Source organism: Ricinus communis, chromosome 3 (genome assembly GCF_019578655.1).
Source record: "Ricinus communis isolate WT05 ecotype wild-type chromosome 3, ASM1957865v1, whole genome shotgun sequence".
NCBI classification, from domain to species: Eukaryota; Viridiplantae; Streptophyta; class Magnoliopsida; order Malpighiales; family Euphorbiaceae; genus Ricinus; species Ricinus communis.
In genome coordinates this window covers 28,885,365-28,988,452 of record NC_063258.1, presented here as the reverse complement: position 1 = coordinate 28,988,452, position 103,088 = coordinate 28,885,365, and the positions used below count along the sequence as shown (strand labels likewise).

Genomic DNA, 103,088 nt, shown 5'->3' with positions numbered 1-103,088 from the left:
TCAAAACACACTCGATTACTATTTTCTTTATCTTCTAATGTTTCTACCAAACCTTTTGAACTAATCCACTCTGATATTTAGGGACCTGCCCTTGTTGAGTCTTATAATCATTATAGATATTTTACATTTATTGATGACTATTCCAGCACTACTTGGGTTTTCTTGCTCAAAGGGAAAAATGAGGTCTTCACTTACTTTCAAATTTTTTTTTCACTTTGTTAAAAATCAGTACGCTGCAAACATTAAAATTTTCCGATCAGACAATGGCACTGAATATATCAACAAACACTTTTCTGACTTTTTTAAACAAAATGGCATTTTGCATCAAACTACGTGCATTAGTACTCCTGAACAAAACGAGATTTCTGAAAGAAAAAATCGACATCTTCTTGAGGTCACTAGAACTTTGCTTTTTCAAAATCATGTCCTTAACATGTATTGGTCCGATGCCATTCTCACTGCCAGATATTTTATCAACCGATTGCCAAGTGTCACCTTACAGAATTTGAGTCCCTTAGAAATTCTGAAAGGACGAAAAATAGAATTAGGACACATTAAGAGTTTTTAGTTGCATTTGTTACGTTCACATCAAACGATACCACAAGTTTGATAAAAGTTCGGTTAAAACCCTATTTTTAGGATACTCTTTACAAAAAAAGGGGTATAAATGTTATGATCCTACTACTCACAAAACATATATCTCACGAGATTTTTTTTTATCGAAACTGACTCTTATTATCCCCGTCAATCTCAGACCCCTCAATTACACACTCATGGGCCACACACTCCACTATTTCCGCATAATTTTATCTTTTTTGATAGCAGTCATCAAGAATAGGATGCTCACTCAGAGGGGGAGCTAAATATCAACTCAAGCACAATTCCTTCAAGGGGAGGAAGTGAAAGAACCGAATTAGAAGATGAATCTAAATCCACTCAAGAAGAAGAAATTGCCTTGAGACGATCCACTCGACAGACACGCCCCCCTGCAAAACTTTGAGGCTATGTGTCTCATAAGGTATCGTACCCAATTCAACATTTCATTGCATACAATAAAATCTTGAGTCAATACCAGACAGACCTAAGTAATATCACAGGCCACACTGAACCTATATCCTTTTATGACGCCAACACCAACCCAAAATGGTGTAAAGCCATGGAAGAAGAACTACAAAACCTAGAAAAAAACAATACATGGGATATTATGCCTCTACCACCAATAAAAAAATATGTAGGGTGCAAATGGGTATACAAAATAAAGTACAACTGTGATGGGACAATTGAAAGATACAAAGCTAGCTAGTAGCCAAGAGATTTACCCAAACCTATGGGGTCGATTACCAAGAAATCTTTGCCCCTGTTGCAAAAATGAACACCGTTCGGATTCTATTATCTGTTGCTACTAACCTAGGATGGAACCTATTTCAAATAGACGTGAAAAAACACATTTCTTCAAGGTAACCTAGAAGAAGAAGTTTACATGACTCTTCCCCCAGGGCACAAATCCACATCAGACTCCTCGCTAGTGTGTAAACTAAAAAAGGTAATCTACGGATTGAAACAATCTCCAAGAGCGTGGTACGCCAAACTAAGCCTTTTTCTCTTAAATATTAATTTCAGTAAAAGCACTTTAGATTCCTCTATGTTTGTCAAACATACACACACACATACTGTTGTTGTCCTTGTATATATTGATGACATCATAATAACAAGAAATGATGACCATGAAATTAAAAAGGTTAAACAAAGTCTAAAAAGAGAATTTAACATCAAAGACTTAGGACAACTATCATACTTTCTTGGAATAGAAATAGCCAAATTTGACAAAATGTTGTTCCTATTTCAAAGAAAGTATGTCCTCGATCTACTAAAAGAGACTGGAAAACTGGGAGCAAAACCAGCAAACACTCCAATGGAAACTAACATTAAACTTAATTTGGAAGATGGTGAGCTTGTCTCTGACATCGATCAATATGAGCGCCTAGTAGGTAAATTAATCTATTTAACCATTATAAGGCCTGATATTGCGTATGCAGTAAGTATGGTAAGCTAATTTATGCATTCTCCCTGCACCAGTCACTCGGAAGCTATTGACAGGATACTTAGGTATCTCTATAGCACTCCAGGTCAAGGAATCTGGATGAAGAAAAATAACACTAATACTATAGTTGGTTTCTCTGATGCATATTGGGTAGAAAATTGTGACAGAAAATCAACTACAGGTTTCTGCACCTTCATAGGAGGAAACTTGGTGACATGGAAAAGTAAGAAACAAAGTGTTGTTGCAAGATCAAGTGCATAAGCTGAGTACCGGGCCATGGCATCTACAGCCAGTGAACTCACTTGGATCAAGCAAGTCCTCCAAGATTTAAAAATTGAATATAATGAACCTATGAAGATGTACTGTGACAATCAGGCAGCACATCATATTGCATCCAACCTATTGTTTCATGAACGTACCAAACACATTGAAGTGGATTGCCACTTCATCAGAGAAAAAGTACAATCAGGGAAAATTGAAACACCATTTGTCAGAAGTCATGATCAACTGGCCGACATACTTACGAAAGCTCTCAACAAAAATAGTCATCAAACCATTCTAAGCAAGATGGGTTCCGTCAACCTCTACGAACCCAACTTGAGGGGGAATTTTGAAAACAGTAAGAAGAAAAGAATACGAAAAAAGAAAGCCTAAGACACTGCACAGGTAGAAAAGCCTGTGCAGGGTTACTCATCACAGACATCTAGAAAAAGGAGTAACCATCCCTGTGACAGGAAAAGGTCACTTCAACCTTCCCTAAAACAGAAAGGGACGTTGGACATAGATTATAAGGCAACCATTGTATAGATTAGACTACTGTTGTATACTTGTATATAAATACCAGAACAATCAAATTGTAATCTCAAAATTCAATAAACAAAATTTCTTCACAGATTACTCAAATTCAGCAAGAGTTTTTTTCATTTACGAGATTATTGCTGAAGGTACAATTTTCTCATGAATATCTTATTAGCAAACTTAAAGAGCGAGTTTTATAAATTATCTCTAGTTAAACATTGTCAGTTATTAATTTAACTTACTTAAATATTTACGAGTTTAATCGGTCAAATTCAAGTCCGGTTTGCAGTTCAAAACGTGCTTTTTATTAGCTCTAGCTACCAAGTAAGACTAGTGGTTGTTTATGTAAACAAATTGACCCGAGCCGAGCTTGATAAATTTAAGCCTCGAATAGTTCATAAAGTATTTTGTTGTATTATGAGAGTTTTGTCTTTTGTATTTTTATTTCACCCCTTCAAGATTAAAATATCATTTTTTATTGATTTGCCTCTTGAGTTGATAGACAAAACAGATCTATTTGGTTGATGGGCTTAAAATTTTGGATAATACTAAATGACTAGCTATCTAGAATTCTAGGAGTATGCATTTAAAGCTTGATTAAATAAATAAATAAATAAAATCACAATAGTCTTCTATTAAATTTAGTTAAAATATTTGATCTAAAATTTAAATTTAACTACATATTTCATTCTCTCACTTCATTTAATCTAAGTTATATTTTCAAGAGAACTCATTTAATTAACAATTCAACATATTGAAAAAAAATCTGTAAGAATTTATTTATAAACATAATATGAGATTATTTCACATCTTTTTGCTGTTTCTTTGTCTACTAGTTGGCTTGTGTATGTTTGTCCCAATTCTCACTTATTTTTGGTCATGTGTGAATTACTGAATATGCATAATGTAGCATGTGACAGAAAGCAAAAAGATTTATGCAACTGGACCTTAAGTGTTAACGTCAACAAGATCTCATTCTGAAATGACAATGGTTTTTTTTTTTTTCTATAATGTGCCTTTATTTATCGTGAATAATTGGAGGAGGGGGATTATTATTAGTAAGATTCTTTCCTTAGACCCAGTAGTAAATAGCTTCACTTGGTGCTCTTATTACTGACTGACATAGTAATATTGCCCTAGCTTCTGTGCAGATAAGGTTGATCGCGCAGTCAGCACAGCTATCTACTTCTTGCTGCCTTCTGGGAGTGTGTTACACCTTCATCGAATCCCTTGTGCAGAAACATGGCATTTTTATTTGGGAGAACCTTTGACGGTACGATTGATCCTATTTTGCCCTGATATATAATTCTGACACTGATTATGTGGCCAGCTAGTCTTTTGAGTGTCATAGAAATTGTGTGGTGATTGACCAATTTAAGGTCTGGAAGTTCGTAGAAACATCACTGGCAAATTGATTCAGCTTCATCCTGAGGTTTTTAATCTCCATATTTTTCAATATTTCCATGTGTAATTACTATTCTACAATACCGTATAATTATAAATTCTAGAAATGCAAGCTTTCTTTCGTTGTTTTAGCTTAGCTAAATGTCTACCAGCTTCTCTTTCATAATGTCCCCCAATTAGTACAAGCTGTATCTGTTGTTCATTTCATTTCTAATTCTCTCAGGTATTGGAACCAAATGAAAGAGACGGGTAGGTCAAATTAACCTGCCTTGGATCTGATCTAATTGGAGCCAACCAGCAGCCACAATACACTGTGCCTCCAAACGTGTGGTTTGGTGCATTTCCAACAAATGACTACATCATCACCCCAGATGAGGCAGTTGCCAAAGCTGCTCCAAGGGATACTGAGAGCCATTACTCCCTTGTGGGCTGCACTTGTGCGCCTGCCTTTCAATTCGAGGATTTTGAGCTGGCAAAACGCTCCGAGCTGATTTCACGGTTTCCAAATCATGAGCATCTCATCTCTTTGATGACATTTCCTGATAATGTAGTATACCCATCTGGTAAGAAGTGTAAGCCTGAAGACAGTTAAATGGAAGATTTTATTTTGGCTTGTAATGGCGATGTGGATAATTTTCCTATGCTGCAGATCTTGGCACAACACTTTTGTGTATTCAAAAATTCCATTTAGTATTAATGCTGTTATAAGATTAAACGCAACACTTCATTGAATTATATGAGATAAACTACAGATAACCCATTCAGTAATGTCGGGAAAAAAAAAATGAATGAGAAGTTACTAAGACTACTTGAACTCCTATACGGTTGAATGCGAATTTCATTTGCATGCTATAATGTACTACTTACAGTCGAACAGGAAGATGTATATTCCCCTACAAGAGGTTCAACAAAAATGAAAGTGATACTTGCTGTCGAATATGATGATTTCTTGTGTTCCCTTGAAGAGATTCAACAGACATAGGAGATCACCATTAGCTGTCATCCAAATGCTAGGCTCTTAATTACAGTCAAAACATATAGAATGCCACTTAATGAACAAATGCCGCATTCCAGAACTCAAAATAGAAGGCAATTCAACGTACGCCCCTAGTTCTCCAAGAAGTTGCCCACAAGATTCCTAGGGGCAGCAACTAATGATAATTCACATACAAGCAAAATCTTCCTTGCAGAAATTTGAGTCTCTGACTGGGAAATAACTATTGATCTGTTTATCAGACAGGCAAAAGGCTTCTTAACCGTCCAAAGATAATAACAAGAATAGCCAAAAAAAAAAAAAACTTCTGCACAAAAATAAAATGTAGAACGAGCACCAAAAAAGCCAGATTACAAATGAATTGGTGGCAGTGTGCCATTACAAATGGGGCACCAAAGACTAACTATAATATTCTCACAGTTTGTGTTTGGAGAATGAACGCCAGGGAGGAAGGTAGGGAGGGGGTAAACAGGTACAGACAAAACGTAGTTTTTGGTAAAATGATGGAGAAATCCAAAAACTTGAACTAAATCTAAAAAGCTTAGCTGTGTGCACTGCATATAAACAAACTTAAGATGCGTGCTACACAGAGATAGGGAAATCTTTGTCATTGCATCAGACAGACCCAAAACTGAATTCCCTCTCCCCAAAGTTAGCAAATGATCTGCAACAGTTCCTCTTTCTCTAGCTTCCTCCTCCAGCAACACACAGAATGAGGGAATCTGGTAGACTTAATTCAAACTCTCCCATATCTAGATCAACGCCGCTCTAATATTTGCGGGCATGGCATGAACTAAAAACAGAGTGGTAGCATCTGTTAATCAAAATCAAGAAACTCCATTCTTTTTCTCATGGAGCCCTTTAGATCTGTAGCTTCCCTCTCTGCCTTCTGAGCCTGACATAACAAAGACATTGAGCTAATCAAAGGGCATTGAGAAACAAAAGGACCAAGCAATTTTGCTAATATAACAGAAGTACTGAAAAAGCTCAAGTATTTTATCAGATTTCACTACAGGGACAACCTTTTCCCAGAACAGGAAAATAGAAATCGAACATCCAACAAATGTCATAAAATTGCTTATTTCCCTTTAAACTTCTTTAGTGACTGTTTCTTGAATAAGCAAAATATTTTAACCTACTACCATTGAACCTAATACTGTCACAGCTCTTACATCTACTTTGTTATAGCAAATTCAACATTAAACTTCAACTAAACATGTTTCCAAAATAACCATTTAAATACTTTGTCATGCATGATTGTATTACTTTCCTATTCAACAATTGCCAGGATATTAACTGCCTCGATATGCTTCAATTCCTGTTCCATCCCAGTACACTCTATCAGTTGTGTCCTAATTAACATGGCAATTCCCTGATACTTTCCGACAAGCCAGAAATTTAAGACTTAGCTTGGGAAAGGATTTGGACTCTTAACTAACCAACAAGATCTCCACAACTGCCCAAATAATTGTGAAATTTCCAATTGTTTTCCTCTCCGGTTGTTAGGAATTTGGTAAGATCAAAGTTCAAAGAAATAGAACCGAGCTTTAAATTCTAAATTAAACTAATTCTAAATTACACTGCTGGATCAAAATGTTTCATAGATAGCAACAGGCTATAAAGTTATACTTGGATTTGTTTAATTTTCTACAACGGCCCAAATTATAAAAAAGTCTCAAACCATGCAGATTCTAACAACCATATAAATCTAAGATATTAGAGCATCAAACCAGAATGTTCCCTCACCACTCCTGACAGGATTATTCTAGTACAACTGCACGCCAACTGACATTGGTATAATCCATTCACTTCCGCAAAATAAAAGTGCCAGAGGAAAAGTATCGGCCAATTGAAATGTTGAATTGCAGCATTAACTGACTACTCACAGCACTTACCCTTTTAATCTCTGCTTCCGAGACACAGGTCATATGTGAGGGAAGCTCCTCCTTCTCCAAGTCCTATGACATTGAAAAAAAAAAAGATAAAATATTTATGAAATGATAGACAGTAATTAAAATATATCATATGGGACTGGATTGAAAATAATACCAGTTCTCCAATTAAAACAACATTCTCTCCACGAATTACATATAGACCTAAGAGGATGTCACAATAAAGATCTCCTACAATAACTCGTTCACATGCACCTTCAAGAACAACATTGGCTGTACAGGAAGAGAATTGCTATTAGCAATTAAGGTTCAAAACAAGGTATGAAAATCAAGAGTAATCGGAAAAAAACAAAATATATAGGAATAATCACAAAAATACCAAATTGGTCAAAAGATCGTAGTATCCCCAAGAGCTTACGGCCATCTCGCAGCAAGACAAGAAGTTTTTCTGTAAAAGAAATATAACTTTGAGAAGTTAAAATGTCTGGCAATAGAGAGAACTGCCATCCCTCATTAAGCATGAATTCTCACTGGATGAGAAAAATTTAAAATCATTGATATGGTAGAAAGGCCCCTGGACTCTTTAGTCTTTTTAAATCCAAATTCCAAAAACAAGTTGCATCTCCATAAAGATGGAAAACACCACAGGCGAAACAAGGAGCTTTAAAATCTAAACAGGTCTTGGAAAATTAGATGCCCCTATGCATTCTTCTGTCCAGTTTATCATATAGGACATCTGGACATTGCTAGTTCCCAGGAAAGGTTTTCTCTTTGACAATTTCATGGCCTCCAGTATATCTCAAAGTATAGCTTCCAAAAAGATCACTGTGGTCATACCAAAATATAGCATCCGCATTGAAAATCATCACAATTAGTAGATGCTGTCATATTGGCACTCCAATGTAAAGCTACCATTTAAAAAGGAAAAAAATTCAAGATAACCTCAGGAAAAGTGAACAGTGAAAGGCAGCATTTTGATTATATTCCACAACTGGTTGTAAAGACTATAGAAGACCCAAAATATAATGATACATGAAAAAAAACTCTAATATCTAAATCAAACAGTAACCAATAAAAACACAGAATTATGAAGAAACCCATTATCTCAAAATCCACAAGAAATAAAAAACATGAAAAAGATTCGAACTTTACGAAGTTTCATACAGGAACACATAACAATCTAATTGTTATAAACACATAGACAAGTAACATGGATACACCTAAGAATATCTTGAAGTAGGGATAGAGAGATAGAAAGAATTACTATCAAGATAAGTAGCAAGTGAAGTGGAGAGGAAAATATCATCTGGGCCAGCCCACGACATCGTTTCCAACCTCAAGAATCAACCAAAATACTGGCATTGGCTTCTTAACAAACCCTTTGAGCAAAACCCACCCTCCACCTTCTCTCGGTAATCAAATCACCACCGCCACCAACCCTAATTTCAACTTCAAAACCCTGAAATATTTGTTGCTTTTTCTTTATTTTATTTGGCGAAAGAAACAAAAAAGAAAAAAAAAAAAAAGAAGAAGAAAATATCAAAACAGAAGCAAACCAAACATGGGACCTTGTTGAGAGAGTTAGGTTTGCAACTTTTTGACAAATAGACTCTGTGGAAAGATAAAATCTTTCACTTCTCTTATTCACAGTTGCACAACCAATGTTCCCTTTGACCTTTTTGATTGGGGTTAACTGGAAATTAAGATTTTATTTATTTAGAATTGTATTTATGTCCATTTATAAATTATAAACCGTTGGATTACTCTGCAATCATTAAATTGTGGGCTCTGTTCGTTTTAGGGAATGGTTGATTATTAGTATTCGGATAAATCTGTTGCGTTAAAATTTGAGCCGTTAATATATAATAATTATATTTAAAATAATGCTTTTTCATTTTAAAAGTAGTATGGCATTGATATTCTTAAACTAATTTTTTGTTAATATAATTAATATACGAATTAATAATTATAAAATTAGTTATTTTTATAATAAAAATTGATAATAACAACTCGTATAAAATAACTAATTATATATATATATTAATTATAAAAATATTAAAGTCTTGAAATATTTTTAATATAGTTATTGATATATAGTAATTTTATTAAGTATCTTAATATTAACTTTTATGCATATAAATAAATAATTTTTATTTTCATAATAATTATGGAATTAATATTCTAAAACCCCATTATTTTTATAGTAATCAATTTGCCCCCCTATTGGATGATAAAAGTCTCCCTTTAATCCTTCACTTTTATGTAGTCAAAAACCAATTAATTTGCTTTGAATTGAACTATAATTTATTATTTCAATAGTAGAAAGATTAGAAACAAAATCTTCATTTAAACTCGTTTTATTTTTCTTTTATATTTGAATTGAAGTTATTGTCTTTTAAATATCTATTCTAACCTATTAATTTTGACAGATAATTTTTTTCTCAAAATTATTAATTTTTAAATATAAGAGAGGGTAAAATAAATAAAAAAAAAAACAGTCTAATAAAGGAAAACCTAGGGTCAAATTAGGAAGCTTATCAACTGCTTGATTCATCTCCCAAAAGACACGAGACATTGGAACGGTCCAACTCTTTTCCGAGTAAAAATATAGTTAAACATAAGTTGTAGACTTTCATTATATACAAAGAAGTCAAGTTTAATTTGGCACTCAAACTTTATAGTTAGGTCTAATTTGATCCTCTTTTTTTTTCTTTCCATAAATAGGTTGCATGCATTATATTAACAGTTAAAAAAATAATTGAATTAAACCTAAATTATAACTTAAGGACCAAATTGAACTTGAATGATAAGCCGAGAAGTCCATTAAATTTTATTCTATTTAACTAAAATAAAAATAATAAATGTTAATTAACATCAACTAACTAAGTTCATCAAAAAGTAATTGAATTAAACATAAAATATAAGAAAAGTTTTAATTACATTATTTTTAAACATAATCATATTAAGTTCGCACAGAAAAGTTTGATTGCTAATTAATGTAAAAAGAGATTAAAATCGAAGCTGAAAAATATTATGCGGAATTCAACTTTATAGCATTCGGTACATTTGTGGAATCCAGCGGTGCACATGGATCTGGTAATGTACTTTTGTTTAAGCCAAGAGATTACAAGAAGACATATGGAGTTGGTCTTTGTCAGGAGGGAGAAGAAGACAAATGTTTGCTATTTATGATCAATCATTTTATCACAGACGCAAGCATTTTATGTTATGGGTCTACTCCTTTGTTACAACTACTTGTGCTGTGTGAATCTATCGAGATTGCATTTGCATTTTACCATTATTATGAGGTGAAAAGTGATGCTCTGATAGATTTAATCAATGGGTTTATGGAACAAAACATACCCTTTTAGAGGCTAAATCAATCTTGGTGCTGTTTATACAACATTAGTTTTAATTACTTAAATTTTCCCTTTTCAAAGTATTACACTTATTTCGTAATTGAATAAAATATTTTAAATGTCCAATCAGAAATAATACTGTCGCGAAAGCTATAAGGCGACGCAATCAGAAATATAGTACTGTCGCAGAATGTTATAAACCACGCAATCAAACATGCGGCATAACCCCACTTAAACTATGCAGGGTCCTAATTGCCCACGTTTATATTTTATTATTACTTAAAATACATTAAGATTTTCGTGCTATTTTTTCTATTACATTTTTATGTTGCTGAATTATTTCTTCAATCTAGTAAAGACGTCTTGCTCTAGTTTAGTATTGTTTTTGTTTTATTTATTTATTTATTTATTTTATTTTTCAGTATTTTTTTTAATGTAAATAAAAATAATAATTTAAAATTGGTACACACAATATTAGAATGCATAACTTTTAGCAAATTTAGGACTTATTTAATAGAGTGGCTACTATTTAGTCTTTTATTTTCTTAAATTTTAAAATTTAGTGGATGATTAGCTTTTCTTTTCGTTTTGCTTAATAGTTAGATTAAATTCATTTAATAAAATTTTAGTGGCTAATAATATATTTAATTTCAATCAATTACTGATTTTATCAGTTCTATTACTTTACATTCTATTTAGTTTATAAAATTACTTAACTAAGTTATAGTATTAATAAATAATATTATATTTAGTACATACAATAGAGATTAATTTAATAATTTTAAGAAATTAGCTAATCCATGAGTTGAGCCTTATTTAATACTAAACCCTAATATTTTTAGTAAGCGATTTTCCAATGGGATTACTAATCACATAAATAATGAAATTCTAATTCTTGAAATAGTATTTTTATTTTTTACTTTTTTATTTAAAATAATTTTTAAATTTCACTTTTTTCACTTTTTAGTTAAAAAATTAAATTAAATTAAAGTAAAGACGTATTGCTAATATAGCTGTAGTAATTATTTGCTTAAGATCAATTCATCAATTAATAATTGATTTAATTATTTTATTTATTTAATTAAAAAATAATTAATAACAACTTATTTTAGACTTAATTTCATATAATTAATTTTTATAATTTATAATAAATAATTATTTTAAATTATAATTAATAGTTAAATAATCTATCTCCATATATAAAAGCAAAAGTTTTATGTTAGTAAAGTTTAAATTTACTTTTAACATAATTTTGATGAATATTTTAAATAATAAGTACAATTAAGCTAAATAAATTAACTATATATTTTTTTATTATAATAAGTTATTTTTATTAATTTATATAATTAAAATTAATATAAAATAAATTATATATTGTCATTTAATATATATACTATTAATAATAAATAATAATTAACGAAATAGTTTAATTTGTCAACTAAGCTATCTGCCACTTCCAGCAATCAAGCAACCACAATGTACACATTTGATATAATTCATAGAAAGTATACATAACATTAGAAAGAAGAAAAAGAAAGAAAAAGAGTATAAAATTTGAAAACTCAACCTACAAGGACACTCATACTACCCTAATGGAAGAAGAAATAGAAAGAAGTAACCGGGAAGAGAGGAGCAGCGCTAGAAAAACCAACCAGTGGTAAAAATCATTTAATGGGTACCAAAGGCATCAGACAATAGCACAAGATTTATGTATGGGTAGAACATTGCATATACACTTCAATAACCGGTCATTCCTGGAATTATTCAAGAAGAAATTCAGACATCTTTGTTCTCAATGATTAGGTTCAACTGTTTAACAGATCGCAACCAATTAGGCACGAAACTTCCACAATGAATCATATGTATCTGCACAAAGTTCTTCGCCCTTAAAAGTCATAAGTGGTATATAACTGTTGTTTATTCTTTTTCTAACTGAGCACCAAGAATGTCTGTATTACCATATGTCATCTTTGCAGCTAATCGGAATGATTTAATTATCATATCTCCAAAACTATATCTGCGAATCAAAAAATGATGTCATAATACACATCAGGTTACTGTATATGTACATTGTGCATATACAAACGCATTAAATAAGTACCATACACTTACATTCAGAATCTGTCTTGACCCATTTACTTTTATTATCGTCATTCTCGTTCATTTCGTCCTCACTGTCAGATACAGCCTCCAGTTTATTCTCTAAATATTTCTTTCTAGATGAAGTTGAACTGGGATTTTGAGGATATATCTTCTTGTGAAGTATTGCTCTCAATATCTGCAAGTTAACAAGTCCAACCGTATAACTACTTTTTGTGGATAATCTTAGTTTCAGCTGAAGGGTTATAGATTTAGGATGGATAGGTTAGCTCGACAATAAGTGCATCTCTCAATTTAATCAAATATCAAGATTTGAAATAGCTCTCGTTCGCCTTTTATATATATGTCAAACAAAAAAAAGGAAAAAAGAAAAGAGAAGTGTGCGTTCACCCGACATACCTTTTCCATTCTGCACTCTGGAACCTGATCTCTTAGACTTGGGGTAGGTGTAAATCCACCTCTGCAAACAAACATCTTCTTCAAAAGAAATGATAAAGACCTTTTGTTAATTGCATTGATTGTATGATCCACACATATTTCTTTCCCTCTTCCAAGAACTACACGGTCACTGCGGCAATCTTGGTCATCTTCCAGGCTTGGATTGCCATTGACAAGCTCATTATTATTTTTATTATTATTATCTGATCCTGTATCACACGTTGATCCATCCTGTTTATGCAATATTAAGTTGAGCTCATTTTGAAGGCTCTGTACTTCTTCGGGTGTGAGTTGTTCAAGATTATCATGGGGTTGATTTTCTTGAACAAAGTTAGACTTGGAATCTTCTTCTTTTGCAGCATTATTTCCAAATGTCCCTATTGCCAGCAATCCATGAGGCCAGTCACTGAATTCTTCTTTCCGGGTATAATCTGAAATGAAGATAAACTGAAAGTAACTTCTCATATTCATAACAGATTCGTAAGAATTATTGGATTCCTATACATTTAGTTACGAAGGGCTAGTTGATGATCACACTCGAGAGAACCGCAAGAAACTAGTTTATGAACAAAGAAAGAAGGATGAAACTGTTAATTAATGAAAAAAGAAGCTTACGATTAACTGAAATTGGATTACGCTTCTTACTGCCACTGAGTTTCTTTTGCATCCAACCGAATATCTGCATTAGTTAACATACAAATACCCTCAAATAAAATCGTAACCTCAATAAAGAGATTGCAAAACGGTAAACCGAAAATTCATTTATACCTTCATTTGGTGAACTAGAATGAAGAATTAAGAGCCTTTCAACAATGTATTACTGGACAGAAGGTGGTAATATATAGCAGCTAGATACTGAGGATGGGCTTAAAGAATTCGTGTTGTTTTTTTGTACGTATACAGATCCCTTAAGCCAGTGAGAAATTAGGTGCAACCGAGTTATATAGAGTTGAGGCATTGATAAATTCCACGAACAAGCTGGTAAGTGCCAATGCCATTGGTTCAAGTTCCCAAAAGCACTTGACTTTTGCCGCCTCTTCTTTCTCTTTCCCTCGTCTAACTATTCTATTGTCTTTTTCCTTCTGATCTATTTTTGTTGCATTTTCTTATTATTTGCAATAATTAACCCACTTCACTTGTTTCTCTCATAGCAATTTACCAAAAAACTTTAGCATTATTTTTGTTTTTAAATAGTTGGAGCTGAAAATCTTATTATTCTTTCCTCTCGTTTAAACTCTAGCAACAAGGAGTATTATTTATGCGAACATGGATAAATTATTAAGCATTGTGTTTTTATTAATTGGTTTATTTATTGCTATTCAATGATATCATTATGCAATTAATTTAATTTATGAATGAAGAAGTAGACCGAATAGACCTAATAATATACAATGACGAATATATTGAGTTCATTCAGAATTTAAAAACATTAAATGAAACCTACTTATCTAAAAATTATTACAAAAACTAATGATATTAATTATAATAATTAATAAATCCTTGCAAATAGGTTATTAATTAAAGAATAATTATCTTTGCTAATTTTTGATATATAACGTACAATAATGAAAGAAATCTAAATAATTGAATTGATACCAACACCCTTTAGTCATATATTTTGCGATATGCATTTTCTAATAAGTAGGAATATACGATACTGAATATTAGAATAGTTTGCACATTGTATCATTATCTAAATAGTAACTCGACATTGTAATGAAAAATTAGACTAGTGGTCGCATATTTAAACTTAGGAATTTAAATTCTAATAGCTTCAATTTACTTTATTTTTTTAATTTTTATATATAGTTAAAAAGAGGGGAAAAGAGAAAAATAGAAAAAGAAGATTATTAACTTGGCCACTGGATAAGTATTGGTAAAAAGAACCTTTATCCAATTGGTACTTGGGAATTAGGAGAGACTAACCCGACATCCAAAAACACACTAGTTAGCGATGAAGAAAGAGCTGTAATAAACAGTAAAGAGCCAGGCAGGCTGCAGAGTAGAGCATGTTCCCGTGGGATTGTCTCTTACTAACCGGACCACCGGCCACCTTGTTCATCTCTCACCACCACTAATATCTACTTCCATCTTTCCACAATCTTCCCCTACACGATTTGATTGATCTCTTTTGGCCTCTCCTCCACCTTTTTTTAGCAGTCCGGCCACAGAAATCAGTGCTCACAAAAAGAAAAATCCATCTAGCTATCGTTATGCATATTCACCATTTAATGATATAGAGCCGTGCTTCTTCTTTTTTTTTTTTTTTTTTTTAAAAAAAATTTGGTTTTGGTTTTGTTTTTGTTTTTGATAGATAGAGCCGTGCATCTTGATATTGCCAAAAAGAAAATATTTAAATGCTAACATCCTAAAAAATAATAATTGTGTTAAGATTTAGATATACTCACTTTATAAATTAAAAAAAATAATTTCTCTTTGAAAATAATATTAATTTGATTTAAATCTCAATTAAATCATTCAATAACAAACTGCTACTGTACTGATGGCTTTAAAAAAGAAGTGATTACTTTGAGCCAATCCAGCAGCAATCAATTAGGAACTCAAAATTCTTGTAAAAATAAAAATGCCTGCAAGCAAGATCCACACTCTTTCGTAAGCAATTCTGAGCTTTGGAATTGGAACTAATTGCCGGGGTAAAAAGTTCTCCTGAAAATAAAATGAAATGAAATGAATTAAAAAAATCAGCCTTGTAAACATACGAGGGTGACAAAGCCCTAAATACAGGTCTACAAGCATAAGATCTAGTATTTTACAATCTTGTACTGAAAATGTTGGCTGTGTTCATCAATAGGGGTAAAAAAACACAAATTCAACCTCGGAAATGAACAGGATCTTATTGACATATTTAGCTTGCAAATCCCTTAATTGAGGATCATTTTGAGATTAAATAACAAATCCCTGCTGTCAACTTGATCAAAGCTTTGATCCAGTAGAATTTATAAACGCTTCAGCATTTCAATACTAATATTCAACCAGTTAATCACTTGCTAGTTTCCGAGGATCAACAAAAGAATTGATACTATTTCTACTAAGCATTGAAATGATGACATCCACAATTCAATACTTTTATTTTGTTGAGATGTACAGAACAAGTAATCAGATTAAGAAGGGCATAATATATGGTTATAGTATGATCATATAATTTATAGATTGCAAAGCAATTAACTAATGAGGTAGCTATAACATGTGATGGAAAGCAAAGTTTATGGTGGATGAATGGGATGGTATAATATATATATAAGTATTCCAATTCCATACATGGAGTACCGCCATTGGCACGTGAAGTTGTCCATTCACGTGGGGTTCCATACCCACAACACAAGTGGGTTATTGCAAATTATTTGACAACTTTGTACTTACTCATGAAGAATGGAATATCGGGTTGGACAAGACCAACACGTGTCTCTAAGGACTTGGTCTGACCCTGACCAATTTCTCATGTAATGTAACCCTGTTGTTAGCTTCATTTTCTTTTTTCTTTTAATTCATTGTTGGGAATTACATTTACAGCCAATATTTCTTGGGTTGGGTGTATAATTTAAATATTTTTGGAGGGGGACATCCAACATTTTTGATGTACATATAGAAGTTGATGACAATTTTCAGTTTCATTAAAAATCCAAATTTGGCTATCTTTTTGTCTAGTCTAAGCAATCTCTCCTCTCATTCTCCCAATTTGTAATCATCTTATGCTAATCCTTTTCTATAGATTAATTATACGCATACTTTTCTAAGCAGTTGAAACCATTTAGATCCCTTGGATCAGAGAAAAATGGCATCATACGACATTTGTCATCCTTCCTATCTGTAGCCTATGAAATGCTTTGCCACTGTTGGGGACTATACTATATTATGCTCTCGTGTGTGGTCCTTGAACATTCTTGTGTACGGAGGAATCAGTCCGTACCATGCATCTACTGTTCTCTTTACGTGACAAATAATGTTTACTATTTGGAGAGATAACCTTCATTAATCAAACGTAACTTAGCCTGTATATATAATTCAAGTTCCACTGTACATAAATGTGAATCATGTCATATCCATGACCACGTTGTGTTTGCTTAGGAAAATGAGATCGATGGTGGCTTTGGGGTTGGTCTTAGCTAAAGTTCATCGAGATGCAAGACAATATAGATAGAGCGCTTAATGAGTATATGCCTACGTGAGAATATTAATAATAATAAAACCTATGAAATTTCATCACAGGTACAGCCATGTGACCACATTTCCAGAAGCCAACCGTTTATTGGTCTTGATTTTAGATTTTCAAGGTTTTGGTTCATTCTATTTTTGGAGACTTGCATATATTCATCCTGTCCATAAAGGAAAGTAACCCATGTTACCTCTCAACTATACCTTACGCCTTTGCTCGTTAAAAAGGTCGCACTACTCGAAGATAGGTCATTTTTAGTATAAAACGTCTGATGGAGTATGCATTCGGATTGGGCCTGCGACCAAATTTGTTTTTAAACTGAATTGGTGCTGGTTCACCACCAAAGGAGTTTCTGTTTTGATCATCATTAACCAGCACCGGCAGCGGGCTACAGAATCGTATGAGCTTCTGTTTCAGACCAGCTCCGCGCCCGTGCTAATAATTGGCTTGAATGACACTTGGTCCAATGCTTAAATTGTATTATTTTATGTTTTAATTAGGTTTTATTAATTATTAATTACAAGTTGCAGTAAAGGCTAGTACACTGTAAATATATTATTGTAATTAATTTGTATCGATGTTTATTCAAATCTTGTGCTTAATTCTTTTTTAGGGTATCCTTGAAACTCTTGATTTGAACTAAATTATTAAGTTTTCTACGTGTGATATTTTTGTCATCGCGCTACAGGATGCATCATCAGCAAATCCACATAAAAAGCAAGGAATAGAGATGGAGCGCGTTTATGATTTTGCTCCTGCATATCCTCATGCTCGAGTACATACAGAAATCAATCTGGCTATAGAATTAGCTGGATCAGTACATCACTTGTTTATATATTGGAAGTTGGAATTATAAAGAAAAAAAAAGTAAAAAGAAAGTTTTGAAAATCGGGAGATGACTATATTCGGATGCTGAAAACTCGGATAGCATCTCCTTCAAAAAAATAACCTTAATTAGATGAACTTTTAGTTAGTGTTCGTACCATAATGTCATGATAAAAGGGCAGACCGTAAGAGTATAATCCTTAGCTGATGATTATATGCTTGAGAAGGTAGTGTAGGTGAGGTCAGAGGTGGAATGAATACGCTTGAGAAGCTAGTGTTATAGGAAGGGAAGTGCCACTTGAGCAGATTGATTTGTCGAAGATGCTAGTACCATTACTGGCGGTTGCGCTTACACAGGAAATTTCTAAATTTTCTTAATTAATATTCTTTTTATTACAATTAATTATATTTTTTAATATTTAATTAGTACCTTTTTTTTTATTGGATAATATTTTTAATCCTAAAAGATAATAACAAAATAATCTAATCGCATACATTATTAATTATTTTTTATTGAATTGTTATTATATATAATATTTAATTTAATATTTTATTAAATTTTTTATATATTAATATTTTCTAAATAAAAATATCAAATTTAAATTTTATGCATTAAATTTTCATAATTAATATAACAACATAGTCTCACGATATATGTATGGACAATGATTAGTTAATAAATTTGATTAGCAGATAATAGATTAATAAGATGAATTTTCTTTTATGTATGTTACATATTTATTTTTGATACATAAATAGTATGTTGATATATAAATTTAAAATTATTATATAATTAATTGACTAATTAATAAATTACTAATCTAATTAAATATTAATATATTTTTATTATATTCCTTTATTAATTATTAATAGAACTAGTTTGTAATTATACTATAATATCCCCAAAATTAGTACACTAAATATTTTCCTATATACATTTAATAGATATTTTTGACATACTTGTAACTTAAAAATATTAAATTTTGTTAAAAGACTTTTAAAATTATTATAAATTGCTACAAGTTTTTTAAAATATGATAAATTATTTAGAATATTCGAATTATTTTTTGTAATTTGTATTTTATTATTTATGACTAAAATAATGATCATAAACAATATACCAATATTTTTGCATTGTTATATTAGTGGTCCTAATAGAATATATCTCTTTTGAAAACAAATTACCTAGCCAAAAGGGTATAAATTTCTGGTAAAAGTGTAATTAAAAAATCCCAAAATAACACTATTTATTTTATTTTACAGTGTAAAGTCGCAAGATCCAATTAATTTTAAAATTTAAAAAGAATTATTTATTTTTTAATTTAATTATTTTGTTTGTATCTGTGAGGAAATATTAGCTATGTCTTTTAAAGAGTAAAGAACATAAATAATAATTTTTATTTTACTTTGACAAAAAAAAACCATTATCATTATTTAAAAAGAAAGTAAAATTGAAGGATATAATTATTCTATTTTTCTAACTTTAAGAGTCTAATTGAGCTATATTGAAATTGAAGAATTTAATTGTATTTTGGCTAAAATTTCAGGGACTTATATATTATCGTTTGCCAATTACCGATAATGTTGCCTATGCAAGAACCACGTGGCATGAGCATAACTGCTACAGTCTAAGGCGAAGCAAACGTGTCAACTTCAAACACCACTATAACTGACATTTTTCTATTGCTTTCAGTTTGTTTTCGACTGACTACAAATGATCTGGGTTTCTAATCAAAAGACTGAATATTCACATTGAAACTGCACATTTCTTGCCATTATCATAATATAGGGAGTGGATTTATATGTTTTGTTTTTCTTTTGTTCTTTCTAATTCTTGTCTCAGGTTGAAGAAGTAAAGTGCCCAGTATTAAAATTTAAAGATTGGCGCCAGCTAATGGCACCAACTGGTATCTCAGTCTATAAAGATGCCTATACAGATTTGCACCAACCAGCTGTTATAATTGGAGGATGCTTTGCACTTGTAGCTGTAGTGCTCTCAATTTTCCTCATTTTCCAACATCTCAGATCATATACCAACCCTGCGGTTTGTTCTTTGCGTATCTGGAAATAAGAATTTTATTGAACATTTGAACTCAAATGATTGGTTTGATCCAGAATCAGGTTCATAGAAGATATTAAATATGTATTCTAACTGCCAATTCTTATTTAAAACTTGAACTCACTTCTTTCCAGGAACAAAAATGGATCGTAGCAGTTCTTTTCATGGTTCCTGTCTATGCTACCGAGTCCGTAAGGTTCTATCTCTCGTCTACTATGGTCTATTTGAGTTTCAGTATGTTACTACATTAAAACAATGAAGACCTTTTCGCATCTCAGAGCTCCTCGATGTGTATCCAGAAAACTTAGCAGTAGTGTTCCTTATGGGAAAAATTGAAAGAAAAAAAAAAATGGTCATTTTCTTTGACTTGATGATAGTCATTGGTGGAAACTCATAGGCTTCTGTTGGCTTCTGCAGATTATTTCATTGTGGAATCACAAGTTTTCTCTTGTGTGTGACATTTTAAGAAATTGCTATGAAGCATTTGCCTTGTATGCATTCGGAAGCTATTTGGTTGCTTGTTTGGGTAAGTCTTAGTTTTTGCGTTGTTTCAGGAATATTGTTCATTCTGTCAGCTAATAAAATAGTGCCACTATCTGTCTTAACGTCCTTGCAGAAGTTCAATCAATGCAAATACTTGCATACATAAAAGTTACAGATTCGAGAAAATTATGGAGTTTAATCTAGATGTAATACTTCAGTTGAACCTCTAGCTTGATAAGGCTCTAACCCTCTGTCAGAATTTATTGATTGTTTTCGTGCTATATGTATTTGGACAATATGCCAGGTGGAGAAAAGAGAGTCATTGAACTTCTTGAAAATGAAGCTCAAAAACGGCTTAGTCAGACATTGCTAGAAGAATTGGACGAGAATCAAGGTGTACACCAGAGGTCATTTATGAACTTTTTCTGCCGGCCATATATTATTGGAAGGGATGCATTTACAATTGAAAAATTCGGTCTTGTACAATATGTAAGCACAACTTTCCATCTACTGGATATTTTTTGTTACTTAGGATGGATTCTAATAGCTTCAAGTTCGTTCAGATGATTCTCAAGACTTTATGTGCATTTCTGGCATTCTTGTTGGAACTCTTCGGGGTTTATGGTGATGGCGAATTCAAGTGGTACTATGGGTATGCAGATATAAAGGTTTTCTTGGAAAATGCAAGTAGTTTTTCTGCACAAGTTTCTTGACTCCAACTGATGATTCACTCTGTTGCAGATATCCATATATAGCAGTAGTGCTGAACTTCAGTCAGATGTGGGCATTATATTGTCTTCTTCACTTCTATAATATAATGCATGAAAGACTTAGACCAATAAAGCCACTCTCGAAGTTCATAAGCTTCAAGGCTATTGTGTTTGCTACATGGTGGCAAGGTGTGGACATTGCTCTATTGTGTGCTTCTGATATTCTGCCCAATGAGGGAAAATTCCGGACAGGATTGCAGGATTTCCTGATTTGTATAGAAGTAAGTCATTATGGTTTTGGAAAAGGAATATTTGTACAATTCATACCAGACATCTCAAGTATCTTTTTAATATAGATCTGAAGTTTTTTTGTGCTCATAGACTGAATTATATATATTTCTGTGGCTTGAAGATGGCCATTGCAGCTGTTGCCCATGTATTTGTGTTTTCAGTGGAGCCATATCACTATGTTCCTGCTTCTGCTTATGGAAGAGTCGCCAATGAAACAGCCAAAGTGGATTTGAAGGTGGAGGAAGGTGATGAGGAGAAACCAGCTGTGCTGGAAAAGACAGAACCTCAGGTTGAGGCTCCTGGAACAAGTGTCACTGAGAGTGTCCAGGATATTGTTCTTCAAGGTGGTCAATCTGTAAGTCTCGCCAACAGCAAGCTTATATTTGTAACTGACTGTCTCTTGCAAATCTCGGCTTCCATAAATTTAGGTTCACGTATGTATCCTTGGAAGCAGGTTGTCAAAGATGTTGTATTGACTATAAATCAAGCAATAGGACCTGTAGAGAAAGGTGTGACAAAGATTCAGGAAACTTTTCATTGGAGATCAGGTGGTTCAGAAGACAAGGAAGACTCAGAGTTAAAAGTGGAAGAGCAACTGGAAAAGACGGGCATGCCAAACTTTGAAGAAAGAAGATAAGGAAATGAAAGGAAAAGAGAAAAGAATTGTAAATGGGAAAGCTAGTATTCGAAGTGATCATCAAGTATGGTGCTGCCACTCTCCACCTAGATCTTCTGTGAAGCTTTTGCGTGGCTGACAGGAGAAGGTGGACTTGCGAAGAAACTGATGGAGCTTTCTTTTCTACTGAATTGTATGCGGTTGGGTGCTAATATGTTTAGCTCAAAGTTTTGAGGATTTAGTTGCAAATAAAAAAAGTCTTTAATACATATACTTTTCCACTTAGCAATTTATATCAATTTGGAACTAAATCTTTAATTTGTTTCATTTTGGTATATTTCTTATTATTTCAATTACTTCTGCCAGTACACTGATGAAGATAGTGTACTAAGATTTTGACTGTTAATTGATGACGTGGCTATTAAATTTATAAAAAATCACGGACCATTTGTTTTGCTAATTCTTTTATTTAAAACTAGTCAGCAAATAAATCCATTACTATTCAAACTATACTGCCTTTTCCTTTCCTTTGGCAAGGCTGTGAAAAATTCAGCTCTGTCTGCACACAAAACACCTTCACCACTGCATCCATTGATGCTACCATTTTCACTACACTCTCCCACTTTGCAACCCCAATAATCCCAATATTATTATTATATTATTGTTACTATGTCTAATATCATGACCGGGCACATGGATTTTTCCATTTTGCTTTTTGTGTCATTCAGTCTCCTTTCTGATGATTTGGGTTCTAATATCTGTGTGTTTTCCTATTTTTCTTGGCCTTCCACGCCGAAGGAGAGGCGGGCTACTGTTTGTTTGTGGTATTTCTGTTGCGGTAGAGGTTGTGGGGAGAGATACGATCTCATTTTGAAAATCCATGATATCTATTGCTGGGATTTCCTTGGATTTTCTTTTGTGTTCTCTTGGTTTATTGTCCATTTCTGTTTTTATTTTTTTTTCTTTTGCTGCTGTTGCTGTTTTTATCGTTGTAGCTGTTGTGTTGGTGAAATAAAATGCTCTCTCTGTGATTTCAAATTTTAGGGTTTTAGTTTTTGTTGATGCTAAAGCTATTCTTGATTCTGATATATTGTAATGGAAGAATTGGAGATGGAGGTTGAAGGAGGTCACAATTTTTTGAGCCTTGAGAATTTGGATATTGGACTGGGACTCTAACGAGCTTAGTTTTGAAACAATGGCACTATAATTTATTGGGTCAATTTGGATTTTATTTATTTACTGACTACTATTAAATAAAAGAGTTAGCAAAATATGTGTTAAGTGGTCTGTGATATTTTATAAATCTAGTAGCCACATCATTAAATAATTGCTTGAATCTTCATTGGTACCTACAGAAGTAACAGAAATAACATGAGGGGTATCAAAATGAAACAAATTGAATGCTATCTGAAAGCGGAGAAGGAAGACACACAGCGCATCGAATCCCTCAGAGCGGCAGCGTGATCGGACAAAATCTTTTTTATCTGGCATTAACTTTGAACCACGTGCATCTAAAGCACCTTTTACTAAGATCAATGTTACCAAATGGATATAAGTGGCTAAGATTTGGTACCAGCGCGTCATTTTACTCATATGATAAATATGTTTCTTGCCTCAAATTTTATTTTCATTATTCTCCAATTTTTGCACAACCCACTAAAATGCAACTGAATTGTTCCGGTCTCTCATATTCCTCAGCATCCTGTAGCCCCTTGCGATTATGATTATGATAAAAACATTTCTTGTTCTGACTCCCAATATGGCTTTGCTGTAATTGGAAAACTGAATTGTCAAAGAACAAGAGAGTACAACCCCAGGTAATTTGGGTTTAATGAATTGATGGAAGATATAAAAGAGGCAAAATGGTTTGAACGAACACTCTGTTTTATGCTGTATAACAAATGTAGAGTATATGCTGTATAACAAATGTACATTGTTAATATGAAGTACTTAATATCACAACCTTCTAATGTCCATCACCACCAGAACAGCACAGAGAACAGCATTCTACACAGCCAAAACATGCAAGAGCAGCAAAGAGCTGCGTCAATGCTATTGCACATTGATCATTCATCCTGGAGCAGCACTGGATGCAGCACATACAGCAGCACTGACCACATACCCTGCCACAGCAATTTGAAGCTGCCTTCATGATGAGTTCAGCTGCCTCAGGCAACTTTAATTCTTCAACTCCAGGAGGAATGTTATCAGCTGTTGCAGCCAAATTGCCAAAGCCAACTCCAAAGTTTTGTAGCAATATCCTCCTCCGGCCTTTATAGTCCACCTTTAGAGAATCCGTTTTGTTTGAGAACTGTTTACATGAAATTTGATAGATGGCGCGGTAAGATTGTAGATGCATTTATTAAATTATCAGAGAGAGAGAGAAAAGAGGAAGAAGAAGTAAAGAAAAAAAGAAAAGAGGACCAAAGCACTGCATAACAATTTAATGATTTACATGTTTAAATAAATGGTTTGGTTAAATGAATAGCTAATGGCATAAAATATTTCATAGGGAAAGTAAATAATATAAAGAAAAGGATGAACCGCCTGTGATTTTTAAGACAAATGCAGCAGCATAAATGCAATATTCTAGGTAAATACTTACCTTGTGAGCTCTAGGTGATTCTATGGCTTGATTTCCTCTCTCCATCTCAAGTAATGTTAGACGAGTATATTCAGACGCTACACCAGTTTGTATGCTCATTTTAGCAACCTGGCAGAAAGAGTAAACAGCATCAGCAATTCCATTATCTAGGAAGTGGAAACTGTTAATCAGGACAAACAGATGTGGTCAGCAACTCCTAGAATCTGCTCGGAACACTTTTAGGAATATGCATTAATGAAGCTGTAGAGATGACCAAGAAGAAACCCTCAACAGACCTTCTCCTCAAGCTGTTTATTTTCTGAATACCATGCCTGGGCTGTGAGCAGATCAATCTGTTGCTTTGCGAAAATCTGTCGCAGAAGGGAGAGGTTATACAAAATTGTAAAGCTATTATGCATGAAATGTAACGATTAATACAGAACTTTAAGTTGGACTAATAAAGAAGATCCTTATTGAAACATAGGGTGAAATGATTCATTCAACAGAATTTCTAAATTATCCATGTAAGAAAGCACAAATGTAAATGACAGAAAATATAAATGATAGAAAATATAAGAACACAAAACAAACCCTTTACATAATCAACTACCAAATTAGAATTACAACAAATGCTATATAATAGGTTATGGAATCATAGGCCATAAGTAAAAGGAGGATTACATATGGATAATCACCCCTCAGCCAAATATCAAAAGCAGGGGAAAATATAAAAATATGCAAAACACTGACACTGGCAGACATAGGGTGGACTGCGGACCACAGAGACCGCAGGAGCTATGAACCATGAGCACATAATTCAAACAATATATTAACGAGAGACATACAATAGTCTAGACAAGGAAAGACTAGATAAAGGTCAAGCAGAATTCAAAGCAAGCTTGTGAGTTGGTGCCTTACCTTGTCAAAAGGGACGTCTTTTGTCTTTTGTATCTTCAAATCCACAACAAAATTACTCAAATTTCCTAAAACACCTTCGGCTTTAACAATTCCAGGGAAGTTTCCATGATATCTCCCAGAGATAATCAACAGACTTTCAGATGAAAGGTCGGGAATATTGGAAGGGTACACCTGCAGATTCAAACTAAACATTAAATTTACGAGTGTGAGATGAAAAACTGTCTTCATATTAAAGCAGCTGTCAAGTACCAACAAGTGAGTAGCTGTAATTATAGCAGACTTTACTAAATAATGAAATAATTCTATTTCTCTCTCTCTCTCTCTCTCTCTCTCTCTCTCTGTCTATCTATCTTCATCTTCCTCTCTTCTTTCTCTCTCAATTCTTCTCAAGTTATCCATTAAGCAGGATAATAATAGCAGACAAATTATTTCAAAAGCCAGGATCAATATGATAATTGATGAAGAAGCCATGAACATGATAAAAGGAAACAGAGAAAACATATGGTATGGAATCCATGGAGCTCTCAATGCAGAACATTGTACACATGTTCAGATTTCCTATCAGGAAAGTTATTAAAGAGAAAAATTGAGAATTCTGAGAATAAGAAGCCTATCTCAGTTTGATTTCTTGCATACAACATCTATTGTCATTCCATGATAAGATATTCACCAACGCACAAAAAGAAGCAGCAAGTGAAAAGCAGTTGGAATTGCATTCAACCAAGATTGTGAATAGTGGGAGTTAAATAAACTGACTTGTTGTAATTGAACCAAAGCCCATATAAAGTCATCCAAAGCATACCTCCACATCATCAAGATCATCCAATGTGTCAATCATTACATTCGCAAGAACAGCAGAAAGACCTCTGCTGAAAAAATTTTCCATTCGAGCCTGGACTGAATCTGGACATGAACAAACAAAAGTTACAAATAAAAAGAAGCATAATTTTGCATCTCCTATTATAGAGAATACTTCTCTACTTAAACTAAATAAAATTCTGCATACGAAATTTTGAAGTTTAAAAACACAAAAGCAGTCTAGGAATGGGCAAAGCCACTATCTAGGGCGCAGAATCCAAGTCATGTTAATTCCAAGACTAATCGGAAAACCAGAGGGCTGTCCACAAAGGGGCATAAGTTGTCCCTGTGCTCCCAAACTCGATAGTCTCAATCATTGAGCACACACACACACACAAACAGCATTTCTAAAGAGGTGAAATGGGAGCCAACCAGGGCAAATTCTTACCTCAAAGTTTGTTATCCCTTTGAACTCACTCAGAAAATACCCAGATATAGCAAATATCTTATTAACCATTCAGTTCAACTAAGACAATTAGGAGCATCCAGTAAACAATAGTTCATTTCACTCAGCATACTTTACACCTTCCCCCACAAAGAAATACCAAAGGGAACTTTATCAAAGTCCAGAACTAACCTACATCATATGCAGCATCATATTGCCCTCTGCAAACCGTTGCAAGCATGCGCAGGAAATAGTGATTACAGTATGTACCTGAATGTTGAATATGCCAAAAGTTAAGGAAAAAGAATTGCATACAATGATATCATAAAATTCCCAAAAATTTCCCACCAATCACATACAACACCCTTTGCAATGTGGTCATATGTACCATTTCAACCATTTGAAGGACCAAAAAAAAGAATCCATTACCTATGCCAAAAGTGTATATACGTGGACATATTGCTCCTTTGCCTCTTACATATTTTTTCATTGAATCACAAATGTGTCTTTCATCTTCAACTGCCCCATCAGTGACAAGAAAAATGACAGGAAGTGAACCTTGAGTATTTGATACCATCTCCATTGCCTAAAAGAAAGAAAAGATTGATGAATACTCTTTACTTCTGTGTTTTAGAAGGATATATAAGGTGATTTGTTAGATAAGTCCAAAGGGGCATAGCCGAGGTGGAAGCACACTAACAATCCTCATTTCACTTAAGTCGGTATTCAAAGATTATACTGGATTTGAAGGAGCTAAATATGAGAAATTTAAGGTACAAAATGCATGGAAATGCATTAAATTCTAAATAAAAGACACCAAAAACTCCCAGTTTGAAGGCTTTATTCACTAGATATCGAACAGCCTCAATAAGTTCTGTGAAAATGGTGAATATTTGAAGAAAGATCTGAAAACCATAATGGAGAATTGACCTGATTTAGGGGAACCGATATATTTGTACCGCCCCCAGCAATAAAGTTTAAATTCATCCATTCAACTGCCCTTTCAACTGTTTTCTCAGTAGCCAACTCCATCAATGAAGAAAACAAATAGGTCTCTCCATTAAAAGCTATGATATTGAACGAATCTTTTGGATTGAGCTTGGCGAGAGCTCCAGACATTGCATTCTTCATACCTTCAAGCGGCTTTCCTTCCATGCTTCCACTTATGTCAACAATAAATACTATCTCTTTTCTGAACACCTATAAGATTAATAAAGATGAGGACAGATACTAGACTTGTGTCATTATATGTTAAACTAAAAAATCACATATCAAATAGAGCACATACTAGACTAACCTTCATATTTGGCTGATCCCCTGGAAAAAGATATAAATAGAACATGTCTCTTTGATCAACATCATGGGCAGAAGGGGATTGCAACATCACACCACCAAATATATGACTTGAAGAAACCTAAATTATCACATAATATGGTAGAGTTATGAAGGTTCCCATGCAAAATTAAATAAAAACAATCCACTTCTAAAGATGCTCATGGAACTCCTATTCAACCACTTAATATCCAAGGAGCCATCACTGGAAACGCAATAGCATGTGGTAAAAAACATAAAATGGCACAAATCTTACAGAATATGAGACAGCAAAGTCAATATCTGTCCAGGTGAGAACTTCTGATTCATATGAGAAGCCCAACTTCCCTGCTTCACGTTTCAGTTGCTGGAAAGTAACATAAATAGATCATATCAGATTTTAGCGTATCATGCACAAAATTCATTACCAATTACCAAGGAACCTTTGTCAAAGGTGCACCTTCAGAGGATGACTAGTTGTCTTGCAAACAACTTCAGTTCCAGTACCAGAGTTCACATTCAATAGTATCTTTTCCTTTTTCGGTAGTTTCTTTACAGCAGGAGTGACAAACTCCGGAAAACTAAATGGCACAGTCAATGACAATTCTCCATCATGATATAATAATTTCTGTATCCAGCTAACTTTAATTGAAATGCTGGAGCCCCCATCAACCTTGAAATCAAAAGAAAATGCTTTAGAAGAAAATACTTCAACCAAAAGAATTTATTAAAATGAAACGCTTTAAAATCTGCCCTCTACTCACTTTTGGTATTGTGAGGGTAAATATTTGGGGAGTCAAAAAACCTCCATTTTCCGGTCGACATTCCTTCTCCGTATCTTTTTTGTCATCCATTGCAATCAATTCAGTATAATAAGACTTTCTAGCAACCTCCACCTCAACACCTAGAATTGAACCCTGTTAGCCAAATAATGTATTGCTTGAGAACAAAAGAAAAAAAAAAAAAAAGCAAAACAAAGTTCAAACACACAACAAAAGTAAATAAAGCAACAAAGCTAATCAGTCTATACACCCTTTTACTTCTTTTCTTAATCAGAATTCATCATTTTAGTAACCATAAAATAAGGATTATATTTGACCCCAAAAAACTTTTAACTTTTCGATGCAAAACCAAAAACCCAAATCAACAAACTAATCAGTTCCAAACTTTTTTGGAAAAATCAACTTTTAAACAAACCTGCTCTCCCATAGGAATAGCAATTCTACAATCACAGCTCTTGCTGCCCATAACGCAATGGACCCTCCATGACCCATTAACCCGAACAATAGCAGAATCCAAAAAAGAATCAGCCTCGAGCTCTATTCTATTCATTTGAAGGGGAATTAATGCAGGTGGATCGCACCTGCCATGCACGTGCGGCTGGTAGCTTGGCATATCTGGGTTATCCACAATACTCGGATCTGAAATCACTGCATAAATCATAGGTGCCGTAGGTAGATATGCTTCTGCCGATTTCTCCATGTGCACCACCGGTCTTGGTGGTGCCACCGCCCTGTCTTTGCCATAGTATAAACGCTTTGATAGCTTCAGTCCATCTTCTACAGAGTTTCCAAATTCTTCTGCCATCAATCAGCTGTGTCGATTTGTTTAGTTTGACTTTCTGTTCTGAGAAAGAAAGGATAAAAAAGGCAACGTCTAGATCGTATGGAAGCAGTAAAGAATCACTCTTGAGCTGGGTTTTCGTTTTCTTTTTCTTTCTTCTCGTCGCAAAAATGGTACCTTTGATTCTAGTTTTTGTTTTTGTTTTTGTTTTGAATTCATAGAGACGTTAAAATGATTCCGCTAATTTTTTTCTTCGCCCGTTTCCTTAGGGTCGCGCTGAGTCAGCTGAGACATATTCATATGGGAGCCAAAGAGAGACTGACACGTAGGATGCCCGTTCTGACAGGTAGTTGATGGAAGTTAAGAAAACTATAACGTTAAAATGACAGAGTGTTGCATAGAATATAGATGGGATGAAATGGAACGTTATCAAAGAGAGGCATAAAGACAGAATCTGCTGTTTTCTACTAAGCAAACGTGGCGTGTTGGAAGCAGTTGTCATTAAGATTGTTTCCCAACCTCCCCATAGAGACAATAAAATAGGAGACCCCTTTTAAAAAGAATTTAGGTTCCGTATGTTTGAACAGCTTATCCACTAGCTAGCTAGCTATGTGATTTTGACTTGTTTGCTTGTTCTTAAGCGGTAATTTTATCTAATGGACATGAGACTCGTGGAGGACGGACTTAGTAATATGTTTTCAATCGAATATGTTAATCATAAACTTCAGAGATCCATTCGCCTTTGACTTTCTTACAGAGAAGGCGGAGCTGCAGAGGTAAATGAGAGAGACAGAAATCCTTCCCCAAAAAAAGAAAAAAGGAGTCGAAATCCCCAGCGCATAGTGAAGTACTTCACACAACTCTAAAAGCTTTGATTACTGGTGGGAAAAGGAGACTTGTTAATGAAGCCATTATCTGGCATGTCCACATAAAACGAACTTTCCTGATGATTTCAGATTTGGGTAGTCAATCTCAAACCGAGTGGGTCGGGTGCAACTGCAATTCTACAACCCTTTGCCTTTGCCAGCTGATAGAATATCCATTTCAGCTGTGAAAGCTCCAACTACAGCCGTCCCTCTCCCTTGCTTTACCGCGTGAGGACTGCACAACCACAGCTGCAATGACACAATCGAGGATAACTGCTTAACTCTTATTACAGAAGAGTACTTGTCTTGATGCCTTCTTCTCAGCAGACAAGATTTTATTACTTTACATAGCCGGCTGCACAGCCCAAGAAAATAACCATGCCCATACCATCGGACTTCTTATTTTTTAACACGCTTAAAAAGATTGACTTGCACCAGGATCATATACAAAGCAAGGAACGATTATTAATTTATATATTAGTGCATGCTACTGTCTATATTACCGTACGAGTGCTGCAAAAAAAAGTATACACACGCTGGTGTTATATGGGAAATTGCTTGTATTTCTACAATTATCCGCTGTTGAAAAGGAATTCCCAATATTCTTCTACTCTTCCTCCTACATTTTCTTCCCTACTTTTATAAAAATGCCAAAATTCGTTAACAAGTTTGGGAGCTCCAGTACGCTTTGTGTCTCAAAGAACATTCAACGTAATAAAATATAAAGAAATTCCTGTCAGATGAATTATAAACCCAAGGCTAAATCTTCAACTATGCAACAAGAAAGACCTGCCGCTTGAATGAACAAATGGAATCCCTTTGCCAAGGATCGAAAGTTTAGAATCATAAGTTCCAGTGTCAAACTTGTTCGGCGGCATCACCGTGATGGTGCACGACTGAAGCCACAAAAGAATATGATCATCTTCAATGTTATATCTGTCAGTAATTATTCATTCTGCACCTTTGACATATCACTAATTAGTGCAAAAAGGATTTCATTCCATGTATCAGGAACACCAGGTAGACACCAATGTAAGCAATCCTGCACTCCTGATGAGGCAGTAATGCTAAATCGTGATATGTGACCTTCATCCCTCAGCTGCGACAATGCTGTAATGTCCAAGAGCTTTACCCCCGTCCCCTTAACAGCACGCCCAGCACTATAATCACTAGATTCATCTTGCAGTACTTCCTTTCCAACAGACATAGGGGTTGTATTGTCGCAGCTTCCCCCGGTGTTCCAATCACCATTAACAAAATGTCTTGGTGAGATGCTCCGGTAGAAGGCCTTTAAATGTGGATACTTAGGGAGCTGCTTATTCACCCAATCAACAATGCTGTGAATGGTAAAATTTTTCGCATCTCCAATCATTGCCAGCTTCTTGTTGGTGTTAGGCATTCCACCAACATGCATGACCCAGCGGTTTGCCTTAAGCTTCCCTCGGTTCCAATGATGCCCTGTATTCAGAACAAGGACGTCTATTTTGTGAAGAAAATGACGCAAAAAGGAAGGTGGCCGATCAAGATGCATGGCATAATCAGTGGCTGGGTTTTTTATATCAATGGGTTCTAAGTCACAGAGGCAAGCTGACCAGTAATAAAGGACACTAGTGTTGGTACTTGGAAACCGATAGGCCCAGCCATTAGGGCGGACGCTACCCCGAGGTTGGACAAGCCCATACTCCCTGCCCACATCAAGTACATCAGGAGTCTCCTTTCCACCTGTGATCATGCACATTAGAGACTGGAATTGCTGTCTGCCTAGTGAATCTCCAACAAAAGCTAGTGTCTTCCCTTCCATCCTGGAATGTGCCAATTCAATTCATATGATCAAACAAAAGTTATATATGATTTTAGATGAAGAATAAGAATTATTCGCACAAGACATGCATCGGTAGGCATGGATACACATGCAACCACAAGATAATGGAGTTTTTTCTGGCCCGCAACTAATTGGTTGGCAAATTATGTAATGATAATGATTAACTCAATTGATGCTTTTGGTCAATGTTCAAATAGTTTGTCATTCAAGTTAAGGGAAGTGAAACTAGGTAGAGCACATTTCAGCCCATAGTTAGAGGTCCCTGCTAATTTGGCTGTTCGGGATATTGGGTTCTACCATAATCATCCGTAAGGCATCACCATGTTGAACAACCATGGAAATGTCATGCATATTATACAAAAATGTTCATGGGATACCTTTTTAAGAACTCAGACCCTTTAAATGCTTCCATTTGACAATTGTTTGGTTGCCACCGTAGCATTTCATAGGAAAAATCTGTGCGTTGCATCAACCGACAAGCCCACATTTGTGCAAGCCATTGTTTACAACCAAACCCAGAATATAAAGGCTGATTATCATCTACGACCCATTTTCCTTTGGTGTAATTACAGGCTGCAGTGAGAATCAGATAAAACCAAAATCACAAATTAGTAATAATATACATGGTGGATATTTGAACTGTGCTGATGCTCATGTTTATCAATTATTTCACCAGGGAACTAGCTTAAACAAGAAAGTGAACTACACTCCACAGAATATTTGTTGCAAATTAGTTGTTGAATATCAGAAAAGAACTTGCATCTTCAAAATTTCGTGATACTAATTTACCAGCTATAAGGAGCAGGTATAGTCCAGCTAATATCCTCTAACAGGGCAACATTATCAGCCAGTACAGGCAAAGAACAATATTCCTGTTATTGGGCTTCTCCAGATAGATCAGCCTCCAAACAGACAAGCAAACACTTCAAAAGTAATTATTGAATATTTCGAATAGTGCCCTAAAATACCAATCAAGTAAATAGCTCAACATATGACCTCAAACAAGGAATATGCTGAAGCAAATAGTTAACGAAGCATGTATGCGATTCGTTAAAACTAACACACATATAACACAGTAGTCTTGGCAGGTTGCTCTTTCAAGTTTCCACAAGCACAAGGAAACAAGAAATCCATGAACATACAAACACAATTTACCTTGATTATTCATAAACATTGTAAAGTTCTTCTCATCTTGTTCCCCCAGTAAAGAGCTTGAATTTGCTGAACCTATTGGTGCTGCTAAATCCAGGAGTTGATCTTTTAGTTTCAGATCTTTTTCTCCTATGTTCTGGTTATTCATTTCTTCTGTCAAGGTAGAACTCTCAGCATCCCCATTTTCTTTAGTTTCTGTACTAGTTATAGAAGAGCTTGTATTTGCAGAATCCTCTATTGCTGTTGAATCTAGAGTCTGTTCATTTCCATTGAGAATACTTTCTCCCACAGTCTGGTTCTGCTTTCCTTTTGTTTCAGTTGCAGTAGAACTGTCTCCACTGCCATTTTTTCCAACTTCAACAAGCTGTTTATCATTTGCTTCTGTATCCTCTGCAGCTGGGGAAGTATCTGCAGTCACATACATCTCATGACTTATGGAGACTTTGCAAATTCTAATGGTGTTCCACAGAGAATCCAGAGAGGAATAGAAAAGAAATATAAATTTGAGATGAAAAATATAAAATTCGCTTTGCAAAGAAATAATGTTTCTAAAAGAAGGATGTGCCAATTAAAATGATATTTAGAGCGAGATAAGCAAAACCACAGGGCAGAAACATTTGGATTTCATCACCTCTCTCATCGCAAGAATTCAGAATGAAAGCAACCAAATTACCTTCTTCTTGTGCAGGAGTCATTGGTGAATTGCTGCTTCCAGAATTCTGATCAGTGGCATTTACATCTTTGCTTGTATGTAAATTTGGTCCTGAAGATACTGAGCCAACAATAAGATTACTTATTAGTATGTCTATGCCACAACATGCAAAGACAAAGTACTCAACATTGCACTCTTAAGCAACAAGCAAAATTAGTTTCAAAATTCATTTCAAAAAAGTTAAGTTATGGTCCTCACAGCATGTTTGAATACTAAATGTCCAATAACATGAATTATTTGCTACAAGGTTCCATGTCAGAGAAAATGTATCAGTATCACGTAAATATATAGACAACTAAAAAAGGTCGATCCTGTATAGTCCTACTCCAATAATACACAACAGCACTAGGCTATGATATCAAAAGCAAAGTTTTAAAAATAGCAGATATCATCACAGGTAAAAAAGATGAATTCAAGGGCATCATACCTTGAGACAGGTGCAACTGTTCTTTAGGCGGAAGCAAAGTAGTAAGAAAAGGGGTCCTATCCCATGCCCATATTAGGATTATTGTCCCAATAATAACAATAAGTAGAAGAGGCAATTCTTTACCCCTGAATCTTGAAAAACCTCCTTTCATTTAGTTCCACCTGAATTCCACATTCATAGTCAAAGAGTATGCTGCCAAAGAAACTAACTGGGTTTTGTTTCATTAAATTAGTACTGAAATGTGTAGAAACATGCAAGTATTTGAGTTCGTGAAAATAAAAATTACAAAAAAAAAAAGAAAAAAGCAGAAAAAATCAGTTTAAATTTAGATGTCTACGGTTTTCAAATTCAAACACTATTTATGATTTTTTTTTATAATTCAAGCTTATGATTTTAATAATATGATCTTTCTTTTCCTGAAACAAACTCTAATTTCACGCAACAGAAAAAAAAAAAAACAGCCTCTAGTAAAGTGACTGAAAATAGAAAGTGATGTAATGATTACAGAATGATAATCACCAATGATTTAATAAAATTCCTTTCTAGTAATGATTTAAAACTTAATGCAGCAATTTTAATAAAATCACAGAGCTTTCCCGCAAATCTCAAATCAGGAAAATGAAATTAAAAAAAAAAAAAAAACAAAGCCTATTTTTTTTAAAAAAAGAAAAGGAATTACCAACAGTCACTAATATAAGAGAATAAAAAAAAAAAGTATGTGCATGTAATACAAGAAGCTGATGCGTTATGATACAATTTACCTGATTAGGCGCGAATCTGTGAATGAAACTATACGAATTTCCCAAAAAAATTAAATAGGGGGACGATTTTAAGAGATGGTCTTTAGAGTTCTATTCATACAATAATGGAATTTCTGGAAGAACAGCAGAGAAGGACAGAACTGTAAATTAAATAATAAAATAGTTCAAGAATTTCTTCTTTTGTACGGAAGCGACATCGTATCTTGGGTGGACTAATGTTTGCAGTCTCAGGGAGACGGTGGTCAAAGAGGATGCGAGCGACACCGATACTACTAGCAATTTAATTTTTGCTGTGAGGGCTTTGATTTGAAATGTTGTTAGGTAATAATATTAAAATTAATAAATTAATAAACAGATACTATACTTTTAATTATAAAATTAAATTAATAGAATATAATTTAATAAAAAATTAATATTATAAAATTTTATAAATTAACCATTTCTAGATATTTTTAATTTATTTAGAATTTCTAAATTTGATAATATAAAAATTATTTATTAATTAATTCCAATATTATTTAAATTAATATACTAATTTTTAAATTCAGCAATCTTTATTTTTAATTTTTAATTTCTGGGAGAGTTTGAATTGAGATGAAATGGAGAAGTAGGTAGCTTTTATTTCCAGTTATAAGTCTAACGTTGTTGAAATGAAGCAGGTTAGGTTTGTAATTAGAATCAGTCACGTCAATGCCAACTCTTCAGATTTTCCCCATAACGTTATAACATTTGATTTTGAATCCAAAAAGTAGGATAATCAACATTTGTTCATCCAATTTTATGCTCTTCGACTGCAACAATAATTTGTTATAGAATATATATGCCATCATCTCACTATAAATTAAATTTTAATTAATAAAAACAACTTATTATTATCATATAATAGATATGAAAAGGTTTCAGCCAAAAAGTGAACAAATTACATAAGCATACATGCCATGTTTCAATCAATTAATAAACACATAGATAGTTGTAATTTAATTAATTTATATATATATATATATTAATTTCTGAATTTTAAATTTTTTTTAATATGTGTGTTTAATTTTTATCATATTAAATTTTTATTTTGTTATGTGTATTTATTTTTAATATATCAAATTATATAATTTTATAATTTTTATTAATTAATTAATTAATTACATATTATTGATATTTTAAAATTATATTAATTAATAAATAGTGTCATAATCAGATTACGATATTAATTTTTTCTAAGAAATAGCATATTATATTAACTAATAAATTAATTTTCTAATTGAATAATAACTCTAATTTAGAAAATAATATCTTAACTTATATTTTTAATATTATATTTAATAATAAATTAATTTTTTAATTATATAACAAATTCTTAATTTTAATATCAATTATATTAATAGTATTAATTTGTATAACACTACAATTGATTAATAAATATTTTAAAATAATTTACATATTACTGCACTAATAAAATTTTAAAATTTTTAAAAAATTAAAAAAATTAAAAAATAGTTAATTTATTATTATTTTTAAAATATTATTAATTAATATTAATATTGAAAATTTTATTAAATTATATTATTATTTAATTTTATAATCAAAATAATAATATAAACTAGTTAATTTATAAACAAGAATCAATACAAAAAATGATATCAAAATGTAATTATTTATTCACTATCGATCAATGTCCAGTTCTATATAAAATTAATTCGATAGATATTATCTGATATTAATTACTATTATAATAGAACTAAATACTATTAATATTAACTCATGTTATAATCATTTTAATATTTTTATCTCATTAATATAAATATTTAAATTTTGATCAATCATACACATAAATTATGATCCAAAACATAATTATATATATACTCGAGATACAAATAGATAATCTGATCACTTTCAAACCAATTTGGATCATCTATCCAAATTTGATTTCGGATAGCCTATTATATTTGATAGCATATTTTTTATGTATTATATGTTAAAATATGGTTCTTTTTCTAATATCTAAAACACTTTTCTTTTTTTTTTTTCAAAAAAATAAATGATTTTTCTTCCAATATTCTCTGCTTTATTTTATTTATATATTTAAATTTAATTATAAAAAAATAATTTTATCCATAAACTAATTTTATTTTATCCATTTTTACAAGCCCATATTATTCATGGAAAAAGTACTTCAGCCATACTGATAATTTTCACATAATATATATTGATGTTATCATTATGATATATTATCTAATAAATAGTTTTTTATTCGTACCGTGCATAATCGTTATTATTATTTTAATTATAAAATTAAATTGATAAATATAATTTAATAAAATTTTAATATTTAATATTAATTTATAAAATTTTAAAAATAATAGTAAACTAACTATTTTTAAATATTTTTTTATTTTTTATAACTATTAAAATTCTACTAATGTAATAATATAAAAATTATTTTAACAATTATATATAATTAATTTTAGTATTATATAAATTAATATCTCAAGATAATTGATACTAGTATTTTTAAAATAAAAAATTTATTTATAATTGAATATAATATTAAAAATATAATTTAAGATGTTGTTTCTAGAATTATAATAATTATCCAGTTAGAAAACTAATTTATTAATTAATATAATATTAAAATATAGTTAATATGCTATTTTTAGGATATAATTAATATCATTATATGATTAGAAAATAATTTATTAATTAATATAATATAATTAATAATTTATTTTTTAGAATCGAGTTAGTATTTAATTAAAATGTAACTTATAAATCAATAAATTAATAGAAAAAACTACAAAATTACACAATAGATTGAATCTCATGTATCAAAAATATGTCATAAAAATTTTAGATCTCATAAATTATATATACTAGTCGTTTACTCATGTATTGCATGACTCATATTATTATTTAGATTATAAAAGCAAGTTGATAAATATAATTTATTAAAATATTCAATATTTAATATTTAATATTAATTTATAATAATTAAAAAATAGCAAACCAATTATTTTAAAATATTTTTTTAACCTTCTTAAGATTTTAATGCAATAATATAAATATTATTTTAAAAATATTTATTAATTAATTTTAGTATTATATGAATTATACTATCAATATAATTGAAATTACTATTTTTAGGACAAAAAATTACTATATAATTAAAAATTAATTTATTATTAAATATAATATTAAAAATATAATTTAAGATGTTATTTTTCTAGAATTAGAATTATTATCCAATTAGAAAATTAATTTATTAGTTAATATAATATTAAAATATAATTTAATATATTATTTCTTAAAATATAATTAGTATTGTTATCTGATTAGAAAATTATTTATTAGTTAATATAATATTAAAATATAATTTGTATGCTATTTATTAAGATTAGAGTCAATATTTAATTATAAATATAACTTATTAATAAATAAATCAATAGAAACACATAAATTTAAATTATATGTCAAAAATAAATATAAATATTAAAATAAATAAATATATATATCAAAATTTAAGACATATGCCTAGTTGTAGCCTTTTTTGTTGTGCGAAAAGAAAAAGGACTACAACTTATTCCAATAAATAACATGAAAAATATATACGGTAAATAATAAATACAAATGTTAAATCCTTCTATAAATGAACTTTAAGTTCCAAAAGATTACATATAATTTAAGATAAAAGATAAAAATAGATTTTGGATAACTCTCTATCAGTATTTAAATTTTGTTCGTTAACGTATTTCAATTTGATTTGATATGTAATTTTAAATCTACAATGTCTCATATGTTCTCTTATAAATACTCAGTACCTGTCCTGTTCAACACTATTCTTTGCAGTTTCAACAGGATGGCTTCTTCAAAATCTGTAGTTGCAATTTTCTTTTGTCTTTTCACGTTTGTTTCAGCAACCATTGTTTCCCATGATGGTAGAGCAATAACAATCGATGGAAAACGTAGAGTTTTAATATCTGGCTCCATTCATTATCCAAGAAGCACGGCTGAAGTAATTATCTTTTAGCTTTTTAGTTTCTACTTTCAAGTTTGTCGTTTGCAGTTCTTCAATTATTTTATTGTTGTTCTAGATATTTATGCACTATATGATATTGTTTTTGCTAACTGATTTCTGTGATATTGAAACTGGGACTTGTTGTTAACGATAGATGTGGCCCGACTTGATCAAGAAATCAAAAGAAGGTGGACTAGATGCTATTGAAACATATGTGTTCTGGAATTCTCATGAACCATCTCGTCGCCAGTATGATTTTAGTGGCAATCTTGATCTCGTGAGATTCATCAAGACAATTCAGGCTGAAGGTCTATATGCTGTTCTTCGCATTGGACCTTACGTTTGTGCTGAATGGAACTACGGGTAAAAGTTTATATGAAATATAATTGATATTAAATATTGTGTTGCATATTATACATAATTTTCTTAATTTAGATATTGATATTAATATGTTTTTTTTCTTTTTAGAGGGTTTCCCATGTGGTTACACAATTTGCCAGGCTGTGAATTGCGTACCGCAAACTCTGTGTTTATGAATGAGATGCAAAATTTTACATCTTTAATCGTAGACATGATGAAAGATGAAAATCTTTTTGCTTCTCAAGGAGGTCCTATTATCCTTGCTCAGGTATGTACTATTAGAAGCTTTATATTTACATATTTTCAATTTTTTTTGTTTTTCTATCTGTATGTAATAACTGTGCGATGTTTTAGGTCGAGAATGAGTATGGAAACGTAATGTCAGCATATGGAGCAGCTGGAAAGACATACATAGACTGGTGTTCTAATATGGCCGAATCACTTGATATTGGAGTTCCATGGATCATGTGCCAACAGAGTGATGCTCCTCAACCGATGGTATTATTTTTGCATTCCTTACTGTTTCATGAGCAATTAAACTCTAGCAACTAAATCTTAACATGTTCTTTTTTTTTTTTTTTTTTTTTTTGTAATAATTAAAATTCAGATCAACACCTGCAATGGTTGGTATTGCGATCAATTCACACCCAATAATGCGAATAGTCCTAAAATGTGGACTGAGAATTGGACTGGTTGGTTTAAGAGCTGGGGTGGTAAGGATCCACATAGAACTGCTGAAGATGTTGCGTTTGCTGTCGCTAGATTTTTCCAAACTGGTGGCACTTTCCAAAATTACTACATGGTGTGTATTAATTATATAAAATTTTATTATAGTATTCATTAGACAAAACAACTATTTAACGTATGTTTGTATCTTTAGTATCATGGTGGTACTAATTTTGGAAGAACAGCTGGTGGTCCATATATCACCACATCTTATGATTACGATGCTCCTCTCGATGAATATGGTAATTTATTCTTTAGTATTGTTAATGAATTGTGATGTTTCAATTCTCTTTTAGTATCATTAATGAATTACTATTTACAATCAAACAGGAAATCTAAATCAGCCAAAGTGGGGGCATTTGAAGCAGCTTCATGATATTTTGCATTCGATGGAATACACTCTTACTCATGGCAATATATCCACTATAGACTATGATAATTCTGTTACGGTAATTATACATGACTCTGTAATATAATTGCTGGAGTTAATAGTCTACTTCATTAACAATTTTTTCTTTTCTTGCTTTATCAGGCCACTATTTATGCAACTGATAAAGAATCAGCATGCTTTTTCGGTAATGCTAATGAAACATCAGATGCTACCATTGTATTTAAAGGAACAGAATACAATGTTCCAGCATGGTCTGTTAGTATCCTTCCTGATTGCGAGAATGTTGGATATAATACTGCTAAGGTAATTAAATTTGTAAAATTTCAGCAAAACATTGATTAATTTTGTGGTTGTAATTTCTATCTAACTTCATCACTATATATATAGGTTAAAACTCAAACTGCAATAATGGTAAAGCAAAAGAATGAAGCTGAAGATCAACCCTCTTCGCTTAAATGGTCTTGGATTCCAGAGAACACTCATACAACTTCCCTTTTGGGGAAGGGCCATGCTCATGCACGGCAACTAATTGATCAAAAAGCTGCAGCTAATGATGCTAGTGATTATCTTTGGTACATGACTAGGTAACATTTTTAACACCAAAGTTAATTCATTATGTTGATTGTTCTTTTTTCCTTATTCTTTTCGTAACTTTTCTAATTTACTTTTTGATAAATAGTCTTCATATTAAGAAGGATGATCCAGTCTGGAGTTCTGATATGTCTCTTCGAGTCAATGGTAGTGGTCACGTGTTACATGCCTATGTAAATGGAAAACATCTCGGTAATATATTTGTGATTTGAGGGCACATGTTATCTCTCTCTTTTTGGAACATATATTATAAGCTTAGTACGACGATTATAATCTTAATTCTCATATATCAGGTTCTCAATTTGCCAAGTATGGAGTGTTTAGTTATGTTTTTGAAAAGAGTCTCAAGTTGAGACCAGGAAAGAACGTAATCAGTCTTCTTAGTGCTACAGTTGGATTACAGGTATTCTACTAATTAACCTATATGTTTTTAACACAATTATTGATTAAAATTAAACTGCAAAAGGAATTATTACAATTTATAAACAATAATAATCAGCATTATCATTAGAACTTAAGGCTGATTTTTTTTTTTTTTTCACAGAATTATGGACCCATGTTTGATTTGGTACAAACTGGAATTCCTGGTCCAGTGGAGATAATTGGACATAGGGGTGATGAGAAAGTTGTGAAAGATCTATCATCACACAAATGGTCATACAGTGTTGGGTTGAATGGATTCCACAATGAATTATATAGTTCTAATTCACGTCATGCTTCCAGATGGGTAGAGCAAGATCTTCCCACAAATAAGATGATGATTTGGTACAAGGTATTAACTGAAATTTGTCCCTATGTATTGGTGCCTATTTACATGTTCTATTTTTATATTTATGAATTCTTATAAAATATTATAGACCACATTCAAAGCTCCTCTTGGAAAAGATCCAGTAGTGCTAGATTTGCAAGGAATGGGAAAAGGTTTTGCTTGGGTGAATGGAAACAACATTGGGAGATACTGGCCAAGTTTCCTTGCTGAGGAGGATGGTTGCAGCACTGAAGTATGCGACTACAGGGGTGCATATGATAACAACAAATGTGTCACCAATTGTGGAAAGCCAACCCAGAGATGGTGAGAACCATTTAACTTTGATGAATACCATATTAATTAGGTATATTTAAGTTTCTATTAATATGTATGATAATTGATATAGGTATCATGTTCCTCGCTCATTCTTTAATGACTACGAAAATACATTGGTTCTGTTTGAGGAGTTTGGTGGGAATCCAGCAGGAGTTAATTTCCAAACTGTTACAGTTGGAAAAGTAAGTGGTAGTGCTGGTGAGGGAGAAACAATTGAACTATCATGCAATGGTAAATCCATTTCAGCAATTGAATTCGCCAGTTTCGGTGATCCTCAAGGAACAAGTGGTGCCTATGTAAAAGGAACTTGTGAAGGATCGAATGATGCTTTCTCAATTGTGCAAAAGGTAATTAACAAACCATCTTATGCTGGCTCTCGTTATTCAACATTTTCATTTTATTTAATTAAGTGGATGGATGTGGATACTAATCCCTCTCTGTTTAAACCAACCATTGTTGCAGGCATGCGTGGGCAAGGAGACGTGTAAACTTGAGGCTTCTAAAGATGTTTTTGGACCCACAAGTTGTGGAAGTGATGTCGTCAACACTCTAGCAGTGCAGGCTACATGTTGATGATGATGGATTGTAGTTTTTAGTTTAGATTATTTGGAGAGATTAGTCTTTTTGTTTTTCTTTATTTAGTAAGATTTGTTAGATTTAGTATTTAATAGTTTCCCTAGTGTTGATTGTTAAAGTGACATTTTTGCTAATCATTTAATAAAATATGAACATTTATTTTCATCTTTCTTGCTTGTGGCTATGCTCGAAGAAAGAAACATATTTATTGAAGATGTATGGCATCCATGTATTGGCTGTTTTTACATTTACAGGAATTTTTGTGAAGTTTTCACAAGCCAGAAGCCATAATGAAATTGAATAAGAATCACTTTTTATTCTTGTTTTGTTGGAGCAAATGTATATATTCATTGGGCCAAAGTTGTTCCGTCGGTGTTGTTTCATCCAAGTTTGTTCTTTTTAAGGATGTTCATTTATGATTTAGATTCAATTGTTAAGGAACTCGCAGGCTTTACAGAAACGGCATATCTGAACTGAAAAAAATAGAAAAAATGAAGTTGGTAAAAAATAGGAAGTCAGCCCATATCCAGAAAATGAAGTAACCAGTCCACATAGGCGTAAAGCTATGCGGTAATAATAATAACAAAAAAAATATATATATATAAAGTAGGGGCGGCATGAATCAACGCAAATAAATAACTTTGTAAGCTAATCTTGGCGGCCAAATCCTCCTAAGAGCGGGAGTACTGAAAAAGCGATTGCCTACTTTTACAGTCAAAATGGCAAATAATTCGAATTCAGGCTCTGAACTTGAAGTTGACGACACTCTCCAATCTATCTGCTACAATCGCGGTTCGCTTAAGCTCCTCGACCAGGTCCTGTTTTCTTTTTCATTCTTATGCTATGACAATTTTGGCCTGTCATTTCTATCTGGGTAGCTTATTTTGTTCCTAAATCTAAACTTTTGATTGTTGCATAACAGAGAAAACTTCCTCTCGAGACTGAGTTTCTTGATATCCGAAATTCATCCGATGGATGGTAAAAGGAATTTTTGTTTTTAATTGTTGAAAGGAGAATTCGTCTTGCAAAAGATGATTTGTTTTTGCGTACTAATTTTTCAGGGTTGCAAGCTTTTTTGTCTTTCAGCAATAAGAGAATTCTTTATTTAAATTTCAGGTCTGCTATAAGGGAGATGGTGGTCCGTGGAGCACCTGCTATTGCTATTGCAGCAGCTCTTTCTCTTGCAGTTGAAGTTTTTAATTTTGATGATTTTACTGGGACATCTAATGATGCTGCCTCTTTCCTTTTCAAGAAATTGGAATATCTTGTTTCAAGGTAATTCATGGGTTCTGGATTTGTAATTTTTGCTTATTGGTTATTGCATTAACAAATTATTTTTGGCTAATCTTGTTTGAAGATGTTTCCTAATTGTACTATTTTAACTTAATATAACATTTGTTTAATTGCTGGAGCTGTTGAAATTTAATTGATTGTCTTTTATGTTTCCTTAGCCGACCAACTGCAGTCAATCTCTCTGATGCTGCAAATAAACTTAAAGAAGTTATATACAAGGCTGCTGCTACTGCTTCAGATTCCAATAGTGTTTTTCAGGTAAAATATATGATTTTTATTTCCCACTTTAATTTATTACCAGTTGTGTTCAGTTAGCCTGAACCAGTTAGGCTTTGCTGGTTGACATCTAATGAAATTTAAACTACTCAAATTACATGTTATTTCTAATATTTTATTTCACTAATTTCATTATCAATCTGATAGGCTTACATAGAAGCTGCTGAAATTATGCTCAAAGATGATATTGCTTCAAATAAAGCAATTGGGTCACATGGAGCAAGTTTTATTCAAAACCAACTGAAAAACCCTCAGAGGCTTTCTATCCTAACCCATTGCAATACTGGCAGGTTTTTATTGTTCTCATTATGTGTTTGTGTTTCTTTTAGTACTTTTCCTCATTTTTCAAGGGGAGGAAGTGTTTATGGTTCCAGTTTTGTTTTGGCAGTCTTGCTACAGCTGGATATGGCACTGCCCTGGGTGTCATTCGTGCACTTCATGCTGCAGGAGTGTTAAGGAGAGCCTATTGCACAGAAACTCGTCCTTTCAACCAAGTGAGTGTTTAATTTGTATAGTTGTGTTGTATCCCCATGTTTTCAAATAAACTTAGACAAAATCCTTTATCTTTTTATCCCCAAAAAGAAAAATTATTTATTGGATGATTATATAACATAAGCTGTAAAAAGTAAGCTAGTTGACACTTGGGGGCATACTTGTGCATCCTTCAGGTAAACTGTATAGTCTCCACATGGCTGGGCTGTGCAAACAGTCAATTTAGCAGGCTTCGCCTCCTGATTTGCAGACAATCAACATCATAGCACAGCAATTATACCAGCCTGAAAATTGAGGGTGGGATTGCTGAAAAGTTATAGGGTACATTAGGTATGATAGTATGTTGAATATCTTTAGTTAGGCATTTACAATCCATCATGAATTATTTATCAGAAATTGGCCAATGATAGAGATTGGTGAAGGATAATCTTTGAGTCATATGCTTTCAGCTATTATGCTGCCTTTCTATTTGTTTACAGTTTTCAATTTTAACTGCAGGGATCTAGACTGACAGCTTTTGAATTGGTGCATGAAAAGATTCCTGCTACTCTTGTAGCAGATTCCGCTGCAGCTGCACTAATGAAAGATGACCAAGTGAGTGCTGTGATTGTTGGAGCAGATCGCGTGGCTGCAAATGGTACTATTGAAAAATGATTTATCTGGATTTGTGGCTTAATTCTGTAGTGTTACCCACTAACGTGTACGAAAACTGCAGGAGATACTGCTAACAAGATTGGGACCTACAGCCTTGCCTTGTGTGCTATGCATCACAATATTCCATTTTATGTTGCTGCACCTCTGACCTCTGTTGATCTATCCCTTTCTTCTGGAAAACACATTGTCATAGAGGAAAGATCACCTAAAGAATTATTAAATTCACGTGGAGGACTTGGGGAGCAAGTGGCTGCATCTGGGATTTCTGTATGGAACCCAGCTTTTGATGTTACCCCTGCGAATTTGATCAGTGGTATAATAACAGAAAAGGTCTCTTCTTTCTCTCTTACACAACTTAAAAAGTTGGTTGAAATGAACATAATATTTAATGATTTGTATCTGACAATTTGTGTTTCTCTTATCAGGGTGTCATCACTAAGATTGACAGCAGTGATTTTGACATAAAGAATTTTGTGAAAAGGACAGCTGGGCAGTCTGTAGCATAGGGTAGGCACCTCCTACCTGTTGAGTGAATGGTTACCAAAATGGTAAGCATGTTTATGAGCATGTAATGCAACTGCGCTGCTGAGATTAAGGGCTATTAACCTGTTAAAAGAATGCTGAATAAGCCTTGTGGAATGTGGTCGAGTGTTCATTGTAATAATTTGAACTTGCTTGTAAGGCCAAGCTTATTTGGGATTGTTGACAAAGCTCCTAACTACTGGTTTTTGAGGTTACTGAATCTGATTCCACCTTATCTGCATAAATAGTGGTTTTAAGTTGTGTCTGTGAGCTCTTTATTAGCTCAGGTTCCTTCTCTTATGCAGTAATGGAGTTGGCTAAAACAATAACTTGTACAGAAACGCAGAAGGATGATCCTCCTTTGTCTCATAATTCCTTGCTGGGTCTAAGTTGGACTTCACTAGCTTTGAGAACAATTTGAAGTTTGGTATGGGCACTTCTTGTCAACAACTTTGTAAATTTCAAGTTCTTTTTCTGGCAAAGAGGGTTTTGAGACCCAGCTTCTTCCAATGCTATAAAGTATGCATCAGGGGTGGTTAAATTGGGAGGAGAATAATGTTAGAGAATCATATAGGAAATAATATCATCAAAATTAGGATCATAAACCTAATATACGAATCAATGAGTAGCATTATCAACAATTGTTCGAGTCATGAAGTAATTTAGAGGGAATACAAGAAGCATATATGTATGGGCCGGACTGCAAAATCTCTTTGGAAAAAAAAGTGTTTCTTTTTTAATCTTTAATAATAATGGAATACGGTTGGCAATTCTTTTGGACTAATTTACAGAACTTAACATTTGATTTAGGTTAAATACTATTTGTATCTTATCTTATGAAACTAACTACTGCATTTTCCCGATTGCTTAAATAAAACGACGCTGTTTTAATGAGAGGGAAATTTGAGGAGGGTATTTTAGAGAATGGACAAAAAAAATAAAAAAGCTTTCTTGTTCAGCGAGTCAGTCTGGTGATCAAAACTCAAATCGAGCTTCGATTCGTTTCCCTGTTAAAACACAAACGATTTTATTATTTAAGAAGCTCAAAACTAAAACAACGGAAAAACAGAATGAGTAGAGGAAGCGGAGGTGGCTACGATCGTCACATCACCATTTTCTCTCCTGAAGGTCGTCTCTTCCAAGTCGGTATGTACTTCACAACGTTGAATAGTCATTTCTTTTATTATTATTATTATTTTATTTTAGTAATTTTGATTTTATGTTTTTTATATTCAGAATATGCATTTAAGGCAGTGAAGGCAGCTGCAGTAACGTCAATTGGAGTTCGTGGTAAAGACTCTGTTTGTGTTGTAACTCAAAAGAAAGTTCCGGTAAGTAGGCCATTGTCTGTATTTGATTGATTGATCGATCTAGGGTTTTTTTAATTATTGGATTAGTTAATTAGTGGTTTTGGATAACGGTGAGCAGGACAAGCTTTTGGATCAGACTAGTGTCACTCATCTCTTCCCTATTACCAAGTACCTTGGATTACTTGCTACCGGCATGACTGGTCAGCTTCTTATTATATTCCTCTTTCTTTTGTAATTTCATTCAACTAATAAATTAGTATTGATTTTGATGCTGTTTAACCATAGTTGTTTCCCATATAATGCGACTTTGATTACTTGCTCAGAAGAGTTCAACAATCAAATTTGTGCAATGACTGAATGCGATGATTATTATGTAAACATGTTATTTTTGTACTCAGTTCAAAATATCTGCATGTGTTCTGTATGGATGCTTCACGCTCAAGTTTGTATCTTTTTATCTATCCCATTGTTTTGGATGAATATTGTTTAAGATGTGAAACTTTTTTTTCCTTCTGCAAATTACTGGGGCAGCTTCTGTTTTTAAAATTTTAGACCTTGCTTTTGCTATTAGTTGAGTTTCTCATGTATTTCAAGCTTTTGAAACTTGACTTTCTTTGTCAATTTTCAGCTGATGCTAGGACTTTGGTGCAACAAGCAAGGAATGAAGCAGCTGAGTTCCGGTTCAGATATGGATATGAAATGCCTGTGGACGTATTGGCAAGATGGTATTTGATTTTTATTTTAATTACATTATGAAATTTGCTTTCAAAAAAAAGAAACAAGAAAAATCTTAGGCTAGTTTAGGAAATCAGCTGTTAGTTAGTCTTGCATTTATAAACTAAATCTTCAGTGCTTTCAAATATTCTGATTCTTTGTGGTATACAGACTCTAATTGGGCCCTAATACAAGAAGTGATATTCTGTCTAGTACATCCTTCTTTTGCATTCCTATCTTTGTTTTCAATCCTCAATCATTTGTTCATAATCAAGTGGATGGGTCTATTAAACAATCTGATTAAGAATTATATCCTTGGTGCATGCATAGGATTGCAGACAAATCTCAGGTTTATACTCAGCATGCTTACATGAGACCCCTGGGAGTAAGTACGTATCTACTCTTTGCAAGCTCTACTATCTATTCTTTGCTGTCTCATAAAATTTGTCCCTTTACATTGTCAATTTTTGTTGTAGTTCTTATATTTTTGAATTCATGCCTATACACAAATGGGTGTGGATAAATGTGATTATCTACACATATATTATACATACACATGTAACCATGTGCAGCTACTGCTTAATGCCAGTTGTCTTACTTGTACTTATTTAACATATTTTCTTCTTCTGCTTTTTCATAAATTTATTGCTTTACTGTTAATTTTTGTTGTAGTTCTTACACTTTTGCATTTATGCATGTACACAGAAGGGTACATATAAACATGCATCTAAATATATATTCTACATACACATGTAACCTTGCGCGAATTCTGCTTACTGGTCATGGTCTTACTTGTACTTATTTAACATATTTCTTGTATTTGCTTTAAAGTTGCTATGGTTTTGGGTATTGATGAGGAGAATGGGCCTCAACTCTACAAATGTGATCCAGCGGGCCACTTTTTTGGTCACAAGGTAGGTGGTGAACTGTCTTTTAATCACAATACATTAATTTCTTGATATTGTCCTTGTATATTATTTCCAAATTGTAAAATAGCTCACACGACCATGAATGCTAATGATTATAGAACCAACATTCATTGAATATTTTAAAGAATATTAATTCATAAAACCTGGTTAAGACTATGACCTGGGAAGCAAAATGATCCAGTGGTCAATCCTGTTTTCGAATCCCTTCAAAAAGTAGAAATCATTTTCCTATGGGTTCTCAATTACCCGATTTTGTAGGTATATCCTGTCTGGACTATAGATTAATAGTGGTGAACTAGTTCTGTCTTATGGACTATTGTAAATCAGCCCTAGGATTTTGGATATGATTAGAAGAAAATATGTTCATGGAAGCCATTTTGAAAACACATACTGTGAGGTGGAGAAAATTTTGAACATGTATTGATTTCACTACAAACCAGTAAAAAGTTGTTTGTTTCTGCGTACTAATCTCTTAAAACGGCGTATCTTATAATTTAAGATGCTTCATATATCTGAAACAAGATTGATTTGTGTGCTGATGATATTTATTAACTAACCTTGAGTGAATTCATAGGTATCTTTGTGCCCTAAGAACTTGATTTAATATATATTTCAGGCTACAAGTGCTGGATTAAAAGAACAAGAGGCTATCAATTTCTTAGAGAAGAAAATGAAAAATGACCGAGCTTTCACGTATGAGGAAACTGTGCAGGTATTTATGTCCTTACCCATTCCTTGAAATAAAGTTATATGAGGAAATATTAAATTTGATATTTAAGCAAAGCTTAGATTAGGAGAAAGAGAGATAGGAGAGGTGGTTTCATTAGAGGGGAAGTTATTGCTCTTTTCAAGTCATAAATTAACAGTGATTGTGAATAAGACTTTAGACATTCTTTTATCTAAAACTGTCAATTACAAAAATGTGTGTTCTGTGAATAGGGATTGAATTGAAACCATAGTTGATACTGGAATGGTCTCTCTCTTTCCCTCTCCCCTTCTTTTTTTTTTTTTTTTTTTGAGATTGGAAGTAGCATTGTAATGGAGAGTTCCAAATATGTGAATTCACCTCAAGATCAGATGAAAATAACATTATGGATCATCTTACTCCTTTTGCTCAATGGATTATGCCTGTAAATTGACAATTCTGTTAGAAAAGGATTGTTAATTTTGGTTTGATTTCCTGCCTAGGCTTGGTGTGTACACCACAATTAATAGGAGAATGACACGTATGTATGAGTGTTTTATACTTTGGTATTAGATGATTGACACATACTTCATCATTTAGAACTAATGAATATGTGCCGATTATCTATTAGTTTGGTGTATAGGTGGGGATATACATCTAGTCTAGGCAAGAATTTATCTTAGATCAATTGGTGCGAGGCTGATTACAGACTATATTTTGTAGCTTTTTTTCTTTCTCCAAAATTGATTTTGTAAAACTTGAAGGTCCTAATGGTGCACATTACTATTGTCATGCAGACTGCTATTTCTGCTTTGCAATCTGTCCTTCAGGAGGACTTCAAGGCCACCGAGATTGAGGTACTATTGTTTGCAAAATAAGAAGTATATATTTATAGCGATAGAAGATACTAGCCTCAAATATTTTGACTGATCGCCATCAAAGGTAACTGAAGGCCGAGAAGCTTGCAATAGTGTAATTTTATTTTGTTTACCATCAGCAGCTTCTGATTTAGGCGTCTTGTTTCCAATAGAATTATATTCCTGCTTTATTTTGTAGTGTCAAATAGTTGGGGGCATCAGAATTTGGATTTGGCATTGCTTGAATATTTGGTATTTTGCAGGTGGGAGTTGTCAGAGCAGACGATCGAGTTTTCAGAGTGCTGTCAACTGAGGAGATTGATGAACATTTGACTGCCATTAGTGAACGTGACTGATTTTATGGAGCAACCAGAGCTCCTTGGACCAGAGAGGAGTCTTCTGGTGGTTGAAGTCGCCATGACATGCTTAGCTGATCACGGACTTCTAGAAGGGGATAAGAGAGGATAACTGCTTTTATTTCAGATTATGTTCCCTATGTTGCTTATTTTTGTGAAATTACTAAATTGTACCCTGGTTTAATATGATTCTACATTTTTTCCCTTCTCTTTTTTGCTTTCCATTATGTTAAGAAATGATGGTGCACTCTAAATGGTTTAAGGTTGGGGAAAACCTGGTCAACAAGGCAGCGATTTCAAGTTTAATGTCTTGTTAGTGCAAATTCGATGCCTATGTATGCAGTAAGCTTACGAAACTTACATCCATAATTTTGAAGGATGGCTGGTTCTGGCTCCGTATGTGCCACGACGGAGGATTGCAACTAAATGGTTCTTCTCGACTTTGCAAGCAGATAATTTTGTTTAATGGTGCTTTTATGCAAGTTGACAGTGGTTACATTTTCATAATGGACCCATTGGGTAGATTTTTGCCCGTGTATTGTGGTCTAAGAAAGTTAAAAACTAGACTGTCTTGGAGTTCTACCGTTAACTCCACGTCTCCGGAGTTTATAACAGGATTTGCTTCCCAAATCTCCATATAGGTTAAATAAACTATGGTGCTTTCAGCGGCAATTTTCCAACGAAGTTATTTTTCAGACTTCCCAAGTAAAGATGGCCATCGAACTCCACAGCTGAAGTTACGAAAGACACAACTTTTCCATCAGGGTCATCAAACTTTCTGGTTATCTTGCCATCAGCTGCCACATTTACCACCATTGCATTCTTTTCGACTCCATTGACCAGTTCAATCAGTTTCGGAAAGGAGGCTACCAAATGTTTGGATGCCTTTGAGGTGTGCACAAATTCCAGTCCATCCGCCGCCACCTGCGTGCAAGTTAATGTGGTTTAGTTTCATAAGTACTGCTTTGAGCATGAAATTAACTGGAAAGTGATAATTGCAAGTTTTTTGATTTTACGGAATTAGAATGCAAGTACCTGAAGCAAACAAATCCAGAAAGAGCCGTCCGGTGCCAGATTTATATTATCAGGTGCACCGGGAAGGTTGTCAATAAGAGTTTCTGTTTTACCTTTGTCCTCGCCTTTCAACCAATGTTTTTGGCACCTAAATCTGATTTAGAAGAAAGGAACATATGAGATGCTGGAAAACTTAAACAGAGAACGGAAGAAAGAAAGTAGGCAAGGAAGCTATTAACTTCCAACTTTCGCAGAAGACTAGATAATCTTCTTCCCATGAGAGAGCAACGCCATTAGGGAAGCACAAACCATCAAGCAGAACTGAGGTCTGATTTGATGTGGGATCATACTTGAGCAACTGCCCATGAGGTCTTGCCTCGAGAACATCCAGATACCAGTTGTGCAACCCAAATTTGGTGCTTGGAACACTAAAATAGATGTTACCATCGGAAGATTCGATCGCATCATCTGCAAACCTAATAAAATCATGTCATCAATAACTATGTTTCACGAATGGGCTTTGGCTCAATAAAATAATTTTTCTTATTTATTTTAGGTATATTTTTTTATTAATTTGAAACAAAACTAAAGTCGATGTTAAACTAATTATTGACTGGTGTTCAGCGACCATTGAATTTGTTTTTTAAATAAGATACTTAAAAGTGTTAATATGGTCAAAACTGATCGATGCTCTTAATGTGCAACAATGTTAGTGATCTTCTTACAAGTTAGGAAACGAGACTCGTTGATTTATATTATGAAGGCAACAGAATTAGTTATACGACAGGAGTGCTTACTTTATTTTAGACCCATTAACCTCTGATGCAAGAACTGTTACTCCATCTTCAGTCACCTTAAGCAAACCCTGCAATACCAAAATTTAAAAGAAAAAATTAATTAATTTAGTGCAATCGGTCTGGCTAGGTTGCAGCATAACATAATGGTTTAAGTTTGAGAATGATCGTACAGTGTCAGCATCACAAACAATAAGTCCACCTTCCTTGGAGGGAGCGATGCCAAGCAAGGCATCGCTGTCTATTCTCTTCCAATTCTCCCAGGATCCATTCTTATGCATTCTTTTGATCCATTTATCCCTAACTGCTGTGTACAATACACCATCTTTGTCCATGCAGACATCCTCAGGCCCTTGTATAAATCCTTCTCCGAGTTTAATCACTTCCTATAAGCAGATTATGGCACAGCTCGAATGAACAAAGAGAGAAAGTTGATAACTGAGTAAATTAAGGCACAGCCCAAAATCTAATTACCTGTAACTGCTTGTTTGGAGGAAGAAAAAAAGGTGCAGGCAGTTGAAGCAAGTCGGGTGATATGGGGGAAAAGTAGTATATTTGAAATATAAAAGCAAGTAAACAGACAACCACAACGCTTAAACATGTACGCGCGCAAGCTTTCATTGTTTAGATCACAAAATGAGCAGGTGAATCTGGAGCTTGAACTTGTCCTTTGGATGGTTGTGGATAGCCCTGGTCTCAGTCTTGTGCTGCTAAGGCACTACTGATCTTGTCCCCTTCTCCGTTATCTTGTTTACATTTTTGTTTTTCTTTTGTATTTTATTAATTAAAAGAGAGCGAGGGGCACCCAGCAGACCCTCAGGGCCCAAAAGAATAGGCTCCAGCGTATATATTTATACATTCACGCATATTTATATTTTATAAAACTAAGACTATATATATATATTTATAAACTGGTCTATAATCATACGTCATCTTTGAGTTGGATTTAGAGGTTTCAGTGCAAGCGTAATGTTGGAGGTGATGAGTTTAGTTCTTTAATTTGTAATTGTATTGATTTGTTAGCCATGGATAATTCTTTCTCTATTGAGTTTTCTAGGAACAGAGGTGGCAAATGAATGAGAATTTGCTGAACATAAACATGGTGCCTCTTAAACAATCTATTTATTTATATGTCATTCATTTATATAACCCATTTAAATCTTTATTCACCCATTTACACAATTAGTATTAACTTAATTATTTTAATAAAAAAATTACTTTAAATTTATTATTATTATAGACCTTAGCTTTTTTATTATTATTAGTATCCAAATTTGATAAATTATTTCAATTTATTATTGTTATTATTATAAATAAATTTAATTGATACAATTCTTTTTTTTTTTCTCTCAATTTTGTCTCTACAATTTTACTAACATTATTATTTTTAGTGAAACTCTTTTTATAGCTTCTTGATGTATTTTAAGTTAAATGTTTTATTTTTATGTTATGACATTAAATTTATCAAAGAAAAAGATACATGATCCAGAAGAAATTGTTGGTAAAAAAATTCTATTTTTATATTTCTTAATTATTTTTATAATATAATTATGTGTCAAGATGTATCCATTTATTTTTATGAATGACAAACATGATAAGATCTATCAAAAAAATTTATATTACAAATATCTTTTATTTTCATATTTTTCTATTTATTATTAAACTAAATTTTGATAAATTTAATTAAATTGCTTAGCTATTCATCGCTTCTACAAATTATAGTATATTACTTTCTTTATTTGAAAATAGATGTAGTTTAAAAGATTTTTTATTTTATTTTAAATCAAGTGTTATTTTAAGCAATTAATGGAGTATTAATTACTTTTTTTCTGATTATATTTTTATTTATTGTGAAAGAAAGTATTAATGGAGTAAGAAAAATGAAAATCATGAAGTGAAAAATAATTTTGTAGAAATTTTATGTATTTAATAAATTGATATTTTATTTATATAAAATTATTTTTTATTATAATTGAGACAATTTAATACTGTATATTTCTTAAACCTTGTTTGTGAGCTAAAAAGACTTATTTAGGGACATAAATATTGTCAAACTGAAACTTTTAAATTTTATATTAAAATTTAAACTTTATATATTTTATTTATTAAATATTTTTATAATTTAATTTTTATTGATTGAAGACATTGATGTACGATTCCGATCAGTTTGATTTTTTTGATTTTTTACTTACCTTTAGTTATATGGGATAGGCTTTTCAAAAACTACTATAACTATAAATATTTCTTCAAAAGCTACATAACAAGTAAAAGAATCATTGATTTAAAAGAAAATCAACAGTGAACTGAAATTTTAGTAAGAACAAAAGTAGAAAAATAGAGAAAAAGAAGAAGTAAAAGAATCAATAAATTTTATTTTATTAATAATAAAATTAATTTCTAAGATTTTAAATTTAAGTAATACTTAATAAAAGAAAAGTGCATTTAATTGCTAATAATATATAATCTCTTTTTAAAATAATGGTGTATATAAATTTATAAATTAACATAGTTTTGAAAGCAAAATAAAAAGTTAAGCTTTAGAATTGAAGGATGAAAATCACTTATTAATCAATCAAACCCTCCCTAAATTTATTAATCAATCAAACAAATGATTCTATTAAAAAAAATAATGAAAATTTAAATAATAGATTTTAAGAGTGATGAAAATAAGTAAGCATGATGGTTCAAACATTCGTTGATTCATTCATTCTCTTTTTCTTTTTTCTTTTTTGAAATATGTACTACGATTACTTTACACTATGATATTTTAATTTAAAAAGATATTTATTTATAATTTTAATTTAATAAATAAGTGAGATATAGAAAGTATTCAAGACAAATAGTGGTTAAAGTATATCACCGTGATAATTTTAGAGCTTTAAGATCTTAAGTGATTTTTTAATTAAATAAAAATATAGGCTATTTGAAAAAATATAATTATATTAGTAATATAAGTTACAGTTTTAAAATTTAAAAAATGAGTAAAGAAAAAGAAAGCATAAGAAAAAAATATTAAGAAAATTATGTTCTTTTTTATTTTTCAATAAATGATTATTGTCATTGTGAAAGCCTGACCTAGATAAATGATCCGATAAGGATAGAAAGTGGACGCCGGGGCAAAGATAGAATGCCTGGATAAGGAGCGACTTCTAGCAAACTTCTAGGATGGCAGCACTCTAAGGTACGAGAGTACATGACTGAATTAAATTGTACATCGAAATAGGGCGGGAAATTATTAATAACATATATGTAAAGAGTTAGAACTAATCACATGAGGCGTCTTTTGGTTATTTGGCTGTGGAGTTGTAGGAACTCCAAAGTTAAACATGCTTGGTTCAAAGAAATTCCAAGATGGATGACCTCCTAGGAAGTTCTCGAACTTGCCAAAGGGATAAAACCGTGAGGCTACTCGAAGTCAAAGAGGACAATATCTCACGTGATTTGATTTTGGGTTGTTACAAATGGTATTAGAGAATGATCCCTCTAGCAGATGTATGGTTCCAAGACGAACCAGGCGGAAGGTGGTGGGCATGTGACAACCTCACCTAGAAAAGCAGTCTGATGAGGGCAAAAAGTGGACACCGGAGCAAAGATAGGATGCCTGGATAAAGAGCAGCTTTTGGCAGACTTCTAGGATGGCAGTACTCTAAGGTACGGGGGTACATGAATGAATCGAATTGCACATCGAGATGAGGCATATGTATAAAGAGTTAGAACTAATCACATGAGGCGTCTTTTGGTTTATTTGGCTGTGGAGTTGTGGGAACTCCAAAGTTAAACATGTTTGGTTCAGAGAAATTTCAAGATGGATGACCTCTTGGGAAGTTCTCGAACCTGTTAAAGGGACAAAACCGTGAGGCTACTCGAAGTCAAAGAGGACAATATCTCACGTGATTTCATTTCGGGTTGTTATAAATAGTATTAGAGAAGGATCCCTCTAGTAGATATATGGTTCTAGGACGAATCAGGCGGAAGGTGGTGGGCATGTGACAACCTGGCCTAGAGAAGCAGTCCGATGAGGGCAGAAAGTGGATGCCGGAGCAAAGATAGGATGCCTGGACAAAGAGCGGCTTCTAGCAGACTTTTAGGATGGCAGTACTCTAAGGTACGGGGGTACATGAATGAATCGAATTGCACATCGAGATGAGGCATATATATAAAAAGTTGGAACTAATCACATAAGGCATCTTTTGGTTGTTTGACTATGGAATTGTAGGAACTCCAAAGTTAGACGTGCTTGGTTCAGAGAAATTTCAAGATGGGTGACCTCCTGAAAAGTTCTAGAACCCATTAAATGGACAAAACCGTGAGGCTAGTGGAGGCCAAAGCGGATAATATCTCATGTGATATGGTTTCGGATCATTACAAATTGTATCAGAGCAGGATCCCTCCAGTAGATGTGTGGTTTGAGGACTAACCCAACAAAAGTTGGTGGGTATGTGACAGCCTGACCTAGAGAAGTAGTCCGATGAGGGTGGAAAGTGGACGCCGGGACAAAGATATGATACCTGGACAATGAGCGGCTTCTAGGATGTCAGCACTCTAAGGTACGAGGATACATGAATGAATTGAATTGCACATTAAAATGGGACGATGAATGGTTGAAATATATATGTAAAGAGTTGGAACTAATCACATGAGGTGCTTTTTGGTTGTTTGGCTGTAGAGTTGTAGGAACTCCAAAATTAAAAATGCTTGGTTCAAATAAATTTTAAAAAAATTTCAGGATGAGTGACTTCCTAGGAAGTTCTCGAACCTATCAAAGAATAAAACCTTGAGGCTAGTAGAGTCAAAAACGGACAATATCTTATATGATCTAGTTCTGGATTGTTACAGTCATATATTATGTCATTTCTTAAAAATATACTATTTTCCTTATAAATCTATTGGTGTTTTAAAGAAAAAGAATATTTTTTGTAAATGAAAATTATATTTTGTAAACTCATTTAGTTTGAAGGTAGAAATATTAGTAAAATATTTAAAAAAGGATTTTGTAAATAATCTAAAAAATTGACGAAAGGGTTAGTTAATAAGTATCATATTCAATCTAACTCAATCCATATAAATAAGAATTATCTTTTTATTATCCTTTTACAACTCAATTAATTATTATATATTATTCACACCCATATTATAAAAATAGATTAAAATGGATAAAAGGGTAAGAGGAAAATTTACTCTAGTTAGGAGGCAAGTTAACGATAAGTTAGCAACATGCTGAGTTCATGGTGTGGAATGAGTTCCCAGTCTCATTCAATTCAAGCCTTGCTTTGTACTGAGAGTTGGTTGATTAATATAAAGTCTTTTCCTCTTCAAAGTCATTCTTCTCTGCTTTTCGTGCAGACTAAATAAAATTGGATCAAATAAATTCAATTTTCGACCATTGCAAACGGTGATTATAGTAGAGAACTGCTTGCACATAACACAACACAAGCACAAGCTACGTCTTCTGCAATGCCAGAAATAAGCTCCATAACTAGAACGAAAACTCAAGAACAAGATGTAAGAAAAGGAAACAAAAGCTTGTTTGTCTGAGGCTGGATCGGTGGAGCTAAGAAGGGACGATATTATTTTCATTTCATAGCTTTTGCATGAGATTAAGATAATTGCAAACTCGAGCTGAATCTGAAATGGCTAAACTTCTACCGTTGTTGATGTTGCTGTATCGAGATCGACCAGAGGAGTGAACGCGGTGAGGAATTGAAAGAAGCAGGAGAAGAAGTTTTTTCCGACTTGGTAAGAAGGGTTCATTGCTGATACGATAAGTGTCCGTATTAAGGATATCAGTTAGGTTATTTTTAGGTGCAGTTTGTTTCTCAAAAAAGCTACATAAATGACTATTAAATAACTAAAATTACTAGGAACGAAATAGACTAAGCTCAAAAAATATAGGGACGAAATGATGAAATTTGGCATACAAAATTCTTGACATGGGATTAGGTTCTTGGAATGTTACAATGCGTTAATTCCATTCTCATCCAATTCCAACCCAATCTTGGGACTGTCTGTGTGGTCCAAATAACTAGTTACTTTCAAGATATTAATGCAGCTACCTAAGGTAGCATTTTATTTTGAAATGACAACACAGCACCGAGTTTTTTTTTTTTTTTCTTTCCATCTTGGATAATACTGTACTGAAGGGCATGGCATTGGTGCAGGGTGCTCGTGAGAGAGACTGAATATTGTAGACCACATTCAAAGAGAAAACTTGGACAAATTCACATGCAATAGAGAACAAGAGCTTGATTGCAAGTGTCATGAATTCACCTTATGTAATACCAAGCTTATGATGCATCATCTGTAGTTTTCAATTCATCCCACTCCAAAAAGATTAAATAATAGCCCAATTCTGTATACATTAACACTGATTTGCCGACCACAACCTCCACATACACCAACACATGGCCTACATTTCTAGGTCACATCATGAGAAATAGCAGCACAACTAGCACATGGCTGATATAAGTAAGTGCGAGCTTTTACATTCATAGGTCCTTTTCCGATGTTGCATGGAATCCAATTGCCATGGATCATTATCTGTTCAGAATGTATAATATTCAGAAAAACTACTCCAACCAAGGCTCAAACTATGTTTAGTTAGTGTTTAACGTGAGCCTTCCTGTCAAGGTAAGACATAAAACAATTCTCTGGTTGGTCCTAGAATAAATGTGCTAATACCAATCAATTAACAGGAAAAAGAAAAAAAAAAAAAGAGAGCCTCTTCCAAGACGTAAAGTTTAGGCAACTCTTCTGGTGTATTGTGCATGTGCCTGTTGACAGGTCTGCAAATGTTCTTATATCTCAGTTTCGTTGCATTGAAATTTTTGATCTCTGCCAGGCGGCCAGCACTATGCTACTCATCCCTGGATAACATATACATATCACGTTCTACAGAAAAAGTAGGCCCATACAGTCCCCCTTTTCACATTGTGGTAGCTAAATGTATTTTCCTGTCATTACAGATACATTTTCCTTTTCCAGAATAAAAGTTAGTTTGATAAAATAAAATAAATAACATTTTATAAAATTATATTAAATTAGAAAACCGAAGACTTCACATCTATTTGGGTAACACCCACTAAGAATCCGGCTTATGACTGGCATTTGAAGTGAAATTGAATAATATATGGAATTAAAATATAGTATGAAATGAGATGAAGACACAAGACTATCAAATCTTAGATATTTAGTTAGTATATAAAAAAGTATGAACTATTGAGAAAAATGAAAAATATTATTATTATATTTGAGTTCAATGAGATTTAACTTAATTTTAAGAAAAATATTTAAACCTATATTGCTCCTAAAGGTATCAAACACTTTATTTATATAAACAAATATTTTTAGCCACAGTATAAATTGTTAGAGAGATATTGTAAATTTTAGTATTTTATGATGTGAAAATAGGGTCACCTTTTATATGTGATGATGGCATGGATTAAATTGGAACGGTGGAAAGACAGTAGGATTTTAGAAATGAGGAAAAACTATAAACCAAGAAAATAATGGATGAATGTGGAAAATGGTGGATGTCTATCTTGAATCTTGATTCTTGAATCTTGAAATGTGGATGTCAGGCTGCGACTGCGAGGAAGGGCTCCATTCTCCTTCAACCATTTTATGTCCTCCTTCTTCCCTCCCTTGCCGCCCACTTCCTCTTTCTCTTTAAATTTGTATCACACAGATTTTTTTTATTCCAATAATTTTCTTTTAATGTTTTCACCCTCTTCAAATTACTTCAGTAAATGTATATGTTAACTTTGTTTTACTATTAACTTTGCCATAGAGGATAATGTAGAAGGTGAAATCGATAGACTTAAGCTATTAAGCTTATTGTAAAATTAGCAATTTATTTCTAGCAATTATCAATCGTGTTGTTAAAATAACAGATTGTAATTTTGTAAGAAGAACGCTCTACTTAGTGGCATTAAACTATACATTAACTTATAGATATATTTTAATAAGTCTCACTGTTTAAATATTAAATTTGATTTTTTTTTCTTTACCACTTTTATAGATGGAGAATTCAACACCCTATAATGAAGGATCATAAAACTCTTTACTTCTACAATAAAAGATCATAAAGTTCTTTAAAAAATTACTAGTATTTAATTAAAAGATTAATTAATAATTAAAAAAAAGAACCATCTTGACGGTAGGCCAAAAAGTAAAGTATTGATAAAAATAAAATAAAAATAAAAAGAAAGAAAAGGCCGCTAAAATCTTTTGATAATTGAATATTATTAATAACTAAAGAAAAAATACTTCTTCTTATCGTACGTAAATAGTTAAAATGGGTCGGTGCATATAATTATACATAAAAAAATTAAGAATTTAATGCCCCTAACTTCAGGTTTCTAATAAGAAAAAATATTTTTGTTAAATTAAATAAAATATTATATGAACGCGGATAAAATATATTTTAAAAAAATAAAAGAAGAGAAAAGGTCGAATGAACTTTTAGCAGTGTAGCCTTAACCCAAAATCCTTGTTGAGGCCCACTACTACCTAATTATCAATTACTCCTAAAACCTTCAATTAAGGAATTATTATTTTTCTTTTCTATTTTGAGTTGAAATGAGAAAATAAAGATACAAACTTGAGAGATTTGATTATATTAAGATATTTACCATAAGTTTGTGAAATTAAAATATTTACCATAACTTTGTGAATGCAATTATTGGAGAAATTAATAGCCCATAAATAACAGTACCAAAAAGGACAATAAAATCCTTAAACCTACCACAAATCACACACACACAATTACCCAAAACCCTAATCCCACTAATTGCCATCCGCAATCCAAAACCCAAAAAAGAAAAGAAAACCCAATTATTATTATTATTATTATTATTATTATTACAATAACATAAAAGACAAAAGAGCAGAGACACCCCACATATAAAATCAACCCTTCAGCTCTGCCCCTCACACATGAATACATAACAAAAAGAGGGCTCTACAGAGACATTTCTAGAGACAAGAAATTCATCATTCTTTCAATGTTGTGTTACAAAGGAAATGGCAATTTCAACTTCAGATACACAGTCCACACCAGCAACTAAACCGCTCTCTCAACTAGAAGTAGAATCAGTCAGATGCTACTCTTGTGGATTCACTGAAGAGTGCACTCCTGCTTATATTTCCCGCGTCCGTGAACGCTACCATGGGCGATGGATATGTGGCCTGTGCGTGGAGGCAGTGAAAGATGAAATTATAAGATCAGATATGGATATTTCAACTGAAGAAGCTTTGAATAGGCATATAAGTTTTTGCAACAAGTTCAGGTCATCTTCTTGTTCTCTAAATGAAACTGAACATCCTATCTCTGTTATGGGTAGACTTCTTCTAAGAAGCTTGGATTCTCCGCGAGGCGCTCCTCGATCTAATTCTACTAGTGTTTTGCCTGATGTTGATAAGATTAATAATGGGTCTTCATTAGTTCGATCTGGGAGTTGTTTCTCTGCTTTGTCTCGTTGATTTCTTGATATGATTCTTGTTGAAAAAGGTAAATATATCAAAAACTGGTGGAACTCTGTTTTGGATAATGATTATAATATATGCAAGAGTTTTACTGCTTGATTCTGTATATATTTATCAGTCAATCATGTTATTGTTATGTTATATAGGTTGCTTCAATCTCTTGATTTTCTTGCAAGATGTTGCTTTCCTTTAATTGAAGAAGGTTACGTTGAAATTTTTTCGAACTCGGTAACAACCTGCATTACAGAAAGACAACTGAGCAAAATGCAATTTTCATGAATGATTCAATGCCTATTATGCAGTAAAGAGTTTTCAAGAATTGGTGGAATAAAGAGTATCTTTCTTCTTCTTTTTTTCATTTACAGCTAAGGTTAGTAAATGGAACTGGTAAAATTAGTAAGGACCAGCCAAGTTTGCGGTCTATTTAGTTTCAAATGGGCCAGTAACGGCAGAATAGCTGATTTGGAGTATCCCGAATTAGGAAAAAAGTTGGCAAAAGCAACAAAAAATGAAAGAAGAATGATGACAGAATGAAGTTGCCAAGAAGATTCATAGAAAGAAGACAAGGTAAGCCATACTTGGTGACTATTGTAGCTTCTCTGTTCAGGCACTTGGCAGTTTTTTTCCCGGGCCAAATTTGACTCGATGGTCAATCTTGATTAGAAAACGGTAAGGGTATTAATGGTCGGTGCTTGGACCCTCTTGGCCACATGTCTCTAGTAATATCTTAGGCAGTCTTAGGTTGAGTGTGAACACTGAGAAAATATCAAGGACTGACAGGGAAATATGTGGGACAGGATTGTTCTGGACACCCAATTTTATTTTGGTTTGGTTTAGGTCCAAGGTTTTGTGTTTCATGGTCATCGGGTAAGGATACAGTTAGGCAATTGGAATCAGCAATTGCTTATCTTGAATTCTTGATTCTTCTCTGGCTTGTTCTTTTTACTCTGCTTGAACCCATTTGTTTTCTTGTAATGTTCTTTTGATTTATGCTGCCTTCTTGAGAGAGGACTTGAAGATCTTATAATGGGCATGCCAATTAATTTAATGGATATACAATGTTATAAATGTGACAACTTTGAAAAAGGCAGACATCAAAAGTCTCAAATGACCCAAAATGAAGAAAAAAAAAAGAAAAGGAATTTATATATATGTACATTTTCTTCTGATAGTTTGGTAATTTGCAAAGCAAAATATACTTTCAAGAGTTTGAGCTCTAGACTTTTTGTACACTATGAGTTGAAGGTTATAAGGTTTAGTTGAATGATAAACGGTTGCTTTGACTTGAGAAAGGCTAGAAATTATGTCAATTCATGGGTCAACAAAGTATAAACCTTAACAGGTTGCTCTTATGGAAATACATTAGGTCTCAACTAACGTAATAATATATTTTTACACCCCAGACAGAGCAAGACGGGGCTTTGCCACCAGGCCACTTGCAGCTAACAATAATAATTGCTGTCTCTTCTGTTTTATACGGAATCTGCATGGGTAATTTTCCCACTATCCTATGTAAGCCAATGAGGTAGAGCTTTCCAAATCGTATACTATTATATGCTTTCTTTCAATCATTATTATAATTATAATTATGATAAAAGTGATATTACAAACCAATATTATTCGGAAATCATATTAATTCATCATTTTTTATGTTTCTTTGATGTTCGCTGTATAAAGAGAGAGAAAGAGAAAGCGTTATTCTACGGAATCAAGTAATATGCTAAGATTGCTGCAAACTTCATGAAACTAATGTCATGGCTGGTATAATTTAAATGAAGTGTTTGATATTTTATTATTTGATTTAACAATTAATTTGATATAATATAGCAATAACTCTATTACCATTCGTTTGATGTAACTTATAATATGTAATCATTATTGTATATATAATTTTAATCATACATTGTAATAACGGGATGAGTATTATATGTATTGTGTTCTATTACAATTTTAATTTACACAAAGACTATGGATTCATGTGTGTCTTTAGAAGAAAGGTAAGACATAACTTGTTGATAACGAGGAAGGCACACTGGCACTCCTCCTAACAGATGATAACAAAAATATACCGACTTGATTGCAGTCGTAGATTTGTACCCTGTGCTAAGGGAAGTTCATTTCCACAACTGATCGGGAGAAACGACAATACAATTTTTTAGTGTCATTTTCATTCAATATTCACTGGATTTAAGGGGTAGTGACATTAGGTGTCTGTAAGCCATCTTTAACTTTGTTTCATAAGGCCAAAAGAGGTTGATATTGGAGTCTAGGAAAAAATTGATGTGAGGAACTTGTACCATTTGGAACATAAACATAATACCACAGGACATGTGTAATGTAATAATGCATAACTTAATGTGGGTCTCATACATTACGCAGACATTTGTCCTTGTAATGTTTAGCCAGATAGCCCTTGTACCATGAATTTGATCTATTAGCACATGAATTCGACAATTACCTAACACATAAACATATATCAACTTACATAACATAAGGTATTATATCAAATTCTAACACGCTAGTGAAATATCTTTTTATAATTTGAAGTAGCAAAAAACACATATTTATTATAATTTCTTAATTAATCTGATCTTCTTATTCATTTTTTTCATTTTTTTTTTCTCATCTCGTCTCTGTTTTAGGATTTTTATTTCATCTTTATAATTTTTTTCTTTTTAACTTATCTTTATTTGGAATTTCAGTTTTGATTTCTTCTGCAGTTACAAGCATCTATTCCTAATCTCTTATACAATTGATTTTTGGACAGAATTTTATTGAATCTTCAAAGATTCGAGCTCCTCACCTACTCTAAGATTGATGTTTGGACCGATTTCAATAATTTCTTCTTCAATTGAACTTCTTCATTTTCTTCTTTGCTAAATCGCTTTATTGTTGTCTCAATTTCTTAATATGTAATTCGCTTCCAATTTGCATTCATCCATATAAGCTTTTTCCATAGCCTGCCTTTGTTTCCTCCTAATACAAAAAAAAAAAAAAAAAAAAGTAATCAAAGCAACATAGACAATAACAACAAAACTTCCAAAGGTGGCTCTTGCAATGAACCCTTTAGACCGAAAACATGGACCTGTTGGAAGAATAAACCAACCCTTTAGATCGAAAACATGGACCTGTTGGAAGAACAAATCAACCCTTTAGATCGAAAACACGGCAACCCAGGTATAGTCAACCTTTCACTTAATGAAAAATCTAAATTGCTAAAGCTCCAAGCAAGAATTTAGTGACTGTCAACAAGTCTTCGTGTTGCTATACTGTAAACTCAACATACAACTATTCCTTAAAAATATCAGAAATATCAATAAAAACATTTAACAAAAGCCGGCTAGGCCTTTTCGTACCAATAGATGCCAAAGTAATATTAATCAAAGAATCTGCATAATCAATTCGAACTTGATGATTTTCACTATTGTTTAGCTTCAGTTTCTTGAATGACTTGGTGTCATCATTATTGCTGCTTTTTCTATAATAATGCAAGAATCCTGCATCTGCTGCAATTCTAGGGACTTCATTTCCTAAATTATAAGAAATTTAGAGCAAATTGCGGTGATGAGTTAATTTGGAAGAGGGAGAAAAACTGAGAATAAAAATTACATGTGCTTAGGTGTCTGCCACGTTGCAATTTTATAACCTGAGTCGGTCATTTTACAACTCCTTATAAGTTATTAAGTATTTATATGTTACGAAATTGTTGAGCTCGAGTGTTCAATAGATCAAATTCAAAATATGAAAAACTATCTTTGACTAAATATTATAAATATAAATATCTGCATATACGTATGTATTAAGCCATTTAATGCCCTTAAATTAAAGGCTAAAAATAGTTTTAGATTTTTAATAATATTTATTAAATTTATTTGAAATCAAACATTTTTAAAGTATTCTTACATTTATTAAAAACAAAATAATGGTAGAAATATAAATTGTTTTTTAAATATTTGTCTTTTAAAAATAGAGATATTGAATTCAAGTCCTCATTTTTCTATTACTAGATGGTTGTATAGTTGCTAATATCAAGCTTCTTTAAATAATAAAATAAAATAAATAATGATAAAAAAGGTTGGTGAAAGAAAGTAGAGAAAAGTATAAAAATATATCGTATAATTATGCAGTTTTGCATTTAAAGGATTCTAGTTTTTTTGATAAATAAGTAACTTATAATGTAATTTTTTTATATTTTTACTACTTTATTAATTAATATCTTTAGATATTAATTGATATTTATTTTTAATAATAAAATTATTTTATAGGTGATTTGATTATCAAATCAACGATTAGAATATTTCTAAATATATTATAATTTTATCTTAAGAATTATTTTATTTTATTTCTAATAAAATTAAAATATATATATATATATATATATATATATATATATATTAGTTTTATTGATTATAAGTTTTATGTAGTTAATTATATGTTAGATAATTTAATAAGTAATTTTTATTAAAATAAATATTATACTAATATTAAAATTATATAAATATAAAAATATTAGCTTATAAAATAGTAAAAATGTAAAATAATAATAATAATAATAAAAAAAAAAAAAAAAAAAAAGAGAAAAGCAGTAGACTTCACCGGAGGCGTAATCCAAATTAGCTAGGGAAAAGGGTCCAGTTGATTGTTGATTGTTGAAAGTTCAGGTAGTAAATTGACTCTTTGTCCAGTTAGCTATGGATGAGGCCTAACCCAAATTAGCTAGGGAAAAAGGTCCATTTGACTGTTGAAAGTTCAAGTAGTAAATTGACTCTTTGTCCAATTAGCTAGGGGTTATGGGCTTGAAGCATTTTGAACATAAAATATATCATGTAGGCTTCCTTGAGTAATTTATTTGTAACTTTAATTCTTTTTTAATAAATAAGCTAAAAAAAATTTTAGAATTAGAAAAAAGAGTATATATAGTACACAAATATTTTCTTAAAATTTATTTATTTATGTATTATATAATTATTATTATTATTTTAATTATAAAATTAAATTAATATATACAGTTTAATGATATTTCTAATATCTAATATTAATTTATAAAATTTTAAAATAACAATAAATTAATTATTTTTAAATATTTAAAATTTTAAAATTTTATTAATGTAATAATATAAAAATTATTTTAAAGATTATTTACTAATTAATTTTAATATTATATAACGTATAAGTACAATTAATATTACTGTTTTTAGAATTAAAAATTTATTATATAATTGAAATATTATTTCTAAATTAGAATTATAATCTAATTATAAAATTAATTTATTAGTTAATATAATATTAAAATATAATTAGTATCATTATTTGATTGAAAAACTATTTATTAATTAATATAATATTAAAATATTATTAATATATTATTTTTAGGATTATGATGAGTGTTAATTAGAAATGTAATTTATGGATCAATAAATTAATAAAAAATTATAAAATTATATAAAAATTTAGGTTTTATGTATCAAAAATAAGTATACATGTTAAAATAAAAAATTTATGTGTCAAAAATTAAGTATAAATGTCAAAAAAAATTAAATTTCAGAAATTAATATATATAAATTATGTTAAATAATAATTATTAATTAATAAATATTATTAATTTATTGAACATGAATTTAAAAAATTACATAATCAATTCCATGAATTAATGGTATAATTTTAATAAAAATATTAAATAGAAGAATGATAAAAATATCTTTAACTAAGAATTAAATACTTGGAATGTGGGTGACAAATATTTACGAGTATCTTCCATCAAAAGGAATTACTGGAGTGTCCATAACTAAAAAAAAAAGTTATAATTTTAATATTTTGTATTAATTACTGAATAGAGAAAATTTAATCATTATATTCCCATAAAAATAAATCCAGAGCTGAGAAGTTTAGATAACAAACTCATGGACCAGGCTTTCAGTTACAAACAACTGAATATTTGTGTTTGCAACTGTGGAATTCCCCCTTTGATTACTTCCCATGATGTCGTAATAACATTGTCTCAATAATAGAAAAGTTTTGTTTGGTGTTATCTTGACAATTTTTAGATTTTTACCCGTAGAATCACTTTTACAACACAAATACCCATAATTTGTCGTTTCCTTCCTAATGAATCCATGTTTATCCTCTACTTACTAACCCCTCCCAAACAACAACAAAAACAAAATTTAATTTAATAACCATAAAAAGCAACTATAATTTAATATTTCAATTATTTAAGTATTTTAGCCAATTTAAAAAAGCAGAAAAAAGAAACCACAACAGAAGTACTAAGAAATAAACGTCCTGAACTTTCAGACTTTGTTGTCACTAAAAACATCAGCAAATCTTTAATCTTAATCGCTGCATTGGCACTTAATTGTTTGATCCGTGAAAAAGGAATTTTTGCTTCATGATCGCCTCGCTTGTCAGCATCCATTTTTTTTTTTTTTTCACGTACGAAAGTTGAAGAAGAAGCTACCAAGAAGCCACCTTTCTTGTTTTCTCGAAGGTAACCGCCAGAATTCCCGCGCTTCTCTTCTCTTCTCTTCTCTGTCTCGTTCTCTGTTAACTTTTATCTTTCTATAACTTGCCTTTTTAATCGTCATCAAAGATTGTAGCTTTACACTATCACAAACAAAGAATTATGGTAGTACCCAATTCCCAATTTCGTGGGGTTTTTAATGGGATTTCTTTTTCTGTGTTTCTTTTCTTATTGCTTAATCAATGGAATTCTCTTCAGAATCCATTTCCTGTGAACTCCCATTTGAGTTTTGGCTTGAGAGGCAGGAGAGTTTTTGAAATTAATGATCCTGCTGTTTATGTTAACGATACAAGTGTAATTCCACACCATGATCCTAAATTATGTTCTGGGTTGTTTGAGCATAAGGATTTTGGAAATCCTTGTGAGTATTTAATTGCTCATCCTGAGTGCACTTCTGATGGTTTTTTCAATTATATTAGGTTTTTCTATTGTGATTGCAAAAAGTTCACATTTTTGGCATACATTGTGTTGGGTATATGGCTAGTTGCTCTTTTTTATTTACTGGGAAATACTGCTGCCGATTACTTCTGTTGTTCCTTAGAGAAGTTATCAAATCTTCTCAAGCTGCCACCTACTGTTGCTGGCGTTTCTTTGCTTCCATTAGGGAATGGAGCTCCTGATGTTTTTGCTAGTATTGCTGCTTTTGTTGGCAAGGACGCGGGTGAAGTGGGGCTTAATAGTGTGTTGGGTGGAGCTGTTTTTATTACTTGTGTTGTTGTTGGTGTTATCTCGCTTTCTGTGTCAAAAAGGAGGATTCAGATTGATAAGATATCTTTTGTTAGAGATTCTTGCTTCTTCCTGTTCACCATCGGGTCACTTGGCATAGTTTTGATTGTTGGAAACGTCACTGTTGGTGGTGCAATTGCATTTGTTTCAATTTATTTAGTTTATGCATTTGCTGTTGCTGCCAACGAGATTCTGAGAAAATATACTTGGACCTTGAGATTAGATGCTGTAACACCATTGCTTCCTGTTACTGAATTTTCTAATGAAAATAACGAAGATGAATCTGCTTATGCCCCATTGCTCGAGTCTGACTCAAAAAGTGATGTGCCCCTACTCCAAAGTAAGCTTCCACATTGGATGTGGACTTCACAAGTGGCGATTTATTCAAATGAAGTTTCCAAGGAGAGTCCAGATAGCCCAAATAACCAGTGGGGTTGGAATGAGGAGGAAACAGTGAAAGGCAACTCTCTGAGGTCCTGTTTGAAATTGTTTTACCTTCTGGAAATGCCATTGACAATTCTGAGAAGACTGACAATTCCTATAATTGAGGAGGAGCGATGGTCAAAAGGATATGCAGTTGGAAGTGCCACATTGGCACCAATTCTTCTGGCACTGTTGTGGAATACTCGAGAAAATGTTGGTATACTGAATCGAGAAATTTCATACCTCGTTGGTGTTGCTTGTGGTGGTGTCCTTGGCGTTCTTGCATATTTTTACACCAGTGCTAATGACCCGCCTCGGAAGTTTCTATTTCCATGGGTTTTTGGTGGGTTCTTTATGAGCATTATTTGGTTCTACATGATTGCAAATGAGCTTGTTGCTTTGCTTGTAGGATTAGGTGTAATATTTGGAATCAACCCATCGCTCCTTGCTTTAACAGTATTGGCGTGGGGAAATTCAATGGGTGATTTGATGTCAAATATTGCATTGGCGATGCATGGTGGCGATAGTGTGCAGATTGCCATGTCAGGGTGCTATGCTGGCCCTATGTTCAACACGCTTGTTGGGCTGGGACTCTCAATGCTGCTTGGAGCCTGGTCTAGTAAACCCGAATCGTATATAGTACCTGAAGATAATAGTTTGTTTTATACAATGGGATTTCTTGTATCAGGCCTTGTTTGGTCACTCATAGTGTTACCACGGAATGATATGCGCCCTAACAAGATGTTAGGAATTGGACTCATTACAAACTACTTAATGTTTCTAATTTTCAGGGTGGGCACATATAGGGGTGGTATGACAGTGGTAGGCTAGGATTGTACAAATTTTTGTATTCTGAAGTGCTAAATTTTGATCTTTGCCCAGTTCATCCCTTATTTATGTATTGATGAGCTGTCTGTAATATCTTGTATAGCATTCAATCAGGACGGCAATGTCAATGTCAGGAGCAGCATCTCCTGATAATATCAAAGGTAGTAAGAATGTATATCACGGTTTCATGTTAAAAGAAAAATGCTGCTTCAGCAATTGTATTTATTTGTTCGATTGATTATGCTTCTTGCGTATGGCGATGAGTCCAGTTTGAACATCGTGATTCTTGCAGTGCTAATTTTGACATTGTGCTCAAGGAATTTGTTTCCATGTTTCCAGGCTTCACTTATCAAAATGGTTGCAAAGTTAAGCATAAGCAACTTGTGCTGATTGATCCTTTATTGCTCTGTTCTGTCTAATTCATACATTGATCTCAACAGGCATGCTGGTGTGGAATATATATTTGCCTTTACCCTTGGGTGGTGAGGCACATGCTGGAACTCTTGATCTTCTTTTTTTCTTTTTTTTTTTCCCACTAATCTTATTTCAGCTCATTGTAGTGTATGGATGCTGTTTGTATTTGAAGCATAAAAAAGAAGGAATGGCGGTATTATTTTCTGTCATTTACTTTGATTTGTTTTCTTGGGTAAAGTTCTCTTTACTAGACTCGAGAAAACAACTGAAATAATCGCTAGTTCCCCACTTGGACAGTGTCCATATCTTTATCGTTAGAGCCATCTCTGGATGCTTCCTGCCTGCTCAATCCTATTTACTTCTACTCCTGTCTGAAAAATATACTGAATCTTCCCTCTTTTTTTTCTTTTCTTTTTCATTGTTTAGAATTGATGATGATTAAGTAAAACATTCTATTTTTCTTCACTAATATAAAATGAGAATCTTGTGATGATATTATCTTTTAGGTGTAGGTGTAACTAATTATCATCTTATTGAAAAAAAGAAGTATAATGGATAAAAGAAAAGCAAATACATATACAGATGCTTTTTAATTGACATACAGTATTATTATATTATTCAATTTTTATCCACAAAGCCAAAAACAACCACCAAGACCCTTTCTTTCTTTCTTTTTCTTCTCTTTCCCTTTGAACTTCCCTTCCATTTCAAGCTCCATCTACCATTCTTTCTCATCCCATCCGTACCCACCTGATTAAACCTCATTAACGCAAATTATTTCTCTCGCTAATCAAAAGGCCAGAGAAGAAGATGATGCATATGACCTTATACTGGGGCATAAAGGTAACGCTTTTATTCGATTCTTGGAAAACTGATTCATGGCCTAGCTATCTCCTCTCTTTACTCGCTTGTTTCCTCTTCTCATCCTTCTACCAGTACATGGAAGATCGTCGCATCAAATTCAAATCCCTCGCCGCCGCCTCCGCCGCGACTTCGCAGCCATCATCGGTTACCGTTCCCCTTTTGCGCTCCTCTAAACTAGGCCGCTTCAGTTCGGCAAAATTCGCTGCCGCTATTCTTTTTGGATTTAACTCTGCGATTGGGTATCTACTGATGCTAGCTATTATGTCTTTTAACGGCGGTGTTTTCTTGGCTACCGTTGCTGGTTTATCTGTTGGTTATTTGGTTTTCAGAAGCGAAGATGAGCAAGTTGTGGTTATTGAGGATCCATGCGCATGTGCTTAATAAGGGGTTCTTGGTCTGCGATTATTGTTGTTTTTACATAATTAATTCCTGTTTTTAGATCTGGATTCTGATTTTCCTTTTTTCCTTGAAATTTCTCTTCTTAGAGGTTCTGCTACAATACAGCTTGTGAAATGTAATTTGTCCGCATACTTGACCAGTTTTCTCTCTCTTTTAAACGAACATGTTGTATGTTTTCTTTTTGTTTTTGTTTAAACCCTATTTTGAAATAAAACGACTGTGAAATGGATCTGTCGCCTGTATCATAAATTTATAAACGATGGAATATTCTTCTACCCTACACAAGGATCTTAGCTAATAATTTTAGTTATGAACTGCTGTATCATAAATTTTCCACATTTGTAACTTGGATGAAGATTCTATAGCTCAAATAGAAAAAGGTTTGTTTAGGCTCAATTGTATTAACATTCACAAGATTTAAAATGCATCTACATCCCAGTTATTTTGGGAATAAGATTTATATGAACACAAGTACCAAATATGGGAACCTTTTTCCTTTTTTTTATTTTGAACGTCCACCGGGGATTGTATTAGAAAAAGAAGAGGCATTTGCAGCCTCACTACACAAAATACTTACAAAATCAGAATGGGGTTTATCAACCCAGTTCCCTTACTAAGTCCCAGACAAGAAAACATTGCAAATAAATTTACATTGCATCAAATACTAATAAAGCTGAAAGCTTTGGATGTTGGAACCGAAGTTGGTTAGCTTGACATTGCCTCCATTTTAAAGTTGGCTCCAAAATCAGGCCTTAAATTGTGTCCCATTGCTAGACGAGCTAAGCCGAATGAAGCCCACTAAAAGGGCCTAGCGTCAGCAGATGAAGCGCAAAACACCTCTGCCTAAATCATATGAGCAAATAAAATAAAATCCTTGTTTTCCTGGGATTACCAAATCCTATTTTGAAGAGTAATTAGCAAATCTTATCTTGACGAGTAATTAGCAAATCCTATTCTGGATATTCTTCAAAGTAAAAGTTACTTTCCTGTTCGGATGAGGAGAGATATTGCGTTTATATATAAGGCCCGTGTTAGTGTCAGCCATGACATAGCAAAGTCTAATTTACAATCTCAGCTTCCTTCCTTGTCTCGTTTCAGCTCTTATAAGGTTTGATCAATTACAGACAGCAGCATGTCTATTTTTGGTTCACTAAAATTTGCTATTCCTCCTGACTATTTCGGCGACGAATTTGGTGTGCCTGTCATGCCTCCGCGCATCATCAATAAGACGGATACATTAGAGAAATCAAATAAGACAGCAGAGCTCAAAACTCACGACCCAAAGAAAGGTGACACCAACAACAACACGTCAAAGACCGGTAGTAATAAACCGCAGCAGCCTGTTTCACCAGCTTTCGCACCCTTTTTGGATGGATTGCACATTTTTGAGACCCATGTTCTTTAGTTATACTAATGTTTTCTGGCTACTGTTGGGCATAGTCTTCTTGCTTTAATTTTTTTTTTTTTTAATTTCTATTTGCCTAGGACATGAACCCTGTATTCTCTAATTTTAAAGTTAAGTAATTTTTCTTGTCCCTAGCATCTTTTATCTTTTCTTTTCTTGATTGATCCTTGTCCTTTCTTTCCTCCCCTCATAATGAGAGATGGAAATCAATTTCAACCCGCATAAACTCTGAACTGCTTTAAGCGTTTGACAAGACTCAATTCTTATAGTGGTTGAAATTCTTGCACTTTCTTTTGACCTTAGCATTGGGCATTGAGATATCAGTTATTTAATTGGTCCAAACCTGAGAATCTAATTATATATCTATTGTTTTTCTTTGGGTGATGAAATAAATATTGTTGTTGAGTTATACTCTTTCTCTAAATTCTAAATCAATCTTTTGAAAGGGCTTTCACTTATTCTCTATTTATTATTATGTCCTACTATAGTAATATATATAATTCATATATTTTTCTCTTTTAAAAGAGGAAAGAAGATGAACTAAAGGAAACTCTCATTACTTGGTCTTGAAGCAAGCACGCATGCATGGAAAGAAGTAAAATCCTTAACATTCTGCAACTGATCCTTTATATTGTGCTTATTAATACTAGATAATCAATATAAGCATCTCATGGAGCTGCCAATCTTCATCTGCAAACTAATTAATCATTATTTTAACATTCACAAAGAAACATTCGAAGCTTTTCTACAGCTTATTTTATTCGACTTACATACTAATCAACTTCATAACCATGAAACTAAAAACAAAACAAAAGATTAATTAGTCATTTTCACTTTCTGCATATCAGCACCTCGTAGATTCACCATAGATATAATCAAGAACAGAGATGATTCCAAAAACAAAAGCTTGATCAATGCCAGATTTCACCACTACATGATAAAGATCCTTACTTCTCATCACCTCGTTTACTTCCTTCTTCACTCCAATCTTTCACATATCAGAAAACGAATTCACAAAGTTATTTAGTTAACATGGCCTTTCCCAAGCATATATTTTGAAACGTTAGAAAGAGCATCGATGCTGCATTCAATTTTAGCATCTTGAATTAATTACCTGAGCAATAATGTTGCCAAAGTAGTCAACAATTCTACAGTCTCTATCAGGGAAACAACCTCTAATCTCAAAGTCCCAATCTTTGTTGCTTCTTCTTGGCTCAGTTGAGACTCTGATTGCATTGTTCCTTAACAAACAAGAGTCCTTTGGTTCCTTCAAGCTAAAAACCAGCTTCTGGGATCCTTCATAGTCAAAAGTAAAACCTTTCCATTTCCTGTGAATACTCAAAGCCTGAACCATCCCTCCCTGATCAAATTTCATTAAACAAGCTTATTAAGCATATGCAAGTGATCGTTAAACTTATACATGCACGAACGGAAGAATCATGCATGAAAACATACCTTCCGACGAACAAGAAGCAAAGGCTCGCCATCACTATCGCGAACAATTAGCTCCCCTTGTTTGCCAAGAACTCCACACCCATCAACTCTAAAAACAACCTTCTGGCTGCAATCTGTTACAACAAACCCTCCACCATTCACTACGTTAGGCCTTTCCCTAACAGTAAGTACCACCTGAGAAGATGCACAATATAACTTGCTAACAATTGGCATGGTGCCTGAATTTATAGCAGCCATCTCTATCTTAGTTATTGGATCCTTTCTTGCTTAGTTAGCTTCTATATACACAATGCAACAATCAGTTAATGTATATATATAGAAGATGCTAAAGTAAATGAGAGGACAGCATAGTTTCCTTAGTCGTTACAAGATTCAAAGGTTTGGCATAGCTTTTTTGACAATGTGATGCGTAGAAGGTGAGAGAATATGGCGCATATGCATAGCAAAGATTACTTGTTGAAGATGTATAATGTTGATTCACGCGCCTTTGTGCTAAGAGAGAGTGGGTGCGTGAATTCAATAGCTTCTCATAATTGATACATTGCTAAAGGATAAAGGTGGTTACTCTAGCTGAGTTATTTTCAAAAAAGGGTTGTGAGCTTTTTGAAAATGTGTTAACTTATTGACTTGGAAGAGAATCTTTCAAAGCCTAACTGTTCTCTGGTTAAAGTCACCTACTTTCGCACTATTTCTTGAAGTAGAATTGGATTAAAGTGTGGGTAACTAGATCTAAAATCCTGAATAATTATGCTAGTTAAGCAATTAGTTAGTAGCTGAATTGCTGAGTTATGCCTAACAAGTAGACTACTGGAGAGTTTTCGTAGGTTCTAACCTTAAACTACTCCTCCCACCAATGTGATGATAACTTTCCATGGATGTTTCTGAAGTATCGTACAATGGGCCAAGAGACCTCCAAGTGTTGGGAGGACTACACCTTATTACTCATCTATTATCCCCTGTCTTTTCATTCGGACTGCAAAAAGAAAGTGATGCAATTGTGTGTCCAGAGTAATGCTATAGAAGGTCAAAAGAATGCTTGAGACAGGAGACAGAAGCCAGAGGCCCAGAGCCTAGAAAAGATGTCCAGGAAACAGAGCCCATGACAGTTCTAGGCTGGAAGCTCAATCCAGCAACTCCGATGTACGGAACTTGCAGTAAATTGGTATTAATTAAATGACAGACTGATCACAAAGCTAGAAAGTAAAAGAAAGTTTGATAACAAAGCATTCGACCATAGGGTTTTGACAATTAAAACAGAAAATTTAGTTAATGTCAAAAGAATTATGCATTGTTGCAAGGATGCATGCATGCATTGCTAATGCTTACAACTATTCCTCCTCTTTTGTATTATCCGGTGAAATGACGGTTCAGCATACATTTAATTTGAGATTGACGCCTAGAGAATAAGAAAACTTCCCGATATATATGATTAAGGAGAGATTACATATATGGTTTCGGGAAGATTGCACATTTGTTTGTTGGCTGTCACAGCATTTACCTGCAACTATTCAGTCTTACAAAAACCTCCAGTCACGAATTGTTTTCTTATATTGCTTAAGTTAATAGAGAAAAGGAATAAATAAATTGAATTATCATTCGATCAAATTTCTATCACAAATTTTTTAAATGTCTCGAGTGTTTTGAATTGGGCAAACGTAAATTTTGTCCTGGCAATATATACATCTTCCCCAGTTAGAATCTGCTTGGGCAGGTGATGCCACATCATAGATTTTGCATCCCTAGTTAAACACCGGTCAGTTTAGATCAAATCCATTCTGATACTTAAATTAGCAAAATATTTAAAGAGTTAACGGTGAAGTATTTAAAGAGTTAAAATTGCATTATAAAGCTCCTAGTTCTCAACAAAACAGAATGGTAATGTGGAAAAGTGGTGCATTATGCTTTACCATGCACGAGCAAAGATAGAAATTACGTGCCGTAATTTACAGACATTTCTATAATTCATTTCGGGACAAATTTATAATTTGTTTTGAATAGTCCCGTTAGATGTGTATGTGTATGAATAAGAGGAAGTATCATCTAATAACAATAATAAAAGTGACATGCTGTAAATATTGATTTCCTTGCAAGGGTTAATTGAGACTCCAGTTTTGTCTATATATACACGTTCCTCTTTGCATCCAATTGATTAAAAATAGCGAAAGAGTACAAAATTCGAATCAGTAGAAGTCTTATAATTTTTTCGGTGTGATTTTAATATCACTAATTAAATAGTTGTAGTTAATTTGTTTAGTATTAATTAATGTGATTTCACCATTCCACCTCTTACTAATTTAACTTTCATCTAAAACTAATTATATCAATTTTTATAGAATTTAAAAAAAAAAATCAAAAAGAGAAAAAATAGTCTAATAATTTAATTTATTTTTTAATTCTATTCAATTTGAATGTGTTTTGAATGATCTAATAAAACTAAACAAATTTATATTTTAATTATTTATCTAACAAGAGGATTGAACTTCATTTGAGATTCAATTTCTAAAACTATTAACAACTTATCTGCGGCTTTCTCTTTAAAAATAGCATAACCTTCTGTAAGTGTTACTAGGAATGAGAATTTGGCAAGGCGTTCATACCATAGAAAATATTATAAAATGATCAGTAGCAATCTTTCAGCACGAGAGAGATATGGAAATCCAAAATGGGAAGGACTGTAGGCAGCCATACTGACACAGTTGCTAAGTTATATGCATAAGATATTAAATGGCGGGACCATGGACCTACACACCGCCACCACATGATGCGCAGACTTACAACTGGAGAGTCAAAGGCTGATTATCAACTTCAGTAGGGGCATCAACGCTGCAAGACCGAGTGCTTGTATGGGCTCTTAAGTGAGGACGGAAAAATTACTTAAATTTCATTAATATATCAACAGGTGGATCATCATGATTGGTCGAGCCTCCACGAGTGGAGTGGAGATGGGAGTAATGCTATTCAATTGGTCTTTAATTGATTGAAAAATTATGAAATTCAGAATTAGATTAATTTACATAAAAGAAAGTTTTTTTTTTTTTTTTTAAATTTTATTTTTTAATAAAGAGAGCAACTTTGATATTTCATATCAGTGCATGTTCTGATATTGGTAAAACACGATTCTAACCTTTTATTTTCTGAGAAGTCTAAAATCAGGTGAAGTGCAATAATATTGTGCAGCAATACACTATAGCTGCAGTATAAATAGTAATGATAGTGAAGTACTTACTACTGTCAACCTGCCACAGGGTCCTAAATATGCAATGATGATGCTTTTGAAGTTCTGGGGTTTGTGATTTTGAACCTCTAACGTATACCCAAAGGGAATAGCTCTTCACTTGATTATCTATTGTAGCTGATATGACTCCCAAGAAACTTCATAGCTTTTCCATTTAATAAGGTTCTATTTACATGGTGTTTAATTTGATTCAACTAAAATGAGAGATGTGATATTATCCTGTTGATTAAAAATTAATAAATTTTTATATTATTTTGTGTGAAAATAGTGAAATTTACTTTCACATTAAATAAGTTTACTATCTCAATTAATATCAAGCGAGAAGCCAATGTGTAACTGCTAAACATGGGCAATATATTAACAAACAGCTTAACCAGTTTCTAAATTATGTCTTTCAAAACACTTGACATCAGTAAAGAAATTATGAATATTCATGATGTGTGTAGTCCAATCTTTTTAGGTTTTCTCTTCTCTAGTATAGATAATTTAGTCTAATAGTAATTATATATATCCGATTTTAATAAAATTTAATTTTTGAGTTTTTTTTTTAATTTTTATTAATAAATTAAAAAAGAAAATTTAAAAATTAGAAGTTAGAAGGTTGTTGAAAGGGTAATTAATAAAAAGGCGAAAGATGGTACATAAAACGACAATGATTGCTTGGTTGCCGATTCTAGAGAACAAAATATACACTGCACACTCAGACCGCACCCGGCTCATGTTAACATTGTTTGGTCTTGAACTGCTAACCTGCTTTTTTCTTTCTTTTTGTTTAAGAAAAAGAAAAATTAACAGCGGTACATAAAACTTTGGAAAAGAGCGGGAATAGGCATCCCCATCGACTTGTCGTCTCAAAGTCGGACCCCACCTCTCCATCAAAGATTTTCAGGACCCCACCAGCGGGTCCCATTTCTTTGCAAGGTAAAAAGAAGAGAGGAATGGGGACTTGTGCTCACGCGGGAAATGGACGCGCGTGGTGAATAGAAAAGGGTGAGAGATGTGAACCGTACGGAATGTGGATCGGGTGTGGTTTGTTGCTTGGGCGAGTGAAAAACATTGAACAAGGTGGCGTGAAGGATGACTAAATAGTCAAGTTGCTTTCTTTCTTAACCCTTCAAATCCCCACTTCCCTTTCTTTTTTATTTTTAATTTAATTTTTGACTTTTTACTTTTAAATCCAGGTAGCTTGGGTTGGGACTGCCCTTTTAATTAATTAATTACTATCTAATTAAATATATATAATAATAATCCGATAAGATTATAAAATATGTTAATTTATTAATTAACATACTAATATTAAGATATAATTAATTAAAACTTGTCAAGTTAAAAGTTATGGTTTAATCAGAAAAATGAGTTATTAATGAGTGAGTAATCTTTTAGTTATAAAAAAATAACATACTAATTAATATATTGATAGCAAAATACAATATAGAATTGTACCATATAATTAAACTGAAAATTTTACACATGTGTTGGTGGTTCAACAGGTCCCACTTTCACTAGCTAGCTGGTCCAAATTTAGAAATCAAGGTTAAAATCTTATGGTAGAGAGGCTATCTTTTACATGTTTATGTTAATTAATAAGCTAAAGAGAAGAAGGCAATTCATTTCTGACTGGCTCCTTGTATAATGATTTTCTAGCATCCCAATTCAAAAAAAGAAAAAATGTGACACGAACCAAAAAGTTTTTTGAAAAAAGGGGGACCTAAAAGAAATGAAAATCTTGAAATCTGTAAACCCCACCTGCTTTCTCAGTGTAAAAATTAGCATTTTGCTTGCCCTGTTTCAAGAAATAGCAGAGATTCCCAAGCTTTAGCGCTACTAACAACAGCAGCAGCTCTTTTTTGTAATAGGTTACTTCACTTCTTCTTTCACACTTCATATGAAGATTACCCTTTGTAGTAGTTTTTTACTTACTACTACTCACTTCTTTCTTTCTTCTTCTTTCTCTCAAAATCAGAGCTCCTTCTTTTCCCTCTAAATCCAAACTCCATTACAAGTTACAACCATGTCCTTTTTTTCCTTCTTTTCTTTTAAAGAAAAAAGAAGAAGAAAATATTCAATTATATTCTCTTTCCTACGCAGCTATCACGTGTCCATCTCAGGTACTACATCGTGCTTTTCGCTTCTTCTCAGTCTGCAAATCCACCACCCCACCAGCGAGACACATTCTCAGAAAATAATACATTTTCACAGCACAGAGAGAGATTTCTGGGCTTATTATTCTCTCAAATTTTGATCAAAGATCTTAACTTTCTTACTTTTTTCTCTGGGTTATTACTGATGTAAAAAAGAAAAAAGAAAAAAGAAAAGAAATGGGGTTTCGCACAAAGAGTTGTTGCAGGTTCTCAGGCACAGCCGTCTTTTACCATTATTACCACTATCATTATTACCATGCATAAAGGCTGTGTCTTGTGTCTCTCCAGAAAGAAAAAAAATAAAATCATCAGATATCTCTCTCCACGCACACTCTGTGACACTGTTATGACTCTCTTTTTATCCTTATTATCGCTCTCTTTCATTCATTTATTTTTACTATCATCTTCCCCTCAAATTAATCTTTCTGCAAAGTAAACAATAAAAACACCATCTCCACTATAAATAACATACACACATTTACATTTATGTACTGCCTCTGCTCTTGTTTCAGCTCTTTGCCTCTGCTCTCTTCTTTTTTACTGCTCTTCTTTTTTCTTTTCTTAATTTTCTGAGTCGCAATTATCCTTGTCAGATCATTTAATTACTATCTCTACCTCACTGAAAAAAATATAACTTTTCGTATACACACACCTGACATATTACTTGCCCGCTTATTGTTTGTCCCTTGCTATTTGCTATTAGTGGTTGCTTATGTCTTGTTACTTCCTCTACTAGTATTCCTTGTTTGCTCTCATTTTTGCATCTTTTGAGTGGTTTTTTTTTTACCTCCTTTTTGTTTCTTGGAGAGATATATTTTGTCGTCAGAAAGTTATAGAGCAATGGTTGCTTCTCCTAAGTCTGGTGGCGCTGGCTCTTCTTCTGTTCCGTCTTTGCCGCCGCCTTGTCCTAAGTCTCCGCCGGAGTATCCTGATTTGTATGGCAAGCGCAGAGAAATGGCTAAAGTGCAGATGCTTGAGAGAGAAATCGGTTTTCTTGAGGTGGGTTCTTAAATTTGCTTCTTTTTTTCTTTATAAAGGAAAAGATTCTAGTGCAACTAAATATATGACTTCAATGGAAATGAGAATCCTGAATAACAAAAAGAAAATCATATCTTGATTGGAGAATTTCTTAATTTATTAGCAATACTTTCATAGACAGGACCTGTTACCTCTATGTTAAAGTATATTATTTGTTAAAGGTGCAACCTTTGTTGCTGTGAATAATATTATAGAGAACCAGCTATCATATGTGAACAGCTGAAAATGGAAATAGCCATTTCTAGCTGGGTAGTTTTTGCCTGAAGCTTTGAGTGTTTGACATGACTTATTATGCGATAGCACTGAATCTGTTTGCTGATTATCGTTTAAACTATTGAAAGGGGGTAATAGCTAACTGAATTTCACCTAACCATCAAATTCAAGCCTTTTTCCAAATCTAATGGGCTAATCATGGATAGACTCGTTGCATGTTCGCATAGCAAGAATCTTACCTTTTCTCTTCAGTCCCCGGACCTTTTTGGTTGAGGGTTCAACTATTTGTAGCCCATTTTAAGCATCAAGAACCTTGTTTAGCTTGTTGAAGATAGAAATGGTGAACTTTCTGAGTACTCTGCAAAATACTTGTGCAGAACTACACAAAATATTGAGATGTTACAGAGTATCGTATTCAATTTTTATTTCTTTCAGTTGTAATTGATAGATCCCGGGTGCTCATAAAGATTTTCTTGAACCTGAAATGGCACTTCAGGTGAAATTTCTTTGTTTGATCTCTTGCAACTTGAGGTGGTCCTAATAGCATCATCATGTGATAGGTTTCACAAATGGCAGAGAACCAATCATTTTCTGTTTTATGATAAAAGCTGAGAAACGCTATTATTAATGTCTGATGCTACCGATTCATATCATGAAGTTTGTGCAGTGATAAAACTCAAAAATGCAAACAAGTGATTAATTATGTTTTCTTGTTTTTTTGTATCGGTCCCATTTTGTTTACCAGTGTCAATAGTTTAATTAACAATTTCACTTTGAGCAGGAGGAACTAAAATCTGTCCAAGGCCTTCAGCCGGCGACCAGATGCTGCAAAGAGTATGTCTATTTGTGTTTGCCTTGCATAGCTTCTAATTCTTTATTTTTGTGTACAAATAGCTCATTTGATTACTGCTATTCCGGTTCGGGATTATATTCTGATAACCTAGGATAAATAGGAAATCTGTTGTTCATCTATGATAAGCTAGCTGCAATTGATTCTGCAGGGTCAGTGATTTTGTGGTGGCAAATTCAGATCCTTTAATACCTACGTAAGAATGTTATTTTCATCTTTTCATCTTTTCTGTCTATTTAGAAAGGGGACTATTCGACTTATTTTTTTGTTTATTTTCTTTTTAGCAGAAATCGGAAGAACCGAAGGTCTTGTCGATTCTGGAAGTGGCTTTGGTACTGTTTTCTTGTCCTATGTCTTATGTTCTGTATCTATATGTTATCAGTGCACTTAATGTTAGCTTAAACTTAATATGGAAATGATTTGGAGTACTCACTCCAGATAAAAATTGGAAAAGGTGGTGCAACTTAGAATTTAAAAGCACTTGCATATTGTTAGTGCATTTAGTTAGTTTAGCTATAATTTTTACCAAAACAACTTTATGTTTCATCTAATTTTAATTTATTAAGATAATTAATGGATTTTTAGTACTATGATTGTTTTTTATACAACTTAGTATTTTTTTTTGTTGATAAAATGATTGCACACTTTTTTCTCTGCATGCCTTAACTCCGCCACAAATAACACAAGTTTCCATTTCTTCCTGCAGTGGAATACCCTGCTTTAATTTCTCATGGATCTGTTGTGGCCGCCATTCGGGATGCTGCCCTTGTCCAGAGTTGCCACGGTGCTGTCTCTGTGACTGTGACTGTGACCTATGCAACTGCTGCTCCTGTTTCCGCTGCTCAACACCCAAGTGCAAATGTTGCTCTTGGTGTTGCTCCTGCTCCTGCTCTTGCTCTTGTCCAACATCCAATTGCTGTAGGTGTAGAAAGCCCTCATGCAGCTGTAACTGCTGCACTTGTCGACTTCCTTCGTGCCCAGATTGCTCTTGTTGCAAACCTTCGTGCCCAGATTGCTCTTGTTGCAGACCTTCGTGCCCGGATTGCTCTTGTTGCAGACCTTCGTGCCCGGATTGCTCTTGTTGCTCTTGTTGCAGACCTTCGTGCCCGGATTGTTCTTGTTGCTCTTGTTGCAGACCTTCGTGCCCGGATTGCTCTTGTTGCATACCTTCATGCCCAAATTGCTCTTGTTGCAAATTGTCATGTCCAAAATGCAATTGCTGCACATGGTTATGCTGTTGTCCTAAGTGGACATGCTCTACTCCTAAATGTCCTAAACGTCCTAAATGTCCAAAGGTACGTCTTTGTTGCAATTGTACAAAAACTTGTTGTAATCCATGCTGTCTATTCTTTTAGCACATCAAGATAAGCACCATGAGGAATTCCTTTTTCTTCAGTATACGGTTCAATTTCTACGCATATCTTATTGTTGAATTTGTATGTTTTGTTATGCTTTCATGAACTGGCCTTAGCTAGAATTATCAAGTGTTGATTATTAAATCTGCGGTTCAGTTCAAACAAGAAATACGTGCCATATAAGACATAGAGTTTGGAAGTAATCCTACATTGATTAGATTTCTGGGGCTCAATTGGTTTGGCTGGATTGGAATTTTGAATCATATCAATGGTTTTTGTCAGTCATTAGTTTGTTGTTTTTTAGCTTCAAGCGTCGTAGATCTTGATTATAGATAGTCAAGCACACATTTAATTCACACTTACATTCCTTTGCTCAAATGCATAATTCAAACCAGAGGACCTACAACTAATTAAATTATTGGTGCCAAATAATTGAATTGGCAGGCCATATTCTTGATGGTTTATGGTTGCTACTGGCCACCAGCCATAAAACTATCCTTTTCTGCAAAAACTGTAAACTACAGGGAACTGTCTTTTCATTTCAGTTCTCTAAAACCATGGCTATTCAAGATAATGCTGTGCACAGGCTTTACCTTTGTCAATTAAATCAGGTAAGGCTGCAGGGCTGCAATAGTGGTAATCTTACCAACCTAAGGGCCAATAATGTAAAGAATGGCCCTGGTTTAGAGCATCAATTTTGCTAGCAATAGCTAACTTCAGAAAATGGTGTCAGAGAACAATCAGTTGGTGGAAAATAATGCACTTACTGTATGCATACGATACCGGTGAGCCATTTGCAATCGCTCAACTGTTGCAATATATGCTCAAACCAAGGCCAGGAAGAAGGCAGGACTGTTTGTATCATCTTACCTATCTGTAGTGAAATAATGGTCCGTTGGGATAAGCGTAGAGTTCAGTTTCTGTCCATGATGAATAGGAGCTGGAAATTTTCATATTAGGGTCCATCCCCAAGCTGGGCAAATCATAGTCATGTTAATCCAAGAGATTAACTTAGGGCTTGCATCTTGATAAGGAATAAATTTCATTCCAAACTGTATATTTTAGTAAAAAGGATGTTAAATGTCCGAGAGAGAATAAATAATTTCTAACAAACAGGTTGACCAGTTACTTTCAGAATTTGAAGATAAAATGATAGCAGGCTGTGGTGATGTAGATCAAGATTTCTAAGAAAAAATAGCTAAAGAAAAACATTCGCTGTCTAAACTTGATTATTTTAGCTCAATCAAGATTCATGGATAGACCGACAAAAGAAATGGTTACCCCAACACCCCATTGCCAACCTTGAAATGGTTAGCAAAGCACATGCAAGTCAAAAGCCCAATCCTTTTTTAATATTTCTAATGGGGAAAAAGAAAAGGATACAAAATCAAGGATTTGGTGCTCCATTGAGTCCGGGCAATAACTCAAATCCACCTGCTCATAATAACATATTGAAATTCAGATCCTAATAATGCTGAAAGACCCATCCGTATGCAATTCTATCAAATAAATTAGCTTTGGAAGCACACAAAACAATTTGAAAGCTTAGAAGCCTTAATCTGCCCTATCATTCTCTAATTTTTCTAATGGCAAAAATGCCAAAACCCACAACATATCTCCAAACTCACTTGTATCAGTTCCTTTTCCGTCGCTTCCTTTTCTTTAATAAAGTCGGTGCAGAGGCCCAACAAGAGAAAACCCATTTTCAACAAACGAAGAGATCTCACAACAGCTGCGTCCAAGCAAAGGCAACTGGGCTTCTAACTTGGTGTTCAGCATTTCTCCAAACTATTGAACCAAATCCATTTCTTGCCGCCTTCCTTATACCTTTCTTTGCCACAAAAGTTACGGTATACCTAAGCTTATCTCCTACATTTCTGAACACAAGCTTTGTAGGCTTCACTGATACCCCCACTGTAGAGGGTGCAGTCACCTCCACTTCATAAATGGACCCTGCCTCCCCTACATTAGTCAATTCTCGAGTATACCTTACGACCCTTTTGTTCCCAAAAACCACCGAGAATGATGGGTAATTGAGCTCACCAGGGTCACTGAATTTCCTTGCACAAGTAACATTAGGCCTCTTGACAATGAGTTGTACGTGATCAATGGTGTAACCGAGTGAGCACAAGAATGCTACATAATCTTCTGTTGAGACATCATATACAAGGCCTGGGGACATTGCCTTATGTGGGTCGACATGACCCGAACCATGAGCCCATGGATTGGACAATGTACCAGGAATAGTAGTACTACCGGCATCACGCAAGGGAGCGTGGGTGTTGTCCACAACATATGCAGTGGTCATGAGGGCTGACTTGATTGCACTTGGGCTCCAGCCTGGGCGTGCTGCCTTTAGCAATGCAGCTACTCCACTGATGTGTGGGCAAGACATTGATGTTCCTGTGCCCATTAAACCAAAATGCATTGTTACAAACAAGAAATATACATTTTTAGTGCATAAAGATTTAACCTTTGGCTTTAAATAATAATTATTAATAAAATAAAAGCAAAATTGGCATGGCAAACCTAACATCAAAGAGATATTCAAATATGACCGTTGGAGATTACCTGACATAATGTTGAACTGAGTTTTCCTAGTGTCCTTCTCAAGACCAGTGGGTCCGACAGCTTCTGACCAAGCTGCCAAGATATTGACTCCAGGACCAATTAGATCCGGTTTCAAGATTTGTGGTGTAACCATATTAGGACCTCTTGAACTAAAAGCAGCAACCACCGGTGATGGCCGTACATTCAACACTGTCCCACCAAAACTCAACAAAGCCGTTGGGTTTCGACTACCCTTCATATATTCTCTAATCATATCACCAGCTTTGCTCCCCACCGCCACAGCCGGTAACAAGTGACTATCCGCCACCAATTCCTCCCCACTCGCCGCCGTGTTAGCCAATATCATACCAATCCCACCAGCATCACGTACAACTGCACCCTTTTCAACACGTGGGTTTATTCCTCTATCACAAACCACCACTTTCCCACGTACTATACTCGGTACGAGTGAACCGGGCAAACACAAATTGCTTGAACTGTTACCCTTATTATAAACCAAACCCACCGGTTTATTCCCCATTCCTGTTCCACTATAAAGAGAGACACCAGTGAAGCGGTTTTGGTTACCCAGTACTGCGTAAGCTGGAAAGTCTCTATCCAAAGTACCGGCTCCAACGGTCATGATCCAAGGAGCAACGTTAGCTAAAGTTGCTTTAGATGGCCCACTGTTACCAGCAGAACAAGAAACAAAAATGCCTCTCTCCACTGCAGCGAAAGCTCCAACTGCTATAGTGTCGCGATAATATGGTGCGGATCCACCACCAAGAGAAAGAGAAAGCACATCTACACCGTCTGCAATAGCTTTATCCATTCCTGCAAGTATATCAGACGCATAACAACCAGTGCTCCAACATACCTTATAACTGGAAACACGCGCGTGCGTGGCCATTCCACGAGCATTTCCACTTGCATAACCGAGTAAACTAGCGTTAACAACTTGGGAACCGGCGGCTGTGCTGGCAGTGTGTGTTCCGTGGCCTTCTTGGTCTCGGGGTGACTCGATCTCCTTTGATTTCTTCAAGTAACTCCCAGCGGATGCCATACGGTACCCTTTTGAGAAAAAACGGGCTCCGATTAACTTCTTATTGCAGAGTTTAGGACTGAAATCTGATCCCGATTCACATTCTCCCTTCCATTTAGATGGGATCTCAGGCATGCCCGAGTCGTCGAAGCTCTTCGACTCGGGCCATACCCCAGTATCGAGAACTCCGATAACTACACTATAAGAAGCTCGGTCGATGTCTAAAGAGTTATGTCCACCGAGCAATCCCAAGTCAGTGTTGAGGCCAAGAAATTCAGGAGTACGAGTAGTATGGAGAGAGTATACGGTGTCTTCGTAGACATCAAGAACAGCATTAGACTTTCTAAGAGAGTCTGCTTCTTCAGGATCAAGAGAAGCAGCAAATCCTGGAAATGCGGAACTATAGGAGTAAAGAAGGGAGTCAGACGGGGAGGTGGTGGTGGTGACGGATTGGAGACTAGCAGAGTACCATTCTTGATGGGTGGCAAAAGCTTCAGGCTTGGTATGGTGTTTCATGTGAACTATGTAGGTTTGTTTTGCAATGGTGGTGGAGCAAGTGATGGAGATGAAGAGGAGTGAAAGAAGGGTAAGGGCCACGGAGGCCATGGTTGCTTGCTTCTTCTCTCTTTTTTTTTTTTTCTCCTGGGTGGAAGAGAAAGGAACTGAGAGTTGAGAGATTGGGTTGTTTATGGATTTAAATAGATGAAGATGAAAGAGTTTGGAAACAGTCGCTTATTGCTGCGACTGTCAGAAAGTATCCGTATAACAACGAGGAGGGATGGACCCATGTCGGTTTTATATAGAACTCCCAAATTTAATTTATTATTACCGGTTATTAATTAATTTTGGTACTGGACCAAAATGCAAACTAATTTTGGTACTGGATCAAAATGCAAATCAATTGGAAAAAGAAAAACACGAGTGGGGGGTTTTAATTGGGTCCCTCAAAAAGGCTGTAAAGCCAAAAATGGTGTTGAAAAATTTGATTAAGTTTTAAGATTGAGAAAATAAGGATTGCGAATGGCAATAGATGAATAATTATGATGAAGGAGTGCATTAAAATAGAAAGAAGTGGAAGACAACCGAATTTGCGTATGGCTTCTTTAGTATGAATTGAGAGAGGGGGACATGTAATTTTGATCAAGGGAGTTACAAGGCACTTTTCTGTCTTTTGTCTTTTATAATCACATGGAGACTAGCTGGAGTGGACACCCTTTTATCTCAATGCTCCCACTACTAACGACCTTAGCCTTAGGTTTTATTTATTCAATTCATTTTTCCTATTCTGAAAACGCATGTCCACTAGTTAAAGCTAAGCAACTCACACGACTAATAGTGCCACTGATTTTTTTATTTTTTTATTAGTATTCTAATCCTTATTACGGTGGTTACTAATTTCTTTTTCTTTTTTTACAATAATAATTTAATTTTATTAGAAAACAAATTTCAAGAGATTGGATCTCAATCTTATAAAATATTAATATATAAATATAAAGAAATTAACTCAAATACTAATAATAATATATTTTTCGAATAAAAGATTAACATATAATTTCATGTATAACCATATTTATAAAAAAAATTTAAGATAAATTTAATTTATCACATCATCCGCATACTAATTTAATTATATGGTAGCATATGATTTTATTTATTAATTGATGTATTTTCATTAGTTGATTTACAAAAAAAATATATATTTTTTATTATATAATTAGAAATATATATCATCAACTAATCTCGATATAATATATATAATTTATTCATTCTATACTAACTGTAATTTTTTAACTAATTTTTTATATTAAAAATTAATTATATATTATTTTATATATCTAACATAATATTAATTTTTTATTTTTACTTTTATGTTAAAATAGGTAAAATAGGTATAATCTAATTTAGTTCAATTAATATTTTTATAATTAAATTTATTGAATATTCTTTTAGTTTAAGTAAATTATTAAAAATTGATAAAAAAAATAGATAAGCTCTAAAAAGCATGGAGACGAGGAATAAAAGAGAAGGGATTTAAGAGGGAAAAAGGAAATATAGAAAGAGATGGTAGAGAAGTGCAACTTTGTACTTTTCTAATGATAAATTCATCGTCCAAGTATTAAGACTGGTCCCGCGCCTTCTTCTTCTTCTTATTATTATTATTATTCTTTTTTTCTGGAAGTAACGGCTACTTTTTTAGTACGTCTCTGTTCTTCCTTCTCATTTCTTCTGTTTTGACCGCTCTATTCATCACATCTCTCTCCCATCACCTCATACAATTACTATTTCTCCATTTCTGCTCTTCTTATATACCAAATTCTTATTTATATCTAAAAAATATTTGTTTCTCTTCTAAACTGCAGATATGAATGGCATCTTACAAAATTAAGAGTGGTTCGAAATTCAATCATGAATGCAAGAACCCTAAAGAGTATTCCTAGCTATTCAATCACCTACTTTGTTTTTTTTTCAGATTCCACAATCAGGAGTGGGTTCGATTTTTTAGGCTTCCATCCTCGCTACACAAGTAATCAAAGATAACTAATTCTCGAGGCAGAATTTTTTGTTAATAATTTTATTAATATTAAAAGATTATAATTTATAAAACTTGATAAATTAGTATTACATAATTTATTAATTAAAAGTTTTGTTGGGTTTGAGAAATTAGAGATGGAGAAAGAGAGGATGGGAACAATGTAATAAATAAGTAAAAGAAAAGCTGACCCATATGCCCATATCCGCAGATTATGCCGTTAATCGAGCCAACAAAAACTCTTTATATTTATGCACGCTAGCTTTTGCTTTTTCTTTTTCTTCTTCTTCTTCTTCTTTTAACATTAAATAACTAAATCTATTCTAAATTAATATTTACATTATCAGCCACGATCGAAATGTTAAATCTTGTAATTAATTCATATCTCCCTTGTTTTTTTTTTTTTTTTCTTCCAATTATTAGATATATATTACATTCCAAGCAAACTCTAAAAAGTTTTTGCTTTCTTGGGACCCTTTACACGTTTCTTTTGTTGTCACTTTATTATAGGATTGTTGGCATTTAGCTTAACTGCCTCTCCCTCGTTTTTGTTCTTTTTTCCGTCGACTCATTACCCTCTCAATCTATCACACATTAAGTCAATTGGGCCTTAAACTCCACCGCATACGGCTGAGACTCAATTTCTAAGTTTTTCCAAGGTTTAGATTTTCGTTTTAGATGATTTGCTTTTCTTTTCCTTTTTTTTGGGTTACTGGCTTATCTTTCTGTTAAGATTGAAGGAAGTTATATAGTGTTTTATTGATTAGATGAAAAAGGAGAACATAAAAAAAAAAGTGTATAACTCTAATACAAAAGAGAGCTATATATACTTTTATACTAAGAATATAGAAAAGACTAAACTACCCTTACAATATACAAAGAATTACATTATTTAACATCCCCTCAAACTCACGAGGCGATGGCAACAAGCATCGAGAGTTTGTCAGAAAGAAAACGAAATGTCAAGGTGCCATTCTGAAGGTAATGACGGGTAATATGACAATCGATTTTGATATGTTTGGTCCGTTCGTGACCAAATTGTGAGCAATCTAAATAGCACTCTTATTATCACAATGTAAAGGAGGCGGTTGCCGCAGAAAGACACCCATATTAGCAAGCAACCATCGCAACCAAACTATTTCACAAGTAGTGGAAGCCATAACGCGATATTCAGCCTCCGTTGAGGATCGAGAAATGACGTCTTGCTTCTTACTTTTCCAAGAGATAAAGAAATCACCTATAAAAATACAAAATCCAGTAGTCGATTAGCGGTCAGTAGGATCACCAGCCCAATCAGCATCAGAGTAAGCACATAACTCTAATGATGAAGTAAATGAAAGTCGAAGAGTCTGAAACTGAGCGCCTCGGAGGTATCTCAAAATGCGAAGAACAACAGTCCAATAAACTGTAGTAGGAGAAGTAACAAACTGACTGACTATATAAACAACATATGCGATATCAAGACGAGTGATAGTGAGATAAACCAGACTTCCAACAACAGTCTGACACAGACTCGGATCCTGCAGTAAAGAACCATCAGAAGCAGAGTAACGAGCGTTGAGCTCAATCGGAGTATCAATAATCTTATTATCAGAAAGCCGAGCACGCTCAAAAATATCAGAAATATACTTAGATTGAGAAAGAAGATACCCTTTTGGAGAGGAATTAACTTCAATACCTAAGAAGTAACAAAGGGAACCCAAGTCCTTCATAGCAAAACAACGAGTCAGTTCAGACTTTAATAGACTAATCCCGACAGCATCATCACCTGTAATAATCATATCATCAACATATAGAGAAAGCAAAATTCGACCAGCCGAAGTACATTTGACAAATAGAGCAGAGTCATGGTTGCTAGAATGAAAACCAAGTGAAGTAATCATTGTAGAAAACTTTTCAAACCAGGCACGAGGAGCCTGTTTGAGACCATAGAGAGCCTTCCTGAGTCTGCAAACTTCACTAGGCTGATGATCAAGACCAGAAGGAGGAACCATATAAACTTCTTTGTGAAGATCGCCATTCAAAAAGGTATTTTTAACATCCATTTGAGTTATATCCCAGTGACGAACAGAAGCAACAACAATGAGTGTTCGAACTGTGGTCATTTTAGCAACGGGAGCAAAAGTCTCCTCATAATCCAAACCATATTCCTGAGAATAACCCTTAGCCACTAGACGAGCTTTATACCTTTCAATAGACCCACCAGATTTAGTTTTAATCTTATAAATCCAGCGAGAGCCAATAGAACGTTTACCTGCAGGAAGGGACACTAAATCCCAAGTATGGGTTTGATGAAGAGCAGTTAGCTCCTCAACCATAGCACGCTGCCAGAGCGGATCAAAAATGGCTTCTTTGAAAGATGAAGGCTCAGAAAGACGATCAATAGAAGCTAGAAAAGAAGCAAATGAACTCGAATAACAAGAATAATCAAAATCAAGTTGTTTAGTTTCGTACAAGATAGCGAGGTTCAATAGTATCCGCAATCTCAGGAGATGATATAGGGGAAGAGCCAGTAGAAGTGTCAGGAATGCCAGCAGAGGGTAGCTCATCAATATCAATAGCAAAAGGATCAATGTGGAAAAGATGAGGCATATATATATTATGAGAATGATCAGGAATGGTAAAATAAGGAATATGTTCAAGAAAAACAACATGACAAGAGACATATAACTTATGGCTGACTGGATCAAAACAATGACATCCTTTTTGACCTGCACCATAACCAAGAAAAACACATGCAGTAGAGTGAGATGTTAACTTACTACGTTCAACATGAGGAAGAAGGACAAAGCATGTAGAACCAAAGACACGAAGGGAAAAGTAATATAGAGGACAACCATACAATCTTTCATAGGGAGACAAACCAGAATTATGAGAAATAGGAATTCTGTTAATTAAGTGAACAGAAGTAAGAATTCCCTCCCCCCAAAATTCACTAGGAACGCTAGCAGACAACAAGAGGGATCGAGCAGTTTCAAGAATGTGCCTATGTTTTCTTTCAGCAACTCCAATTTGTTCAGGAGTATCAGTGCAAGAAATCTGGTAAATTGTACCATCTAAAGCAAGTAAGTCTTTAAAAGCATGAGAAGTATATTCTCCTCCCAAGTCACATCTAAAGCACTTAATGACAGTTGAATGTTGGGTTTTTACAAGAGATCGAAATTCATTATAAATGCTAAAAAGGTCTAAATGATGTTTCATAAGATAAACCCAACAATAACGAGTGCAATCATCAATAAAAGATACATAATAACGAGAACCTCCTTTTATAGAGACAGGAGAGGGTCCCCATACATTAGAATGAATAAGTTCAAAAGGAGTAACAGAAATAATAGTACTTTTAGAAAAAGGCAATGCAGTAAACTTTGCTAGTTTACAACCACTGCAATCAGAAATATCATGAGTTTTCAAATTTCCTAAAACTCCTGTAGAAACTAAAAATTGCAAACGAGACACAGAGACATGACCAAGGCGAGAATGTCACAAATGAAACACAGACGAGGACAGACTTAAATGAAAGAATGACAAATTGACACCAGAAGCAGATGCTGCAGTATGAGGAGTTTTGAGCTGATCCAATACATAAAGTCCTCCTTTTCTATGGCCGATCCCAATCACCTCTTGAGAATGTGGATCCTGAATTGAACAAGTAGAAGAAGAAAAAGAGACTGAGCATCCAGTATCACAAATCTGACCAGCAGAAGCTAGATTCAAAGCAAGACTAGGAATGTGATAAACATTGGATAAGGATAGAGAAGGCGTAATAACTGAACCAACACCTTGCAATGGCATAGGTGTACCACTAGCATTCATAACAGGGACTGAAATTTTAGGGGTTAGAGAAGTAAATGATGATAAATTAGGTGATATATGGTTTGAAGCACCAGAATCTAAAATCCATGAGGAAGGGGATATACCTGAAGAACTAGATGACAAACCTATTTGAGAGAAAGCAGACATGGCATGAGATTGAGAAGCAAGGAACTGCTGAAATTGCTCGATCAATGATGGGTCCAAGGAGGAGGTTGATAGAGCATTGTGAGGACGAGGTAGAAGGGGAGGTCCATTATAGAGAGGCGGTGGTCGATAAGACCACTGTTGAGATTGCTGTTGTTTTCCTCTACTCAATTTCAGATACTGAGATTTCCAATGACCTTTTTGCTTGCAGAACCTGCATTCATCCCGAGCAACAGATCCAGATGGTCTGAATTGAGACTTAGAGTTTCGAGGAGGCATGGCAAAAACGGACGGAGTAAAAGCTGAAGAAACCTCTTTTACAACCGAGTGCTTCAGATTCAGACGAATTTCTTCAGCCAAAAGCTCACTGACAACAGAGTCAACAAAAGGCAGTGGATGACAATACAGAATAAATCCGCGAAGTCCTTCAAACTCATCACAAAGGGCCATTAAAAACTGTACCAACCTCTGCTCCTCTCTTCGTGCAACATAAGCCCCAACGGCTCGCAATTCAGTAGATTCTGTGAGAGCCAATTGATCTCACAAATTTGTCATAGATTCATAAAATTTATGAATGCTCATATTTCTCTGCTGAAGAGCATGAATGTCAGACTCCAACTGGTATTGTTTTGCAAAATTAGATTATGTGTACAGTCTGGCCAGATGATCTCAAACCTCTTTAGCTGTCTCAAATTTTGCTAGCTGAGTGCCTATAGAATGTTTAACAGAATTATTGATCCAGGTGATAATTTTTAAATTATCGACCTCCCATTATCCAGTAGTGCCACATAGTCCACTCTTACCGTACTATCTTGGGGCTTAATGGAGGCACCCGAAATATATCCCCACTTTTGTTTACCTTTTAAAATTTTTTTCATCACATAACTCCAATAGGTATAATTTTTACCATCTAATTGAACATTGATTGCTTGGAGCAAATCATCCCTAACTTCAGCCATCATACCAACAGATTAACAGTAATCAATTACCCAAAGTATAACAATCAACTTGCTACAGAAAAATGTTTAGCAGATAGTACCAACAAGCCAAAGTGATAAGCACAAAGAGAAAATGCCCACCCCTTTTGTACAAAAAATCAATAAATCAACAACAATCGACAAAACAACACACAGTCTAAAACACTAACAAACGGAAGCGAAACCAATTTCCAAAACCAATTTCAGTCCGAATACATTCTTTTAGCTCATATGAAACGACACTGTTTCACAGCAGCACTACAACAGCAAGAAGAAGTGTTTCCTTCCACAACAATGAAAGCAAAGAATGCACAATACCACACAAAGAATGAACAACAGACGACGCAATGATGCGAGACCCGCAATGACGGCGCAAGAAGAAGAACAACACAGTCAATCAAAGCAGACCCAGCAGCAAGAATACGCACGCAGCAGACTTAGCAGCAAGAAGAAGAACAACAAGAACCAACAGATCCAACAACAAGAGGAAGAACAATTTATTTTCCAAAACCCAGCAGCTCTGATACCATGTTAAGATTGAAGGAACGTATATAATGTTTTATTGATTAGAAGAAAAAAGAGAACATAAAAAAAAAAGTGTATAACCCTAATACAAAAGAGAGCTATATATACTCTTACACTAAGAATATAGAAAAGACTAAACTACCCTTACAATATATAAAGAATTACATTATTTAACACTTTCAATTCGATAGGGCACTTTGGCTTTTGTTATTAAGTGGGATTATAATTCCCTTTAAACTGTCCCAGCTATTATGAGCCTTCTGACTACCAAATTTATTAACAACATATTGAGTTTATGTATGGTAGGTACTTGTGAAGTAAAACAGAGTGATCGAGTATTCACTTTCACATTTTCTAATTAGTTTCAAATTATTGGCAATTGGAATAGAAGAAAAATTGAATGGCAGTGATCATATAAATTGGGATGGAACTGGCATATGCTCAGCTACCTTTATTAATTCAAATCTGGATAAGTCAGGCTCCAAATTTTGATGAGTACCCTTGAATGAGCCTTCCTTCAAATGAAAGAAACATTAATTTTGACCAAAGTAAAGAAGATTTTTGAAAAGGAAGTACCCATGTTAACTTTGTATTTATTATAATGGCCTGATGAAAAGAGTTAAGGCTAGCCTTTGGATGGAAGCAGAAAGAACAAAAAAGAAAAAAGAGAGAAGGAAAAGAAAGAGAGTTATTGAATATTGTGGATTTCTTCTGTGTATAGTTAAAAAAATTGTGTACATGATGACCACATGTAAGAGAACAGCAGTATACTATTTTGAAGAAGTTTATTTTGACCTTTTATTATTTAGTTTTTCAAGGACATCATATGGTCAAAAGTTGTGAAAGAAGAATATGATTGTTAATGATTTTAACTTTGGAAATAAGACTACTACATAACGATAAACATCAACAATATATATATATATATATATATATATATATATATATATATATATATATATATATATATATATATATATATATATATATATATATAATATAATATAGTGTCTATGTTTCTTCCTAAAATAACATTTCTTTTTCTTTTTATCAATTTTAAATTATATTTCATCTTTTTTTTTAGATAATTGTTAAAGTAGTAAGTAATTTTCAAATATATTATTCACCAATTAGCATATTGTACTTTAAAATTTATTTTCTAAAAAAAGTTTAATAAAAGTATTGCAAAGAAATAGGATAATAATTAATAATATCAATTAAAAAAATCTATATCTTTTAATGTGTATGTAAACCGAAAATAGACTATTATTTTGAAGGCAAAAAGATAATATACTCAACAATGTTACAAGGGTTTCTTTAATTTGGTTAAAAGGGTGCACTAATCTTCAATTACATATTAACTGTGATAACATAAGATTACAAGTTAATCTTTATTCTCACGTCATTACTTTCTAGGCACATTAGCATGCATGCTTGAATTGAATTCAATCGAATTTAGTGACCTTGTTTAGGTTATTAGGGAAATATGACATTATATATGAATTTTTTATAGTTTGATATTGAATGATTGACACATATTTATTAATTTTAAATGATAAAATATATGTCAATCATTTATTAATTTAGTGTATTGATCGAGACGTACACCAAGCCTAGATGATTTTTTTTTTTTACATTAACATTCTAATAAATTTTCAGGTAAATTTTAAGGGGGTAACAATAATTTTTTAATATCTTTATATATTTATTAAATAAAAATTATAAATTTTAGATTAATTTATATAAAAAATTATAAAAAGATTTATATAGAAATATATTAATACATATTTTTATATAAGAATTACATATTAAAATAATTTATATAAATTTGATTTTAAATTTTAAAATTTTAATTTAATAAATATTATGACAATCTAGAATTCACCAAACTGCCAAAATCCCGAATCTCAACCTTTGTGATGCGTTGAGAATGGTTTTGCAGTCTAGATAATTGAAAAGGAATAAAAAGATTTGCATACTGAACATTAATATATACTAGACAGAGCCCCCATTCCAACACCTTTTGTAATAAAATAATTTTTTTTTTTTTATTTTTTTAAAAAGACTAATTTTTTAACGGCAGTAGTGTGTAAAAACGCCCCATTTAATACAATAATTTAAGGATCCTTTTTCAGTGGTTCCACAGAAGAATAGCGATCCAAAAGAGAGAAAAGAAATGCAGTGTTGCCATGCCGTATAATGTATTGCTGGTGCCTCTTATCCACTTTGATAATGGAAGCGTACCTTACACTATTATTATAAGACACTAATGTGATTGTAAATCTTCTCCTAACCGAAGCTACTCAAATAATTTATAAGCACCCAACATAGATCGCACCATGTGTCCTCGTTTTTGTCTTCAACCACATCACATCTCTACCCTTTGTTCTCCTAACTTCAAAAGGATTTTCTGCAGTTTCTCTCAGGGAAGAGAATGAATTAATTGAATTCCGAGTAATTCTTACCAGAACATGATGTCATTATAGCCTTATAATTTCTCTCTCTATATATCTAAAGGTTTAATTACTCATTAAATTCTAAACATTTTACTTTTTTATTAATTTTATTCAATTATTTCAAAATTCTAAAACAAATATCTATACTTTCAATTTATTTTTATAAAATATTTTTTGATAATAGTTTTTAAGATATTACAAATCTGAAATGAAATTAATCCGAAGTCCGAATATAAGGGACTGTGGAAAGTAGAAAAGCAAAAAATGTAATGGACAAGTTGCCTTCCAATTCTCATTGTAGAAGTCATTAGGAGGTGCACAACGAACAAAATTGAGAAGCTGATGTTACCAGTAAATATAAATAATGAAGTGAAGAGGGCATTCCAAGGCAGAGGAAAACTTAAAAGAACAAACTGATGCCTGTCTCAATAAGTGTGCATTCTCAGAAGTGGTGACCGAAGGTCAAGTAAACAAATGAGACGAAAGAAAGTTCCTTTTCCCCCTGTTCATCTCTTTGTTTGTTTCTAATGTTTCATATGCATCAGAGATGCTCTCTCTTATCCTAGACAAGACAACTAGCTACTATTTCCACTTTAGCAACTGCACTACCCCCACATTATATAAAGGATTCAAATATTGAAGCATATTTGGTGCTTTGGCCTAGTGAGCATGCCAACTATATGGGGTTTCCCCGCGACAGTTCGAATCTTTCAGTGGATATTGTGTTTTGCTTGTTAACAGGCCCAAGTTTAGCCTTCCATTCATTAATCAGCTTAACCTGATAAGCAGCACGGACTCCACCTGTTATTTCTACCTTAACTCTCACCCCTGTTATTTATCGTTTTTATACACAGCACAGCATTTTTCATTCATGTTGCGGAGTCCTAAGACTCCCCATACACCTTCCAAATTCCAGAGCACATAATTTCTTTTCTTTTTCTTGTTCTTTTCCTAAAGATTAGTTTAAAAGTATCAAACACTTAACTGATCTTTGTTTCAGTAACATATATACTAAATGCAAAATTTATATATTAACACAACATATGGTACGTTTGCAGCATTCATAACCCCTACCAATTGATGAATATTCTCTCTCTCGCGGAGGAATGCAAAATCATCACCTACCTAATCATTTTTACATACAATCCACGCCCACTATAAATAAGGATAGAAGACACTGACTGATGCCAACAAAAGCTGATAAACTTGTCAGATAGATTTCAATCATGTACCAAATTTTGAATCCTAATGGATACAGCTACTTTAGTTCTGAAAAATATAAGCATAAGGGGAACCAACAATTCATATGGAAGGAGAAAGCAGAATTCATATCTCCCAAGCATCATTGGAATGTGAAGATAAAGAAGATGCCCCGCTTTCTAATGCCCATACTTCTGGAACTCCCATTCACTATTATCTGAGGAAGTAACAAGACAACCAGTGAAAAAAAGAAATCTGTTAAAGGATCTCATTGTTAAAAGTGTCAAAATCTTAAAGAGCTTATAAGTTCTAAGTCCAACCATTCAAATGCTAATTCTAGTCATTTTGGTAGTGATTGGATCTAAGCCCAACTATACTCTACTCGTTTCATCACAAATGAGAGGTTAAAGACAGAGGACAAAGGACAAGGGAGGAAAGAGGGGTAGGGTGTGAGAAACATACCCAACGGACACACTTGACGAGTCTTGAGCCACCGGCTGATGCAGTGAAAATGAAATGCATGGTTACAAACACCTGTAGATATCACATATTAAATTTCAGGAGAAATAGGCAAACTCAACAAATCTGGTTCATGTTTAGGATAGTTATTACCTGCTGTAGTTGTTTAAATACTGGGAGAAATAGGCAACTCAGCAATTCTAATTTTTGTTTTGGATGATTAATAGTTAATATAGTTCGGCAATAAAGTTCAAGATATATATGATCATAGGGTGTCAGTATAAGGGAAGATATGAAAGATATAGTTACACAAATAAAAACCCACATCGCTACTATGCAATCTTGCTGCTATTTTAATTCAATAATCAATGCGCTTGATAAGAGATTGCTTAAAAATTAAGTTATCCTAGAATTTCCACTTTAGAAGAATTTGAAGCAGATAAAAAGAGTTGAGCTTTAAAAGAGTTGCAGACAGTAGCTGATCAATACAATTACTACCGCCGCTGCTGTCAATCTCAAATATAAACTCGTTGAGCACTTCAAGTGTAGCTAAAGTACCATTATTTATAAAACCAAGCTTCATAGCAGAAGATTTCAAGTTAACTTTAATCACTAGTATTATTGTGATTCATATAAATCAGTTAATATTAATCAACAAAATGTCTAACAATAACAGTTGGTCAGCAAAGATATGGAATTTATATATGAAAACAATACATCAACAAACAAAGAAAAAGAAGAATCGAATGCTTATTATTACCCCAAGCAACAGTGCATTCTTCACTGGTGGCACTAGCCTGGTTCGCTTGGCACTCAATGCCTAATCACAAAAATCAATTAACAAAATAACCTAAATACAATATTAAACCATAAAAATAACACTAGTGAAACTGAAAACAAAGAAAAAAACAAAAAACAGAAAGAGAAAAATGAGAAACTCACAAAGATCCATAATGTGGTTACGGCAAATAGCACAATTATCAACAACAATATCTACAATTCAACAACTGTGTAATTAAGTAAATTTTAAAACAAATACATAAATGAATAAACTATTCAAGGTTAGGGTTTAGGAGAATTAAGTCAAGTTATGTTAGATTACCCCATGCCCAAAGAGCAACAGCGTTCCATTTTTTAATCTCGAAGCATTTTGGCTTTTTTGAGGACGAGGATGATGATGATGCAACGTTGCTCGATGACTCTCCGACGGGAACCATCGGCACATCGGAATCCAACGTCGCCATATACTGTTGATTCTTCTATGCCGCGAGAGAAAGCCAGCAGTGTTCGAAATCTTTGTAGAAAATCACGGAGTTTTTGAAGAATAGTAGCACAATATAGAGTAGAAGTATCAATACTGGGAAAAAAGGTCAAATCCCCCTCAACTTGTAGCTTGCAGCCAAATAAGTCCAATTTCGAAAATTTTAATAAATAACCTTTGATTTGAATTACTATTTAAGTGTTTACCATATTCTTTTATTAAACTAATAAAATAAAATAATATAATATTTAAATAATATTATTTTTTAACATCAAAAATTAAAGTTTTTAATTTTTTTAATTTATTTTAAATAAATTAAAATTAACATTTATTATCTTTACTCCACAACTATCGTCAACTTTGCCCAATCGGTCATCAGTATTATTACCATCGACTTCACTAATTTTAATCAAATTATAAATTCTTTTAATCATTAAATAAAAATTATAAATAAATCTATTAAATTTATCAAAATTAGATTTATTTGATCTCTATCTACAAACTCTGAAGATATTTGAAATTAATATAGATGTTGTTTTTATTAATTTATTTTTTATTTTTTATAAATTCTGACAAAAGTGGTAACATATTTTTAATTTTCTCCCTCCATTAGGATTGAGAGCGGAGGAGGAAACTTTTTAAATAATTGGATTTTTTTCCATATATTTCTAATTCTCTCTTTTTTTTTTTTTTTTTTTTTTTTTCTCTCTTGACTCACAATCTTTTTTCATCTCAACCTGTCTTAACCTTTTTTTGGTCACCTCCTCGACATTTTGTGGTTGAGCTGTGCAATAAAGTCTTATACATATTAGTTAACAACATGTAGACATTATGACAACATAATATAGATGTAAGTTACCAACATGGCCCTATTATGACAACATAATATAGATATTAGTTAACAACATGGACCTATTATGATAACACAATGTGTTATATGTATTTATGATTACGGCCTCCCCTCTGTGTGCTGAAGCAGAAGCTGATGCATTTTTTTATCAGGAAATTCAATCTGGCTGGTGAAATTGGGTTGGGTAATTTTATCATTTATTCTTCAAGCAGGATAATTTGTTTAGGCCCAGGTGCCTTGGGAGATTGGTAATTCTGTGCCCCAAGAAGGAGATTAGACTCTTAATCTTATTTATAAAGTTTTTGTCTTGTTTTGTGTTTCTTGTAAAGTGAAAAACAAGCCTGCCAGGTAGTTAGCTAAAACAATTTGTTCTTGGCAGTGTTTCTTTCTTTTGCTTGGGTTCAAACCATCCTCCTGAATTAAACAGTATTTTGTTATCCGATTGTTTTACTGATTGATATGATTTTTTCTTAAGGATCTTAAGGGATGTGCTGTTTTAAATTTATGGAGTGAACCTGGTTTCATTCTATGGGTTTTTGCGGAGCTCCAGGGGTAATAGTACAAGCGGACATGACTCCCCCTAGTCCCTCCTTCCTCTTCCTCGGAATGAAGAAGAGATCATGAATTCATGACTTGAGTTAGAGAACTATTTGGTTGGCGGGAAAATATTCATTTTTCATTTTCAAGAAAAGAAAAGAAAAGGATCGAACAAAGTAATGATAAGAAGAGAACATTTAATGTCTCCTTCCCCATTTT

General features: G+C 33.3%; 17 protein-coding genes across 29 annotated transcripts; 9 read left to right on the top strand and 8 right to left on the bottom strand.

The window, feature by feature from the left end:
- The first annotated feature begins 3,685 nt into the window (after positions 1-3,685).
- Positions 3,686-4,965, top strand: LOC8259085. The gene is given in 3 exon segments (XM_015717446.3): positions 3,686-3,897; positions 3,991-4,112; positions 4,467-4,965. Coding segments are annotated over 3 exon segments (567 nt in total). The 5' UTR covers positions 3,686-3,821; the 3' UTR covers positions 4,836-4,965.
- A 590-nt stretch (positions 4,966-5,555) lies between these two features.
- LOC8281150 (sm-like protein LSM1B) lies at positions 5,556-8,804 on the bottom strand. 2 transcript variants are annotated; one of them, XM_048372211.1, is made up of 6 exons: positions 8,698-8,804; positions 8,394-8,588; positions 7,509-7,577; positions 7,287-7,402; positions 7,133-7,195; positions 5,556-6,132 (listed from the first exon to the last, which is right to left on the bottom strand). In XM_048372211.1, the coding sequence occupies exons 2-6, from the start codon at positions 8,452-8,454 to the stop codon at positions 6,055-6,057; spliced, it is 387 nt and encodes a 128-aa protein (XP_048228168.1). In that variant the 5' UTR covers positions 8,455-8,588; positions 8,698-8,804; the 3' UTR covers positions 5,556-6,054. The 2 variants fall into 2 exon arrangements, with proteins under 2 accessions (XP_048228168.1, XP_002516250.1); XM_002516204.4 differs by having other exon boundaries at positions 8,394-8,801.
- Positions 8,805-11,957: 3,153 nt separating this feature from the next.
- Positions 11,958-14,048, bottom strand: LOC8281151 (protein DEEPER ROOTING 1). Of its 2 annotated transcripts, XM_002516205.4 has the most exons (5): positions 13,795-14,048; positions 13,642-13,705; positions 12,988-13,457; positions 12,601-12,766; positions 11,958-12,505 (listed from the first exon to the last, which is right to left on the bottom strand). In XM_002516205.4, exons 1-5 carry the CDS (start codon positions 13,798-13,800, stop codon positions 12,486-12,488), a joined length of 726 nt encoding a protein of 241 aa, XP_002516251.1. In that variant the 5' UTR covers positions 13,801-14,048; the 3' UTR covers positions 11,958-12,485. The 2 variants fall into 2 exon arrangements, with proteins under 2 accessions (XP_002516251.1, XP_015572933.1); XM_015717447.2 differs by lacking the exon at positions 13,795-14,048 and having other exon boundaries at positions 13,642-13,711.
- Positions 14,049-19,713: 5,665 nt separating this feature from the next.
- Positions 19,714-22,453, top strand: LOC8281152 (protein LAZ1 homolog 2). 2 transcript variants are annotated; one of them, XM_002516206.3, is made up of 8 exons: positions 19,714-20,069; positions 20,219-20,275; positions 20,502-20,610; positions 20,872-21,056; positions 21,131-21,219; positions 21,309-21,558; positions 21,690-21,923; positions 22,023-22,453. In XM_002516206.3, the coding sequence occupies exons 1-8, from the start codon at positions 19,920-19,922 to the stop codon at positions 22,203-22,205; spliced, it is 1,257 nt and encodes a 418-aa protein (XP_002516252.1). In that variant the 5' UTR covers positions 19,714-19,919; the 3' UTR covers positions 22,206-22,453. The 2 variants fall into 2 exon arrangements, with proteins under 2 accessions (XP_002516252.1, XP_015572877.1); XM_015717391.2 differs by having other exon boundaries at positions 19,715-20,069; positions 20,219-20,280.
- Positions 22,454-23,987: 1,534 nt separating this feature from the next.
- LOC8281154 (inter alpha-trypsin inhibitor, heavy chain 4) lies at positions 23,988-30,621 on the bottom strand. 2 transcript variants are annotated; one of them, XM_002516208.4, is made up of 13 exons: positions 29,438-30,621; positions 29,005-29,157; positions 28,701-28,913; positions 28,518-28,607; positions 28,227-28,343; positions 27,860-28,129; positions 27,359-27,515; positions 27,122-27,199; positions 26,489-26,589; positions 25,687-25,857; positions 25,065-25,139; positions 24,790-24,897; positions 23,988-24,495 (listed from the first exon to the last, which is right to left on the bottom strand). In XM_002516208.4, exons 1-13 carry the CDS (start codon positions 29,825-29,827, stop codon positions 24,151-24,153), a joined length of 2,268 nt encoding a protein of 755 aa, XP_002516254.2. In that variant the 5' UTR covers positions 29,828-30,621; the 3' UTR covers positions 23,988-24,150. The 2 variants fall into 2 exon arrangements, with proteins under 2 accessions (XP_002516254.2, XP_015572987.2); XM_015717501.3 differs by having other exon boundaries at positions 29,005-29,144; positions 29,438-29,575.
- Positions 30,622-31,211: 590 nt separating this feature from the next.
- LOC8281155 (protein trichome birefringence-like 16) lies at positions 31,212-35,834 on the bottom strand. 4 transcript variants are annotated; one of them, XM_048371774.1, is made up of 6 exons: positions 35,544-35,834; positions 34,783-35,016; positions 34,317-34,415; positions 33,647-34,051; positions 32,869-33,064; positions 31,212-32,471 (listed from the first exon to the last, which is right to left on the bottom strand). In XM_048371774.1, the coding sequence occupies exons 2-6, from the start codon at positions 34,931-34,933 to the stop codon at positions 31,616-31,618; spliced, it is 1,707 nt and encodes a 568-aa protein (XP_048227731.1). In that variant the 5' UTR covers positions 34,934-35,016; positions 35,544-35,834; the 3' UTR covers positions 31,212-31,615. The 4 variants fall into 4 exon arrangements, with proteins under 4 accessions (XP_048227731.1, XP_048227730.1, XP_048227729.1 ...); XM_048371773.1 differs by having other exon boundaries at positions 34,783-34,990; XM_048371772.1 differs by having other exon boundaries at positions 34,783-34,986.
- A 3,553-nt stretch (positions 35,835-39,387) lies between these two features.
- LOC8281156 (beta-galactosidase 15) lies at positions 39,388-44,095 on the top strand. The gene is made up of 15 exons (XM_002516210.4): positions 39,388-39,549; positions 39,707-39,915; positions 40,021-40,180; positions 40,267-40,410; positions 40,520-40,714; positions 40,793-40,880; positions 40,969-41,087; positions 41,171-41,332; positions 41,417-41,613; positions 41,709-41,812; positions 41,914-42,023; positions 42,165-42,392; positions 42,478-42,692; positions 42,775-43,051; positions 43,167-44,095. Exons 1-15 carry the CDS (start codon positions 39,394-39,396, stop codon positions 43,275-43,277), a joined length of 2,475 nt encoding a protein of 824 aa, XP_002516256.2. The 5' UTR covers positions 39,388-39,393; the 3' UTR covers positions 43,278-44,095.
- Positions 43,908-46,762, top strand: LOC8281157 (methylthioribose-1-phosphate isomerase). Its single transcript, XM_002516211.4, has 9 exons — positions 43,908-44,095; positions 44,203-44,258; positions 44,397-44,555; positions 44,732-44,831; positions 44,997-45,139; positions 45,238-45,343; positions 45,840-45,978; positions 46,057-46,325; positions 46,421-46,762. The coding sequence occupies exons 1-9, from the start codon at positions 44,000-44,002 to the stop codon at positions 46,499-46,501; spliced, it is 1,149 nt and encodes a 382-aa protein (XP_002516257.1). The 5' UTR covers positions 43,908-43,999; the 3' UTR covers positions 46,502-46,762.
- A 142-nt stretch (positions 46,763-46,904) lies between these two features.
- On the top strand, positions 46,905-51,578 carry LOC8281158 (proteasome subunit alpha type-6). The gene is made up of 9 exons (XM_002516212.4): positions 46,905-47,663; positions 47,754-47,848; positions 47,946-48,027; positions 48,456-48,552; positions 48,872-48,930; positions 49,373-49,455; positions 50,087-50,182; positions 50,953-51,012; positions 51,276-51,578. Exons 1-9 carry the CDS (start codon positions 47,588-47,590, stop codon positions 51,366-51,368), a joined length of 741 nt encoding a protein of 246 aa, XP_002516258.1. The 5' UTR covers positions 46,905-47,587; the 3' UTR covers positions 51,369-51,578.
- Positions 51,579-51,824: 246 nt separating this feature from the next.
- Positions 51,825-54,011, bottom strand: LOC8281159 (protein STRICTOSIDINE SYNTHASE-LIKE 4). The gene is made up of 6 exons (XM_002516213.4): positions 53,651-54,011; positions 53,350-53,562; positions 53,180-53,247; positions 52,622-52,858; positions 52,404-52,536; positions 51,825-52,292 (listed from the first exon to the last, which is right to left on the bottom strand). The coding sequence occupies exons 1-6, from the start codon at positions 53,795-53,797 to the stop codon at positions 52,020-52,022; spliced, it is 1,071 nt and encodes a 356-aa protein (XP_002516259.1). The 5' UTR covers positions 53,798-54,011; the 3' UTR covers positions 51,825-52,019.
- An 8,076-nt stretch (positions 54,012-62,087) lies between these two features.
- Positions 62,088-63,711, top strand: LOC8281160. 3 transcript variants are annotated; one of them, XM_015717422.3, is made up of 2 exons: positions 62,088-62,684; positions 63,025-63,711. In XM_015717422.3, the coding sequence occupies exon 1, from the start codon at positions 62,198-62,200 to the stop codon at positions 62,654-62,656; it is 459 nt and encodes a 152-aa protein (XP_015572908.1). In that variant the 5' UTR covers positions 62,088-62,197; the 3' UTR covers positions 62,657-62,684; positions 63,025-63,711. The 3 variants fall into 3 exon arrangements, with proteins under 3 accessions (XP_015572908.1, XP_015572907.1, XP_002516260.1); XM_015717421.3 differs by having other exon boundaries at positions 62,836-63,711; XM_002516214.4 differs by having other exon boundaries at positions 62,806-63,711.
- Positions 63,712-68,658: 4,947 nt separating this feature from the next.
- LOC8281161 (cation/calcium exchanger 4) lies at positions 68,659-73,074 on the top strand. Its single transcript, XM_015717411.3, has one exon. The coding sequence runs from the start codon at positions 69,282-69,284 to the stop codon at positions 71,157-71,159; it is 1,878 nt and encodes a 625-aa protein (XP_015572897.1). The 5' UTR covers positions 68,659-69,281; the 3' UTR covers positions 71,160-73,074.
- On the top strand, positions 72,222-73,074 carry LOC8281162 (copper transporter 5). The gene has a single exon (XM_002516216.4). The coding sequence runs from the start codon at positions 72,381-72,383 to the stop codon at positions 72,813-72,815; it is 435 nt and encodes a 144-aa protein (XP_002516262.1). The 5' UTR covers positions 72,222-72,380; the 3' UTR covers positions 72,816-73,074.
- A 1,750-nt stretch (positions 73,075-74,824) lies between these two features.
- LOC8281164 (protein LURP-one-related 6) lies at positions 74,825-76,105 on the bottom strand. Its single transcript, XM_002516218.4, has 3 exons — positions 75,694-76,105; positions 75,353-75,598; positions 74,825-75,226 (listed from the first exon to the last, which is right to left on the bottom strand). The coding sequence occupies exons 1-3, from the start codon at positions 75,928-75,930 to the stop codon at positions 75,083-75,085; spliced, it is 627 nt and encodes a 208-aa protein (XP_002516264.1). The 5' UTR covers positions 75,931-76,105; the 3' UTR covers positions 74,825-75,082.
- Positions 76,106-80,728: 4,623 nt separating this feature from the next.
- Positions 80,729-84,603, top strand: LOC8281165 (guanine nucleotide-binding protein subunit gamma 4). 4 transcript variants are annotated; one of them, XM_048371858.1, is made up of 7 exons: positions 80,729-82,068; positions 83,102-83,154; positions 83,322-83,366; positions 83,458-83,502; positions 83,877-84,151; positions 84,182-84,264; positions 84,304-84,603. In XM_048371858.1, the coding sequence occupies exons 1-7, from the start codon at positions 81,910-81,912 to the stop codon at positions 84,523-84,525; spliced, it is 882 nt and encodes a 293-aa protein (XP_048227815.1). In that variant the 5' UTR covers positions 80,729-81,909; the 3' UTR covers positions 84,526-84,603. The 4 variants fall into 4 exon arrangements, with proteins under 4 accessions (XP_048227815.1, XP_048227813.1, XP_048227814.1 ...); XM_048371856.1 differs by having other exon boundaries at positions 80,739-82,068; positions 84,182-84,603; XM_048371857.1 differs by having other exon boundaries at positions 80,739-82,068; positions 83,877-84,264.
- A 1,252-nt stretch (positions 84,604-85,855) lies between these two features.
- LOC8281166 (subtilisin-like protease SBT1.8) lies at positions 85,856-88,894 on the bottom strand. Its single transcript, XM_002516220.4, has 2 exons — positions 87,097-88,894; positions 85,856-86,928 (listed from the first exon to the last, which is right to left on the bottom strand). Exons 1-2 carry the CDS (start codon positions 88,721-88,723, stop codon positions 86,249-86,251), a joined length of 2,307 nt encoding a protein of 768 aa, XP_002516266.1. The 5' UTR covers positions 88,724-88,894; the 3' UTR covers positions 85,856-86,248.
- A 10,866-nt stretch (positions 88,895-99,760) lies between these two features.
- LOC8281168 (RING-box protein 1a) lies at positions 99,761-101,579 on the bottom strand. The gene is made up of 5 exons (XM_015717423.3): positions 101,324-101,579; positions 101,164-101,214; positions 100,982-101,041; positions 100,225-100,296; positions 99,761-99,979 (listed from the first exon to the last, which is right to left on the bottom strand). The coding sequence occupies exons 1-5, from the start codon at positions 101,463-101,465 to the stop codon at positions 99,942-99,944; spliced, it is 363 nt and encodes a 120-aa protein (XP_015572909.1). The 5' UTR covers positions 101,466-101,579; the 3' UTR covers positions 99,761-99,941.
- Positions 101,580-103,088: the final 1,509 nt, after the last annotated feature.

What these genes read in the sequence shown, in the direction of transcription:
- LOC8281150 (XM_048372211.1), bottom strand. Translation starts at nt 8,454, where the DNA reads ATGTCGTGGGCTGGCCCAGATGATATTTTCCTCTCCACTTCACTTGCT. An exon ending in ACTTGCTACTTATCTTGATA is followed by an intron (nt 7,578 to 8,393) that starts GTAATTCTTTCT and finishes TTTCTTTTACAG; the next exon opens with AAAAACTTCTTGTCTTGCTG. An exon ending in TTGTTTTAATTGGAGAACTG is followed by an intron (nt 7,196 to 7,286) that starts GTATTATTTTCA and finishes TCAATGTCATAG; the next exon opens with GACTTGGAGAAGGAGGAGCT.
- LOC8281151 (XM_002516205.4), bottom strand. An exon ending in TAATCCAATTTCAGTTAATC is followed by an intron (nt 13,458 to 13,641) that starts GTAAGCTTCTTT and finishes TCTTCATTTCAG; the next exon opens with ATTATACCCGGAAAGAAGAA. An exon ending in GGTCAAGACAGATTCTGAAT is followed by an intron (nt 12,506 to 12,600) that starts GTAAGTGTATGG and finishes TTTGATTCGCAG; the next exon opens with ATATAGTTTTGGAGATATGA.
- LOC8281152 (XM_002516206.3), top strand. Translation starts at nt 19,920, where the DNA reads ATGGCACCAACTGGTATCTCAGTCTATAAAGATGCCTATACAGATTTG. An exon ending in GATCATATACCAACCCTGCG is followed by an intron (nt 20,070 to 20,218) that starts GTTTGTTCTTTG and finishes ACTTCTTTCCAG; the next exon opens with GAACAAAAATGGATCGTAGC. An exon ending in AATTCGGTCTTGTACAATAT is followed by an intron (nt 21,057 to 21,130) that starts GTAAGCACAACT and finishes AAGTTCGTTCAG; the next exon opens with ATGATTCTCAAGACTTTATG.
- LOC8281154 (XM_002516208.4), bottom strand. Translation starts at nt 29,827, where the DNA reads ATGGCAGAAGAATTTGGAAACTCTGTAGAAGATGGACTGAAGCTATCA. An exon ending in CAACTAGTCATCCTCTGAAG is followed by an intron (nt 28,608 to 28,700) that starts GTGCACCTTTGA and finishes GTTACTTTCCAG; the next exon opens with CAACTGAAACGTGAAGCAGG. An exon ending in AAGACGTCCCTTTTGACAAG is followed by an intron (nt 25,140 to 25,686) that starts GTAAGGCACCAA and finishes CTTCTGCGACAG; the next exon opens with ATTTTCGCAAAGCAACAGAT.
- LOC8281155 (XM_048371774.1), bottom strand. Translation starts at nt 34,933, where the DNA reads ATGAAAGGAGGTTTTTCAAGATTCAGGGGTAAAGAATTGCCTCTTCTA. An exon ending in ACAGTTGCACCTGTCTCAAG is followed by an intron (nt 34,416 to 34,782) that starts GTATGATGCCCT and finishes TTGTTGGCTCAG; the next exon opens with TATCTTCAGGACCAAATTTA. An exon ending in GGGTCTGAGTTCTTAAAAAG is followed by an intron (nt 32,472 to 32,868) that starts GTATCCCATGAA and finishes GGCACATTCCAG; the next exon opens with GATGGAAGGGAAGACACTAG.
- LOC8281156 (XM_002516210.4), top strand. Translation starts at nt 39,394, where the DNA reads ATGGCTTCTTCAAAATCTGTAGTTGCAATTTTCTTTTGTCTTTTCACG. An exon ending in GTGATGCTCCTCAACCGATG is followed by an intron (nt 40,411 to 40,519) that starts GTATTATTTTTG and finishes ATTAAAATTCAG; the next exon opens with ATCAACACCTGCAATGGTTG. An exon ending in AGATGATGATTTGGTACAAG is followed by an intron (nt 42,393 to 42,477) that starts GTATTAACTGAA and finishes AAAATATTATAG; the next exon opens with ACCACATTCAAAGCTCCTCT.
- LOC8281157 (XM_002516211.4), top strand. Translation starts at nt 44,000, where the DNA reads ATGGCAAATAATTCGAATTCAGGCTCTGAACTTGAAGTTGACGACACT. An exon ending in CGAAATTCATCCGATGGATG is followed by an intron (nt 44,259 to 44,396) that starts GTAAAAGGAATT and finishes TTTAAATTTCAG; the next exon opens with GTCTGCTATAAGGGAGATGG. An exon ending in ACCCATTGCAATACTGGCAG is followed by an intron (nt 45,140 to 45,237) that starts GTTTTTATTGTT and finishes TTGTTTTGGCAG; the next exon opens with TCTTGCTACAGCTGGATATG.
- LOC8281158 (XM_002516212.4), top strand. Translation starts at nt 47,588, where the DNA reads ATGAGTAGAGGAAGCGGAGGTGGCTACGATCGTCACATCACCATTTTC. An exon ending in AGGTCGTCTCTTCCAAGTCG is followed by an intron (nt 47,664 to 47,753) that starts GTATGTACTTCA and finishes TTTTATATTCAG; the next exon opens with AATATGCATTTAAGGCAGTG. An exon ending in CATGAGACCCCTGGGAGTAA is followed by an intron (nt 48,931 to 49,372) that starts GTACGTATCTAC and finishes TTTGCTTTAAAG; the next exon opens with TTGCTATGGTTTTGGGTATT.
- LOC8281159 (XM_002516213.4), bottom strand. Translation starts at nt 53,797, where the DNA reads ATGAAAGCTTGCGCGCGTACATGTTTAAGCGTTGTGGTTGTCTGTTTA. An exon ending in CTCCAAACAAGCAGTTACAG is followed by an intron (nt 53,563 to 53,650) that starts GTAATTAGATTT and finishes ATCTGCTTATAG; the next exon opens with GAAGTGATTAAACTCGGAGA. An exon ending in GTCTTCTGCGAAAGTTGGAA is followed by an intron (nt 52,537 to 52,621) that starts GTTAATAGCTTC and finishes CTTCTAAATCAG; the next exon opens with ATTTAGGTGCCAAAAACATT.
- LOC8281160 (XM_015717422.3), top strand. Translation starts at nt 62,198, where the DNA reads ATGGCAATTTCAACTTCAGATACACAGTCCACACCAGCAACTAAACCG.
- LOC8281161 (XM_015717411.3), top strand. Translation starts at nt 69,282, where the DNA reads ATGGTAGTACCCAATTCCCAATTTCGTGGGGTTTTTAATGGGATTTCT.
- LOC8281162 (XM_002516216.4), top strand. Translation starts at nt 72,381, where the DNA reads ATGATGCATATGACCTTATACTGGGGCATAAAGGTAACGCTTTTATTC.
- LOC8281164 (XM_002516218.4), bottom strand. Translation starts at nt 75,930, where the DNA reads ATGGCTGCTATAAATTCAGGCACCATGCCAATTGTTAGCAAGTTATAT. An exon ending in TGCTTCTTGTTCGTCGGAAG is followed by an intron (nt 75,599 to 75,693) that starts GTATGTTTTCAT and finishes AAATTTGATCAG; the next exon opens with GGAGGGATGGTTCAGGCTTT. An exon ending in TTGGCAACATTATTGCTCAG is followed by an intron (nt 75,227 to 75,352) that starts GTAATTAATTCA and finishes GATATGTGAAAG; the next exon opens with ATTGGAGTGAAGAAGGAAGT.
- LOC8281165 (XM_015717420.3), top strand. Translation starts at nt 81,910, where the DNA reads ATGGTTGCTTCTCCTAAGTCTGGTGGCGCTGGCTCTTCTTCTGTTCCG. An exon ending in TCAGATCCTTTAATACCTAC is followed by an intron (nt 83,367 to 83,457) that starts GTAAGAATGTTA and finishes TCTTTTTAGCAG; the next exon opens with AAATCGGAAGAACCGAAGGT. An exon ending in CGATTCTGGAAGTGGCTTTG is followed by an intron (nt 83,503 to 83,876) that starts GTACTGTTTTCT and finishes TTCTTCCTGCAG; the next exon opens with TGGAATACCCTGCTTTAATT.
- LOC8281166 (XM_002516220.4), bottom strand. Translation starts at nt 88,723, where the DNA reads ATGGCCTCCGTGGCCCTTACCCTTCTTTCACTCCTCTTCATCTCCATC. An exon ending in TCAGTTCAACATTATGTCAG is followed by an intron (nt 86,929 to 87,096) that starts GTAATCTCCAAC and finishes TAATGGGCACAG; the next exon opens with GAACATCAATGTCTTGCCCA.
- LOC8281168 (XM_015717423.3), bottom strand. Translation starts at nt 101,465, where the DNA reads ATGGCGACGTTGGATTCCGATGTGCCGATGGTTCCCGTCGGAGAGTCA. An exon ending in TGTTGCTCTTTGGGCATGGG is followed by an intron (nt 101,215 to 101,323) that starts GTAATCTAACAT and finishes GTTGAATTGTAG; the next exon opens with ATATTGTTGTTGATAATTGT. An exon ending in AGAATGCACTGTTGCTTGGG is followed by an intron (nt 100,297 to 100,981) that starts GTAATAATAAGC and finishes TGATATCTACAG; the next exon opens with GTGTTTGTAACCATGCATTT.